We start from the raw sequence: 144,014 nt of genomic DNA on the forward strand, positions 1-144,014 counted from the left end.
TATGGCCAGCAAGTCATGTGGGATCTGGGTTGGGCCTCACAGCCCTTACACTCCAATGCTGCTCAATCATTCACTCACCAAAACAACGTTGTGCACCTACTGTGTGAGAGGCTGTGTTCTGGGCTGGGGGAATACAACAGCAAACGAACATCCCAGGGGGAGAAACAGAAAACACTCCCAAACAAATAATTGGGAAATATTAACCAGTGAACAATCCAATAATGAAAATAAAACAGCATGAGACAGAGAGGGATGAGGGGCCCAGGCCAACAGGCAGGCTCAGAGGCCTGTGCAGTGTCCAGGAGTCACCTCTGAGGCTTCTGAAAAGCAGGCACTGGAAAGATGTCAAGGCAGTCTGCTCTGTGTGGCAGAAACCTCTAGGTGCCATTGAGTCTCCTTGGTGTGTTTCCTTGGGTTTGTTAGAAATGTCAAGGTGCCCAGGGAGGCTCCCCTGAGCTGAGGACCTTGGAAAGAGACTGTGGCAAGCTAGGGCTGACAAGAGGGGAGCCCTTGGATGGCGAGGGATCTGGCATATGGACAGGGACCTGAACTAGAGATCAAGGGGGAAGGGGAGGCCTGGGGCCAGATGAGCTACTCGCCCACCCTCTTTCCCAAATACCCAGGCTCAGGCCTTGGGGGCTTCTGTGTCTGGTTGAGGCAAAGAAGTCTGGTCCTGGCTCCGTCCTCAGTTCCTCCCCGCCTAAATTTGCACCCCCAAGTGCGGAAAGAGCCCCAGCAGGAACAGAGCTTGTCCCTGTGACCTTCAAACCACTCCCAAGTTCTCCTGGCTCTGCCCCCTCCCCCCAAGCTCAAGTAACCTACACTCAACCAGGGCACCTCAGGCCCCACCCCGCAGGGTTCCAGGAGAAAGATGTTCATCTTTAGTACTCTGGCCTCAAACTAGGTCAATCCTTCACTCCAGCAAAGTGCCACTCAGTGTGTCCATTCTACAGGTGCAGGCATTGAGGCCAAGTCAAGGTCCGTGGTCACTCAGGTGGTCAGTAGAAGAACTGGATCTCGGCTGAGACTTTTCTTGCTCCTTTCGACGATGTCCCCAGGAGTGGGGAGTCCTCTGCTGGGCGGAGCCTTGTCCTGGCCTCTGATTCCCAAAGAGCCGGGTCTAGGCGGCAAGAAGCTGGAGTGCGCGGCCTCCCGCAAGTCCTGGCCTTTCGTGGCCTCGGTCTGCCCACTCAGCACCCGGAGTGAGGTGGGCCGGGAGCTCTGAGCACCGTCGCACGGGCTCACCTCTCCTTTGGGGAGACCCAGCAGGCTCCGCCCAACCGCCTTCACTTGCCTGGGCCTGGCCGCCTCGCGGGCCTCCGGTCTATCTGGCCTTCGGATTAATATCCAGATATTAAGTAAACAATAAATTAGCAAAACTACGAGAAAATTTTACAGCCCTTTGCATTTGGCAATCATTGAGTGTTAATTAGAAATTCATTACAATTAAAACCCTGCCTAAACAGGGCCTGCGCGCCTTAATTACATCTGATTTTTAATTCAGAATACGTGTTTACACAGTAAGCGCTACGTACCCCATGATTATCCCCAATCCTCTTTATACTGTACTAATTATGTAAATTAAACCTAATTAACTGACGAAAACTGCCGTTAATTCAACTGGTAAAAGATATGTGCTTGCGGAGGAGGCCCAAGCCGGAGCCAGAAAGGGTGCATGACGCGGGGCAGCGTGGACGCGTCGCCAGGGACGCACGAGCTGCGCGGACCCCGCTGGGGTGAAGGGAGCACGTGATCCCGAGTACGGCCCTCCGACCTTAGTGCCACCAGCAGTGGATAAAAAAGAGAGAATCCACGCTAACGGGGGTCAGAAAGGCTAAGGGCACCGACGTCTGCAGGCTACCCAGGCTCTGGTCAGGGCCGCAGGCCCCAGAGCGCCCTCTGAGGGAGAACGGTCCCACCCAGCCGTGTGTGAGCCTGAGTTCAAATCCCAAGGCTGCCCGGCACTAGCTGTCCGAACCTGAGTAAGTGACCTGGCTTTGCTAGGCCTGTTTCCTCAGCACGGTGTGCTGTCAGGGTTGGTAATTAAAAGCTTTTCCTTATCCTCCTTCTCTTCATTAAGATAGGCTCTCTCCGCAGCGTGCGAGGCACAATATTTGGGGTCCAGGAGATCAGCCTGCTTCCCTTATTGACCGAGGAACCCAGGTTGACTTCCACTGCCTGACCCTCAGTTTCCTGCCTGTAAAATGGGAATAAATGATCCATACTTATTGCAAGGGCCGTTGTGAGAACCCGCTCTGCAAACGGTAAAATGCGGTTCGCGCTGATACTAACCAACTGGATGCTGGGCCAGAGCAGAGCCCAGCCCCGACCCCCAAGAGCCGTTCCCAGGAGACCACTGTCCCTCCAGAGAGCGGCGGCGCTTCCCCAGCCTCTCTCCACGCGCCTTCCGTCTTTCTCCAGCTAAGACCTGGGTGAGAGTTGGGTGGGTCCGCGAAGCCAGGGGCGGGCGCAGGGAGCTGTCCTCAGCTTGGTGCTGAACAGAGACGCATAGCCGACCCTGCACGCCCCTGGTGCAGCAACCCAGAGAGGGAACTTTTGTCGGAGAAGTCCCCGGGCCCCCGGGGCCAGGCTGCTGGGAACGCCCTAGAGGCCGTCCCGGGAGGCGTTGTTGGCGCTCACAATACAATAGAGGCAGTACAGGCAGGCCCTGCTCATCCTCTTTCCACTCCCACCCACCACCACCACCCCAGGGGCCTCCTGGCTCCGCGGTCGTTGTCAACCACCACACCGAATTTTGAGATGCCTTTTAAAAAATCATTAGGAGGCTAAGAATAATTACCGAACGGGATTGTAATTATGGGGTGGGGGAGGCCGGCCAAGGGAGCGGGGATGAGCAGGTGGGAGCTGAAGGCGGCTCTCGGACTGCGAGGGAAAATAGGTTCCTGTTTTTCTCAGAGGGCAAGAGGAGGAGGAGAGAACGGCAGAGTTAGAACAGGACAGAGTCAGAGCCAGGGGAAGGCGGAGGGGACAGAGGCAGAGAGAGAAAACGGCTGAGCAGGCTCTGGGAGAAAAGAGAGAAAGGCAGGGCGATCCAAGAAAGAGAAACACGGAAACGAAAGGAGGCGAAAGAGCAAGAACCCGCTCTAGAAGAGACTCCGCAGGAACGACAGAGCCCTCAAACTTGGGGGTAGTTTTCGAGGCCTTGGAGATCCGTTAGCCAAGGGGAAAGGAGATGGCAAAAGAGTCCTCATGCCCGGCCTGGCCGCCCCCTCTCTCCAAGGGCTAGGCCTGGGTGATCCGCTCGCACCCACAGAGGCTTTTCCCAGGGTCCCGGCGAGCCAGGGAAGAGGAGAAAAGCGAGAGAGAGAAGTAGAGGAGAGGGGAGACGACCCCAGAGGAGCTGGAATGAAGGAGGGGAGAGGACCTGTAATCCGGAGCGTAAGGGAAAATGAGGGGGCGGGGGCGAGGGCGACCCGGCGCCGCTGGCCGCGGAAGATTTATGGCACCGCGCGGGTTCCAAGGACAGGCTGAGCCTGCCGCCGCTGCCAACGTCGGTAGCCGCAGTGGCCGCTGCGCCCCCTGCCCGAGCGGCCCCCGCGCCCCGGGCCATCCCTGCCATTATTAACTTCTGTTTGATTAGGGTAATTGTTCAAACTTGGGCTGGACAGTATGATTAATTACAGTTTAATTAACGTGTCCATTAAGGACACTTAATACCGCTGGGGGGGCCGGCGAGGGGGCGCCTGGGTACGAGCAAAGAAGGAGGGAGTGCGACTGGTAATACAAATGAAGAGACCGAGATTAAGAGAGAGAGTGAACACCGGGACCCAATGGGATAGTCGGGGTAAGGAATGGTAAAGATAGAAACCAACAAACAGAAAGGGCAGAGGGGTGGATAGAAATGCAGCTTTGAGAAGAGAGAGGACACCAAGGGGTATCTGCAGCGTCAAGGGGCTAGATAGACCCTCATCATGGAAAAACTGAACTAGGAGACCTGGAGAATAGTCTAGCACGTCAATTAGAGAGCAGTTGACCCCAGGTGTCTCCCAGCGAGGCCTTGGCTCCTGCCCAAGTTCGGTAGAGCCACCCAAACCCAGTTCCCGAGTCCACTCCTCAGTAAACGAAGTAGGAGGTCGCTCCTCCTCAGGCTGGAGCTGTCCTGACACCTCCCATCCAAGTCAGATGCGGTGGGGGAGTTGGTTCTGCCCCTTCCCAGCTGTCACACCGCCCTCCCCCCACCGTGGTCTCTGTCCCGGCCGCAAGTAACCCTTCTGGCTTCCCAGGGCCACTCTCCGGCTCCACCGCCCTGACCCGAAAGTGCGATACTCCTCCCCAGCTCCCGCCCCTCCCTCCTGAGCCCTCCTTAGTCCTATCACGCGGCCTTGGCCTGGACCGCTTCTGGCCCCTAGGAAGGGAGCGCCTCCCCCACTTCGTTCCTGGGGGCAAACTTTGCGGCCCCGGGGCCCTTCTTCCCTCCTGGCCCCTTTGGCAAGCGCGGGCCGCAGGTGCCGGGCGCAGGGCGCAGGTGTGCTGCCGCTTACCTGGGGAGCGCAGGCCCGGGGCTGAGGGGAGGCGGCGCGCGCGGCGTGTGGCCCGCAGGCTAGCGGGCCCCGGGAGGGCGCGAGTGACTGCGCGGGCGGTGGGTGTGGCGCCCCGGCTCGCAGCTGTCAGGCGTGCTCGCCCCGCGCCGGCCTCGCACTCGGCCTGTGACTGCGCCGTGCCCGTCGCCGCGCCATGTGCTCTAAGCTTCGGCCTCTGCTCCGAGCCCTTGCACTGCCTCAGGGTCAGCGGTCCGGGGCACACGTCTCCGCGCCCGGGGCCCTGGCGCCTGGCACCTGCTGAGAGCGGGCGCCGCGCGGGAGGGGCCTGCGGGGCCGCGGGTGTGAGCGCAGGGAGCCCGGGAGCGCGGCTGTGCGCGCGCGCGGGGAGGGGCCGCGCCGTCACCCGGAGAGCCCGGCGGATCCCGGACTCCCGCCCGGCGCTCCGCCCGCCGCGCACCTCCGCTCACTGCTTGCCGGGCTCCGGCCGCTGCCGCCGCACGGTGAGTACTCGCGTCGGGTCGCCCGCCGCCCCCGCACCCTGCCCCTACAGCTTCTTTCGTTTAGTTCCGATTTGGGTTCTTGTGACTGTTGCTTTTATTATTATACCTAAAGACTCCATCGTCTCACTCCTACCGCTGCCCGCCACCCACCTCATCGTCCTCTCCAAGCTCACCCCTCAAGCCTCAGAAGCGGGCGAGGGCTTTCTGAGCCGCTCTAGACGCTGCGCCTTGTCGCTGCGTACAGCCCTTTGCCCCGGCTTTCCGCTCTAGCTCTCGAAATTCGGATCCATTCCTAGGGCCCCCCTTCTCCTGGCTCCGGGATCCGGCGCCCCCTCCTCCCACTCGGGAAAACCCCGCAGGGACCGCAGACCCTCAGCTTGGGAAAGATGCGCTCGGCTCAGCGCTATCCCTTCACTGCATGCGGGCAGGGCATACTTGCCGATTTCGGGAAACCAAGAAGACATCATCATTTCCCAGAACCGCGGCACCCCTAGGCCACCTCCCCAGCCCGCCTGAAAGCCCCTCAAGGGGGTGAGGAGCTTGTCTTGCTGACCTCTTCGCCGAGTAGTTAGGGCAGTATTTTTGCCTCCTAAAATGTTACAAGGGACTTCAACGCGAAAGGAGGGTCAACTTGTTTCAATTCGATCCGCAGAAATAAAGATGAAACAGACAGGTAACAGATAAATAGCTTGATACTTGAAGAAGGTATGAAGACAGATGGGAGAAAGAGGAGGGAGCTGGGAGAGACAGACAGCTCGGGGATGATAAGATCGACAGATGAGGGGCACCTAGACAGAAAGGGCGGGAGACAGACAGACAGAAGATCCCAGTCTTCTTGATAAAGGCTTTTAAACTCGCATCCCCTGCCCGGCTGGACCTGCTGCCCCTCTGAAAATGGATTTTCCTTTCCTGCCGAGTTTAGGGGAGGGGTCCTTAGGATTGGGCTGCCTGGGCCACAGGAGCTCCTGCAGCAGTGGGCCGGGTAGGAGCCTTCTGTGTCTGACGACACGTGGCTGGGCCGGGCACCTAGAGAATCCCAAGCATCAGTCTCCTGGTCTTCCCGCTACTGAGGTCCGCGGGCACGGCTGCCTCCCTTCCTCAGCAAGCGAGCAAAGCATGGGACGGTCAGCAGCTTTTGACCTGGAGCCTTGTGGTGGCTGCAGAGACTGGCCAGGATTCCCTTCAGCCCATATAAGCCAGGATAGCCTGGCCTGAAGGATACTCAGAGAGGAGACCCTCCACCCAAAAAAGGGGAAGCCCAGAGCCCAGAGAGACTGCATTTGGCCTGAGAGAAAATGGCATATCTGAAGGAGGAAAACTTAGGAAGTGGGCAGTTAGACGCGAAGGAGAAGTGGCTCCTAAGAAACTTCCTTGAGAACCTCTCCGTCTCACGCTCTGACCCGGATGGAAACCAGCTTTGGTGTGGAACGCAGCTCAAAATGCAGAAAATGTGTTTAGGAACTGCATGACCCTGGCCCCACTGATGGCTGGAAAGAAAATGGTTTCTATTTCCAGCCGGAATCTTTCTGCCCAAGGAACGCGGGGCACCGGGCCTGAGAGGAGAAACTCGAGTTTGTGGAAACCAGTGCTGTTATCCTGGGGAGCCGACTCGGCACGGAGCTGGGTGCGCTGGGGGTCGCACTGAGGCTGGGCGCGAACGGCGTGCTTTGGAGAGAGCCTAGTTCAGCACCGCGAACAGCGGTCGCCTCAGCCTCCCCCACCCCGCACCCTCACCCCCAGCCTGGAGACCCTCCTCTTTTCCCTTTCCCCCCGCCCCCTGCTGTCTGGAGAAGGGCAGTGACCACCCCTCCCCCCACCTCTCCTTTTGCTGTCCCCGCCCGCCCGCGTGCATGCGCGACTGAGCAGAGGGGCGGCGGGTCCCCGAAGTCCGGGTTTCAGGACCCGGGCGGGTAGGGCAAGCTGCGAGGGTGGCCGAAGGCCCACGGATCTCGGCGCCGGGAAGCCTGGTTTCGGCAATGTCTTTGCTGTGTGGCCTTGGGCAAGTCACTCTCCGTCTCTGGGCTCCACTTCCCATTCCGAAAACAGGATTGCGATCCTAGCTGCCGGGGCATTCCTGAGGTCTCAATTACCCCTTCTCCTCCCCCAAACCCCGGAGGCTTTTGTTCCGGCGCCAGCAAGCGTCTGAATAACAAAAGGCGCCCGTCCAGGGGGCGAATGAGCTTGGACTCCCCATTGCCAAGGTTCCCCTGTGCGCCCGACTCGGCGCGCCCCGCTGGGCGGGCCTGAGCCGCGGCGGCGCTGAAAATGGCTCATCTGCTCTCTGCTTTCTCTGTTTCGCAGGAGCGGCGGCATGGAGGCTCTCACCACTCAGCTGGGGCCGGGGCGCGAGGGCAACTCCTCGCCCAACTCGAAGCAAGAGCTGCAGCCCTACTCGGGCTCCAGCGCTCTCAAACCCAACCAGGTGGGCGAGACATCTCTGTACGGGGTGCCTATTGTGTCTCTGGTCATCGACGGCCAGGAGCGCCTGTGCCTGGCGCAGATCTCCAACACCCTCCTCAAGAACTACAGCTACAATGAGATCCACAACCGCCGCGTGGCCCTGGGCATCACGTGTGTGCAATGCACGCCAGTGCAGCTGGAGATTCTGCGTCGGGCCGGGGCTATGCCTATCTCGTCCCGCCGCTGCGGCATGATCACGAAGCGCGAGGCCGAACGCCTGTGCAAGTCGTTCCTGGGCGAGCACAAGCCACCCAAGCTGCCCGAGAACTTCGCCTTCGATGTGGTGCATGAATGCGCGTGGGGTTCGCGTGGCAGTTTCATCCCCGCGCGTTACAACAGCTCGCGTGCCAAGTGCATCAAGTGTGGCTATTGCAGCATGTACTTCTCTCCTAACAAGTTCATTTTCCACTCGCACCGCACACCCGACGCCAAGTATACGCAGCCTGACGCCGCCAACTTCAACTCATGGCGCCGTCATCTTAAACTCAGTGACAAGTCGGCCACAGACGAACTGAGCCACGCTTGGGAGGACGTCAAGGCCATGTTCAATGGCGGCACGCGTAAGCGGACCTTCTCGCTGCAAGGAAGCGGCGGCGGTAGTGCTAATGGAGGGTCAGGTGGGCAGGGGAAAGGTGGTGCTGGCGGCAGCGGCGGGGGAGGCCCGGGATGCGGCGCGGAGATGGCCCCAGGCCCGCCGCCCCACAAAAGCCTGCGCTGTGGCGAAGATGAGGCCGTCGGGGCTCCTGGGCCGCCTCCTCCCCACCCGCAGCGGGGACTTGGTCTGGCAGCTGGAGCCGGCGGCCCCGCGGGCCCTGGAGGGCCTGGTGGTGGCGCCGGCGTACGTAGCTACCCCGTGATCCCAGTGCCCAGCAAGGGCTTTGGCCTCTTGCAGAAGCTGCCCCCGCCGCTTTTTCCTCATCCCTACGGCTTCCCCACGGCCTTCGGCCTCTGCCCCAAAAAGGACGACCCGGTGCTAGGTGCGGGCGAACCCAAGGGCGGCCCAGGCACTGGGAGCGGCGGGGGCGCGGGCACTGGCGGAGGCGCTGGCGGCCCAGGAACCGGCCACCTGCCGCCGGGGGCCGGGGCTGGCCCGGGTGGTGGCGCCATGTTCTGGGGTCACCAGCCCTCGGGAGCAGCCAAGGACGCTGCGGCTGTGGCTGCAGCGGCCGCCGCAGCCACTGTGTACCCGACGTTTCCCATGTTTTGGCCAGCGGCAGGCAGCCTCCCTGTGCCGCCCTATCCAGCTGCGCAAAGCCAAGCCAAGGCCGTGGCGGCCGCTGTGGCGGCGGCAGCGGCAGCAGCGGCTGCTGCTGCGGGTGGCGGAGGCCCCGAGCCCTTGGACGGTGCGGAGCCGGCCAAGGAGGGAGGATTGGGCGCAGAGGAGCGCTGCCCGAGCGTGCTGTCCCGTGGGCCGCTGGACGAGGACGGTGTGGACGAGGCGCTGCCGCCGCCCCTGGCCCCACTGCCCCCGCCGCCGCCGCCGCCGCCCGCACGCAAAGGCTCCTACGTGTCGGCCTTCCGGCCTGTGGTCAAAGACGCCGAGAGCATTGCCAAACTCTACGGTAGCGCCCGCGACGCATACGGCGCGGGGCCTGCTCGGGGGCCGGGCCCGGGCGCGGGGGCCGGCGGCGGCTACGTGAGTCCGGACTTTCTGAGCGAGGGCAGCTCCAGCTACCACTCTGCCTCGCCCGACGTGGACACTGCGGACGAGCCGGAGGTGGACGTGGAGTCCAACCGCTTCCCCGACGACGAGGGCGCACCAGACGAGGCCGAGCCTGGAGCGACCGGCGCGCCCAGCACAGGAGGCGGTCCAGACGGCGACCAGCACGCCGGACCCCCGTCTACCACCTCCTCGGGCCCCGACTGCCCCACAGACTCTCCCGACGGCGGTAGCCCTCGCCCCCGGCGCCGCCCGGGGCTACCACCAGCCAGCCGGTCCGCATTTGGGGACCTGGCGGCCGATGACGTGGTGCGGAGACCTGAAAGGAGCCCGCCGAGTGGCGGCTATGAGCTGCGAGAGCCTTGTGGGCCGCTGGGGGGCCCCGCGCCGGCCAAGGTGAGCCCCGCGTCGACCCCGTTAGTGGCGTCTCCCTGGTTACCCCTCAGCGCCGCGGGCGTGTGGGACAGGCCCTGACCGGGTGGGGGACGAAAATTTTGCTCTGAGCAGGCGTTCGAGCAGCAGGCCCCGGCTGCTCTCTGGGTAGGCCCAGCCTCGGGAGCGCTGTGGAGCTGGGCTCGCTGGGACCCATGGCTGAGGGTTTCGGAAGATCCGGGGGGGTGGGGTGGGAGGGGAAGCCTGAGAAACCTGTGTGCTGTTTTCATTGATGGGGGTGAGGAAGAGATAGGCAGAGACCGTCAGTCACACAGCGGCAGAAAGAGAGAAAGAAAAGGGATCTGGAGGAAGAAAGCAGAGGAGAGAGGGACCCAAAGCCAGAGAAAAGTGCTGGTGAGGCCGGGTCGGTAGCACGCCCGCCCAGATGGAGATCAGAGCCCCGGGGCAGAGCAGCGGGTAAGGAGAGGGCGGCCTCTACCCCAAGCCCGGCCACTGCAATACGGGGTCCCCGAAATCGTCTTCCACCCCAACTCATAGTTGTCCCACTCTTCGAATTCCCGCTTTGAGGGTTCGTGGTGGGAAGCTGTCGAGACCGTGTGCGGGGAGAGAGAGGGGTTCTCAGGTTGTCCGGACGGCGAGTTCGGGTGTGTGTGTGTGGGGGGAGGGGTGCGGCTAAGCCGGAATTGTTGGCCATTTGAAAGTGGGTGTTCACACTTGTACATTTCCATTCGGTCCATTAAAACATGAATCGTTAGCCAGATGCGAAAGGCGTCATTTATGCCGGGGACCAGGCACGGGAGGGAGGGAAGATGCCGCAAAGGAGGTGGGGGCGAAGAGGGTGGGGGCGGCTTTGAACGGCCTTTGGCTTGGGAACCACTTTATATGCCGGATAATTTTCTCGAGGGCGCTAATAATTACCCAGAATCTGCAACAGTGATGTAGCCTCCAAGGGCGCAAGGCTGCGCGGTATGCGTCACCGCGGCCCCGGGCGCTCCAGTCCCACTGGCTGTCGGACCTCCGCCATCCCCTCAGCATTCCCTCCCGGCCGCCGCGCAAGGTTAAGCGGCTCGCAGCCGCCGCCAAGTGTCCCCTTAACCGCCTGTCATTTCTCGGCCGACGCAGGTGTACGCGCCCGAGCGGGACGAGCACGTGAAGAGTGCGGCGGCGGCTCTGGGGCCAGCGGCCTCCTACCTCTGTACCCCGGAGGCCCACGGTAACGCCCCCAGCCCCCCTGCGGAGGTCGCTGGCCAATGTGATGGGGGGACCGCAGGCAGAGGGCCGGGGCCAGGGGAAGCCTTCGAAGGAAAACGAGAGGAGAAAGAGGCAGAAAAAGCGAGGGGAAGAGGGAGAGGGAAAGAAAAACTATGGGGGGGGGGGGGAAGAAGGTAGGCGAGAACTCCCAACAACTTCCATCGTTCGGTTACTCAACCACAAGCCGCCCTCCCTACACAAATAAACGCTCATGTACACCTCATACACTGGGTGAAAACCTTTAAAACCATGCCTGGCCCCCCTTTCAAGTCCTCTCATTTATTCAGCAAGTGTTTTTGGCCGCGAGGTCCCCCGTAGTCAGTCCGGGTCGGGCGGATGATGGGGCGCTTGGCGGTGCGCTTGGGTACCCCTGAAGCTCTGTGGTCGCTGAGGCCCAACGCGGGTGGGGGAGCCCTGCACGTGTGCGCGGGACCCAGTGGCTCACCGAGGAAGGGTTGAGGGCCTCGGGAATACCGGCAGGCCGCGTGCAGGAGCGCGGCTTCCACCGGGTCGGTGGTCACCACCTGGGCCGCGTTCTCCGCGGGAGCGGCGCAGGCAGACCCGGCGGCTACGCGCGCTCGCGGTGCCCCAGTATCTGCTCGCGATGTAGGTCGCTCGTCCCTGGTGGGCCTGACTGCTTGTATTGCTCTTTTCCAAGGGGCTGGGGAGGGGGCGTGGAACCGGAGAAGAGCAGACCGCGCGCGGGGGAGGGGATGCCCGGCCCAAAGCCTGAGGGTGCGAGCCCAGGCGCACAGCCGGGAACAGCGGCGGCCGCGACGCTTTTAATTAGGGCTCCGGCGCCCCGACCGCGGCAGCTCTGGCCGTATTGGGGTCACGGTTTCTTTGCCTCTCCTTGAAACTCGGTTTATTGCCTTTAAGAGCCAGATAAGGAAGACAATCATTCGACCGCCGACGATTTGGAAACGAGGAAGTCCTATCCAGACCAAAGGAGTATCTCCCAGCCAAGTCCTGCAAATACAGACCGAGGTGAGCCCTAGGACCCTCGCGCACCACCCTCAGTCGTGAGCTAGGGCCCAGGTCACCCAGGTTCCCACCAGCTTCGACTTATGAGGAAGAGTTTCCATCAAGTGTAAGCGGCTGGGGGTCTCTTCCGGCAGCTGGCAGATAAATATTTAAACAGCGCGGGCAAAGTGCAGGACAAGTTTACTGAGTTGCTTACCTCTTTGGTGGGTTTGTGGCTCTTCCGGGCAAGAGAAAAGGGCATATCAGAAGTAAATGGGGGACACCATCACCCACATAAAACAGGTCAAAGGGCACTTCCTGCCCTAAGATAGCTTGTCTTCCTTGGGTTCACTCTCCTACAGTGGGTCAATCTCTAAAATGATGGCTACACCCCTAAAATGATAGCTTGGAAGGTCGGTAGTACTGGATGCCTGTAACTGTCTCCTCTAAAGGCAGAGGGTGTGGAGTAGCTTCCTGACTTAGCACAGTTCCAGGTAAACTCACTTCTGCCCTCCCAAGGCCTCTCCCAGGACAGAATCCCTCTTACCTGCCCTTGTATCCCAGGCGAAGATGGGCTCACCCTGGATGTCACAGGAACTCAGCTAGTGGAGAAAGATATCGAGAACCTGGCCAGAGGTGAGGTTAAATCTGTGAAATGGGGCTACACTGTGCTTGGGGGTGTTGTAGAGGGATGTTATTCCTGTAGGAATGAGTGTGAGAAGACAGGGCTCTTGGGGAATCGGTTGTCACTGAACAGAAAGGATAACCCCTTGGACACATTATCCTGACATAGAGGTGTGTATGTGGGTATGTGGTGGCTACAGGGAACCAACCCCCCAGAGGTTCATTGGAAGTTTGGGTTCCCAAGGCCAGGCCTGTCTGAATAGACCAGTGAGAAAGAGAAATAAGTAATGAGCCTCAGAACTTGATGCATGTGGACAATCAGACAGGACAATCTGTGTCTCCCAAACTCACTGAAAATCATGACTTTCTGAATAACAAGATTCCTAGGAGGCATTTACTTTAGGAATGTCTGAGAGGTTAATTTTTTCCTGGAATTAATGCATAATCAGCCAGCCCACCCTAAATGGGATGAAGATGCTGTTTGTTTGCAGAATAGGACCCTGCAGTTGTTGCTCAGCCTGCAAGGGGGAGAGTGTGACTTGAGGCACAGAGGAAGGGAGCCTCTACAACCACTTTGCTCCCCTGTCTCCCATTTTTTTTGTGTTTTCTGAGCACCTGCTAGGGAAGGATTTCTCAGAGAGCCTCCCCACGGAGAGGACCCGGATATCAATAGTTCTGTGGTCAGGGCAGCCCCCTGCCACTTCTTTGGAGCTGGTTTCTGAGGTCACTAGCAGGGCTTTCCACACTTAACCTGCTCCCCTCTCCTCCAAACCAGCCTAGGGCTTGCAAATTGGTGTGGGGAGAGAGAAAAGCATCAGTGGTGTTTCACTCTGCGTAGTTACAGATTTTACAGGATTTGCAATTACCTTCAAAATCATTGGTGCTTTATGTAAGTGTTCTTAGCATGGATGTAGGGTCTGGGGACCTCCTGAAATTGCAAACTATTGTGAGTAGATGTATTTTTCCAGGGTGGGGATCCAAACCTTTGACCAGATTTTCCCTGCTCTGTATTATTGAAGGGAGGGATTAGGTCTGTCTTTTAAAGGGGTAAATCGAGTCCTCCTGGGCCATCCTCTAGGTTAGGAAGTTAGGAACAACTAAAGCTAAAGCAGATGCCACACTGATTAGTGCGTTGAGCCAAGACCTAGATGTGGAACATAGGTTCTACCATCCTGAATTTGATTCTCCTGGGCAATCTATCTCCTAGCCCCTTTTCCTCGCCCAACTTCTTTGGAAGCGAATGAGAAAACTGAGTGCTGAGGGCCTCTACCTACCGGCCCCACTGGAGGGGACTCCTATCTCAGGGCTATTGGTCAGGGCAGGATCTGGGTGCCCCTGGGCTTCCGGAGTCCTGCACACACCCCTCCTTCACCTTCCACTCTCACCCCTTCACAGAAGAATTGCAAAAACTGCTCCTGGAACAAATGGAGCTCCGCAAGAAGCTGGAGCGAGAATTTCAGAGTCTCAAAGGTACCCCCATCCCCGACCCTCCTCACCGACCCCACTCCCACTCATCGCCAGAACTTCCTTCATGCAGGCTCGGCCTCGTTCCGGGACCCCAATGTAGGCAGCTACGTGCCCTGCGGAATCCGCCGAACCCTCCTTTCCTGGGGTTTCCCGCTAGGCCAAAGACTGAGGAGGTGGGGGTGGGGATGGAGAGTGGGGAAATAGGGCCGAGGGAGGGGGCTGTGTGTAACAGCTCTCACTTAATCAATTTGCACAGATAATTTTCAGGATCAAATGAAGAGGGAATTGGCTTATCGAGAAGAAATGGTGCAACAGCTGCAAATTGTCAGAGGTAAGACGGGAGTCAGGTGAGCGCGTGCACGGGCAGTAACTGCCTCTTGTCTGGCAGGAGCCGCAATGTTGGCTCAGTCATTTGGATTTAAATTGAAGGTAATTTAACAATTATTTTTTTTTATTTAATATCCTTTGTATACTCTGATTAGCCTCAGAATGTCAAGCAAGCCCAGCAAACGGCTTGCAGGCATCATTACATGGAGTGATTGAACTTCTTATCGCGGCAATTTCCATGGTTTCTAAATTAAAAATCGAGGCGTAAAATTACCTGGGAAGTAATGCCTAAGTTTGCTTTAATTTTGGTTAGATCCGTCTGCCTTTAAGCGCCATCCCAGGCCATTTCCTCCCTCCGCCAGACTGCAGTTTGGAGTGTTGATGCCCCCTCCTTCCGTCCCCGGACTTATTTTTGCAGGGGGATGAGAACTCGCGAGAGGGTGAGGCCCGGGCTGTGACCTGGGCCGGCCCAAGGGTGGTCTCATTTCCTCACCGGCCCCTCCCCATGTCTTCCAGACACTCTGTGTAACGAACTCGACCAAGAGCGGAAGGCGCGCTATGCCATCCAGCAGAAGTTAAAAGGTGCGGAAGCCGGAGAACAAAGATAAGGAGGGGTGCCAAACGCTGGCTGTGCTGGCAAATGAACGAACGATTGAATGAATGAATGAATGAATGAATGAATGAATGAATGAATGAATGAATGGCGGGGCTAGTGAGAGGGGAAGGCCACGTCTACATGAATCAGAAGCTGAGAGGAGGGAAATAGGATCTTTTAATTTAATGCGGAAATGATTCTAGAACGGTGAGATAGGGAGAAAGAGTCCGTTGGGCTCTGGGCATTGGAAAACCTGCCAGTCGGCCCCAGATCTGGTCTTGGGCAAGTGGACGTCCCTTTCTGTGCTTCAGTTTCCTCTTCTGTAAAATGGGGCTATTGAACCAGAGCAATAGTTCTGAATCGCCAGGATCTTTCTCCTACCCTCCTACCTTCTTCTGATTTGCTGGCTTGAGAACCCCTGAGCTAGAAGCGGGTGGGTGAGATTCCGGCGTGCAGGGGGAAGGGGATGGGTGGACCGCGCCGGCAAAGCTAGGCAGGCGAGGCACCCAACGTGGCCCGCCCAACTGTCTCTCTAGAAGCCCACGACGCCCTACACCACTTCTCCTGCAAGATGCTGACGCCCCGCCACTGCACTGGCAACTGCTCTTTCAAGCCCCCGCTGTTGCCCTAGGGCCGGCACCGCTGCGCCCACGCGCCCTCAAGCCATGCTGCTCTCTTCTTGTAAATACCCGCGGCCGCGGCGGCCGAGAGCGAGGAACAAGCCATTCGGACCGGACCGATGTAAATACAGCCTCCCGCCTGCCCGCCCTCCTCACGGGAGCCTCGGCCTTGCCCGCCCCCTTCCAGGCGCGGGAGCCCAGGGCCCTGTCTCTGTTTCCAAGTGTAAATACCACTTCGCCCCTCGGTTGAACTCCAGGGCATCGGACCTCATGGGGTTAATTGGACAGAAGGGAGTAAGAAAGGGGAGAAAGGGGCCTCTCCCCCCGTACAGCCTCGTACCCCCAATTGTGATTACAATGTAGCAACTTCGCTGGCTCTGGCCCCGCGCTCCCCGTCCTGTCCACTTCTGAAACTTGTTCCTAATGACAAAGTGGCTATGTGCAATGGATATAAGTGTACTGTGAGTCTCTTGATTCAGTATTGGGTTCACTTTAATTTATTTACGCTGTAAGTTAATTTTGCTTCCTTCTCCTGGACCTACTTGCTGTCCTGTTTTGCAGTCTCCTTTGGATTTTTCTTTGTTTATTTTTTGTTGTAACCTCTTGATGTAACAGCACTTTAAGAAGGACGACAACTGACTCACGAGATGGAGACCACCTTGAGCCTGTTTGGGGAGACCACCCTGTATCCGTGACTTTTGTTTTGTTTTTAATAAAAAAAAAATCTGTCACTTCCTGGGGCTGTGGAGGTGGGAGTTGGAGGAGATGGCGGGCGGAGGCAGGCTGAGGGCTGCGCAGCATGTGGAGCGTGAGGACCGCAGCACTAGTTCTGGGACGCCGGGGATGAGAATCGCGCCGGCTCAGGTGGGCAGTAGCGAGCGCCTGACCTCTGCACCAGTCCTTCAGACACACCCTCTTGCCGCACAGGCCAGCCCCTCCCCGCGTTTAGGACCCTCACTTGGGCCCCGGCTGGGGTAAAAGGACTACGACAGCATGGTTCCTGGCGCCCTGGTCTCTGACTTCCCTCGAGCGCTCGCAGGGGACGACAGAGTTTAGTTATGCCATTTTTACGCCCGTCCCATCGGGGAAGTCACCTCTGTCTCTGAGACACCGGGCACTGCCCAGAATCCCAGGTTCAACCAGAATTGCCAGGAGGTGAGGATTCCGAGGGCCTGGCCCGGGAGCACTGGGCGGGGTGAGGGAAGAGGTAAGCAGGACGGAGCTGAGCGGGGCAGGCCTGGAACCGCAGGGCGAGACGTTTGAACGCAGGGGTACAGACTCCTTCTCGCCTGCACAGCCGCTACCAGAAGGGAAGGAGCTCTGGCGGTTTAACATTCCGTCCATTTTAGTCTGAGTGGGTTTGTGGACCTGGTGGAGCCCTAGGTTTAGTGTCAAGCCCGCCCGCTGCGGGTGTCCGGGTCGCTGCTCTCGCCAGGCCCCTACGGGTGGTGGTAGGGCGTCCCGGCCACGGTTGCTGCGGCCTCACATGGCCGTGGGCCTCCTGGAGGCTTCAGTTTCTACAGTGCACCTGCGGTGGGGCTACAGGTAAAGAATGGAAACTGCAGCGCACTTTTTGGGGTGGGGTGCAGTGGGGAGGAAAGCTTGGATGGCGTGGGAGAGTGCACCTTATTGGGAACCATGCAGCCCTGGCTTCCAGTTTCACCTTCTCGGTTGACTAGCAGGGGTGCCGTGTGGCGCCTTTTGTGCTTCCTAGGCCTCCGTGTCTCTGTAGAATAACATTCAGGCCCCTCTCCCTGCGGCATGTGGCAGCGCTCTAAGAGATAAGCAGAGCGCAGAGCGACAGCTGTCCGCGGCTGAGACCAGCGCCCAGAGGACCCCGCCCTCCAGCTACACCCAGGCTCTCCCTGAGCGTCCGTCTTGGGGCCTCGAAGGGCGCCTGACTTGGAGACCCTGGAGGCGGGCGTGCAGTCCTGCGCCTCCAGGAGAGCACCTCGGGCCGAAAAATTTGGTGCGGGTAGTTTAGAGGGCCTGGGATGGAGATGGTGGGCAGTGTGCGCGCTCGGGGCCACCCGGAAGGAGTGCAGGCCGAGAACCCGACCACGCGGTCAAGACAAGAAGCCAGTCCCCAAGGCCTCCTGCGCTGGGCCTTGGTGTCCTCAAGCTAGACACAGAAGGCACATGAGAGAGAGAATGGCAGTGAGGGCGCTGGGTAAACGGTGAGGCGTCGGGGAGGGATGAAGTGGCCTCGGGGACGCACGATCTTCCCGCAAGGCCCCTCAGGGAGCAGAAACATTTCCTATGGGCTGAACGGACCACATCAGTCTTAAGTATACCAAAGGTGAAATTGGGGCCCGGAGAGGAAGTGACTTGCGTCCCCAGGCGTGCGGGAGGCAAGCGGAGCTGGGACAGGGCGGGGCAGCGCGACTGTGGGAAAGTGCATGCGCCTTCCCCCCTGCGTCAATGCACCTTTGGAAGCCGCACTTTCCTTCTTGGTAAAATGCGAAAAGTTACTATCCAGGCAGGAAGTCCTGTGGCTGCGGCCCACACACAGGAACCTAGCAAGCACTCCTCTTCACCTTTCCTTTCCGAATTCCCCAAAGTAGAGAAAAAAGCCGTAGGCAGCTGGGGCCTGCCGGAAAGGGCGCTCCATATGGCCGGAATCTCTGAGGACTGGAGGTGTAGGTGGATCCGACCCAGAAAACTGTCGCAAAACCCTCCTGGGCTGCGTGTCCCATCAGAAGTGGTTTGTTCTCCCCCAAATGTTAATAACCAAACGATTGGTATGGATGTAATTATCAATAATTATACGAATTATTGCCGATTGCGGGGCTCGCAGCTACTTTAATTAGTTTACCAGATTCTAATTAAGTTAAATGAAACAATTAATAGGGAAAATATGCTTTGAAAAAAACAAAAACAAAAACCCAGGACTTTTAAAGTCTATTTCTCGCCACAACGTTGCCACCTTACGACACGTTTTAGGCATTACAGCCAGCGTCCGAAGGCCCCAGACTAAGGCGCCTTGTTTTAGGGAGAAAAAATGGGGCTTGGGGCATTGGGAGCGGACTGTGGGGGACAGAATGTTCTCCTGGCTGTACTTTCGGGGATGTTTGGTTCTGCACCCTGTCCCCGGAGGTGCTCATAGGAGGTCTGGTTCTGGAGTCCGAGATCTAGGGGTAAAGAACCAGGTAAACCATTCTCCTTTAACCTCCCACTCCTTTTTCCGCAGAGGAACTCCAGGTCCCCTCATAGAGAGGTGCGTTGAGAGAGGTGGTCTCTATCTTCTCCTGTCCCAGCAAATCCAGGGGGAGAAACTGAGGCGATGGTGGAGATAACATCATGTTGCTTGATTTTTCACTCCCCTGGGAGAAACCAGTAGGTCGCTCTCCACCTCGGTTTCCTCTGTAAATCACAGGTAACCTGTTGAGAAAGACACCTGAAAGGCCCTTGGGTTCCTGGGGACTAATCTCTGTGTTCCCCTGGCACTTGTTCATGAGGCTAACAGGATACTCACCTCACTGAGTTATCCTTGGTTGTGTCTATTTCCTGTAGGACCATAAATCCCCTGGCAACAGGGGCCACATCTTACTCTTCCCGGTGACCTCCAACACAAGGCTCAGTGCATCACAGGTGCTCAAGGGTTGTCTAGATGAATGGGTTCTAACTCTGGTGCATCTAAATGCTGGAAATGTCTGGGGGAAGGAATCCCTAGGTACTTTTGGACAAAAGCTAGTGGGAAGCAATTAAACTCATTTGCATAGGGTTAATTAAACTCAGGCTTACTCCTCAGAAGATCTTTCATCAATAGGATTAGTTTGGGGGGCAGGTGTCAGGTAAGTGATAGCCTGTAATAGGAAAACTTTCTTCCTCTTGTAACTTCTTGCCAGAGAGGGTGCTCCTTCATTCCCTCACATTTTGCCAGGTCACTGGGCACATACTTGTCAACCTATTCCCAGCTACCTTGATCAAAGTATAGTCTTGGTACTTCGTATAAATGCGACTCATATTGAATTCAGAACACCAATAAAGGCAGAATTGGGCCTGCAGGTGCTTTCCATTAAATCTAAACAGCCTTATCTCTGACTCTCCACCTGGGAAGGTGCATAGTGTTTGATTAAGTGCACAAACTCTACAATCAGATTTCCTGAGTCTCGATCCCTTCTCTGCCACTGACTAGTTGTGTGACATTGATCAAGTTGTTGACTCTCTGTACTTCAGCTTCCCCATTTATAACATGAAAAGGGGGGAAAGAGTACTTCATAGAACTGTGCAGAGCCAGGAGAGTCAGCCAGGTCTCTGGATTTTCCAAGAATAGGAATTGCCTGTCTTTCCTCATTTCTGGTCTGAGACAACGGTCATGCCAAGTTTTCTTTAGAAGGAGAGGGAGCCACATCCACATTGGTCGTTTCCTTGTTTGGCATCCCAGAAGGAGACATTTAAAACCACTCACCCAATTGCCCAAGTGGCCTCCAAAGAAGAACTAGGCATCGTTGGGGGGAGAAACAAATCCCCAAAGATTGTCCTCTAATTCCATGCATTAGGGGCCGTGAGCCGAGGAGGAGGCGCAACAAGCGGTCCCACAGACCCCTATTCTCGGCTGTTACCTGGAAAGGATCATTTCACCTTCACTGAAGAGAACAGAAATGGATCCCTGATGGAACGCCGTGCGGCTGCTCCGAACGCCCGCGGGGAGAGTACCCGCCGCTGTCCCCGGGAGGCACCGGGGCTCCACCCCTGACTGCCAGCCCTGGCTGTGGAGGCAGAGCCTGGGAACCATGCGACTGCAGGAGGCCCACTGACTGTGCTCCCAGAGGCTGCAGGGACTGCCGGGCACCAGCAAAGCGTGTGCATCAACGTTTTTCTCCTGGAAAGAAATTGGTATTTCAAAAAGCATTGACAAAGTCATCACAGGAAATCTGAACTGTGTTGGACGTTTTTTTCCTTCTCATTTTACTAGTTAGGAGTGTATTTTTTGCAATTGAATTACCTGGGGGCAGGGCCCGATCTTTTTAGGGTCTTTGCCTTTAAACATCCTGTCAGGCCTTGCGGCAGCCGCTCACTAGTTACATAATCATACCCAGGTTGCTTTACTTCTGTGCCTGTAAAATGGTGACAGTAACACCCACAGGGCAGGGCTGTTGGGAATATTAAAATGAGATATTGTTGAAGCCCCTGGCACGTGGTAGATGCTCAGTAAGGAGTAGGCATTATTATTATTATTATTATTATTATTATTAAAGATTCAGAGGCAGCATGAGGAGTCAGTCTTGTTGCAAGTTCCTGTTATAGATCATTTTATGTTTATCGGAACACTAAGGTCCTGTTATGTTTTGGATGCGAAATGAATCAACTCTGGCAAAGCCATTTCCTAATATGTAAGGTACCGTAGAATTCAAGATAGTGTATAGGGAGGAAGAGGCCGGATGGAAAAGATGGAAGGCTGGGGGCCCAAGGGCCAGATGGCGCAAGCAAGACAAACGGGTGAATCTTCAAAACGTAGAACCTGTAGGTGAAAAGTGTTTGCATCAAGGTGCGAAGTCTGGGGTCGCCAGGTGGCTCAGGCGGTTAGAGCTCCATGCTCCTAACTCCGAAGGCTGTCCGTTGGATTCCCACTTGGGCCAGTGGGCTCTCAACCACAAGGTTGCACACAGCCCACCATCTCTTGGGGGAGTCAAGGAATTGAACTGGCGAGATGGTGGGCTGTGCCCCCTGCAACTAACAACGGCAACTGGACCTGGAACTGAGCTGTGCCCTCCACAACTGAGATTGAAAGGACAACTTGACTTGGGGAAAAAAAAAAAAAATGTACACACTGTTCCCCAATAAAGTCCTGTTCCCCTTCCCCAATTTAAAAAAAAGAAAAAAAAAATCTAAGAAAAAAGTGCGAACGGTACAAAAATATGGAACGCTTCACGAATTTGCGTGTCATCCTTGCGCAGGGGCCATGCTAATCTTCTCTGTATCGTTCCAATTTTAGTATATGTGCTGCCGAAGCGAGCACAATACATTCACTTTCTTGCGAACTATATAAAGTGAGAGACATAGAATCTTTTACGATTATGGTGATTATACTGTGCACTTTTTAAAATTCCAAAGTATTCAAGAAGTTATGACCTTCTGTATCATACACACTGTAATTGTATCTTTGTGATTTTTGTCCACATTAAGTCGAATTGTCCCCCTAGCATTCTTACATTCTATATGCAAATGAAGGGACCATGGGAAATTGGCCCTCTGCCCGCCCGACCTCTGCGCTGCTTGCAGACGGCGTCGGTGGTTACGCTCGGTCACGTGGTGCGCGCTGCCGCGCGCCTCTCTCGCTCAGGCCGGAGTAGACGCGGAGTGGTAAATCCTCCCACTTGATCTCTGACGCGGCAGCGCAGTGCGGGGTAAAGTACGCCGGTCTGCAGGTGCGCCGCACAAGTGCGATTTGGGATGAGGGGCCATGGTGCCTATAGGTCCCCACAGAAGTCTGGTCTGGGACCCCGAAACGGTTGTGAGGCACTGGTCGGGCCGGTCCCTGCGCCGGGACCCGTGACTCGTGGAAGGGTTAGAGCCACCGACCGTGAACTGGTGGGGGCTGGTAGGAGCGGCCGAAAGCTGCGGACGCCACCTCGGGATGGGCCAGGGCGCGCCGCCTTTCCCCTGGGGTTCTCAGGACCAGCCAAGGGGAAGAGGGAGGGTGTCTGCTTTGGTGCCCAGGCTTCCCATAGTGTGACTCGGGGGTGGTGGCTGCGTAGGAAAGGTCACCACCCTTTGATCCAGCACTGGACCAGGCACTTAATCAGTGTCACACATCCACACCCACCGCTCCCTCAATTTTCAGGTTAGAAAATTAAGGCCCTGGGAGGCTAACCATCAAGGCCAAAATTATCCTGCCAGTGGTGAAAAAAGTTGGGATTCGAATGCAAGTCTAGTTTCAAAGACTGATCTTTTCCCTTTCACAGTGGAACTTCTAACTAAAAGATTTAGAACCAGGAGTGTGGCTTCCCCTCTACCTGTTGGACAACAGTCCCCAAGGCCTTATCTGCTCAGACTTCCTTACTGCATTCCTTCACCAAACTTCCAGCACTTGTGGCGTCAGCGCTGGGCCTGCAGGGGTGAAAAGGTGGTTGGGATTGGTGGAAATGGAGCTTCCGTTCCAGTAAGGGAGCCAGGAAGAGCATTCTCAGTGCTGAGCCCGGCTGGAAAGAAAGAACACGGAGGATAGAGAGTAGGGAATGAAGGCCACTTCAGTAAGTGGGCAGGCGAAGAGGGGGTATTTGAGCTGTCACTTGATGATAGGGAGGCAGCCCTGAAAGGACGGGATTGGAGTACCAGGCAGATGAAAACCGTGGGGCCACCTGAGTCAGTTTCACCCATCTGGGCCAGTCCTTCAAGGGAAGCCACTGTGCAAGCAGTTGGTGTGCTGTGAGAGCGGAGGGACCCACTCAGCTACGGCCAGAGAGCACCAGACCTGGCTTCTGGGGACTTTGGAACCCCCACCTCTCCCCCCACCTGTCTTTAGTGAAATGGAAATCAGGTGCAAGCTGCCTAACTTCTCATCTGACCTCTCTCTAAATAAGCAGTAAGCAAACGCAAACCTCAGAATGCTAATATGGCTTTTATTGAGCGAAAAGAGCTAATTTGGGCAATGATGTTTCCCTCAGATTTACAAAAGGGAATTGCAAATAATGAAAAAGTGTATTAGCGTTGATGGGAGATGATGCTAATCTTCAATTAGCATCGTCGTTTTTATTCATTTATTTAGGAGAGCCTTTTCGACACAGTGGATGCGCACACACGTGGCACGGTGACAGGTTCATCCGGTGGGTTTATAATGGTCTTATTGCGGAAACCAGCAGGAGAGGGGCCAGGATGTTCGCCATTTCTGGCGCATGAACTTGTGTTATTTTGAGCGAGAGGTGGGCTGTTTGTTTGTTTGTTTGTTTTTTCTTATTGAACATTTTTGGCTCAGAGGAGAGAGAGTTGAGTTGTAGTTCCATCCCTCCCTGCACTGTCTTTGTGACCTTGGCAAACTCCCAGGCTCTCTCTGGTCTTTCATCTTCTGCAAAGTAAAGAAACTGCCCTAAAGATGATCTTTCACATCTTTCAGCTTTGACATGCTGTGATTTTTGTAAATAGGTAACTGAAGGACTTTTTTTGAGACTGTAATTAGCAAGATGTAAAAACTCAGCACTTTTTCTTTTATGTTTTAGAAGGGTGGGGCATGCCGGTCATCCTTGGGGCGTGAAGACACACGGACAGGCCACAGGGGCTGTTGTGGACCTAGGCTGGGACCTGCTGAACCATACAACACTTGCCTCTGAACCTGAAGGCTCAATGTGGAGGAAGGGGGTGGGTAAGTGAGAGGGATGGAAATGGGTTTTATGTGGCATGAAGCTGCAGGAGAGGAGACACATGGAGGGACCCAGTGAGAGAGAACTAAGGGTATCCTGATTTCCAGGTACGTCCTGGTCCCCATAGACCCTGATGGGACAGACGCTGAAGGAGTGTGAGTGTTAAGAGGACTGGCAGTGCCAGCAGTCTCAGAGCGGCGGTGAGGCCTGGCTCCTCAGAGCTGTTGGCTGCTCTCCTCTCTGCAGAACCGAGGTGGCCTGAGTCCCGACAGTCTTCTCTAAATGTTGGGGCTGCAGAACCCTAAGAGATGAGAAATGGTTCTACCTGTCGGAGGTGGTACTTCCCACCACTCTGAGTGGGAGAGAACAGAACTAGCTTTAAGTTCATTTTGAACAATGAAGAACTGGGCTGTTTCATAGTGAAAAAATGTCAGTGAAGACATGAGTTCTTAGGATGGATTCTCTAAAGTGATAGTATTTCCCCTACAGCCAGAGAGCATGGAGTGTTTTCATATATCATTTCATTTGAAGTAAGAAGGGCCAGGGACTCCCATCAGCCCCACCAGCGGGAGGAAGAAGCAGGGATGTGGAAAAAAGTAGGCTTGGCCTTCTCTGCACTGGGAGCTCTGGGAGTGAATAGCATTTGTGGCTTCAGGAGGTATTGCCCTAGATTGTAGGGCAGCGACATGCTGAGTTCATAGGCCTGACCCAGACATAGAGCATGGCTGGAGGGGGCCTGGGTGTGATGGAGGACCCATCCCAGGCTGCCAGAAGTCCCTTTGAACAGCTCATGCACTCACGTAAGCCTTGTTTTTGTAACATCTCATTTCAAGTGTACTCTCACCTAAATCACCTCAGTGTGAATGAGTCCAAAGTTTCTTCCTTTGCCTCCTAGTAAAGGAGGCTGGGAGTGGGGGTGGAGCAGGCAAAACAGGGTCTGTGTGCCCATAGCTCAGAGGGTGGCCTGAGGGAAGAGGCAGGGTCAGCTGTGGCCAGCAGACCCCTCAGAGGGAGTTTCTCCTTCCAAGCCTCTTCACCCTGTGTGCCTGGAGCTCTTGCTCTTCTGGCTTGACCCTTGCTGTAGTTAGATCAGTTCTAATCCATCCCAGGTGCTCAACGAAATGGCGCACTAATCCTCCTTGTGTTTGGAGGGGGCACACAGCCCAGGCCTCACCTTTCATTCTCCCCCAGATCTCTTATTTGTGCCTCGAACTTAAATATCTGGCCATTTTCCTACCTGTAGGATCGTGACTCTGCTGCCTGGTTAGCGTGGCTGTTTGCAGATGAAATGCAGATTTGAATGTGAAAGGCCTTAGCCCATTAGATGAGCTGATTCAGGTGACGTGTGTAGGTCCTGGGCATGTGGGAAGTACGTGGGAGGTATGAAAATTCTCAATACATAGCTACGTCCTTACTCTCCTTTCTTCTTTCTTTAATTTTGCAATCATCTGGATGAAACTTACTTAAAAAGTGAAAACAGCTCCTTTTTTGTTTAGCTACTACAGAGACAGTTTCTTAGCTACAATGAAAATTTCTTTTGTAGTAGCTCCTTTCCTTAGCTTTTCTTTTTTTCTCCCTTTCCTGGCTACTATAAGGACTATTTTCACCCAGAGGTCTTTAATCCTTTGGGTTTGAGTTACTGAAGGCCCTGGTTAAAATGCAGTTATGTTGCTGGGAAGGGATACCACATAGACTCACTAACTCCTGTTCACTCAGCTCAGTATAGATGAACACAGGGCTTCTGATGTTCTCTACCTCATTTCATTGTCTCTAAGAGATAAGCACAGGGGAGTGTATGATTCCTATTTCACTGATGGGGAAAACCGAGGCCTAGAGAGGTAAAGTGACACAGCTAGTGGAATTTGCTCTCAGAAATCTGACTCCAAGGGCTAACTTTGTACCTAAATGGAATATAGGAGCACAATTTAAGAGGTTCTGGGAAGCTCTCGCTAAAATCTCTCTCTGTTGCTATAAATCCTGCCATTGAGACATGATTATTTTGAGCTGTCTTAAGGGTGCACTGATTTCGTTCAAGACCCTTTTTCTCTGGCAATCCCAGGATGGCCTAAGAGCAGGAGATGCTGAGGTTTAAGAGGGTGCAAAAAGAATTGCCAAGTCCAAATACAAAGTCTGCCAGCATCTCTGTGACTCTGTCAGTTTCTCTCTGTGGGGTTACAGGGTGGGAGGACAAGTGACACCTCCAAATACTCACTGCCCTGGAGTCCAGTTATCACTCGGCCCCCGGGTTGCACTGACAGAAAAACTGCAATGGCTTTGAGCCAAGAAGGGCCATATTTATGTCCCAGCAATGAGTCTCAGTTTCCTCATATCTGAAACAGAAATAATGCTTTCCCTACTTTATAGGCTCAGGAGGCCCAGTGAGAAATTCCACTGTAAAGAGCTGTACAGCGGAAGGTAGGAATAGCTGCTTGTTAGACACCCAGTCTAGCCTCAGGCAGTTAAATGCTTCCCTTACCTGGTGAGCGAGGCATTTGTGCCTCAGGAACAGACCTACAAAATATGAGCACCACGATGAACCATCACAATGTATTAATATTTTCACACCACTTAACTCTCATTAAAATGTACTTTGCTGAATTTAATATGTGATTTCAAATGACACAACATATTAAGTGCTTAATATACTAGAAATTATGAAACTATTATCGTGTTGATGCTATATGAAATAATTAGACTGAATTAAACTTTAGCAGCCAAGTGAAGGAAAGACTTCAACTTATAATATCTTAAAGTAGCTTAAGCCACTACTCTAATCCCCAAAATAAACATCCAGAAATTAGGATCCTTAAATAAAAACTGAACCATAATCTGTACTTACACCAGCTCTTCAGGGCTTCGGTGATGCAGCGCCTTGTTGCCTTGGGCAGGTGAGGCGCCCAGGGAGCCCCGCCAGGGCAGGGTGTCAGGTTCAGGGCTTCGGCTGCGGTGCCGGGCGCCTGGGGGAAGGAGGACGAGGATGGCTTCGTAAGGAGTAAGGCTTTCTGCTGAAGTGACAGATTGGTCTTCTTTGCCCCAAATTAGCCTATTGACAAGTTAAAAATAAAAACAAACCCACCTTATTTAACCTTTATTGAGTGCTTCCTTGATGCCAAGCATTTGATATGCATTTTCTTATTTAATCTTCACAATATATGCATGTTATAAGCCACCATTTTCAGATGAAGAAACTGAGACTCAAAAAGATGAAGTGAATCATCCAAGCCTTTATAATCAGAATCCAGTGCCCACCCCTCTATCATACGTGGTTACGTGGCCCCCTCATTATCTAGTGTGCGAGTGTGTGCGCGCATACCACTTCCTGTTGTAATAATAATCCAGTGACCAAACACATTAACGTACTGACAGTGACTTACGACCTATATCTTTTTTTTTTCATGCTCATAATTGAAAACTTTAATTTTTCTTAGTCACAACCTATATCTTTCTCACATTCTAGTCATGGAATGGAGGGACCGTGATTTGAGAGTCTCATTTTAAATAGGACGCAGCCTGGCTAACGTACGCAGGACGTTCTCTGTATTTGCTGCTCATTCAGTTCAAAAAGAATGAATTCATTACCTCCTGAGTATCCTGACATATACTTATGTGTAGCTGTCATAAACAAGACAACTTCTTAAAAAGAGTAAGGAATACTTTCTATCATAGAGAATACTAATGCTTAGCTATTTAAGATGCCATGTCTCAATTACTCGTATGAGCTGGAAAACACTGATCCTGGGTTGTTTGAAAAATATAAATGTGAGTGTGGAGACTTAAACATATTATCAGTTACTGGCCAGCAAAAATAATTTTAATGGAAGCAGGGAAATTTACATCAAGCAAACACATGTTTATATTGAACTGAAAACAAGTATTTTCCGTAAGTATCAGGATTAGGTTCTGCCTCATATAAGAGAAAACCAAATAACAGTGGCTTTAAGATGACAGAGGTTAATTTCTCTCTTGCATGAAACAAGTTGTCTTTCAAGGTCTGGTTTGTTGTCTCCACTGTGGCCCAGGGTTAGACTCTTTTGTCCTTTAGGGCAACAACTCATGGTCCAAGACGGCTGCTGAAGCACCAAGTTCCAGGCATTAGGAAGGAGGAAGGTGGCAAAAGCAAAGTCACACATGACTGCCCTGAATAAAATCTGTGACTAAGAAAGAAGAAAGTGGCAATGAATGGGCAGTGAGCAGTCCTTGGAGTACAACCTGGCCATCACATAGAAGTTGGCCAATATTACTCTTGGCTGTTGCTCTTCTTCCTTTCTGCAGAAGGGGGAAGGGAAGGAACATTTACTAATAGCATATAGGGTTCCAGGGACCATGCTGGACAGTTACACATTATCTCATTCCATTATCCTGTGTGGGCAGCATAGCGGCAAGTCAGGTAAAAGGGGATGCTATAACTTGGGGTGAGGCTCTACCCACATGTGGAGGTAAGGGAGTAGGAGGAGGAAAGTTGGAATGTTTGCATGAGAAGCCCAAGGGCTCCTGCGAATGAAGGGATGGATTAAACCTCCAACATTTGTTCTCCGAGATTCAAGTTCTTAAAAATTTTCAGCGCAGATAAGATGGCAGGGACCAAATTCCATTGGCAAGAAAGCTAACGCTGTGCCTTTAAAATAAAATAAAGTTGCCATGAGTGTAGAAAGGGAAGAGATTTAAATATTAAAAAGATAATAGAAAAATTGACAAAAGATTTGAATAGGCATTTCACAAAATGGGAGCTCCAGAGAGTCAGTGTGAAAGCATATTCAACCCCATTAGTCATCAGGGAAATGCAAAATAAACGACCTCACAGTTGACATTGAGAAGTCCACAACACCAAGTGCTGGTGAGGAAGTAGAGCAATGGAGGTATGAGAATATATGGCTGGAAGGAGGAGAAATTGGTGCAACTGAAACCAGAGGGCAACCGAGTCCGGAGCTCATGCTGCCTGCGCCACTCAGCCAATAGACCGACACAGGAGCTGGGCTGTAGAATAAGCGTTTATTGTCAGAGCACCAATGATCTGAGAGGGCAGCAGGTTAACACTTTGAAAAACTGCCTTCCCATTCTCAGACTGGCTTAGGGTAGTTAAGGGAAAATCTGGGTGTTCCTCCAGAGGTTGCCTGACGGTTCCCTGGGGTCTGCATGGAGCCTTCCCTGTAGCAGCGTGGTTTTCTGTTGAAGTCAGCAACCCAGGAACAATGATGGGAGTAGCCTGGAAAGAATGCTAGGCCTTAGAGATTGTGATCATAAGCCCGAGGGTATTAATCATAAGTTTCAGGGTAATTTTCTAAAAAAGGGAACTGGAGAGGGGACATTTCAAGCTCAAGCCACAGGGGGATCTCTTCTTAAGCTGTAGGTTAAGGAAAAGGTGAGGCCGGGGATGCTGCGAGGCCCCCCTCTAGTATGCGGGGGGGTCCCAACCGGGCCCTGCTTCACAACCACTTTGGAAAGGTGTAGTCTAGTTTTATTCTGTCGACACCTTCAAGATGGTAAAAAATCTTTCTCGAACCCATGTTTCTCTGACTATCAGATCCCAGATAAAGCTATAATTTTTCCTCCCTTACAAGGTAAGGAGAGTACAGCAGGGATGGCTTGTCCCCCCTACATTGTCTGGGGCCTCAGCAGGAAGACTCAGAAGCTTGAGTCTCTAGCCTGGCGTTAATCATCTAAAGGCTGGTTCACCTGTGGTTGGTGCTGGCAGCCCCCCAGCGGGGGCCCTGTCTGGGGCTATTAACCACAAGGCTGCTGTTGTAGCCTGGCCTTCCTCACAGTATAGGGGCTAAGTTCCAAGGGCGAGTGTTCCCTGAGAGAGAGAGAGAGAGCCAGGTAGAAGCCATATTGCCCTCTATGCCCTAACTTCAGAAATCATTCAGGGTCACTTCTGCTCCATCCGATTGGTTGGGCAGTTACAAAGTTCTGCCCACATTCAGTGGAAGTATATCGGCTTCACTTTGTAAAGTCAAAATGTGTGATGCTCACACATACACACATGTACAAATACATATTGTTAACCTGAAGATAAAAGGCCTTTCAAAGTGAGAGGCAACAAGCCTCTTATTTGAAATAAAAAAGAGTAGTTATTTGGGAAACATTGATTCAGGCAGAAGCCCAAATAATGTTCCGATTAGGAGACAAAGACAATGGGTATTTGTGAGAAAGGGAAGGGGAACAATTACCTCAATAGAAGGAAGGCATTTCTATTGGTGTAGATAATGTAACAGTGATGCTAATTCTAAAGATTGTTTTTAATTCTCAGTCTAGTAGTCATCAGTCTAGTTAGTAGTCGTAATATCTAATTTCTTGTTATCCTTGCAAATAGGTCTTTGGGACACAAGGTTGCTTTAGGTCCAGTCCAGAGGTTATTTTGCCCTGTTTTAATATTCCAAAGGTTTGAGGTATAAGATGTACAAGGCAGTTCCTCTGGCATGGCAGCTCCGAATCCATTTTATTGTTATTTTTAATTATTTCGACTCCATTTTAAAGTGGGGTTCATTTATTACATATTTTTTAACAATATACATACAAACATATATACTGTGTTTCCCCGAAAATAAGATCTAGCCAGACCATCAGCTCTAATGCGTCTTTTGGTGCAAAAATTAATATAAGACCTAGTCTTATTTTAATATAAGACTGGGTATAATATAATATAATATAATATAATATAATATAATAATACTGGGTCTTAATATAAGACTGGGTATAATATAATACAATACAATATCGGGTTTTATATTAATTTTTGCTCCAAGAGATGCATTAGAGCTGATGGTCCGGCGAGGTTTTATTTTTGGGGAAACACGATATGTTTGAAAAATGCAATCAGCCATACTGCATTTCCTTAAAGTCTTGATTTTGATGTATGTTTCAGGCAGTTGGAGTATGTATTTGAGTAATTCTTTCAGGAAGATTGCATGAGTGAATATTTGAAAGCATCCATAAAGTCTCAATGTGTAGCATGTAAAGCCACCATCATCTTTCTTATTTAGAAAAAATAAAAATAATATAGGTTCACTTAAAATAATTCAAACTTTGCCAAAAAAAACAAACACAAAAACCCACAAAAAAACCCTCAAAGGTAATGAAAACCCTCCATAGCTCCACCTAGCATATATTATTATTACTCTAAAATGGGATCATACTCTCCATATTGTTTTTTAACATGCTTGACGGAGTGGATTCCCTTTCTCTCCCACTTTTGTAAGTGATCTGTGAGTGTCTCCTCCTAGCAGTCCTGAGTAGCGTGACCAGCTGGATCTGCTATATTCATCTGAGATTGTATGATGCCTTCATCCTTGCTTAGCAAACCGACTGTGTAGGATATCCTTGGGTCCCATCTTTCACAGTACAATGAATGAGTCCAGCCAACAGCAGAAATGTTCAGGGACCTGCAAAAATTCAGTCCAGTGGATAGTCAGTTGACTTGCCTCCTCACTGTGGAAGAAGCCAGTTTTGTCTCCATTTGCACATTCATTTCAATATTCCTGATCTATAAATGTGCCTGTTCTTTACATTCATCTTTGAACTGGTTGTAGCATCTTACTGGGTCCTTGGTTAATAATGAGTTAAATAAAATCTTTAATATGTGTTCATTTTATATCTGTACAAGAGTTATGATTTTACCTTTTATAAAAAAAAGTATTCATTAACTGTTCTTTCCTGAAAAGTTGAGAAACAATGTATTCAATATTATAACAATGTAACAGGCATGATATAATGCTATTTAGACAATAGACTTCACATATGTATGTACAATATGATTAGAACTACATTTAACATTCTTATGTAAAAAATGACTGGAAAAGATAAAGCAAGGTGTTTAGACTGCTTGGTATTTTTCTTTATTATATTTTCCAAAAATTTAAAAATATGGGATTATGCCACCTTTATAAGCCTTTTTTTTATTAATTGAGTAATGATGGTTTTAAGGATCTTGAAGGGCTAGAGCAGGGCATCCTGGCCTCTGCACGGCCTCTGGGATCAGCAGCGAGTTCTGCTAGGTAGTGAGGAGGCATATGATACTAGTAATAGAAATAATAATGAAATAATGAGCACATATAATGTCCCAGGAATTGTGCTAAGCAGTATCTAATTTAACCCTTACAACAACCCTAGGACCTGCTTCTGAAAAATCACCTCACTGCTGAATCCATTGCACTGTGACTTTCTGATTTTACACTTAGAGGGAACTTTAAACTTAAGGTTGGGGTCTCCTTGCTGTCTTGATATCTACAGGTTGAACTCTGCCTCAGCCACTAATACTCCCAGTTGGGTGAAGTGGGCCTCACTTTCCTCATCTCCTTAAATGGCCATCCTGCAGCCTGCCTGATGTACTATGACAACGTTAAACTTCCTCGGAGCCCTATTCTCCCAAAAGGCAACAATAATTAAGAAATTTCCCCAGCTCTTTAAGTTCTGGGGAAACAGCTAACCGCAAAGGACCACGTTGCTCTCACATATTCAGAGAAAAGAAACCCTGCCCATCCTTTCTTACTATTCCCATAAAATTCTCTGATGAGCTGATGGCTCTCTTGTTTACTTGTCTCTCTAAACCTCGGCCCCCTTCCTTTTCTTTGAGACTTTCCTCATTAATGAGTATTCTCCATGTTGCAATAGACTAAATAAAATCTTATTCATTGGCTGGTGACTTTTGCATTCACAATTACCAGAGGTCGTTGAAAGCGGTCAGTTGGGTGGGGTATCCGAAGTCCCGGGCTTCAGTCTTGGCTCACCCATGCCTAACTTCCGCTTTGGGCAGGTTTCAGGTCTCAGTTGAAAGCTCGCTAAGGGCCCCTTGCTTGCAGGATATGTGAGAGGCTGCGCAGCCCTTCAACCCCTGCGCGGGGAGGCGGGGCCTTGCGAGCAGCTGTAACTTTTGCACGCTGCCACCAGAGGGCGGAGGCTCCGCCGAGGAAAGCCATCGGCTCTGCACTGGCTTGCTCCTGCAGGGCTCTGGAAGTGGACACCATGCAGGGTTTTCAGTCCTCCAGCGCTTTTACTAGCTTCTTCTACTGCTATCCCCTGCTCCCTTCGCTACACCCCCGGGCCGCCTTCATACTCCCGCACCCAGATATCCTCCTCTGCCGATGCTCCTCACAAGACTTGCGTGTGTGAGGGTGCAAGACTCTTGCGTGTGCAAAAGCCAGCCTTGAGCCTCCCGGCCTCTAGCGCTTATCTAGTGCCAAGCTTCCCCTCTTTCGGTCCTCTGGCCCCCTTCTCCAGACATGAAGAATTCCGGAGGCAGCTGGGAAATGGGGAGGAGAGGCAGAGGGAAGAGCTTTGGACTGCTTTTGGCTGAGCACTTCACCAGTCACACCCATCAGCTATTTAGAGCACCACAATGGCCCCTTAGAGTGGGCCAGGCAACAACTGTTACCCCATCTGAAAGATGGGGAAACAGGCTCCTGGAGAAAAAGTGATTAGCCCCTGGTTGCATAACGTAGCCAGTAAGTGGCAGAATTGGGACAGGAATGCAGTTCTCCAGGCCCGAAGCCCCGAGCCCTTGAGGAGGCGGGCCCAGTCGGAGATGGATTATTACTTGGCAGAATTAAACTTGGGCTGCTCCAGCAGATAGGGGCCCGGGACTTGTCTCAGGGCAGAGACCAAAATGCAGCTGCTTCTAGGACACAAATTGTAGTTTTATGTATTGACATTGTAAGATGATCACGTTTGCTTTTTAAAGTGTACATGTCTATATACGCATTTTCAAAGCAAATATAAATAGAAAAGCCAACTGTCCACAGTGGCTGGCTCTGGTGGTTGGGATCTCAGTAGTGGGAAAAGGATTTTCATTTTCTCTGTATTGTTCAAAGTATTAATTGCTATTATATATAAACCAGAAAGAAAAATTATCCTTTTTCTTTGCCTTTTGCCTTTTTCTTTGCCTTTTGGCAAAACGTAATACCTTGTTGATAAAGGGTTGAAAAATGCAAAGGAGAAGGAAGAAAATAAAATTCATCATTAATGTTCCTTCCCCCATAGATATCGCTGTTTTGATTTTTTTCTCTACAAAATGTAAATAACAGTATTAGCTGTACAGGAATGTTGTCAAGGATGAGAGAATGTATATAATAGCTAACATTCTAGAAGTGTTAGCTATTTTTACATATCACAAAATCAGCACCATACTATATATATCATTTATACACTGTTGTTTTCACTTATAATATTGCTTCATAAACAATTTCTCGTGTCAGCTGTTCTTCAAAAATTACATTTTAGTGCTTGCACAAAATTTCATCATATTTAAGTACAATTTATTTAACCTATCCCCTACTGCTGAACCTTTAGTTTGTTTCCAATTTTTGCTGTTAAAAATAACAGTGAGATTAACGTCTTTAAACATCTCTTTTTGTCGGCATTTCTGATTACTCTTTAGATGGATTTCTAGAGGTAGGATTACTGGGACAAAGGGTGCAAATATTTTTTAGGCTTTTGATTCAGGTTACCAAATTACTTCCCAGAAAGATCTTGCCAATTTGCACTCCCACCTGCGGTGTGCGGACTGCCTGTCCCACAGCCCACAAAAGAGGGATTTGGGGAGGATGAGTGAGATTTGATTATGGTGTTAGACTGAGGAGAAGGAGTCCTGTAGAGAAAGTTGAAATTTCAGGAAAGAGAGGGGAATGTCTAAAGAGTGAGGTCCCTGGGAGAAGAGGACGGGGGGTTTGAAGCACATTTATAGGGCTCGCCTTGGACTTAAGAAGGGACACTTCATTTTCTGACACTGGTGGAAAGAGGTGTGATTGGACGTAGATACACAGTCACTGTAAGTGGGCAGGTGAAATTCAAGAGAGCTAGTCCCTAGTGGTCCCCTTTACTCAATAAAGTAGTCATCTATTCAAGGATTAAAGGTGAGGGCTATGAGGGAAGAGATTTGTGGAGAGGGATGGAAACTTAAGGAAAGTAAAAGGGTCGAAGGTTGAAATGGTTGACATTGTGGAGGCACCGTTAAGGGCCGTGTGTACTTTATAGCCCTGAGTAAAGAAAAAGGTAAGCACATTAATTTAAACCAAATCTTTCAAAATATGTGGTAAACAGTAGAAAATGATGGGACTGGGGATCATGGTAATAAAAAGTTTATGAATTTCTGGAGTTGTACCAAACTTTCAAGGAACAGTTAATTCCTATTTTATATAAGTTTTTGCAGAAAATTGAAAAAAGAGTAAAAGTTGTCCAGATGATTTTATGAAACCGGTATAATCTTGATTCCAAAATCAGTAAGGTGAAAACAATAAATTAGGCTCATTTCACCTACGATATAGATATAAAAATCATAAATAAAATATCAGTTAACTAACTTAGTTATATTCTTAAAAATACATTTGATCAAGTAGGGTTTATCCCAGGAATTCCGAGTTGGTGCAATGTCAGAAATCACCTCATTAATAAAGGGAAGTCATACTATTATCTCAATCGATGAAGAGAAAGCATTTGATAAAGTTTACCTCTTATTTACAATTAAATAACCACTTAGCAAACTGGATATAACAGACATCCTAAACTTGGTAAAGGTTACATAGCAGAAGCTTAAAACAAACATTACACGTCATGAAGAAAATTTAAGTGCATTCTCTTTAATGTCGTGAACAAAATAAGGAATCCAACTCTATTGCTACCAGTCAGTATGTAATAATGGAAGTTCTAGACAAAGCTACCAGGGAAGAAAGACTAAGAGAGAGAAGGATTAGGAAAGAAGAGGCAAAATGATCATTATGTAAAGATAATATTTTCATTTGCCTTGAAAAACAAAGAGAATCAACTGATAGACTGTTAAAACTATTGAGAGAATTCAGTAAAATCACTACATACAAGATTAACCTAAGAAGAAAAAATCCGTAACATTTCTCTTCACCAGCAGTAACCAACTTCTATTCACGATAACAAAAAAAAAGTACAATATCTAGGAATAAACTTGAGCATATACAAGAAACCTATGGAGAAAAACTTTAAAACTCTAATAAAGAACGTAGAAATTAACCTAAATAAATGAAGGGAAGTTTTATGCTCTTAGATAGAATGACAATATTATACAGGAACCAGTTCTTTATGAATTAATCTATAAATGTAATGAAATTCCAATAAAAATTCCATTCTAAAATTTCTATGGACAGACAGGACTAAGTCAACCTTACCAAGGAAGAGTAAAGGAGCAGAACACAACAAAGCCACGTAAAAAGCTGAACAAAGCAAAACAATAACACTTTTAGCACAAAAACAGACCAACAGACTCTGGAAAAGAATAGAAAACTCATAGTCAAGCCATGAGTTTGGGGGGGAGGCATCACAAATCAGTGAAGAAGGGGCAGATTAAACCAGCTTGCTATAAGGAGAAAATGAAACAGGATCCCTGCCTGATACCAAATAAAAGGATATACTGTACATGATGAAAGACGTAAGTGTGAAAAAAACCCCAAAACCTCTAAAGTTAATAGAAGAAAATACTATAATAGAGTGTCTTTGGCACCTGGGTTGGGAGAGGGACTCCTTACATAAAACTTCAAAAGCACAAACCAGAAAGAAAATATGATTAATTTGATGATGTCAAAATTAAGGATTTTTGTTCAAAAGAGGATCCCATAGACACACAATGGGTGATAAAATGGGAGAAGATACTTGTAAATCTAAAAGTGATAAGAGATTAATACGTAGAATATACAAGTAACACCTGAAAACCAATAAACAAGAGAGAGACTTCCAGTTTCCGGTCTAGCAAGTAAGGAGCTTGAGAGTCTGCACTCCGTCCTTAAAAGTAAAATGCTGAACAAATTGAAAATAAATAACTATTCTTAGATCTGTCAGAGCACTGGGGACTTTTCTATCAGAGATCGACCAGGCGGAAAATCAGTGAGGACATAGTTGAACTCAACAACATCATCAATCAAATCGATATAAATTGATGTCTACAGACTACTTCAACAGCTGGAGAATACACAAGTTTTCCCAAGTTTATATGAAACATTCTCCAAGATAGACCACATTCTGGGTTATAAAATACACCTTAATAAACTTAAAAAATAGAAATGATACAATGTCTACTCTCAGATGACAATGGAATTAAACTAGAAATTACTAACAAAGTAGCTGGAAAGTCCCAAGACACTTGGAGATCAAATAGCACACTTCTAAATGACACATGGGTCAAGGAAAAAGTCTCAAGAGAACTTTAAAATACTTGGAACTAAATGAAAATGAAAGTACAACTAATCAAAAATTGTGTGATGCAGCACTGCTTAGAGAGAAATTTTTAGCATTGATGGAAAAGAAGAAAGGTCTAAACTCAGTGATCTAAGCTTCCATCTTAGGAAGCTAGAGAAAGAATAGCAAATTAAATCCAAAGTAAGCAAAAGGTAGCAGGCCCTAAAAAAAACAAATGGACAAAGTTTATCAACAGGCAGTTTCGAAAATTTGTAATCCAATTTGAAGAGAATTATTAAGAACTAAAATCATCAGTAATCAGAGATTCTCAAAGACAACAATTAAATCACCTTACACCTATTAGACTGGCAAAAGTTGGAAAGTTGGAAAATGCCAAGTGCTGGCAGGTATAGGGATGGAGGTGCCTTCGTGTGCTGCTGGTGGGGATGCAGAATAATCAAACTTTGTGAAGAGCAGTCTGGCACTACATAGACAGTAGATGTGCATAGCCTAGGACCCAGCGAATCCACTCCTGGATGGATGTAGCACACAAATGATCACACAGATCCATCGGAGGATATGGCTTAGAATGATGCTGTGTCAGTTCTGATAATGGGCAATCATAGACAATCAGTTGTCCATCTGCAAAAAAGCAGATGGTCCAGTGTAGCAGGACCTCAAATAATGTTGTTCAGTGTCGTTTCATTATAATGTTGATGAAATGCTGGAGGAAACTAACTCTTGTTTATATCGATTAGCCTATGGTAAAACTGCTTTCACTATGTATACCTTGTTTTGCTTAAAGTTTCAGAACCTATCAAGGACATTAAGTGACGGCAGCAGTTAGAGAAACAAGAGATTAGGTACATGTGTAGCAACGTGAATGGACCTTAAAAAACAGTGCTGAGTGACAAAAGAAGCAGAATGAGATAAATAACTCAATACCATTTATATAAATTAAAATACATGCACCTACTTTTGTGATTTATTGCAAATATTTTAAAATCAATTTAAAAATGCATATGGGGTAGGGGGAGGGATGAATAGGCAGAGAACAGGATTTTTAGGACGGTGAGAATACTTTGTATGATGCCATAATGATAGATACATGTCATTTTACATTTGTCCAAACCCACAGAATGTACAACACCTAGGGTGAGCCCTAATGGAAACTCTAGGCTTTGGGTGGTTATGATATGTCAATACTGGTTCAGTCATTTGTAACAAATGTACCTTCTGGTGGGGGATATTGTAAATGGGGGAAGCTATGCATGTAAGGGAGGCAGGAGGTAGATGGGAAATCTGTGTACCTTCCTCTTAATTTTTCTGTAAACCTAAAACTGCTCAAAGAAAGTCTTTAAAAATTTTTAAGTAAAATTTAAAGAATGCATATAATATACACACCGCTTGAAATGGACTGTAAGCCTAAATCTAGGACCTAAAACAATTGAATATCTAGAAAAAATAGGAGAAAATCTTTGAATTGGGATCAGGCAAAGACTTTTTAGGATTAAAAAAAGCATGATTGGCAAAAGAAAAAAATGGATATGTTGAACATAAAATTAAAAACATCTGTTTTTCAAAAGACACTATTAAGAAAATGAAAAGGCAAGCCACAGCTTGTGGGAAATATTTACAAAGCACACATATGATAAAGAATTTTGTGCCGGTCATCCATTTGTTTCTCGGCTCCAAATTCACCCATCTTTGCCTGCTCTGTGATAATTAAGGTGGATTGGGTAAATATTTTACCTGTGGCATTTGGTATGCTGTTACGCCAGTAGAGGGTGCCGGAGAGACACCGAAGGAGGAAGGAGTTTTCTCTTCCAGCTTCCTGTGTTCTGCGGAGTGTGGCCTCTGCGCTGCCTCTTGCAGGATGCAGCTTTCTCCGTTGCCTGGCTCCTGCAGAGGGCAGCTCCACCAGCTCCCAGTTCTGGTAGCACAGGGCAGCCAGCAGTGTGTCCAGCTGCTAGAAGCTTCCCTCGGCACCTTGTCAAAGTGCCATGACTGAATCGCTTCTCCCAGCACCCCTCAAATGACTGTGCAGTGAGTTCCATGGTACAGCACCTGTCTCTGGACAACATCCCCACAAAGTGCTGGTTTCCAGTATGCTCTCAGGAGCCACCTCATTGTCTCAACCATCAGTGAGCCGTGCTGTGCTCTCCCCCACAGGTCTGGAGCTCCTCTTCAGACCCTCCATCCCAGCCCTGCCGGTAGTGGCTGTCCCTGTCTGCTATTCCTGGATTCATCACAGTTGTCCTTCTTTAACTCTTACCTGTCAAATCGCCATCATTCCAATCTCCTGTTAAAAATTCTCCTGATTGGACCCTGACTGATACTGACTTATCTCCAAAATATCTGAAGAAACCCCACAGCTCAATAATAAAACAAACGGTCCACTTTAAAAACGAACGCAAGATTTAAATACGTTACCAAATAAACTATATGGAAAGCAGACAGGCACATGAGAAGATTCTCCATATGCTTAATCATTAGGAATTGCAAATTAAAACCTCAGTGAGATACTACTACGTCACAAATGTCTCCAATTAAAAAATCTGAGAACTACCATTAAGGATGCAAAGCAACCGGAACTCATGTATGGCTGGTGGGAATGCAGTACCAAGCGGCTCATCACTTTGGCATACAGTTTGGCAATTTTGTATAAAGTTAAATAAATCTACACTTATGAATATATCTCATTGCTTTAATTTGCAGTGACAAATGATATTGAGCATCTTTTTATATGTTATTTGCTATCTGTTTATCTTTGTGGTGAGGTGTCTGAATAGATGTTTTGCCCATTTTTAAATTGGCTTGTTTGGGTTTTTATTTTACTATTGAGTTTTAAGAGTTCTTTGTGTATTTTCGATGCAAGTCCTTTATCAGATATGTGTTTTGTAAATATCTTCTCTCAGTCTGTGACTTTTTCATTCTCTTAATAGTGTTTTTTGCAGAGCAGAAGTTTTTAATTTTAATAAAATCCAACCAATTACTTATTTCATGAATCATGCCTTTGGTGTATATAAAAAAAAAATCATTGCTAAACCCAAAGTTACCTCGATTTTCTCTTTTCTTCTAAAAGTTTTACATGTAGATCTAAAACAAATTTTGAGTTCATTTTTGTGAAAGGTGGAAAGTCTATGTCTAGATTTTTTTTTTTTTCTGCTGTGGACATCCTGTTGTTCCAGGACCATTTACTGAAAAGACTATCCTTGTGAATTGCCTTTGCTCCTTTTTTCAAAGATCAGTTGACTGTTACTGAATGTAAATTTTACTTCAATAAAATTGACTCAAGAAAAAAGTACATGCCCACAAAAACCAAAACTACATATTTTTCAAAAATATAAACAAAAGTGTGTACTTTAAACACAGTAGAGTGACTGCCAAGATATGTAAGATGGCTATAAAAGAGAGTGAGTGAATGAATAAATGGAAATAAGTGAGGAACCTTGCACAGACCCTTGATGGTAATTTTGTGATGTTGATGGTTGCTGCTAAACTCCTCTCTCCTTCTTCCTGGGCCCCAGGCAACTCAGCTAAAAACTGCATTTCTCAGTACAACCCTCCCCCCCACCCCAATTCCCCCTGCCACCCCCTTGCTACTTGCTACATGTGACTAAGTTCTCACCAATGGGATGTGAGTAGAAGTGACTGTGCAATTTTTATATTCTTAAAGATCCTCCTCGCCTTCCTGCTCATCAGAAATGGTCCCAACTGGAGCAGCCTTAAAAGTCACGTATTGAAAATAGCAGAGCTGCTTGTCTGGGTTCCTTCGTGTCTGGGTTCCTGCGTGACTTTGAGGAGCAGAGCATCCTTCCTGGAAGGTGAGCCTGCATCAACACCTGTGGGAACTGCCAAAGCGGGGATAAAATGGGGCTGAGTGAGATCAAGAATTGTTCCTCCCTGAAAAACAACCCTTCCCACCCAGTCCTTCCATGGTCTTCACTCTTACTGGCTATGATCCTTCTTGGTGTGGTGTGGTGTCCTGAGGCCCACCAATCTATTCTGGAACCGTCCACACTGGCGTTTGTGGCTTCCAGTGCCAAGTTCTGGTTATGGTGCAAAAGGTGAACGTGAGCAGCCCCCTCACACCCACCCCTCTACCAGCACATGCGCACAAAACGCACACACTGGATTCCTGGGCACAGAAGGAGAGGAGGGCAGTTGTGGAGGAGTGAGGATTATTAAGTTGGCTGATACAGGCAGGTCCATACTTACTCATTATATCCTGACATTCTAGAAGTTACTTACCACCACCACCACCCCCAAAACTGAAAAGTAAGTACCACGGTGACATTCATAACTCCTTTTTGCATCGTTTTGTTTTGAGTGTGTCTCTTATAAGACGCAAATGATTTTTTTTTTTTAACCCAAGCTGTGAGTCTTCCTCTTCTAATAGGGGATTTAACTCATTTACATGTATCATTTAAATTATGTGTTTGGGTTTTGGTAATCTTGCTTATGATTCATGCTTGTTTATGATTCTGATTACTTTTTTCCTGTCTTTGGTTGTGCAGATTGCATTTGGTTTGCTTTTGTCTTGCTGTGATTTGGAGGATAGATATCCTATATTTTTAATTCTACCAGGTTTATTTTAAGTGTTTAAAAATATTTTTTTTAATTTCAAAATGATCCTGCATCTTTGTTATCAAGCCTATTCAAGGCATAACAAAATATCAGTGTTCTTCTAAGAAATACATTTATTTGTATCTGTACCTTAGCAAGTCACCTCCAAATGAGATGATACAATTTTTCCCCTTTTATTGGCTTAGAGGTAGTATGGTAAGGATTTTGGTCTTGGTACAAAATAAGTATATAATTTATCACACATACTGTTACTCAGGAGTCCAACTCTGACCTTCTTCGTGATCCTTTTAAATTGCAGCTGATCTTATTAGTTTTATCAGTACTTATTGATAATGTGATGATTTTTCTTTTGTTTCTCAGCCTTTTTTACCCCACTGACATCACATTCTCATGTACATAACCTGTCTTTGAGGAATATTAAACATTTCGTAGAGAAGTAAAATAGCCACTCATACTTTTATTGGCATGATATCTACAAAAGCAATTTGTAAACATGTGAGTGGTAAAATCAGCCCTTTAAAGGACTTTTTAAAACATTGTCATTTTATAAGGGAGGTACATAAATATAACCAACTTAATTTGTTTTAATGAGGCTTTATTTTTTAATTTTTTAATTTTTCAAGTGCAATTGACATTCAATATTATATTAGTTTCAGGTGTACAGCATAGTGGTTAGACATTTATGTAACTTACGAAGTGGTCCCCCGGAAGTCTAGTGCCCACTGGATACCATATATAGTTATTACAATATTATTGACTATATTCCCTAAGCTATACTTTACATCCCCATTACTATTTTGTAACTACCAATTTGTGCTTCTTAATCACTTCACCTTTTTCACCCCCCTGACCTCCCTCCCACCTGGCAACCATCAATTTGTTCTTTGTATCTATGAGTTTGTTTCTGTTTTGTTTGTTTATTTTGTTTTTCAGATTCCACATATAAGTGAGATCATATGGTATTTGTCTCTCTCTGTCTGATTTATTTCATTTAGCGTAATGTTCTCTAGGTCCATCCATGTTGTCGCAAATGGTTAAGACTACATTCTTTTTTATGGCCAAGTAATATTCCATTGCATATATGTGCCACATTAATGTGAAGATTTAGTTAAGTTAAAACTTTTCTTTTAATAAATTTTATTTTTTTCCACATCTTCACACCATAGATAATAGTAGGAAAGAAACACGTACGTACTGTTGCAGAATAAATGTGAGTTAATCTTATTTACCTATTTAAAATTCTAACAGAATTCAAACATACATACTGATGTGACTATCATTATGACAAAAGCACTTGCACCATCAGTTTGTTTTCAGGTTTGGTAATTGTCACTGCCATGTGGTTCCTAATGGAAACGATCCTGGGGTCACGTACTTCCTGTGCCTTCTAGATGTGCATGTGCTCTTTGTGTTTGATTCCACTCCCCTGCCTCCTTCCCTGTTAAGAATTTTTCTGTGGGTAAAATAAGAAGAAAATCAAAATGAGTATAAGAATCACAACTCACAGGCATCAAAATCATTCCTAATTCCCACAACTATTTGTGGTGCCGCTGTCGGGGTGATCGCCACTAGCTGAGGCTGAGATACATTGTGAGTCACGTGCAATTGTGCATAGCTCACTATACCAGCCATGTCTAGGCTGCTCAAGAAAGTGCACTGTAATTCAAGGGAGTGAGAGAGCTTTATTATATTTGAATGAATGCACTCTGAGTTTTCAGTTAATTAATTTCAAATTAGGAAATATTCCAGGCAGTTAAGATAGTACAGTAAATGATAAGACAAAGAGCAGTATACATTCCACCTAGCTTACAAGATAAAACATTAGTTACACAATTAAAACTCTGAGACAATTGTTTCTCTGATTTAAATAAGTTAAAAAAAACTCTTCAGCCCCCACTTTTATTGACGTATAGCATACATCTGCTAATTTATTTTTCATGTGTAAGTAATTTTCAAAATTCTGTTCTTGACCCACCACTTGTGAATTTCTTGGGACAACTCTGCCTCTGATGACGACATAACAATAGTACAAAGGCTGGACATTGTCTTTCTTGAGCCATCAAACTGATGCATGACATAGTCTCTTTTGACTTTCCTCATTGTAAGAGGCTATTTCGATGCTTTTTGTCAAATATATAAATGCCAACAATTTAAGGTTAAAAAATGCAAGACTATAAATGAAAAATAAGTCTTTTGTCCACCCCTGTCCTCCAATCACTCATGACTTCGCCTAGGAGAGGCACCTATGGCTGTAGTTTCTTGTGTACCCTGCCAGAGATATTCTACATAGTCAGTGACTTTTCAAGATACACATATATCAGTTAGGCTGCATAAAACAGAGAGGCCATACCCTGGCTTAACCAGGAGAAGCTTCTGTTTCTCATTGACAAGTAGACCGGAGGCAGGCAATCAAGGATGGCAGCATTGTCATGACATCATCAATGTCCCAGCTACTTTCCAGCTCTCTGCTGCGTCCAACTGAATGTGTGGCTTTTGCTTTGTGGTTCATTGTCTCATGGTCACAAGTTGACTGCTCCACCTTCACTCTCACATCTGTATTTCAGAAATCAAGAAAAAGTAGGAAGATAGAGGGAAAGTCATGCCTGTATCAAAGCAAAAACATTCTCAGAGGCCTCCAGCTGCCATCCATGTATATCTCATTGGCCTCAGTGGCATCAGAAGGCCACTTGGAGGGAGCCTGGGAAGTGGCACATATTATCTGGGCCCACTGTCACTGTCAACGAAATGTCTCTTAATAAAGAAGGGCAGCAAATAATTGCATACTATATCCATCAATCCTACTTTGCTTTTTTCTCTTAACTAAATGATTCAACATGCTTTTCCTTCTTAGAATACAGACTTGCAGTATCAGATTCATTTGTTTATATTGATACAACAAATAAAAATGGGTTGCTTATTTAGGTGGTAGAGATTAATTGCCTTCAATATCCATTTCTGCCGTTTTTAGATCCACTGATTTTTAGATGGACACAAGTCCACCCAGAATAAGATTAAATTTCCAAGCATCCTTTCAGGAAGATGTGGCCATAGGACGAAGCTGTGGCCCATGAGTTGAGAGCTGATATGTGCACCTTCCAGGTCTTGCCTTTGAAGAGGACATGTGTGCCTTCCCCTCCCTCTTTTTTCCCTTCCTGCTGGCTGCACGGTAGACTTTGTGGTACAGGTGGGATGCTGCATGTTACAGCAGCCAAATCTACATCCTAACCCAACTTCCATCAATGCGCCAGACACTGTGCTAGTGGCCAAGGATACATACATACATGCGTACGAACATATGTACCTACATATGTACGTAAGTAAATAAATAAATAAACTAACTTTAAGGAGCTCAAAATCCGGTGGGGGAGACCACTGGGTAATCAAACATCTGTGAAGTCATATGATCAGTGCTGTGGTAGGGCCAACGACCTTCAGAGCCCAGCAAATCCAACCATCTACCGTCAGTCCATTTGTGCAGCTCTCTAACCATTCACACTTTTATTCATTTACCCACTTATCCATAGATCAATCCATCTGTCATCCACCCATACTTTCTTCCAGTCATCCCTCTGTGCCACACACTCTGTGCTCACGAGGACCCTGCCGTTACTGTTGTAGAGCTGTGCAAGACTTATTCTGATGTAGTTTTCTTAGACTTAACCAGAATGGTACCTTTTACCATAATTTTAACAGATGCCAGGTACCAAGATTATCACATGTGCAATATAATGATGAAATTTCATATTCAGATCATAACTAATGCTTATTTGTGCACAATTGTAGATTTCCCTTGATAATAAAAATAATATATTCACTAGATAGTGTTTTGCAAGCAGTCCTTCCCACTTAAGTTGGTTATGACACAAGCTCCCATTACAGCCCACCCTGGAGGAATGCAGGGAGAGAGAGAAAGGACAAATTTGGTGTTTGCTGTAATCATTTGTGATGCTGTAAAACTAAGGGCCGGCCCTAGCTGTGTATTCCCCTTCTTCTCAATGTCTAGGGTGAGGGGGGGTGACTACCAAAGGACCTCCCAGGAATGTGACTCTTTCTCTCCCTCTTTTTCTCACTTAGGCCACTTGAAGAAATTTGTAAAAATTCCTCTTGACAATAAGGAGAAAATCAAAGCTGTCTCCATGGCAAGAACATAGTTAAGGTATGGAATATTCTGTTTTATTTAAAGAGAAAATAAAGGCGTCGTGTTAAGAAATTAGGTTCACTTATTGACCCCCATTAACAAATATTAAATGTTACTCATCAAAAGTGCAGTGAAGTTATACCTAAAATCATTAAATATGAAACTTCTAACAAACTAAAGCAGTTAAGGCTAATCTTAATGGAGATAAACTGGGGCTGGGGGAGAAGAGGACAAGGTGGGGGAAAGAAGGGAGGGAGGGGGAAATTTTTCTTTTTGAAATCTAAAGAGCCCTGGAACCTGTAGAAATTCAGCCTTGTCTTGGTACTGCGGGGTGAGGGTGGGATGGCGGGTTACAAAGAATCAGATCCCTTTTCCTGGTCCTGAAGCAGGAAATTTACTGTGTGCTCAAGTAGATGAGATACACAATTGCAAAGTCAAACAGCAGAATGGGACGATACTATAAGAGATGTCACCAAGGGGATATGTTATGCCAAATGTTGAGTACACAGCAGGAATAAGAAATATGTATTCTTCCAAGGGGCAGCAATAGTCACGATGGGTTGGAATGGCCTGGAAGCTTTTCCTCTCTCCTCTTTCTTTCCTCCTTGTTCCAGGCACTGGGGGATACAGCCATGAACTAAACAGAGAGAAATCCCTACCCTCATGGCACTTACCATCTAGTGGGGCAACATAGACAATAAACTAAATAAAAAATAATAATAAAGTGTACAGGACAGTGATAAGTGCTAGGAAAAGAATAAAACAGGGAAAAGGAATCAGGACTATTGGAGGGTGTAATTAAATTTGGTGGTCAGGGAAGGCCCCACAAAGAAGGTGACTTGAGTAAAAGCTGAAGGAGGTGAGGGAGGGAACCATGTAGGTAGCCGGAGGAAGAGCATTCCAGGGAGAAGGAACGTGCATGCGAAGCAGTTACTCAGAGCCTACTGTGAGCTCACATGACAACAATAGCAATATGTGACTATTTGCCGAACCATCTTCAACAAACATTTAATGCCTACTACAAAGACTAAGGGTGTTTTTTCTTTCCCAGAAGTTGGTAGGTTGAGGGTACCTGGGGGATAGGTTACAAAGAAGCAACAGCAACATTTGCATTTTTAAAAGAAGACAGCCTCTTAACCCAAGGGAGGGGTGGTGATGATGGAGTCCAATCATGACTTTCCAGTCAGTGTGATGGCGGGGTGGTAAAGGGAAGGGAACAATGATAACGGGACAGGGAGATTCCGCTGCAAAGCTCTCTATCAACCACAGCTTAGGGCAACTGATCTGCCATTCTGGGTGAAGATCCTTCCACGGCTCTAGGCAGCTGAGCTCCTGGAAGCCGCAGACCCAAGAAGAGAAAAGCTCCCAATTGGTGTTAGATGTGATCGGAGACTCATTACACACCTCCCAAGCTCCTCAGATTACCTGGCACAGTTGGCTCTAACAACGTTTGGAGAAGGCAGGCCCATCCTTCCAGGCTAGCCTCTATATTCAGATTCTGGAGGAGTTGGCTTCCCTATAAAATACTGCAAAAGGAGGCAACAGTAAACCCTTGTGGGCCTCTGGCTTCAGGGTGAATGTATTTCATCCCCTAGAACTGAGTGACCTTCCAGTGCCTTGATCTTTCATTCCTAAAATGGGAATAATAATAGTAGCAGCTATCTCACAGGGTGTTAACAAGAATCTCAGCCCTCAATTGGTGATAGCATTATTTAGTACTAATAATTATTAGTAGTAATAGTTCTCAGAATTGTTACATGGATTGCAATACATCTGAATAAACAGACTTTAAGGGTGGCAGTAGAGTGGTTAAGCGTAGAAGCTCTCAGTCTGGCCACCTGGGTTTGCATCCAGAATGGCCACTTAGGAGCTGTGTGCCCTTGGGCAAGTTACTTAACCTCCCTGAGCTCTCTTTCCTCATCTATAAAGTGAAAAAATAATAGTAGTGCACATGTCACTACCTAGAAGGAGGCTGGGCCCAGCTTTCTACAGCCAGAGCATCCGTGCTGTCCAAAGGGCCTGGGCAGTTAGGGAGTATTTGTCAACTAATAAGACAATTATGTTATTATATCAACAGCACCTAATACTTCAAAGGGTTGTTAGGAGGAAAGAGCACTTGTAGAGAAATTTGGAACAGTGCCTGGCAATAACTATGTGCCATTATCATTGTTATCCCCATCTTGTAGATGAGGAAATTGAGGCCCAGAGAATTTAAGAGACCAGACCCTAGGGACATGCAGCTTGTAGGTGGCAGGGCTGGCACTGGAATCCAGGGGTTCCGTGGACGCCTGTCACCTGCCTAGCCTGGGAACTAGACAACTCTTCCTCGGCCCCTCCCCCCAACCCCCAGGCTCCCTGGGAATGGAAAGCTGGCTGCCCTCCAAGACCCAGGGGCCCTGGAGCCCTGCCCCCGCTCCACCCTCCCCCATCCTCAGAACAAAGTACACTCGCCGCGGGAACATTCCAGCCCACTGACGGCCAGGCGGGCGCGGCGGCCACGCCCCCGGAGCAGCACAGGGCGTCAGCGCCGGGGGCGAGCTCGGTGCCCCCTCGTGGCTCTGCGCCCGCCGCGGGTGCAGACGCAATTGCACCGGAGGAATTCTCTCTTTCCTAACCTCCGGGACACAAAACTGAAAAGGCCGAGGGACACGGTGGGTGGAGCAGATGCCGAGGACGGTATTTGCCCAGCGGACTCAGAAAGCTGCATTCTCTGCGGCGCCAACGCTTCGCTGGCCTCTGGGGCGTTGGGCTGGTCCCCTGCGGCTGCCACACTTCACTCCTCTATATGAAATTAATGCATGCTTTTATTAAGAAAATAAGGGTAGATAGAATTAGGAGAAAGATCTCATGAATCCCACCACTCAGACAACTGCTATTAATTTTGGTTATGTCCTTCCAGACTTTTCAATGCACAAAAACACTCAGGTATATTGACATGCAAGGAAAGGATCATGCTACTACTATACTGTTTGTTTTTAACTTAATAGACTTTGGTTTTTAGAGCGGTTTTAGGTTTACAGAAAATTGAGATAGTGCAGTTCCCTTATACTGCATGCCCCCCTCAGTTTTCCCTGTAATTAGCATCTTGCAGTAGTGTGGTGACTTTGTTAGCATTGATGAACCAATATTAGTACATTATTAAATAAAGCCCATAAATTAAGCTTCACTCTTTGTGCTATAGAGTTCAATTGTGATGAATGCATGGCATCATGTAGTCACCATTACAGTGTCATACACAATAGTTTCACTGCCCTAAAAATCCCACTTTCTTATTGGTCCCTCCTTCTCTGATCTGTGCAACCACTGGTCTTCGTACTATCTCTCCAGTTTTGCCTTTCCCAGAATGTCGTATAGTTGAAGTTACATAGTAAGTAGCCTTTTCAGACTGGCTTCTTTCACTGAACAATATGCCTTTTAAAGTTTCTCCATGTCTTTTCATGGATTAATAGCTCATTTCTTTTTATCACTGAATAATATTCCATTGTATGAATGTACCACAGTTTGTTTATCCATTCACCTTTGGAAGGACATTTTGGTTGCCTCCGGTTTTTGGCAGTTATTAGTAAGGCTGCTGTAAACATTTGTGTGCAGGTTATTATGCTGTTTTCTAGCTTGCTTTTTTTCAATTATGAATGGCTTTCAGTATTGTAAATATAGACATATATCATTTTCATGGTGACATAAGATTCTATCACAGTTTACCTAACCAGTCCCAGTTGTTGAACATATAGATTGTTGTCTCTGATTCTGACCTCGTAAACCTGCCCCAACTAATTGGTCTACACTTGACAGTCTCTTGTAGTTAAGGCTTGGCTGCCTGATCCTTTAGTGCTTAAATGTCAGATATCCCACTTACTGTGTGAACCTGGGCACCTGGGCAAAGTCTTTAATTCTTGATGACTTGGTTTTTCATCTGTGAAATGGGAATAATTATGGTACTTATTGTGAGAATTAAATGAGCTGATACATGTAAAATGTTTAGAACAGTTTAGAACTTGCCACATATAAACCCATAAAATTTAGCTCTTATTATTTATTATCTTTTGAACACCCACTGTGTGTCCTGAGCTAGGCATTGTGCAAATTATCAAAGATTAAATCATATATGTAATCTTACCCTCGAGGAACTTTGGTTTATCCCCATTAGGGGGATAACACAAAGTACAGTAATACTGTTTTCTCTGTTCCAGGATCTGTTCTGGAGCCTGGCAGTAGTAGGGCTGGAATTTGTACAGAGGTGTGGTTCTAACCACCATACTACTCGGCCTTTCTTTACACATAATTCTAATACAAAACACAAAGCAAGATGGATCCTAATAAAGTGGAGATGAAGAACAGAGAATTCAGGGGGCCCAGTGATGGCTTCCAGCTGGGCACACCATCGCAGGCTGTATGTTAAAATCCATTCATTGAACAACACTGAAAGAGCGTATCTATACCAAGCACAGCCCTAAGCACTGGAGGAATAAAGAGGCAAATAAAACTGATGGGGAGAATATAATCTAGTAAGAGAGACTGGAAGCAAAGTCAACAAGTAAATGTCAGATGACAGCTTGTGACACAAGCTACAAAGGAAACACAGGCTGCCATGATGGATACAGGAGGCATAGTAAGAGATTGCAGCCTTAGTCAGATTTGTCTGGGAGGGGCCTTCAAAGTCGAAGAAGATGACTTTGAAACAGAGAACTGTAGGATGAGGAACCAGCCATGTGAGGAATTGTATGCAATACTCTAGCAGCAAGAACCAACAAACGCCTGGAGGTAAAGGGGGTTTTGGTGTGTTCTAAATGCTATCAGAAGCCAGTGTGGGAAGAGGTCAGGGAGCAAAAGGAAAATGGCTAAAGATGAAGTTGAAAGACTAGACACGGACCAGTCTAAGGACACAAACTTCAAGGGAATCAGGGGTTTTGTAGAGGAAAGAAATAATAATTAGTCTAGAAAAGGCAAAGAAGAGCAAGGAGGACTGCTACCCCACCTGCAGGCATGAGGTATATAGGATACAGGAGAAAAACCAGCCACTACATGAGAGGGCTGCAAGAAAATCAATGTCCTCAAGCAGAACCAAATTTTGCTGAAAGCAAGAGGAAGGGCAAATGAATGTTGGAGAAGAGGTTGAGGATTTAGGGCATTTTGCTGAGGGTTTAGCATGAGTTCCAGGGTTACTGGTTGAAGAATGCGGGAAGTAGGAAGGATGGGAAATTGGATTAGATTAAGGAATGTGCGTAAATCTAGGTGATGATGGATGACCATCAATGGATGTTGAATTTTATTACTTTTTCTATTGAAAATCTGTTATATAATTCTTTATCCTGTTCATGTGGTAAGTTTTAATCATTTTTAAAATTTATATCAATCTTACATTCTTGAAATAACACAAACTTTCAGGACATATTATCTTTTGTGCACATTCTTGAATTCACTTTGCTGTTATTTTGTTGAGGATTTTTTGCATCTGTGTTCATTAGTGAGATTGACTTATACTTTTCACTTTTTATCCTTGTTAGGTTTCAGTAACAAGGTTATGTTGGTCTCGTAATTTGAGTTTGGGTATGTTTTTTCTGTCTTCTGGAAAGTATGTATAATCATGGTATTTTTTTTTTTTTTTAATATTTATTAGAATTTGCCAATGAAGCCATCTGGGACTGGAGTTTTCTTTGTTGGAAGATTTAAATTATAAATTCAATTTCTTTAACAGATATTGTACTCTTCCAATTTTCTATTCCTTCTTTGTTGGTTTTGTAAGTTGCAGTTTTCTAGGAACTTTCCCAACTCACATTTTTATTTTATTTGAAGAGATCAGATTGTTCATAATCTTGTTATCTTTATGTCTGTAGGATCTGTAATGATGTCTTTTTTTCATTTCTAATATTGGTAATTCATGCTTTTACTCTTTTCTTTACCAATTCTTCCATTTTATTGTTTTCACAAACCAGTCTTTTAACTTTGATCATCCTTTTTATTGTAAGTTTGTTTTTGTTGCATTAATTCCTGCTCTTTTCTTTATAGATTCCTTTATGCTTTTGAAAATTTAATTGTTGAAACATAGAGTTAATATGACCCAGCATTCCACTTCTAAATATACCTAAAAGAAATGGGAACATATGTTCACACAAAAACTTGTGCATGAATGTTCATAGTAGTATTATTCATAATAGCCAAAAAGTGGAAACGACCAAATGCTACCAGCTGACAAATGGAGAAACAAAATGTGGTATATCCATATTGTATTTGTTTGCTCAGGCTGCCATAACAAAATAGTACAGACTAGGTGGCTTAAACAACAGAAATTTATTGTCTCTCAGTTCTGGAGGCTGGAAGTTCAAGATCAAGGTTTGGCAGGTTTGATTTCTCCTGAGGCCTCTGTCTCTTCAATTTGCAGGGAGTTGCTTTCTTGCTGTGTCCTCACACAGCCTTTCCTCTGTCCTTGTGCATCCCTGATGTTTCTTCCTCTTCTCATAAGGACGCTAGTGCTATTGGATTAGGGCCCCACCCTTATGACTTTATTTAACCTTAATTATTTCTTTAAAAGCTCTATCTCATGAGATGTACAGCATAGGGACTAGAGTCAATATTTATATGGTGACAGATGGTAACAAGACTTATGGTGAACATTTCATAATGTATTCAAATATTGAATCATGGTGTACACCTAAAACTAATATAATATTGCAGGTCAACTATAATTCATTTTTTTTAAAAAGTCCTATCTCCAAATACAGTCCCATTAGGAGTTAGGGTTTCAATGTATGAATTTGAGGGGACACAATTTAGTCCACAACAATGTTGTTGCATGTTTGTTAATTGTATAGAAAGTCTTTGTATGACTATACCATGTTTTATTTATCCATACTATTGTTGATGGGCATTTGATTAGTTTCCAATTTGGGATTACTATGAATAGTGCTTCTATGAACATTCTATGTCTTTTAGGTGAACATTAAACATTTCTGTTGGATACATACCTAAAAATCGCTAAGTCCATTAAATATCCCTATTTTTCAGCTTTGCTAGATACTGGTAAGCAATTTTCCCATAGGTCAATTTATACTCTTACCAGCAGTTATGGAGGGTTCTGTTTTCTCTACATCTTTGCAACACTTGGTAGTATCTGATTTTTTTTTCTTCATTTTTTTAAGTCAATTCCTGAAGTAGTGTGGAATATCTTATGATTTTAATTTGCATTTCTTTCATGATTAATGAAGTTGAGTTCCTCTTCTGTATTTATTGTCCACTGGGGTATGATATATTGTGAAGTGCTTGTTCATTTTCTGTCATTTTGTTATTGATTTGAAGGGATTTTAAATATATTGTGGCAACATGAATACATCCTCTGTGATTAAAAATATCTTACACACTGTGATTTGCCATTTTACTCTTTCAACTAGCAAACACTTTTATTCTTCTTATTTTTTTAATCATTTTTCTAATTTATCATTTTTCACTAGTTAACTCATTATTTTGGTCCTGTTTTTAAAATCTTTGCATACTACCAGATTGTGATGATGTTCTCTTATGTTTTCCTCTAAAAGCTCTTTTGTTTTCCATTTATACTTAGATCTGCAGTCTGTTGGAATTATTTTTCATGAGTGATATGAGATAGGGAACACAATTTTTTTTTTTCCATATGGACATCCAGTTAGCCCAGCAGGTAGTAAAAGATGTTTCTTTTTTCAATGTACTGCAGTGTTACCTTTGCTATAGATTAGGTGACCAAATAAGTACGTAAGAGTCTTATTCTACTTATTGCTTTATTCATCTATGTTAGGACTGATATATATTATCATTCTATTTCTGCCTTCTATTAGCTTTACTCTTTTGTTATTCTATTAGGGGCTATCCCAATAATTACAAATAAATCTGTGACTTATCAAAGTCTAATATTACTTGGTAGTTTTACCTTCTTCGTAGATTATGTAAGGAACTTAGAACACTTTACTCCATTTATCATCTGCCTCAACTTATATGCGATTTTTAAAAAATGAATTTTAGTTCCATACATATTTTAAACCTCAAAAGGTATTCTTATTGGTTTTTAGCAATCAGTAGTCAACTAGATATATTTATATATCTGCTAATTTTGATGCTCTTCATTTCTTCCTGCATCTCTGTACTTCTATCTGATATATTTTTCCATTTGCTTAAAGAACAGCCTTTAGGGTTTCCTTTGAATCAAATCTGCTAGTGATAAATTCTCTTAATTTTTATTTGTTGGAAAATGTTTTTATTTCATCTAAGTCGTGAAGACCGTTTCTGCTGGGTGTAATATTCAGCACTATGATGATATTATCACATTAAATTTTGGACTCCTTAGTTTCTTTGTTTTGTTTTGTTCGTTTGTTTGTTTTGAACTCCTCAGTTTTGTTGAGATTTTATATGTCATTCTATTTGTTGCTCTTTTGAAGGGAAACTATTTTATGTTTGAGTTTATGATTTGTGTAGGTGTGGTTTTCTTTCTTACATCCTCTTTGGGAATTTGGAGGAATTCTTACATCTGTAACTTGGTACTTTAATCAATTTTGGAAATGTTATCTCTTTAAATATTGTTTCTGCTTCGTTTCTCTCTCCTTTAAATGTGGGACTCCAATTACACGTGTGTTAGGCATTCTTAGTGTATTGCTTGCTTTCACTTCTGCTTTTTATTTATTTTTGGCTCTCCTTGCAATCTGGACATTTCTGTAGTTCTATTTTTTAGTACATTAATTCTCTCCTCAGCTTTGTCTAATCTGCCATTAATTCCACACATGAGTTTTTATTTGTTGGTTATGGTATTTTTCATATCTAGGATTTCTATTTGGTTTCCTCTCATGGTTTCTAGTTCTTTAATAGAGTTCTGAGGGAATACAAAGAATTATTCAGCATACTCACAAGCAGGTGTACTGTTGCCCTAAGACTGGCTTTGGAACCATCTGAAGAGCTGCTGGAACCTATTGCAATAGTTCTCTGTTGACCAACAAAAAGCTTCTTGGTTTATGGATAGAAGTTCCAAGGTGAATGGACAGCATCCTGTTTGGAAGACGGCCATTCTGACTGAAAAATAGTCAAAATAAGCTCAGTGGACTGAATTGCCTGCTGTTTGCCCTATGTTTGAGTATTTACTGACTCATGGGCAGTGGTCAATGGCCTCGCCATACGTTCAGGCAGAAAGGCAGTGGAAAACTGACATATTAAAGGGATGGCCATAAGGAGCACAGCCCTATGGAAACCACCAAGGGAATGTGAGTGGTGCATTAATTTAAGCAGGACATGTTGATGCCCATCTTATTTGTGCCTGGGTTGTAGTTTATAAAGGTGACTGCGTGATAACACTTAGAGACTAATGCTATTGAAAGAAGATTTTTACTTCTTACATTTCCTGAGACGAGAGAAGGCATGTTATGCCACATGGGTTCACAAGGAAAAGTACCAGAGTTGGTCAGGAGGCAGAAAGGAATGAGGGAAGGCCTAAGCCAGAGCCTTTATTGGAGTTTCCATGGGAAAGGCAAGGCAGGGCAGGGTAAACAACTTATGACTGGCTCATTTGAATAGTTCTGGTGGGCTTTGGGGATGGGGCTGTCCCTAGTTGTCTGGTACCTGCCCTGGGTTGGTTTAGGGCAGGGGAAATATTGAGTTGGCTTGTGAGAGTGAGATGAGGTGGTTCAGAGTATGGGCTCTGGATCTCAGGGGAGATGTAAACAACTTTGGCCATTAGTTTGGTCCTGTAATTAATGGGTGCCAAATAGACAAATACAGAATCTAAGAAATCACAGTTAGAAAACCTGTGAGAGGAACCTCTTTTCAGGATCAGAAGGTCATTGGAGCCAGTGACTGGATATCCTGGTGTACTCGCTTGAGGTGGCCATGTAGGTCCATGAAATGAATGAATGTTGTGGGGGCTGCCACAATACAGATACGGGCTGAATTTAGACCTATTCCTTTTGTATCCTCTGAGGTACAAAATGCCAATAAGAACTGTTCTATCTGTCAGCAAGAGAAGCAGAGACTGTAGATGGCTACAGGGAAGATTCCCTGGGGAGAAGGCCCTGAACATAGCTGGCAAGTGGGACGGATGCTGGTAGTACCGGAAGGCTATAGGTAGGTCCTGACAAGAACAGAGCACTGACTCTGGACTGGACTTTGGATACCCAGTGGTACATGCAAATGCCCAGAGTACTGTAAAGGAACCAGAACTGAAGAGAGCATACCAATTTGGACTTCTGAGTCCATTTTTCCAGACCAAGGGACGCACTTATAGCCCATAATGTCCAACAATGGGCAGAGAGCTATCCTCCTCAGAGTAATAGTTTGATAGAGAATTGGAATGGGCAATTAAAACATTAGTTGTCTAAAATGGGAGGAGATGTAGGCATGAAGTGCTGACTTACATGCCTTCATGAGTGTGTGCTCACACTCAACAAAAGGGGTGTCAAGGTAGTGTCCCCACTACATAGATCTTCTGCTTTTTTGGTGGCTTTGGAGAATGGGGTGGGCTGGGGGAGGATGCTGGTATAACTGCAGTTCTTCTGATGGAGGGGAAGATGGTGATATGGCTACACTTTTTTTCTTTCCCACGTCACCTCAACTTCTTTTTCCTACCTGATATAGTGGTCCCAGGAACAGGGCTGCAACTATAAGTGTCAAAAGAACGGATGATTTCTAAGGAGGAAACATAAAAATTTTAAATATAGTCAGAATTCCTAAGGGCCTGAGGAATAGAGTGAAGAAATAAAATGGAGTCACTATAGTCAAGCTGCTAAATTACTAAAATCAAGTAAGTTGAGGCATGAAGAAATGATCCTATTCTTGCTTTAATGGCCTGGGAACTTAAGCTTTTGAACTTTCCAGTCTTGTATCAATGCTTGGATACACATAAGACCTCCAGATAAGCTGACTCATGGGCAGTGGTCAATGGCTTCGCCATACGTTCATTACTCTGTGAAGGATTCACGTATCCACACCACCTGACATCCATTATCCAGATCATTGGAAATACCCAGACCTCCTGGCACCCATCCTCCAGACCACTTGGCACCCGTCAACCAGACCACCTGACATCTGACTGATGACCATCCTGGACCAATCCTAGGGCTAAGAATGCAGGAATGATTATTCTTAAGAATGTACTTTTTACTATAAGAACTCTTAACTTTTCTTTCTTCTTCAGGACACTTTTGGGTTTTTTCCTAGCTGTGTTTACGGTTTGCAAACCCTAAGACCCTTGAATAAATCTCTCATTTATTTCTAGCCAAACCCTCCAGACTTGTTGAGTTCATTGGACAGGCCTGATGGAACAGGTTGTTCCTTCATCTGATATGGCAAAACTGGGGTTAACAGTGAATGCAGCTATACTGCCTAGTGGTAGAAATAACCTACTAGTTCTGCACCCATGTGACCCTGTCCTAGATGAATGAGGGTGAACTGAGAAGAAGGCACTTGCTAGACTAGTATTGTTGCCTATGATCTAGACCAGCGCAGTGACCCAACCTAACATCCCTTCCAAAGGTGGAAAGTTTTGGGTATAAATGGAGAGAAAGAGGAATAGTAGCAGAGGGTAAAGGAATGAATGAATGAGTTCAGTGAGGTAAATCCAGTATTACATTACCACCTCAAAAGAGGCTCAGAGCAAAAGATGATACTGTCTCTTAGCTCAGTTATACCAGATACCTGAAAGGGTGAAGTCATTTACATCTGAGACCACTGCTGCTTTTGGAACCTGACAAGATGGAATGGAAACCTGCAAAGCTGAGTGACCTTGTCCTTTGACACATTTTGGTCATATGATATGATAATGGACTAGACAAGTGATCAGTAACTGAAGGGGACTCTGGTAATGTGCCAATATCTTTTCACTCTTATTTTTCAGACTATGTCTACCATAGTGTGAAAATGATACAACATCAGCATGGTTGACAAGGTAAGAATACTAATAGTGATGGTCAAATGTGATGAGGCAGAAAAAGAGTTAACAAAAAATGAGCCCATGGGGGATTAACAAAGGTTATTTGATCAGTACTTTGCACGGCCCCGTCACCGAGGCCTGTGTCCACTCACCAGGGACCACCCAGGATCAGCCCCTAGAGATAAATTTTTCTGTGAAACACCCCTAGAAAGGAGATAAGATCCCAACCAGAATTATCTGGTATGTGGTGCCTGCACAGACTGCTGCAGCCTGCCCTTAGCCTGAACTCCAGCCTCATCATAATACAGTTAGAATAAAATGAACATTATGGCTTGGCCCTGCTGTGGGTTTTTCTGTATGCATTCTGGGTAAGAGCATGCACAGAAAGAAACCAGTTTTATAACCTGCACATGTCGGTCAAATGACCTCAGTCAAATGTCCTAAGTTTGTAAGTCACATCTCTTGTTGTAAGAAAATTACCTACACTTTCCTATATAAGAAAAGCGAACGTGAAGTGTGGGGTAGCCCTCTTCTATAGACATGGCCATGGGCATCCTCGTTGCCTAACTTTCAATAAACCTTTTCTTGCTTTCTTACTTTTCTGAGTCTCATGAATTCTTTCACTTTCTGTGAATGACCAGGGGTATCGAAAAACAATATAAAATGTATAAGGAAATTGAGTTAAAATCCTTCTATCCTTATCCCACACTGGCTTCTCCAAATGTTAGGCATATTCATGTTGGACTATTGCTCTATATGTTATATAAACGTTCCTCCAAATTTAGATGCTCAGATAGGGTAGATTATTTTGTTATAAGGGAACCATGGCCAAAGACCAGGAAGTGGCTGTGTTTATAAGAAAGAATCTGTCTTTGTCCTGGGTTCCTAGAACAGAGCTTATAAAACCCTCAGAATCTCCCAAGTGATCTTTATTATTCGGGAGCCTCTTGGATCACACCTGAGTTTATGCTAAAGAGGTCACTCTGGGTGAGGCTTTAGGCTTCAGGACTGGGGCTGATTTGAGCCCTGAGATAATCAGCCTGATCTCTCAACCTCCAGGGAGAGGATGGGGCCTGGAGATTGAGTTGAGTCACATGATCAATGATTCAATCAGGCACGCCTGCGTCATGAAACCCAAACAAAAACTGGAGACACTGTAGCTCTGTGGAACTTCCTGGTTGGTGAACACACCAAAGTTCCAGGAGAGTGATGTGCCCTGATTGCATGGGGAGAGGGCACGGAAGCTCTGTGTTTGGGATCTTGCCAGACCTCGCCCTATGTGTCTCTTCATTTGGCTGCTCCTTTATAATGAAATTGCAATCATAAATGTAGTGCTTTCCTGAGTTGTATGTCCTTCTATTGAAATAATTGAACCTGAGGGACTTATGAGAACTCTCAAATTTGTAGCCAGTTGGTCAGAAGTGCAGGTGGCCTGGGGGCCCTCAAAGTGTGGCTGGTGTCTGAAGTGAGGACAGTCTTATTGGGAACCGACTGTGCCTTGAAACCTGTGGAGTCTGATGCCAATTCCAGGTGGTTGGCCCCAGAATTGTATCGTAGGCTACCCGCTGGTGTCAGAACACACTCCAGTTTTTATCCCTAACCCCAAGAAGTGGAAAAATACTCTGCTCAACTTCTCAACCTCTCAGTTGCCTCTTCTGGACTCATCAAATGCCCAGTGGGGAAAAGCAGCACTAAGTAATGAGCTTACCCCTCTAGTTTCCTTTTTCTGAATTCTGGCCCTATAGTTTTTCATTGCCTAGTTAGATCTTCAATCCTCCAGTCAGATATTTTTCATGTTCTGTCCAGGTTTTCTGATTGTCTTCATTTTGGTCTGCATTATCCAGCCTACCATTAAGGAAAACATAAATCCTTCTTTCATAGATATTTTTCTTTGTTCTTAAATACACATTACAATAAATTTATCATTTAAAGCATTTTAAAGTGTACAATTTAGTGGCATTGTTATACAATCATCACCACTATCTAGTTCCAGAACATTTTCAGCACCTCAAAAGAAAAAACAAACAAACCTCAGATCCATTAAACAGTCATTCCCCATTCATTCTCTTTCCCCCCAGCCCCTGGCAACCTCTAATCTGCTTTATGTCTCTATGGATTTGCCTATTCTGGGTATTTCATATAAATGGAATCATGTGATATATGGCCTTTTGTGTCTATCATGTATCACTTAGAATGTTTTCAAGGTCATAGATCTTTATATGTGGCGTTTTCTTTGTTTTCTAAATATTCTACAGTTACTGTTTTCATTTGCTTTTTGACACAGAAGGTATTTAGGGTACTGTTTTCTAACTTGTGTTCTATTTTTTATTGTCAACATGGTGAATTGTAGTCAGAGAATACAATTGATTCTATTTTCATTTGTTTGTAAATCATTTTCTTTGTGGCCTGTTGTACTATCAAATTTTCTAGATGTCTCATGGGGACTTGCAAATAAGATATAGTCAGGATATATACATATATAGAGAGAGAGAGACAGAGACACAGTGTGTGTATGTGTGTGTGTGTGTGTGTATTTTTTTTTTTTTTTTAAGATTTTATTGGGGAAGGGGAACAGGACTTTATTGGGGAACAATGGTCAAATTGTTGTCCTTTCAATCTTAGCCGCGGGGGGTTCCGTTCAGCTTCAAGTTGTTGTCCTCTCAGTCCTAGCTGTGGAGGGCGCAGCTCAGCCCCAGGTCCAGTCGCCGCTGCTAGTTGCAGGGGGCACAGCCCACCATCCCTTGCGGGAGTCGAGGAATTGAACTGGCAACCTTGTGGTTGAGAGCCCGCGCTCCAACCAACAACTGAGCCATCCGGGAGGCAGTTCAGCTCAAGGTGCCGTGTTCAATCTTAGTTGCAGGGGGCAGAGCCCACCATCCCTTGCGGGACTCGAGGAATTGAACTGGCAACCTTGTGGTTGAGAGCCCACTGGCCCATGTGGGAATCGAACCGGCAGCCCCCGGAGCCAGGAGCACGGAGCTCTAACCACCTGAGCCACCGGGCCGGCCCCTGTGTGTGTATTTTTTAAACTGGGGTGCCAAAAAATGTATACACATAACTTGTATTCATCTTTTGTTATATATTGAGTATTACAATTTTAATAGTTTTTTCCTTTCTTAAACTGTGTATACATTTTTTTGGCACCCCCGTATATATATTTTATACCTGTCTAGCCAGATAGTTATCTATCATCAATCTTATTAAATATATTACTCAAAATCTCAGAATCATAACTTATTTTTTCTCTGTCTGATTTGTCAAAGTCTAAGAGAGGTGAGTTAGTGCACCTTAATACAATTTTATTTCTGTATTTATTTCAGCATTGCATTCTGTAAATTAATCCTTAAAATTTTTGTACTTTTACTTTATATATTTCAATGCTGTTAATGTCTCTGAGCTTTGTTAAAAAGCAAAATTCAACCTAGTAAATTTGAAGACCTGACTGGCTTTATCAAGCAATTCGTGAATCCGTGGCAGGCGTCCTGTCTAGCTACTAGAAGAGCTCTCCAAGGAGTTGTGCAAAATGGAAGGATTTTATAGGAAGCAGGGTGGGGCAAGGGAGCTATTTAGGGAAAGGAAAAGGATTATTTTGGGGCTGGGACATCTTTTTTTTGGGGGATGAGAAGAGGAAGTGTGTTTATTATGTAAATTGACTCTTCTTTCTATGGGGGACTGAGAGGACCCATGTGACAGATGACCTTAATGGTTGACCAGAAAATTCCGTACTGGTGGATTAAGATTGTATTCTGGGAGGGGTTGAAATTGAAATTAGATCAGGAATTAAGTCTGAATTTGGTTTCATGGGCTAAGCATAAGTGACGCCATTTTGGGCCTGTTTTTAGTAGTTTGAATATAGCTTGTTATTATTAACAGAATTCTTTCCTACTTTTTGTTTATATTTGCCTGCAATATGTTTGTTCCTCCATTTAATTTCAAACTTTTTTGGTTCTTTTGTTTGAGGTATATTTCTTGTTGATAACATATAATTGGCTTTCATTTTCTTTTAAAAAATGAGTTTATATTAGTTTTATTCATCCCTATATCAGATAGGGTTAGTCTACTTCTGTCACATTTTGTGCTCTCTGCTTTTATGCTTTTGTGTGCTCTGCTTTTGTATATTGTTTCCCAACAATTTGGAAGGTATCAAACTTCTTAGTTCTATTGGTGGTTACCTTTGTAATTTTAAATAATATGTTTAACCAGTATTTCTCAATTCATCATCTTCAGAAAAGAAACAATATCATTTACTCTCTCCTAAGAAAAATAAGGCCATTGGTGATTTAAAAACAATCTCCCTTGCAGTTGCTGTGGAAAACAATATGGCAATTCTTAAAAAACTTAAAGAATTGTCATATGACCCAGCAATTCCACTTCTGGGTACATATCCAGGAGAAGTGAAAGCAGGGTCTTGAAGAGAGATTTGTACATCCATGTTCATAGCAGCATTATTCACAATCACCAAAATATGGAAGCAACCCAAGAATCTATCAACAGATAAATGGATAAACAAAATGTGGGATTTGATTATTATTCAGCCTTAAAAATGAAGGAAATTCTGACACATGGTACAACATGGGTAAACCTTGAAGACATTACTCTAAGTGAAAGAAGCCAGTCACAAAAGGATAAATACTGTATGATTCCTCTTACATGAGATTCCTAAAGTAGTCAAATATATAGAGACAGAAACAGTGTCATTGCCAGGGGCTGGGGGAAGAGGGAATGGAGAATTAGTGTTTAATGGGAACAAAGTTTCAGTTGGGAAGATGAAAAATGTTGGAGGTGAATTGTGATGATAATTGTACAATAATGTGAATGTACTTAATGCTATGGAATTGTACATTTAAAAATGGTTAAAATGGTTAATTTTATGTTATGTATATTTTACCATAATAAAAAGAAACAAACTAACATCAATCTCTTTTCTTTCTATTTCCTTCCATCTCCTTTATTAATAATGACAATTTTGGTATTTTCCCCCATGAGCTATTATCAACAATGAACAACAATAAAAAAAAATGTAGGTTTGTTTTTCAAAATAACTGTGACAATTGTATTATTTTCCTGATAAACATCATTACAGTTATATATACTTAATTATATGTTTAAATAGATTTAATGCTTAGCAACAGTCTTTTTATATCTCAGTTTCTTCCTATGTAAGTTCTTAATTTGAATTCATATTTTGGTGGTTTTTATCATATCTTCAAATAGAGTGATAGCTTCCCTGATGACAGAATTAATAATAAGAATGTTACTTCTCTCGTGATGTGTTTGGAGGAGGCCCCTTCTGGCCTGGGGATGGGAACAGTTTCCCTGCTGTTGCTAGCACTGGGGTGCAGCACACACCATCCCTTTTTGTTTTTTCTCACCTCTTGCCTACACTTTGTCAACAGTCCCTTCATAAACTCTCCTCAGTTACCCAGCTGAAGGGTGGCTTCTGTTTCCAGTGGGAATGCAGCCCCTGCCTCCTCTTCCCTCCACGTGGCCCCTGCCTCCTGTCTCCTTTCTCTTTCGCCATCCCTCATTTCCACCCCTCCCTATTCTCCCTGCTCTCTCCCACTCCCTGTTGCCGCCAGGTGACAGGCAAGCATGTAGGTTAGCATATCTTGCTCCTCATCTGGTCTGTGGTTGCCCTCGTCCCTGGGTGGTCAAGAACAGAGTATTCCTTCTTTCTGCACTGCTCAAGATTCTGGCTGATTTTCAGAATGTGCAGCCCATCGCCCAGCCCCAGAAGCCCCACCCTTGCCAGCAGCAGGACAAAGCTCGAAATTCTGTCCTTTGCTTTCTTCCTTATAGAAAACCCATTCTGTTTCCTAGTCTGACATCTTGTGTGTAGGGGGTGGGGGTGGGGAGTGGGAGGGTGGTGTGGTTGAGACCAAATCTCTTACATCAGTGTCTAGATGGAGCATTAGCTGGTTCAGGCCAAGGCATTATGAGTTGCATTTTTATTGCTTTCCCAATCCTTGTGTGCAGATTTTATTGTGCTAGGAGCTTAAATTGTAATAAACAAAGAGGAAAAAAAAAATTTTTTTTTAAATTACTCTGGCTAAAGACTCCAGTCTAAAAAATCCTTAACAGACCCTTGTAAGTCCTGTTGCTGGGAAGTATTTGTCCAACAGACCTGGAACAGTTTAAAAAAGGAGGAGTGGGGGTTTGGTTAACATTAAAGAAACACAAAGATTTTTCATCTGGCTCTGGAGGAGACCAGAGCTACAGAGGGAACAAGAAAAGAAAGAGGGGATTGAGCATTTTTGCAAACAAATGATAAAACTGCCTTTTAAAGAAGTGGGGGTGGGGGACCCCTTGTCCAAACAAGACATTTGCCAGGGTAGGAAATCATTTCTGCAATTGTTTACAATGCTCAGGCAGCCTGTCCAAAGTCAACATGGCCTGGGAGCGTTGCCCTGGGGCCTCCTGCTCTTTGCCAGCCGCCTGCCAGCTCAGGCTCAGCTATTTCTGGGACTTAGTTCCCTCCCTTGAAAAACGAACTGTGGCCCTCACTGTCATACCCAATAAAACCCCCAGTTTTTTTGCACCCTTAATCATGTTTTCCAGAAGAGTTGTCCAACTAGGGGCCTGGATACAAAGTATTGGTCTTGGGAGAGCCAGTTTGGGGGAAGGGGACCTTTTATTTGCAAGGTGCCAAGATGGAAATTTCCACTGCACTCCAAGATGGCTTCACCTGTGGCTGAGGAAACCTATTCTGTCTTCAGAGAGAAGACCCTGGCTAATGAACGTCCTGAAATGTATGCCCTTTCCTACAGATTATTGCACAAATCCAGAGCAAAGTTTGCTTTTTCTAAAAAAGTAACCATGATTATTAATAACAACCATTTAAATCTAGATATCATTTTAGTGTTGAAAGACTTTCACTTCTGTTATCTTATTTGATCTCTACCATGAGAAAGGCATTATTCATCTCATTTAATTAATTAATCCATCTATTTGTTTCTTGTTTTGTGGTGTTAACACAGTCACATGGTCTGAAAATTTAAACGTAGATAAAGTATCCCTTCCACTCTGTACCCCTCCTCCCAGTCTCCACCTGCCCACAGGTAACCACGATGGTTCCTTTCTTGTGTACTCATACCTTGCTAGAGATGCTTTATGCATCTGTAAACGTGTTGGGGTGGTGCAAGGAGAGAGTATTGCATGGAGACAGAAGAGTCCCAGGCACTCGTCCTAGTTCTGTCTCTAATTGCTCTGTGACATTGTGCCTGCCACTTTCCCTACTCTAGCTCTCACTTGTATCATATGTGAGAATGGCAATACTAATAGCTAACATCCATTAGGCTTATATGTGCCTGCCACTGTGCTATGTGTTTTCACATGTATTTTGAATTAAACTCACCACAACGCTATAAGGAGGCATTATTAGCCCATTTATCAATGACAACACTGAGGAATTAAATAACTTGCCCACATCGTAGCTAATTAGGGGGAGAGCCTGAAGTTTATGAATCCAAGCACTTTCCCATTAGAGCTCATAGCCACTTCAACCACTGAGCTATTATACTGCCACTCATCGATGATATTGGCAATACTGAGTGATGGCTTAAGGCAGGAGGCTGGCCCGGAACGGTCCCTGCCAAGTCTGATATCTACAGTCCTGTGTCCAGTGCCTGTGAAACTCTGGCCAGGCAGCTCTGACTCACTCAGCCCCATTTAGATGGGATGGTAGACAGCTGGCAACGAGCAGGAGACAGCAGGGCAAGGCTCAGACATGAACCCTGGTGTCAGCCCCATGCCTCCTTCTCTGTCCCTCCAGGGGCATCAGGACAACTCCTTATAAACAACAAGTTTAAATTTTTATCGAAAGTAGTAATGCACATAATTTAAAAAGTCAATAGCATTCAGAGGCTTATAGCAAAAAGACAGCATCCCAGAACAACCACTTTTAACTCTTTTCACTACTTCTTTATGTGTTTATCTCCATTCTAATAAATCAGGGCTTTAGTTTTTCTGTAAAAGGGCAAACTTTTTCTGTAAAGGGCCACATAGTAAATATTTTCAGCTTCATGGGCCATGCAGCCCTTGTTGCAATACTCTACTCAACTTGTGGCTAGAAAACCACCAAAGGCCAAAGGTAAATGAATGGGAGTGGACATGTCCTAATACAACTTTATTACAAAAGCAGATTTATTTTCAAGAACAGATTTGGCCTGTGGGATATTGTCTGTTGACACCTGTTCTAATTGTTTAAACTCCTGTTTCTTAATTTCCTTAATTTGTAATTTTAGGTATTACCCATTAATTTTCCATTATGCTAGATAAAAATTTACCTTTCTTAAACAGCTTCCCTCTCTGCAGTTGTTTATCCTCCTAAGTCATCCTAATAGGGTTACGTTGTCAGTTAAATCAATATTCGATGTTTGCATTATTATGACTGAGTAAATACTGTTCTCTGCTAAGTCAAGTAGTATACCATGTGACATTTCCTTTCTCATACAGCTTTTGTTTTTATCTGGAGTTGATAACTCATTCTTTTTTTCTTTTGCATAGTTTCTTTGACCTCAAACAGCCTCTCTCACACAATTTTGTACAAGGTTAAACAGATAGTGTTTCAGTGCCTTTTTTTTTTTTTTTTTTTCCTCTTAGTGCCATTGTTTTACTGGAGGCTCTCTCCTAGAGCCCCCCAGCCTCATGCTCCAATGTGGACTGGGTACTCTGTGGGCTTGGGCTCAGCTCGTATCCTAGGACCTCCTTTCTTAGGAAGAAAGGAGAAATCCATCTCTTTTCTAAAAGTCTTAGATCTCTTTTTCCCAGATCCCATGTCTTCTCTGTCTTCCTCATTTTGCTGGAGGATATCCTCTAATAATTTCCTGAGAAAGAGTACATGGGAAGTAAAATTTTGAAATTTGGTATATCTGAAAATAGCTTTAATATACTGTTATTCTTAAATGATAGCTTTGCCGGGTGTAGAATTCTAGACTGCAAATCATTTTTTTCTCAATATTCTTCTAACAGGTTAGAAGTCTGACATATGTTTGATTCTTAGTTCTTTGTATACAATCTGTTTTGTCTTCTCTAAAAGTTTTTGTGCTTTTTGTTCCTAATGTTCTGAAATTTCAATATGGTGTGCCTTGGTGAGGTTCAATTTCTAGTCATGTGGCAGGCGCCTAGGGGACCCTTTCAGTTTGGATATTCATGTCCTTCAGTTCTGAGAAATTTCATTGTAATCTTTATTTCTTTCAAAATTTCCTCCCCTCCATTTCCTCTGATCTTTCTTTCTGAAATGCCAGTTCATTGGCTTTTAGACCTTTTGGATTGATCCCTCGATTAAATTTTTTTTCTCTATTTTCTGCCCCTTCATATTTTTTATCTACTTGGAGTAATTTCCTAGACTATATCTTCCAACCCTTCTGTCTAAATTATTTTTATTCTGGCTCCCATATTTTTGATTTCTCAAAGCTCTATCTTGTTCTCTCTGTTGCTTTTTATAGCACTGTGTTCTTTTTACATGTTCACAGTGTCTTCTCTGACTCTCCTGATGATGTTAAGTATGGATGGGACTTTTTTATTTGTAATTTCTATTCTGTTCCCTGCACTGTCCTTGTTTTCTCCAAGTTGTTATTTTCTGTTTGTTTTATTCTGTCCTCACTGTTGAAGACGTTCTTCAACTTACTGGTAATCTTTGTCTATTCTTATTAAAGAATGAGACGCTGAAAAGGTTTATGGAAGGTCTGTATTCGTAAGGAGACAGCATAGGGACTTGGGCCCATGCTGAAGGAATGCCAGATGGCCAGGAGGTAAGCTGACCACAAGAACGCACCATCCCGTCACCCCTCACACAAAAATGCAGAAATTGCTGATCATTATCTCCCTTCTAACCATTTACTTCCTTACAGATGTTGAAACCACTGTTCCACATGCGCAGTGGATCCAGGTTTGACGGCTATATGACCTTCCTGGGGTTGTGATAATGAGCAGTCTGCCATCTTGACCACACAGCGCAGACATGAACATAGCTGGTAAAGAAAGCCTACCTTTTTCAAAAAGCCCACCACTTTCAAAAAGCACGCCTTTTCATGTAAGCCCACTTTGTCTCCAGGTTATAAAAGCAGCCATGCGGAGCCAGCCCCCAAGTCAGTTCAGAGGACCTTCCTCTTCTCTGTGCCGCTTCCCTTGTGCTGGAGCATAAGCTTAATAAAATTGTCTGGAAATTTTTCTGGGGTTTCCTCTCGATTGCTGTCTTAGGAAACCCAAGAACCCCAATGCTGGTAATAATAAAGAGGGTTGTCAACTGGTGATAGAGTGGGGAGAATATTTGGGGGAGGAAACCCCATTATCAACTAAGCTTCTTGTTTTTAGCCTCCTATTCACTTTCTGCATTGCCTGGTGTCCCCAGTCACCGAGCCTTTCTGGGTTTCTGCAGAGTGAACGGGCTTGCTTCCCATGGTATCACCAATGTACAGGCTCTTAAAAGTCAGCTGCTTCTACTCTAAGACAAACTGGATCTATCAGCTTTTCATTCTCCCAACATGATGACAACTCTTTTCCCATATTGTTTTCATTCTCATACTCTTGGCCCTGTGGGTTTAGGGTTTGCTCCTATTACAGTGCCCCCTAACTAGTCTCTTGACTTCCACCCTTGTCCCTTTACAGTGTGTTATCCACACGTGAGCAGGGCACCAGAATGTAGGCATTCCATAGGACCCGGCCCTAACCTCTGAGAGGCAAAGCATGATCAAAAGGGGAGCGGGAACTGAGGGGAGAGACTGTCCTAGATTTAAAATTTTTAGGAGACATACTGAAAATTGCAACGCGTGATCCTGAGTTAAACAAACCAACTGTAGAAAGACATTTGGGGACAATTGGCGAAATGTGAATATAGCTATGAAAGAACCATTAATGTTGTTAGTAATGAACATGGTATCATGATTATGTAGGAAATGTCTTTATCTTCTAGAGTTGTATATTTATTTGTATATTTCTATATTTGTATATTTTCTATAGTTGTATATTTAATTATGATGTCTGAAAATTTGCTTTAAAAAACTCAGCAAAAGAAAAAAGATGAAACAAACATGGCAAAATGTTAATAATTGTTAAATCCAGGTGGTAAATATGCTTTACCCTACTTTCCCTACATTTACATATGTTTGACGTTTTAAAAAAGGGGGGTAGATGAGTAATATTATGCTATTCAAGACTTCCCAAGGCTTCCCGACTCCTTAAAGTAAATCCCAAAGCTCTTATTGTGGCCTTCATGGCCCTGCGAAATCTGGCCGCGGCTGCCCCTGGACCTCAACGCCCCACTAGCCTCTTCACTGTTCTCACCAAGAACATCACTGCTGCCTCAGGGCCACGACATTTACTGTTGCGTCTGCCTGGCACATTCTTCCCGCTCCCCCATAGTCAATGGACCACCCCTCTGCCTTGCTCAGGACTCTGCTTCAATGTCAGCCAATCAGAAAGACCTTTTCTTAAATAACATTTCCTCTCTTCTCTACGGCATTTCCTAGTCCCCCTTTCCTGCTTTTGTTTCTTTATAGCATTTATTATCACCTGCCCTTTTTTATTGTGGTAAAAATGTGCATAACATGAAACTTACCATTTTAAAGTCTACAGTTCGGTGGCATTAAGCACATTCACATGGTTGTGCAACCATCATCACCATCCATCTCTAGAACTATTGCATCTTCCCCCAGTTGAAACTCTGCACCCATTAAACACTAACTCCCCATTCCTTCTCCCCCTAACCCCTGCTAACCACCGTTCTACTTTCTGTCTTTATGAACTTGATTACTTTCGGTACCTCATGGAAGCGGAATCATAGAGTCACTGCCCTATTGTGATTGGCTTATTTCACTTAAGACAATGTCCTCAAGGTTTATCCATGTTGTAACATGTCAGAATTTCATATCACCTGTCATTTTATATACTTATTTGTTAATTTTCTTACTATCATTATTATCTCCCCCCAACACACAAACATGCTCCCTAACCTCCACTAGAAGGTAAGGTCCTTGAGGGCAAGAAATGTGTCTGTTTTGTTCCTTCATTTTCTCCATGTAAGAAAGTCTAAACCTGTAGAGAATATTTATAAGAGTTTATTTGAGCCAAACCAACAACATATGCCAGGAAGCAAGATCTCCAATGCTCTGGAACAGGGGTATCCAAACTGCGGCCCGTGGGCCAACTGCGGCCCGCAATCCATTGTTAATTGGCCCGCAGCAAATTCCAAAAATATATTTAGTTTACTTAAATAAACCAGGTGAGGCAATATGTACTTCACCTCGAGTGAGTGGTCCGGCTCTTTGTGTATTTTACTGCATATGGCCCTTGGTGAAAAACGTTGAAAAAAGTTTGGACACCCCTGCTCTGGAGAATAACAGCTTTGTAGTTTCTTTTATGCATTTGGAATTAAGGAGGGGATTTAAGGAAGATTACATGAGGGTGGGAGAAAGCAAGGCGGGGATTGGATTACAGGATTATGTGCTCTCTTAAGGGTGGTCATTCCTTCGAGGGGTATTACTCTGGTATTCCAAAGGTGTGCTAACCTAGATGCACAAGAACAATGGACAGGGCTGGCTCAAAACCTTCCACTAAAGAAGTTATAGGCCTGGGGCGTGATGACGAAAGAGTACCTGCCCAGTTAGGAATTTATGATTTATTATAAAACCTCTTTTTGTCCACAATCTAGAGCAGTGCCTGGGCACAGAGTAAACATTCAATTAATGTTTGTTGAGTAACTTGCCTCCTGTTGAGGTAATTTCCCTTTTTTTGCAGAGCTGTCCTTCTCTGAGCATGACTTGTCCACTCAGCAAGCAATTTTTAGCTTCCACTGTGCTGAGCACTCTGGGGCATAGAAAGATAAGACAATGAAACCCATGCAGCTGAGAGGGTAAGAGTGATGGAATGGATATCTGTTTTCTTTTTTTTCTTTTTTGTACTGCCCAACATTTACCCTACTTTTTCTGATAATAGCAGCGGGATTTTCCTTTGGGAACGCTCCTTCACCCATTCTCAAATCTATGTGGTTCTGAGGGATCCATCTTAACCTCTGGCTTCAAGGAAACACAAGCAACCCCAGCCTACCATTGAGACCCAGGCGTGGAACTTTTGTTGCAACCATGGGGAAAGAAATACAGCCATTCCACTGAGACTGCAAAACTGGGAGAAGGTTCGCCTAGAGCACTGAAAGCTTCCGTTTGAGAACGAAGACAAGCAGAGTTAAGAAATGGAAAAAATGAAACTGAGTCCTAATAACATTGTTTGGGCTCTTGGATCCAGCCATGCCTGAAGGCAAAGATTCATTTCCTGGAATTTTCAGCTTCCTGAGCCAATCAATTCTCAACTCCTTCCTCATTATTTGTTTTTAGTCTTACTTTGATTTGAATTGGATTTCTATTGCCTGCTATCAAAAGATTCCCGACCAATGTAAGAGAGATGAACAAAATGAAAAGTGAGTAGAGAGAAGCTTCTTGTGGAAACTCAGAGCTGTTATCCAGGAAAGGGTTAAGGAGCTGGGATGGTCACCCTACAGAATAGGACCCCCTGAATGATAGGCCTATATCTTTAGATATGGAAAGAGCTGCCATGTGGGAGAGGAATTAGATGTGCTGTGGGTGATGCTAGAGGAAACATCAGGGCCAGCAGATGAATGTTTTCAGGAAAAAGATGTCAGTTCAGTTGAAAGAAAAATGTTGAGGCCTCAGGAGCAGCCCAGAGGCCCAGTGGTGAGTTGGGAGTGAATGAGCCCACGGGCGGGGTGGTAAAGTGAAAAAGAAAAGGGCAACCCTGCCTGGGTCTCATTTTAGCTAACCCTTAGGTTCCCCCTATTCTGGAACTGGGAATTCTCTACCTGTGCTAATGCAGGCAGAGAATAGGTTTGTCACATGAAAACATTAAACACATGTCCCCTCCTCCTTGCCATTGGGCACAGAATCCATGTCCCAGAAGTTAATTATCATTATACAATGGACATGGACTGAAGGTCATATTGGTCCATGGGTAGTAAGAGAAGTACATTTTTCTAAGAATTTTGAAAAAAAGTTTTTCTTGTTAGATTTTCTTTCCTGTAAAACAATATCTGGAACCAAACCATGCACTTTGGTTTTAAGAATTATTTTTTAATTTGAAGAGTCTGGGTCATAGCTCTGGAGAGTTTCTGGATGGTAACTGCAGCATGGTCTTAAAATAAAAGATGCTCCTAATGTGCTACTATCCTGGGACCCCATACTGTTCCCATGGCAATGCAGGAGGTCTACAAAGAGGCCTCAGACCCTCACTTGCCTGTCTTCTCTGGTCCCGCAGACCTTGCTCTTGGAGCAGCATCCAAGCTTCAGAAAGTGTTTCTGGATAAGAAGAAAAGCTGTAGATACAAAGAAAATATATCCGTCTAGCATCGTTATGGTGTGGCAGGAAGAGTTTGGTCTTTGGAGTCAGACAGAACTGGATTCAAATTCTGACTCTACCTTGGATCAGACACTCAGTTTTTCAGAGTCTTACTTTTCTCACTTATAAAAGAAGGGTGATGATGCTTTCTTAATGGGGTATTTTGAGTATTAAAGATGATGCTATTAGGTCTTCAGTAGAGAGGATGGATGGAAATTGAAAGAATGAAAATAATATTTAAATAATAATTGCTAGAAGACCAAAGAGCCTTCAAAACCCAAAGGTAGACCTTAAATGGTTTTCAGGTATAAGGAGAGGAGAGAGAGAGAGAGAGAGAGAGAGAGAGAGAGAGAGAGAGAGAGAGAGAGAGAGAGAGAGATTTTCTTGGGAGAAAGTCAAGGAGAGTATGAAGAATAGTTGGAGAGATTTTCAGAGCTTTGTGCAGGAGATCCTGATAGTTACCCAGCCAAATTCATCTTCCTTCCTGGGCAATTAGCTAGATTATATTTCCCAGTCCCCCTTGCAGGTAAGGGGGTCCTGTGACCCAATTCTCTCCAGTGGAGTATGAGTGGAAATGATATGTGTTCATGATTCAGATCAGGAACATGTCTCCTCCTCGTTTTCCTTCCCACCAGCTGCAAACCAGATGTGGCTGCAAAACCAGCTCCAATCATGCAGATCATAAGTGGACTCTAGAGACAGCAGAGCAACAACTTGGAAAAAACCTGGGTCTTGACCATGTGTGAGAAGATGAAACTTTCCTTTACCTTTCACGGTTCTTTTAATTAAATCGACATGAGATAGATTAACAAGAGAAAATAACCAAATTTAATTTCATACGTGTGCATGGGAACCCCACATACATGCGAGAGTCAGAGACCCCACATACATGAGAGGTTCAGAGACAGAAAGGGAAAAGGAAGGATATATGCCATTCTAAGCTAAGGACCACCTTGGGCCTTCAGAGGGGGAAGAATATCATTTGCAGGCTGATACAAAGAGCAGGCGTTCAGTAATTGATAGTTTTCCCTGCCATATAGATAGGTCCAAAAGGTTATCTCTGATAATTTCTAATGATGGGTAATGACCCCTAATTTAAATTCTTCTAGGTAGTTAAAAGGGTGAGGGGCAGAAGTTTCTCTTGAGCCTACAGGGTCTTGGTTGACTTTAGCTTAAAATAATCTGTGTACCACAGAGGCACATCTTGGGATGACTCACTCTGAACCCTTACAATGAACTGGGTGCAGCAGAGCTGCCAGCCATCATGGATGGACTATTTGAAAGAAAAATAAACTCTTTTGCTCCTTAAGTCACGGTTTTATTGGATCTCTTTGTTACAAAAACTGAGCCTTGCCCTAACATCTGGTATGGACCATCTTGGGTAGGGCATCCATTTCTCAAAGTTGATTTTCTTTTAATAAACAATACACAGTTGTAGTACAGTGGAAAAAGCTGTAGACTCAAAGTTAAGAAATTGGGCTGCTTAGTGAAAACTATGAACATTTTATGCTTCGCATTATCGTTGACAAAGATTTCCTCTGTGAGGCATCATTTCCTCATCTGTAAAATGGCAACCACAGAAGTATGAGGAGTGAAAGTTTTGTACACTGTGAAATGTTATACGAATGTGAGTACCTCTCAGCATCCTGGGCAATGGAGGGCATTAGACGTGCTCTATCTCCGACTGAGAGGCCAGCTGGGGTCCTTTGAAGAGGAACCAGGGAACAAAAGTGGTTGGAGTCTACTGCCTGGTCTCCTGGACCGATTGACATGAAATAGGCCAATGGTGGAATGTACTCCCAGCCAACTAATTGTAAAACTACGCAGAGTTATAGATGTAGCGAGAGCCTATATAACACCTCACATTGCAAAGAACAATCCTGCAGAGAAGCGCTGCACGGAAATAATGACCGGCAGTCATGAGGCTGCCTTCCGAGATAAATTCTGGAGTTTGGCTCTAAATGCCAACATCCTTAGCTAATCTAAGTAATGCATGAGCAGGAAGAATTTGGTGGCTGGGAGCCCAAGTGCAGTTGTATAAAGAACTCTTAATAGCAGTTAGAAACCTTTGGCCCTAGTGCATGATGGGAAATGTAACATTTAATCAAATCTGGGGGAGAGGGGCTGCTGAGAGGGCTGGGGGTGGGGCCTTGGGTCTTGGCAAGAGGCAGGCTGCTAAGGGGCCTCTGGCAGGGTCTCCACCACACCACAGATGGTTTTCATCTCTGTGGTTCCTTTATTCTGGGTGAGATCGACCCCTTCCAAGTCGGGAGTCCCAGATTAGAAAGTCCACCGTCCTGTCATTAAAAAGGCCAAGAGGGGCTCAGCCAAAACCTTAGAAGGAAAGATGTCTCTTCTATTGAGAAGGGAGGCAGCCTCTTACCTCCGATGGCCTCGTGATTTTTTTGAACTGGAAAGTCCTTCTAGAGATCGTTTCATTCATTCCCTACCTCCCCACTGCCATCTTCAACTCTCATTGTACAGTTGAGGAAACTAGGCCCAGAGTGGGGAAACAAAATTCTCAAGGTCACACAGCAAATTAGGGTCCTTGGAAATCATCTCCTCCAATCTGAACACTGTACCGATCCCCACCCTGTTACTTTACAAACATGAATACTGAGGTACAGAGAAAGTGACAAACTTGATTTCAAGGTAGAAGGGGAGGAGTAGCCAGGTTCCCTGGTACAAATCCAGGGATTCTTGACCACACCGTTCAGCATCTTCTCAGCTGAGAGTGATGATTGTGAAAGGCCCCTCTCCTGTTCTGGCTCACTTCGTTTCTGCAGCTGTTAGCAGCTGGGCCGTGATGGGGTCTCTGCAGGACAGGGAGTGCTCTGCTGCCCAGACTGGGTCAGATGCCTGCCCTTGAACCAATCAGCTGTGGCCAGGAGGCAGGATAATTGCAGATGATGACAGCTCCATCAAGCAAGTAGATAGAGCTAAGGGGAGGTAGTTTCCAGGAGAAGGGGCTGCTGAGCAGGCAATTCCCATGGCCATGTCCTACAGCCTCCTTGAACTTGACTCTCCTCATCTGTAAAATGGGGACAGTAATTGTGCCCCACTATAGGGCAGTTATGAAGAGTGTGCATCATAATATGTATAAAATCTGTTTTACATAAGCACCTAATACATATCAGTACCCCTCTCCCTTTGTTTTTTCAGAACTATTTTTAAAATTGGAAGCTATATCCTATACTATATATGTTAGAAGAAAAAGTGAAAATTTGGCCTGAAAACTCCAGTTTGAAGAAGAAAGTGACGTGATTCAATTTTCAGTTTTTAATGATCCCTCTGGCAGCTGGATGGAACGTGATCAGGATAGAAGGTAGGAGCAGGAACAGGGGGAATGGCAGGACGTTATTGCAATAGTCTGTCTAGTCCAGGCAGAAGATGCCTGTGGTTTGGTCCAGGGTAGTGGGAGTGAAGGCAGAGAGAGAGAGGCGGGACAGATTTGAGATATTCTGAGAGTTGACAACACTTAGGCATGGGGAATAAAAGTCAGGCACAAATCAATAATATATAATAGCTCCTCCATTTGGGGCTTAATGGATTGCTTTAAAAATTTTTTTCCTTTATTTTATTTTTCCTGGGTGATTTTATTGGCTGATTCTTTAAAAAATATATTGTGCCTATTTTTGAAGAGTCAACACTTTCACATGATACAAAATAAAAATATAAAAGGTATACGAGTGCAGTGAAAATTCTCCCTCCCCCAAGCACTGGGTCCTCTCCGTGGAAGGAACCCAAAAGATGAATTTAATGTACATTGTTCAAGGGATGTATTATACATATACAAGCAAATACATACATGCACACATTTATATGGATCACACACGTATGGAATATAGATATAGTTCCCCTTTTTATACAAATCATATTAGACATATTTTCCTGCACCTTGATTTTTCTATTTAAGAATACATCTTAAAGACTATTCCTTTCTTATTTATCTATTGCTGCATAACAAATTACCCCCAAACTTAGTGGTTTGCAACAACAACATTTCTAACTCAGTTTCTGTAGGTCAGGAACCTGGGCGCTACTTACCTGGGTCCTCTGCTCAGGGCTTCTCATGGGTTTGCGGTCATCTCAAGGCTAAACTGGGGTCAGAGGCCACGCTCACTCATGAGGTTGTTGGCAGGATTCGATTCCATTCCTTGGTAGCTGGTGGACCCAGTGCTTAGTTCCTCGCAGTCCTGGCCGCATGGGCCTCTCTAATATGGCAGCTTACGTCTTCATGATGTAAGCATGCTAGGAAGGAAGAGAGTGCAAGCAAGTCGGAAGTCCCAGGCTTTTAGAGCCTAATCTTGGACGTGACAGCCACCACTTCTCCTGTGTTCTAGTTGTTAGAAGAAGACGTTAGGTCCCGCTGTCCCCCCATTCCCTGCTCCCATCACAGCACACATGTGAACACATGCACACACACAAGGCGGGCATTACACAAGGTGTAAAGACCAGGAGGCAGGGATCGCTGGGAGCTATGTCATAAGCTGTCAACCACAGTCATCTAGCAGTCCATGATAAAAAGCATGCGTGGTCTGCTCCAGCATTAGACGGGCTCTTGTCCCTGTAACCAGGGCTCTACTGATAGGTTGATGAGTTAATGTCTTTCACCCTCACTGGTCGGGAAGCTCATGAGAGCAGGGGTCTGTGTATATGGTGCATGTAGCTGACGCTCAGCTAATACGGTGCTCTCTTGGGTACGGAGGGTGGCGACAGGTTTCTCAGTTCTGTAATCAAGAATGCGCGGGGCAATAAACTGTTGTTTGTTCTTATGAAACTGGGTGCTTTGAATAGACGTTTTGGAAGATTTTTGGAAACTCCAATCCAAAGGACTATGGAAAGCACATTTGGACATGATTGTCACATAGAAAAGAAACTGTGAAAAGAGCCTGGACCAGGCTGGGCTGGACACACATAATATATATACAATATTCTGGACTGGACTGATCTTGGGCCATTCTGTATTTCTGTAATTGTCCTGCTGTTCACAAGAGCAAGAGGGTACATTCCTCCAAAGGAAAGTTCTCACTGCCAGTCATCCAGGGAGGAAGTCTGTCTTGGGGCCGAAATGGAAGACTCAGGATGAAGGCCTTTGGGATGACAGGGAAGTTTGTTCTCTCCCTCTCGTCTCTCCTTCTCTTTCTATATTTTGGCTTTAAGAAAGTTGAGTCGTCCCTATGAGGGAAGATATGCTCCAAGCAACCCTCCAGGTGAAGTTGGGCTGAGCCCGGCCATGTGGAGCAAGCTGGGGCTGGAAAAGTAGGTGGCCCTGTGAGATTATCTGGGTACCAGCCTGCGGTCTGTGTGTGGGCTCTGAGAAAAACCACATTAATCATGGTAGTGAGGATTTCTCATGTTTTACTCTTCTTCCCTGGTCCCCAAATTTTGTCAGCTCTGCTAGAAGCTGTGCCTGGTTTGTGTTAAGTATGATGCATTGAGTAAAGGGCCCAGCCATGCTTGGGGCTGAGTGGTTAAGAGGAGGCCAGGGTGGTGGGCTCAGTGGTGGCAGCCAGCTACAGAGGAGGGCCACTTCACAGAGGGTGTGGGGACCTACTGAAGAAGCTGGAAAAGAAGAACAGAAAGGCAAGCTCTGGGGCTGGTGTAACCCCACCCTGAGGGGCTCTCCAAAATAGCTCGGGACACTCTGCAGGGGCTGACTTCCGTGTAAGCAAGTAGGGTTCAAAGTAAATTGTAATTTGAGTATTTAATGGAAATAAGACAGTTTATTATTGTTGGCTGGGGAAGCCTGAATATTGCCATTCTGTTAGATGTTGGAGTAGTAAAAATAGATAATACCAATAATCTAGTGTGTCAACATTTTAATGGAACTTTTAACAAAGCATTTTTACATATGCCCATCTCTAGTTGATCCTCAAATAATCCTATACGATATGTAGAGAGGTATTAGATTAATTATTCTTATTAATTACCAGGATAAACCACATAAATCTCCATATTTATAGATCAAATGTCAACAATTTATATGGTTATTGGCCTAATATTATTATAAAAATATAACTATAATTATAAATAACAACAATAGGTACTTTAAAAAAACAAACAAACATTATGTGCCTGGCATATTGCTAACCTCTTAGCAAATTTATCTCCTGCAGCTGTCACAAGAACTTGATGAGATGGGTACCATAGTGGATAAAGCAGTGATCCTCTTGGGTCCTCCATCAGGGCCCATCTTCCCAGCTGGGAATATAGGCTATTGATGTCTTACAGTTCCTTCCCTCCCTGGAAATTGTCCTCCGCCACAAGTTGCTGCCTCCACCAGACAAGGCCCAGTCCCTGAGGGTAGTCTGTATCCAGTGACTGGCCAATGTGGGAATGTAAAGGCCTGGCCTCCTTGCCTCAATTTGGGACCCTCTGAAGGGCCATCCCTGCCCAGAGCTCCCTGTAGTATCACCTGAGGTCTCAGTTATAACCACCCTGGGGATCCGCTTCTCCCTCTTTCCAGTCCTGTCCTCTCACTTCTTGGGTGTATCTCCCGAGAGCATTGCCTGATAAACCTTCTGCAGACAATTCTCCGTCTCAGAGTCTGCTTATGGGGAACCCAAACCAAGACATTTGGTGCCAGAAGTGGTCCTGGGAAGCAGTGGGCTTTGGGGAGGGGTCCTTTGCCTGCCAGCTATCAGTGAAAACCTCATCACTGGTACAGAAGGAAGGTTAGTCCTTCGCATGTTAGTAACTTCGTGATTGTTAAAGCTCACTCCTGGTGAATTGGGGTGGGATATAGGTGGAAGGAGTACACTGGCTTGTGCTGTGTCTCTGGCATTTGAGGAAAGGAGTGAGTCTAAGGACTGTGGAAGTCAATGACTATGGCTGAGAACAGTGATTTGCTAAGGAGCGGTAATGACCATCTCAAAGTGAAAAATAACCAAGGCAAAAGGCAAAAGCCAGAGGGCTTCCTGGGCATTAAATCCTCCCTGCAGAGGGAGGACTGGGCTTAGGACTTAATGGTAAGAGTAGCAGAGCTGCCGGCCGGCCTGGTGGCTCAAGCGGTTAGAGCTCCGTGCTCCTAACTCCGAAGGCTGCTGGTTTGATTCCCACATGGGCCAGTGGGCTCTCAACCACAAGGTTGCCAGTTCAATTCCTCGACTCCCGCAAGGGATGGTGGGCTCTGCCCCCTGCAACTAGCAACGGCAACTGGACCTGGAGCTGAGCTGCACCTTCCACAACTAAGACTGAAAGGACAACTTGAAGCTGAACGGCACCCTCCACAACTAAGATTGAAAGGACAACAACTTGACTTGGAAAAAAGGCCTGGAAGTACACACTGTTCCCCAATAAAGTCCTGTCCCCTTCCCCAATAAAAACAAACAAACAGACAAACATTTAAAAATATATATTTAAAAAAAAGAGTAGCAGAGCCCCAGAGCAGGTGGAACTCTTAGTCCTGACAAGACTTGTAGGCCAAAGTCAGAGCCCTACTAAGAAAGGGGTGAGACCACCTGAGTGGGGTGGGGGTATATGAGTAAATGCAGTTGAGAACCTTGAACTCTCTGATTCTTCCGAACCCACTGGGCCTGTAGAAGTGACCCACTTCTTGTTGACAAATAGTGATCCCCTTTGTTGGAAGATCACATATGGTTTCAAGTGAGGCAGGTGCCCTACAAGCTACTGCTTGTCTCCCTCAGAAAATGCCTCCACCTCCTTTCTGACTAGCTGATGGACAATAAGCATCAAGTCCTAACTGCTGGGCCTGCTAACGGAGGAGAGGGACTACACACTGAAGGAGCTACAGGATCTGGCTAACACGTTCAGGCAGAACTGAATCCTGAGAGGGTCACATTAAGAGAAGAGTAGGGTAAAGTTGGATAAGAGCAGGTATTGATATGGATGTACTCTCCCAATGATACAGGATTTAACACCTGGGCAAGGAACCTGGGAGGTGGTACTAACATACTTTAAAGATGGATTTTAGAAGCGTGGGAAAAGCAATGATCCACACGAAGTGTGGTAGAAATGTCAGAACTGCTGTGGCAACAGTGGAGGAAGAGCTCAAAAGGCTCAGAGACATGGGCATGCTAGAGTGTTTGAGTGCATGTTTGAAAAGAGAAACAACAGGCCAAAATGGAGTCACTTTCGCTAAGCCACATCACCAAACCAAAACTTAATACCTAACCTAATTATAGTTTTAGCCTCTTTGAGGAGTGCAATTTTAAAGCAATCAATCTGGAATTTCCTGATGAAGAGTGAGGTGATCTGTCTGATAAGCCCCCCTGCCTTCCTCTAAGGGAAAGTGACCTTACCTAAAATAATCTACTTTTTAACTTCTTAGTCCTGCCCTCTTTCTGCCTATAAAAAAGCTTCCCTCAGAGTGTTCTTAGAGTTGCTAAATGGGATGCTGCCTGATTCATGAATTGCTTAATAAAGCCAATTAGTTCTACAAATTTAACCTGTTGAATTTTGTTCTTTAACATACACAAGGCCAGAAGACACACCAGCCAACCCTGTTCTTGGGGAGGCCCTGGAGAACACTCTGTTTCTTAAAGCAACAGGAATGAGCCGGTGGTGGTGGTGGTGCGAGCACCAGCTTTACTGACAATAGGTGATGCTATTACAGAACTGGGTTCCTGACACCCACAGGGATTATAGAATTGCAAAATAATAGAAATCAGGCGGTGATGCTTAACCTTTAGGACCCAGATGGGCACAATTATTGCAATGAACAGCAAAATTAGAGTGGCATTCATGTTAATGAATGTGTCAATGACATCGTGTTAATGAGACTAAATGGGCAAGAAGTGGCAAGTATGATGTATTCATTCTAGAGGGTGAGAAATAAGTACTACCCAGGTTATGGCCCAGAAACATGGGTGAAGCGTATAGAAGTCCAGTGGCCCAGAGACATCCCCTCCAAATGATGGGACATTGTCAGCACATTTGAGTCTGAGTTTGCATGAAAATGTCCCCCACAGCTGCAGCTGATATCATAGGTAGGTTGGGGGTGGATGAGACACCTGGACACTAGAGGTGTCTACTATATCCCATTTTACAAACGGGGCAACTATGTCTCAGGGAGGTTAAATAAATTGCCAAAACACAGAACTGGCAAGTAGTGGATCTAGGATTAGAATCTAGACCTGTCTGACTGCAAAGCCCATATTCTTTAATACCTGGGTTGTATAGCTAAGGAGCTTGGGAGCAGAGATTAAGTGGACTCCCGTTGCATATCGGGTTCCCTGGGAAGCAGGCTGAGACCAATTGCTGTGCAGGAAGTTTATTGGGAAGTGTTCTCAGGATCAGCACGGGGAGAGTAAGAAAGCAGGACTTGGCAGAGGTGATGCCTCACCACGAAGGCCTCAGACAATCCCATCGGTTGCTGTGGACTCGGTGGCTCTGCAGAGTTGCCCCTTGCTGGCACGAAGGGGCTGAGCCTTTATAGTCTTACATGGAGGCAGTCTTTGGGCTGCCCCAAGAAGAGGAGGTCATGTTGAAAGGGGTGGTCCTTTCCAGGCTGAGGACAAGTCCCCCAGGGAACTCAGCTGAGAGCCATCAGCCTTCAACACTTGTAGCTGCTGGGGTAACAACGCCTTTGGCCCTGGAGGGGGCCCTGGAGTGACACACCACAGCACCTGCTATATTCTCCAGGTCCCCACAGCTAGTGGCTGAGCGGGAACACAAATGGAGGTCCTCTGATTCCAGACCTAACAAGGTTGGCCCTGTTTTTCCAGCTCTGTAACCTGCTCCCCTAGCTCATGGTGCATGACCAAGACCATGGGCTCCAGCTGGGGACCTTGATTGGAAAGACGAATAATGCACTCCAACTTGATCAGAGGGGGTCAGTGTTGCGAAATAGGAATCGTATGGACATCTGAGGAGAGACAAGAAATTTAATTCATTTAAAAATACTTATGGAGTGCATACCATATTCCAAGCTCTGCTATAGGTGCTGCGGAAACCAGAAAAAGGCAGTACAGCTCCTGCCCATAGTTTCCTTTCTATGGAAGAGGACGTGGGGGAAGCCCTGGTCTTCCAGGGCACCAAGCAGAAGGTCCTTCGTGAGAGAAGGAGGAGCAACGTGTCTCATTTTCCCGTAAGATGCCTACAGGAAAATAACACTCAGTTGATTTCTCATCTGATTATCTGCTACATGTAAGTTAATGAGTAAGGAAAGGTTGGTAAGAATTGTTACCTCTGGGAAGGAGTAAGATGGATGGAATGGGGGAGTAAAACGGAACTTTAATTTTCTTTCTTTCTCTCTCTCCCTCCCTCACCTCTCTCTCTCCTTTCTTTTCATCACTTTTGTGGGGACAGAGCCTGAAAACTGGACACCAGTTTCCAGGCTCTCGGCCTCATGTGGAAAGGTGCTGGCTTGGGTAGTAGATGGCCATCAGCTGTGACTAGTTGGCCATCAGCTGTAACCAGTGAGCCATTAGCCACTGATAGAACTGCCGTGGCTAAGCCAGCAAGCAGGGATTGCAGCTAGCAAGTGGGGTCGGTTGACAGAGAAGCGGACGGCAGATTGTGGATCGTGTGGCTCCTGCTTCGTGTCTCCAACCCAGCCGCCAGCGAGACTATAGCGGTATGACTCCCCTATCTATGGCTCCGTGGGTGTTCCTTTTTGGCCTTACCATATCCTGCGGTCTAGTGCGGGGAGCAGGACCTGAGACCCCGCTTGACACCCCGCATGACAACTTCCTTATTTGCGAGCTGTGCCCAGGGTATATCTGCTGTGTCTATTGGCATATGTCTGTGTGGGGACCAAGTCCCAGATAGCAGTTTCCAGGCTCTCGGCCTCACGTGGAAAGGTGCTGGCTTGGTTATTAGATGGCCATCAGCTGTTACCGGTTAGCCATTAGCCACTAATATAACTGCCATGGCTATGCTAGGGGGTGGGTTGGTTGGCAGAGAAGTGTGGATTGCAGCTACCAAGGGTGGTGGGTTGGTTGGTATGAACTCCCCTATCAATGGCTCCGTTGGTGTTCCTTTTTGGCCTCACCGTGTTCTGTGTCCACCCGCTGGGAGCAGGAGCTGAGTCCCTGCGTGACAGTCTGAAACAACCCCGACTTTCTCTCCAGCTCTGGTTTCAGGTCTTGAACAGCAGTTGGAACTTCTCTGCCCTGTGTCCTCTGTTCCTTTACTCTGGGGACTCCTCCTGCTGTTAGCTGAGAAGGGGAAAGCATGTAGTTGGAGATTCCATAAAATGGGGCACATGTTTGTGGTGCTTGGGCGAAGGAAAAGGAGTCATTGTACAGACTAATTTTTACTCTATACAGTTCTGCCCTCCTCGGATGTTTTATAACACATGTGATTTGTGTATTACATGTCTAGCTCTTGCTATTGTGAGGTGTTTTGTTGTTTTGCTTTGTGTGGTCGGGTAAGACAAGGTCATACCTGAGGCGATTATTGATAAAATACAAGTATTTCCCCGACCGACCAAGGTCTCCTAACTGCAGACGTATTTGGGTCTGCTGGGGTATTGGCGGGCGTTTGTACCCCATTTAGCACAAGTGCCAAGGCCCTTGTATAACGATAAAAAAGGGGCCTCATGGGATTGGACAGAGGCTATAGAGCAAACCTTTGTTGCCACAAAACGGGCAGTGCAGCAGGCACAGGCTCTACAAGTAGTAGACCTTGGTCGCCCATTTGAACTTGATGTTCACGTAACACAAGAGGGGTATGGTAGGGTCCTCTGGCAACGGCAGAAACGTCTCTGGTCACCAGTGGGATTTTGTTCCCAATTGTGGAAAGGAGCAGAAGTTCGCTACTTTCTTATAGAGAAACAGCTGGCTGCTGTGTATGCAGCCCTAGTGGCCACAGAAGCCATCACAGGAACGGCACTGGTGTTGGTTTGAACAACCTATCCCGTCCAGGGGTGGGTCCGTACATGGACCCAGGGACCCAAGACGGGGGTGGCACAGACCACCACCCTCACCAAGTGGGGTGCCTACTTGGAGCAACGTAGCACCCTTAGTTCAAGCCCTTTGAGCACAGAGCTACAACAGGTCCTGGGGCCTGTGGAGCTTGTAGCCCAGGTTGAGCCAAGTACTCTGCCTAGGGGGGAGGACTTGGAGCCCTTGCCCTACAGAGAAGGACGGCCCCCAGTACCTGAAGATGCCTGGTATACTGATGGCTCTAGCCGAGGAGCTGCAGCTGTTTGGATGGCTTTTGGTGCACAGCCCAAAACAGACATCATTTGGTTTGATCCTGGGACGGGCCAGAATAGCCAGTGGGCTGAGCTACAGGCTGTATGGATGATAATCAGCCACGAGCCCGGGCCCCTAGTTATTTGTACTGACAGCTGGGCGGTGTTCCAGGGCCTAATGTTGTGGCTCCCTACGTGGAAACTCCAAAACTGGTTGGTAGGACACCATCCACTGTGGGGTGAAGCCATGTGGCAGGACCTCTGGGACCTAGGAGAAAGCAGGTGACCCTCATGCATGTCACAGGTCACTCCCCCTTAGTGTCCCCAGGTAATGATGAAGCAGATGCCCTAGCACGGGTCCAATGGTTAGAACGGGCTCCTGTCACTGATGTGGCCCATTGGCTGCATAGGAAATTGCAGCATGCTGGAAGCCGAACCATGTGGCAGGTGAGCAGACGCTGGGGTCTGCCTTTGAAATGGCAGGAGATAGCGGGTGCCTGCTATGACTGTGCCGTCTGGGCCCAGGACAGCCCCCAACAGTGGAGGCTCCCCTGGGAGACACGGCAGATTACGCGAGGGAGGGTGCCCCTCACTCGCTGGCAAGTGGATAACATTGGACGCCTGCCTAAGGCCCACAATGCGAAATACACTTTTACAGCAGTGGACACTGCTACAGGGTTGATGTTTGCTTGGCCGTGTCCGGCTGCGGATCAGCGGCATACAGTGGTCACTCTTACACGGCTGTGCGCCCTCTATGGTCGCCCCCAAGTCATTGAAAGTGACAGGTACTCATTTTATGGGGCAAGAAGTGCAGCGCTGGGCTTCCAGGATGGACGTACAATGGTGGTTTCATACCTCGTATAACCCATAAGCAAGCCGGCATGAGTGAACACTACAATGGCCTTTTGAAGCAAGGCCTCCGGGTGTCAAAACACCCTCCCATGATGAACGACTGGGCCTCAGTGTCTGTGGAACATCTTGAAAGTCCTGAATGAGAGACCACAGAAGGGAGGGCCCGCACCAGTAGAAGCTCTGCTACATCGCATGGCGGCTCCCATTCAATTACAAGTTACCACAAGTGAGACTCTATTAAAGCCAGGCTATGGCAGAAATGGAAACATTTTGCTGCCAGCACCCACATGCTTAAAAGCAGGGGAACGACACCAATGGACTTGGCCCTGGCAGGTCAAAAGCCCCCACTGTCGATGGTTGGGCCTGATAGCCCCATGGGGGGCTGCTTTGACCCATGGTTTGCAAGTGACGCCAGGGGTGGTGCCGAGTGGCCACCACAAGTAACTGTGGTATATGGAGGTCCTGATGCCGGGATGATTTTGTGGGGAACCTGTGTGCTCTCGCTATGGCCTATTATGGGGTCCCCTGTTCTGTTACATGTTGAAACTACGCAAGGAACCCCAAGCACTGCCATAAAGGTCTGGTACCACAAACCAGGAAAGGTGCCAGTGGCAGCGACCCTCCTTTCCTAGGACAAAAAGCTAGCATGTATCTTCCCAGATGGAAGGCATTTGCCATTGTTGGTTCCTAGGACTACTATTTCTAGAAAGTGCCTGTAGGCACTTTCCATAGGTGCCTGTAGGCTAATATGGCACAGGGACCCTCTCGGAAGTTGCTTGTCATGTAGATTGTGAGGGGAGACCCTGGAGGGGTGGAGTGTGGGGACAGAGTCTCAGAGAGCAGTTTCCAGGCTCTTGGCCTCACGTGGAAAGGTGCTGGCTCGGGTAGTAGATGGTCATCAGCTGTGACTAGTTGGCCAACAGCTGTTATTGGTTAGCCATTAGCCACTGATATAGCTGCCGTGGCTGCGTTGGGTGGTTGGTTGGTTGGTTGGTTGGCAGGCAGAAAAGCGGTCGGCGGATTGCGGATCATGTGGATCCTCCTTCCTGTGTGTGTCTCGCCCGGCCGCCAGGGAGACTGGGGTGCAGGAAGACCCCTTGTTGGGGTACAGGTGGATGTTTGCTCCCTGTGTCTCCAACCCAGCCGCCAGCGAGAACATAGTGGTATGACCCCCAACCCATGGCTCCGTGGATGTTCCTTTTTGGCCTCACCATACTCTGTGTCCACCTGCCGAGAGCAGGAGCAGGACTAGAGATCCTGCATGACACTTTACTTGTTTGTGTCTCATTTTTTGGCATTGCAGAAAGAAGATTCTGGCTGACAAAGCAGGCCTGGCTCAAGACTTCTCAGAGTAAAGACCTGTAGGCCAGCAGCTGCCTTTGGCCAAACTGTAGAGGTGGTCGGGCAGCATGCAGGAACCCAGGCCTCTGTCTGGGTTCTCACTCGGTGGGCACGTCTCTCTCCTCTCTCATTGAAACCCATTTTCTTGAATGGCTTTGATTCTGATTGTGGATCATCCCGCTGAGGAGAAAGGTCTCTCCAGATGGGCTTTCTTTCTCCTGGGGCCTTTGTACTTGATGCTGAACCTTCTTGCTCAGGGTGAAAGGCTGTGTCCTGAGAAAGGAACACTCAGCAACGACTGATGATACTAGTGATCTGGTGATGGCAGACTCCCTAGAGATGACTTGTGAGTCCCTTGGGGAGAGCCAGGCTGGCTTTGGAGACAAGACGTAGGTAGGCTCTGTCATGGATAGCTTTGAATTGCTCCTGCTCAGCCTTTATGCCCACTTTTCTGGTGATAGCACCACAATTTGTCCTAGTAATTTACTCTTCTTTCATTTGATAGTCTTGGTGGGACTGCCGTTCAAGGAACCCCCCCATCCGTGGGCAGAGATGGGCCATGTCACCTGAGTTAGGCCATCAAATACTCTCTCCGAGGAAGTTGAATCTTGAGTGGATGATACAAAACCAGAAAATGTTTGGGGCCAGTTCATCCTAGTTCTGGTGACTATCCTCTGGTGTCTGCTTCCCAGATTCCTGGCACTGCCCTCCTGCTTGTTTTTCCAGAGCCTGGGGTTTTAGCTTTTCCTTCAGTTCTCTGTTGCCTCATAGGATCCAATAAAGTGCTTTGTGAGTAAGTTACTCAGAGTCCATTTCTGTTACTTACCACCTAAGACCACTGACTAAAATGGAACACTTGCCACCAAAATCTTTTAAGCCCTATTTTCTCCCCAAACAATGGTTCCGGCTTTTCCCTTTGTGTATGTATGTATGCATGGCTGTTTTATTTATGCTGTGCATGTGGGTGGGCAGTGGTTGAGCAGGCCAGGTTAGGTGTTAGGAGCTAGGAGACGTGGTGGGGTCAGTTAGATTCCTATATCAGTTCCCGAATCACGTTGTCAAATTGGCATTGCACAGCCATGGAAGGGGACATGTGGCACACCCAGTCAGAGCACGCAGCCAAGGCTGAACATACTGCGTCCTTTGGAAGTGCCAATTTGAAGATTTTATAGGGGTGCAGAGGCATGTTTTTTTATTTTATTTAAAATTAAATACATATATATTTTGGCATAGAATATAAGAATCTGCAGGAATTTTTATGAGAACACAAATGTATTCTAAGAAATTTCCTACTGGCAGCAAGCCAATTCCATATGCATATCTAAACCTCTTGGCAGGATACATTCTTCTCTGCAGCTATAAAGGGTTTTTTGGTGGAAATTTAGAGCCCCACCGACCAATGGTGTTGGGAGCTTTGATTGCACTATACAGACTGTTCTAATCCAGGTCCCCCTCCTCTGTCCACCCTCGGATTCCTTTTAGGGTTGGGCTAGAAGTGGGGGCCTCTCAGAGTCCTGTTATCCCTGACAGCTTTTCATAGATTCTACTGCTACGTTATTAAAAATGGGCAAACTTGTTAAAAATCATTCACCTAGGAAAGACAGCCCCTGCTTCCAAGAGTAAATGCAAGAAGCTTAAAATCAGTGTGGCCGGTCTTATGATGGAGAAGAAGTCAGCAAAAACAAAACAAAACAAAACAAAACAACCCAAATATCTCTTCTGTCGTGCCTAAGATTCTAAATATATGGATTCCTACTATCTTCTGGGCACTTCCCACATTTAATCACTGCAACCACAAGGCAAAGATAATATTATTCCCATGGTTTAGGTGAAGATACTGGGGCTCACTGAGGTTGGGGAAGTAACCCAAGGTCACCCAGCTAATTTGACCATTTACCTTAAATATCATTCTTGTTCCATTTCCCCTTCTGAGATTGCACTCACGGCCTGAACAGGGAGTATATTAAGTCTTCAGCGTGAATGGATTTATTGTGTGCTGCCTTCCTCCCAATGGGAGGCCTCTGCTTCCCAGGGGGACCCTGGCCACCTGGGCCTAGGGTGCTGGAGAGAGGCCCAGAAAGGAATACAGGGGCTGAAGACAATTTCCCCCAAGGATCCTGTACTGTAGAGTTTTAAAATGTGGGCTTTGAGGACGAGCAGAGTGGGATTGGAGACTCCACGCTCCTCATTGTATGGACAAGAGGGACAGGGCAGGGAGGTGGAGGCAGAGAAGCCCACCACGGCCAGCAAGCCACAGGCTCCAGAGGCCACGGTTGGGTTCCAAACCAACTCAGTTCCTAGTGTCTTTACACAGAGGAGCGGCAGCTGCTACACCTCCCACAACATCTGATCAAACAGCCTGCAGAATGTTACCAATTACAGAAAAGCTAATGGCAAAGGGACTGTGCATGGGCCTGGCAGCGGGGCCCTGGACAAACCTGCTTCTTGGCCACCTGCTCTCATGACCTCATCTTGACCTGAAGTGTCCATGCTGCAGGTGTTTCTGCCTCTCCCCAGACACTGCTGGCCCGGGAGCCCATCACAGGACCAGGACCACAGAACACCTTCCTGGACTTGTGGGCTGGAATCCACAGTAGTCACTTCTCCTTGCCGAGATCCCCGTGTGGCGAGAGTTGTCTCCCACCTCCAGCTTTCCCAGGACATCCTGTGCAGCTAACTGTGCTCAGGCTGACAGGGCAGACATCCCTTGTGACCAGGCTTTGAACCCTTCTGACCCCCATCTGGGATTGTGGTAACCTCTACACAGAGAAGCCAGAATCGGCTACTTTATTGTTAATTAAAAATTTATCTTTTGAAACGTCCTTTCCATTGTATGTTTCTTTTAAGGGAAGAAGTTTCACTGTGAACTGTAACACTGACCACTTTTATGCTGTGCACAGAATATTCAGTGCCGGTGAATATGCAGGTCCTCGAGGAAGCACTAGAGTTTCTGCTACTGGAGGGCAGGGGCTCTGTCTTAAAGGCGCAGATGCTCTGGCCTGGAAAGTCCCTTGGGAGTGGTCCAGTTCAGCCCAGAGAGGGAAAGGGCTTGTGTCAGAACCCAAGGTGAGTCAGGCCGGAGTTGAAATGCCCCACAGGTGGTAAGAATTTACTACAGCATGTTCGCTCCCAGTACAAGGTTATACCCACAGTTCGCTCTCAAAAAATTTGTGATAAATGAATGGATGAAGGAATGACTAGACCAAGCGGGCCCTGGAGGTGGTTCTCTTGCTTCTCAATGAGGTGATCTTACTTTGATCTTGCCTCACCTCTCAAAGTGCCACTTTCACTGGCAATTGAAGCCAAACCAACCGCCCAGGTGGCAGTTAAACCCCTCATGCTGTCACCTGTGACCTCAACAGCTAGGGCTACATTTCGGGGTCCCCATCGCCTAACACAGTAGTCTTTGAAGGGAAAATGCACAGAAGAGTTTGCCCAGTGAATGGATTTGCTGAATAGGTATGTAGATAAGATGTTCTGCCCTCCTGGATCGTTCTTCACTTGGACAGCACGGAGGCGGTTGTCCTTCCTTGGATCTCCTTAAAGCAGACCCTAAGACAAGGGTTTGTTTGGTAATTGCTTATTTGGGAGATGATCCCAGAAACTGAGGCGAGGGAGTGGGGAAAGTGGGACACAAAGGCAGTTAGTTACCCCTTTATTAAGGAGTATTCATTCGCAGGTTATTCCTCTGGGCAACTGGGTCTCAGCCCCACTGGGGACCCTCTGAGGGGCTAGGAAGCTGTTATCCATCAACAGCTGTTCCTCTCTGGGTGAGGTTTACATCTGGGGCTATTGATTTTCTCCTTTCAGCCTCCCATGCTCCTGCCTCTAGAGAAAGTCCTCAGGCAGAGAAGCAGGCTTTTAGGTAGAAAGCCTGTGAATGCGGGAACTGTCCACTACAGCTGTAGGTGACTTCCAGGGTGGGCCCTGGGAATACAGGTGGGACACTGACAGCGTCTGCACTGTCATCCCCACTCTCTCACCACCAGCCCAGGCTGTCGACAGGTGCAGCAAGCCCAGAAGGCTATCTGATGGGCACAGCCTGAGTCGTGACCTTGGCCTCATCCCAGCCTGCCGTCTCCCTAAAAACAGTTCCAGAATGCCCCCATTGAGTTGATGGTCCCAGCTGCTTTAAGGAGCTGGTGGATAATGAAAGTAAAGCATTCCCTCCTCTCATGTTACTGTGAGTCTTCAAGGGGGTGGGGAAGTCAGGCACCAAGTGGGGAGCACATCGAGGAAGTGGAGTGTCCACTGGCCTGAGTGTCAATGTCTGTCACTAACTCACTGGGTGACCCTGAACAAATCACTTAGCCTCTTTAGTCTTTAGATGGCTCATCTAACATTAATATAATTGTGTTAAGTCATCATTGCCGCAATGTACTTTATAGTTTACAAAGCATGTTCACTCATCCGCTGTCTCATCATTTCCTTATAGACTTGAGGCAAGTATTTTTAACCCTGTTTTTGAGTTGAAAATGAGGTCTAGAGAGGGCTAATGGCTTTCTTAAGATCATATAGCTACAAGTGTCAGCATAGGACCTTTACTTTTCTCTTCTGTAGCTAACATGAACACTCCTCCAGGGCCAGGCTTTTGTGAATTGTGATGAAGAAAATGGAGACAAGATGACGGGTTGAGTGATATGGTAACAATTGATGGGGAATGAGCCATTACTTTTAAAAACATTTTTTGGACCTTAGCGGAAACATTCATTCATTTATTAATGCATCTGTACATAAAACAAAATTCTGTGAGGCATCAAATATATTCTAGGCATGATGAAAGTGGTGGGGGATAAACAAAAGAATCAGTTATGACGCTTGCCCTTGAAAAATTGCCAGTATGTAGGAAGACACACACTGAGACACAACTGTAGAAGAAAGTAACTTATTTATTCCTTTAATTTGTGAAAGTTTTTCAGTTTTCCAATAACCCTTATGGGAAAAACAAATACCCATAAGAAGACCTCGTCTATGGTAATCAAAACAGCATGGAACTGGCACAAAAATATAGATCAATGGAACAGAATAGAGAGCCCGGAAAGAAACCCATGCTTATATGGTCGATTAATCTATGATAAAGGAGGCAAGAATATACAATGAAGTAAAGACAATTTCTTCAATATGTGATATTAGGAAAACTGGATGGATAAATGCAAAACAAAAACAAAAAAAAGGAAGAAGAAATAAAACAGACCACTTTCTTATACCATACACAAAAATGAATTAAAAATAAATTGAAAACATAAATATAAGACCTAAAACCATAAAACTCCTATAAGAAAACAGGCATTAAACTGTTTGACATCGGTTTTAGCAATATTTTTTTGGGTATGTCTCCTAGGGCAAAGGGGACAAAAGCAAAAATAAACACGGAACTATGTCAAACTAAAAAGTTTTGTACCATGAAAGAAACTATCGACAAAATAAAAAAGCAGCCTACTGAATGGGAGAAGATATTTGCAAGTAATATATCCAATAAGGGGTTAATATCCATAATATACAAATAATTCATACAATTCAACATCAAAAACCCAAACAATCCTTCTTAAACCAAAGTCAGTTAAAAAAATAAAAAATCCAATTTAAAAAAGGGCAGAAGACCTGAATAGACATTTCACCAAAGAAGTAATATGGGTGGCCAATAGACATATGAAAAGATGCTCAGTATCACTAATCATCAGGGAAATGCAAATTGAAACCACCTGTGGCTCAGGTGGTTAGAGCTCCGTGCTCCTAACTCCAAAGGCTGCAGGTTCGATTCCCACATGGGCCAGTGGGCTCTCAAACACAAGGTTGCCAGTTTGATTCCTCGACTCCCGCAAGGGATGGTGGGCTGTGCCCCCTGCAACTAGCAACGGCAACTGGACCTGGAGCTGAGCTGTGCCCTCCACAACTAAGATTGAAAGGACAACAACTTGAAGCTGAACAGCACCCTCCACAACTAAGATTGAAAGGATAACAACTTGACTTGGAAAAGGGTCCTGGAAGTACACACTCTTCCCCAATAAAGTCCTCTTCCCCTTCCCCAATAAAATCTTTAAGAAAAAAAAACGTACAATGAGATATCACCACACACCCGAAGGGGTTCAGAACAGGCCTCCCCAAGGTGTGTTACTTTGGCATGTGGGTTATTTTGAGCTGAAAGCAATTGAAACCCTGCAGGCCCAAGAGAAACTTTTACCTCAACCTGAAAGAATTTAAATTGGGGCTTTGTCTATAATAAGAGTTATTACAGAGATAACTTCTTATGACATATCTACATGGCAGGGCAAACGTCTAATTATTGAACATCTGCTCTTCTTACTGTCCTGCAATGACCTCCCTCCCCTCTAAAGCCCCAGGTGCCTTACTTCATTCTTAGCTCAGAATGCTATACGTACCTCATTTTAACTTTGTGTATATGAACCTATCATGTATGTGGGGCGTCTGACTCTCTCACGGATGTGGGGTTCCCATATGTACATATGTAATTACATTTTGTTATTTTTCTTTTGTTACTCTGTCTCATGTTGATTTAATTATTAGACCAGCTGGAAGAACCTATAAAGGTAGAGGAAAGTCTCTTCCTCCTCCACACACAGGTCAGAATGGATATTATCAAAAATAACAACAAAAAATAAGTGTTGGTGAGGATTTGGAGAAAAAGGAACCCTCAGGCACTCTTGGTAGGATTGTAAACTGGTGCAGCCACTATAGAAATGCCTCAAAAAAATTAAAAATAAAACTACCATGTATGCAGCAACCCCACTTTCTGAATATTTATCTGAAGAAATCAAAAAACACTAATTTGAAAACATATATGCACCCTATGTTCACTGCAGTATTATTGACAATAGCCAAGATATGGGATCAACCTAGGTGTCCTTTGATAGATGAATGGATAAAGAAGATGTAGTACGTATATACAATGAAATATTACTCAGCCATGAAAAAGAAAAAAAGAACTCTTGCCATTTGAGACAACATGGATGGACCTAGAAGGTATTATGCTAAGTGAAATAAGTCAGATAAAGACAAATACCATATTTTTCATTCACACATGGAATCTAAAAAAACAAAACAAATGAACAAACAATACAGAAACATGCTCATAGGTATAGAGAACAAACTGATGGTTGACAGAGAGGAGGGGGGTGGGGGATGGGTGAAAAGGTGAAAGGGAATAAGTCCATCCTGCCAGTTATGGAGTAAGTCATGGGGATATAATGTACAGCACAGGGAATATAGTCAATAATAACGATGTACGGGGACAGACAGTTACTAGACTTACCTTGGTGATCATTTCATAAGGTATATAAATGTCTAATTACTATATTGTACACCTGAAACTAATGTAATATTGTATGTCAACTCTAATGCAAAAATAAATTTTAAAAAGGAGGATGTTTGAGATGAGGGTAGGAGTTTGAGCACAAACTTGAACAACTCACAAGTTGTGTTGAGGGTCATGTATGCATGTGTGTGTGTGTGTGTGTGTGTGTGTGCATATGTGTGCAGGGTGTGTGGGGGTATGCCTGAGATCAGAATCCCCCCACCACATTTCCCATCACGTCTCCCCAGTCACAGGAACTTTGTAATTACATCCAGCCTGGGCCTTAACCAAATAGCATTCTACCACCCTCTGCAACCTCTTTGTTTGATCTTCCCCCTGGAGACACAGGTCATGAGGAAGAGAAAGGAGGCAACAAACTGCAGGGAGTGAGTGAGGAGCTTCCTTTGACTCATCTTTTAATTCAGGAACTGAAAACAAGATGCCATTTCCCAAGGGTAGTTAGCACTACCCTGCATTAAAGGAACTCAGTCACAAAACCCTGGAGCAGGGGCCACCTTGGAAGTCACTAGTCAACCCACTTGGTTTACAGAGCTCAGAAAGGGGCAGTATCTTCTCTGATGTCACAGGGCAGGAAGGAGAAGCTGTGCGTAAAGTAGCCACGCGTGGAGCATGATTTCAGAGGCTTCCCCACCAGTTGCTACTGACGCCTACTCTGCCTTGCATAGCACCCAGCCTTCTGTTCCACCATCAGAGACCTGCCTAACAAACAAATGCACAAGAGGCGGGAGCTCGGTAAAGAAGGCTGATTTATGCTAAGGCATAGATGACTGATATCGTGGTTTTTGACACTAAGACATTTAGGTAGGGGGGCAGAGAAGAAGAGATCAGAAAGGCACTGGATCCTGAAAAGGCAAGAGGTGACTGGTTTAGAGGGAGGAGGGCACAGAGCTGGGAAAGGCACCAAAGAAAAGCTTAATACCTGCTTTGTAGGCCCTGGGTCCTGTGCCTGATTTTCTCTTTCCTCTGGGAAGGAAGCTGTGAGCTTTCTACAGTGTCAAATCACTCTTCGAGTCTAATCCGGTTGCTTTCTAGAGAGAATGTGTTTTAGATTTATTTTCAAAGTACATCTAAAGGTATCAGCTAGGTCATTCACTTCAGCTACCTGGGTCTGGTGGATGCCTCAGCTTTCATGCACAGCAACACTTCCTTCCTCCAGCCCTGTGGGGAATGAGGTATTTCTCAGGGTGAGGTTTCTGTTTTGTCTTGTTTTGTTTCTGAATAATTTAAACTCCCTGCTTTATGTTTCTAATCTCTTCATATTTTCAATATGAACATAGTTCTAAGGGCATTTTACATTCTCTGAGTGTGTTGTAATTGTTGTTTATAATTTAAATCTAACCTTTTTTCTTTCTTTAGTGTTTTTAATTACTTAAGAAATACATACTCATTGTAAAGGATTAAAAAATAGAAAAGTATATGAAGTAAAAACTAAACATCACTTTATCGCTTTCTACTGCCAGAGGTAGCCACTGTTAGCTCTTTGGTGTGTATCTTGTTTTTGTTTTGTTTTTAAACAAAAAAGGAGTTATATGGTGCATCAGCAATTCTCAAAGGGGGCTCTTAGGAATTCCTGAAGATCCCTGAGACAATTTGGGAGGGTCCACAAGGCTATTTTTATAATTATATCAAGGCATTATTTGCTTTTTTCACAGTGTTAACATTTGTATGGATGTTACAAAAAGCAAAAGGGGGTAAAATTGCTGGTGCCTTTTATCACAGTGTTAGCCACAAACTGTCCGAGTGTTCGTCACAACCTTCACCGCCACACATGCCGAATTACAGAAATGCGAGTTTCACTGCGAATGCCCTTGGTGATTCACTTTATTAAATTTCAACCCTGGAATACCTGTCTTTAAGATTCTGTATAATGAGATAAGTACACACAGAGTACTTCAGCTGCATTCCAACTAGAGGAGTAAAACTTGTCCAGTTGTTTGACTTACAAACTGAATTCAACAGTTTTTTTTTTTTTTTCATGGAACACTGTTTTTATTTGAAATAACAACTAACAGGCAAACTGTGGTAGTTCACATTTCAGAATTTTTCGGACATTTTCTCGAAAATGAATAAAATGAGCCTGTCACTTCAGGGAAAACTGACAGTTTTTATTACTAGTGGTGAAACTCAAACTTGTAAGCAAAAATTAGAATTTTTTTAAACGAAAAAGGTATATGCCACATCAGTTCTCAGAGGGTGCTCTGTGAGTTATAGTCGTTGCTGTGAGCTGGACATGACTCAGCATTGAAAGACTTCAGTGATGAGACTGGTGGTGATATTAACAAATGTGATTTTTAAAAATATTAATAAAATGTGTCAATATTACACAGATCTATATAACTCAGTGAACCAATGTTTTTCAAGTGACCAATGCATGTTACAAAATCATACATGGGTAAAAGTGAAAGACCGATGGCGTTTAATGTAACAGAGTAGGAAAAATTCACTGACATGGTTTCAGAATCCACATTGCAACTGTCAAGAAATTACCACTTGTTTAATTTTGGTGCCCAACCAAGAAGAATACCCACAATTATTTGAAAAGGTTATTAGAATAATCCTTCCTTTTTTCCAACTACGTATGTGTATGAGGCTGCATTTTTTTGCCTGTACTTCAACCAAAACAATATATTGCAGCAGGTTGAATGCAAAAGGAGATATGAGGCTCCAGCTGGCTTCTATTAAGCCAGATATTGAATACATTTGCAGAAATGTGAGCCACTGCCAGCCTTCTCTCTAAATTATGTTTTGGCATGGTTTATTTTCATAAAAAAGGTGTGACTTATGTAAACATGTAATGAGTTTATTAATTTTACTTTAAATAAATTAATAAGTACATTTTTAAAATGTCTTCATTTTCATTTCTAATATGGTAAATACCAATAGACATAACCCATGTAACATAAGCTCTTTGGGACACTCATCAATTAATAAGAGTAGAGAGGAGTCCTGAGACCAAAGAGTGTGAGAACTGCTGCCCTAAATATTGTTCCAAAGCTGATTATTATTACATGTCAAAAAACACAGGTCTGGCTCACTCTTTTTAGCTATTGCATGTTTTCTTTTTTCATAATTTACTTAACCACTCCTCTATTGATGGACATTTAGATTGGTTATAATTTTTCATTATTATTTGTAATGAACAATGAATGAATGTCCTTTGTACTTATGTCTTACACACTTTTGCAAGTATTTTTGTAAGACAAATTCCTAGCATTGTTGAATCAAAGACTATGTGCATTTAAGAAGTGAATAGACACTTTCAAATTACATTCTGAAAAGATTTTACCATTTTAAACTTCTACCAAAAATGTGCTCTCTTGTCTTCTTACATCAAATATTTTATGTTTATTCTTTCCTTTCTTTTCTTTCTTTCTTCCTTTTTTTTTGAATATTTTGCCTCAACAATGACTAGAATGGACTTACAATAAAAGTCAGAAAGAAAGATAAACTTAGAAAACTAGATAAGGGGTAGGACTGTGGGAGTGGGTGTTATACTAGAAATCTAGGTAAATGGAAGACATGCTAATTAAGCACTAAATTTTGCTTTGCTTTGCCAGGCAATTAAGGTAAAAGAAAAACATGGGATTTATGTGTCTTCCCTTATCTAACAGGAGAACGTCACTGAGCACCCCAAAAGAGACAGATCTATTCTTAACATTTATACGCTATTTCTTCACATGGATTCCCCCCCCCCTTTTCATCTTTAAGTTTTTATCTTATTCTGGTTTATTCTATTTTATTGAATAGACAATACCTTTGTATGGTTTAAAAAGCTAAATAATATAAAAAAGTACACACTGAAGTGTCTCACTTTCATTCCATCCCCATCCACCCTGCTCCCTCGTCCAAGAGGTAACCATTTTTATTTATGCTTTCACTGGTTTTGTGAAAATGCATGCAAACATAAATATTTCTCTTTCTAAACGTAACGTTCTCTATACACTAGTCTACATGTCCTGTATCTTGTTTTTTTACTTAACAGTCTATCCTGGAGATCACATAATATCAATGTATTGAGAAACACTGTCCAATAGTATAGCCTACTAGCCACATATGGTTATTTAAACTAAAACTAATAAAATTAAAATTGAATTCCTTGGCTGAACGAGCCACGTTTCAAGTGCTCAATAGTTACATGTGGCTAGTGGCGACCAAATGGGACAGAGAATATTTCCATCATCACAGAATTCTTTTGGAAAGCACTGGTTATGAAGATCTTCCTCATTCCCGTTTACAATTAAATAGTATCCCACTGTCTGGCTGTAACATACTCTATGCTTCTAGTCCAGTATTGCTGGACATTTGGGTTGCTAGCACTATTTTTGCTGTCATCAACAGTGCCCTATTTTCACATCAACTTTTGGGAAGTTTTTAAAAATATTTTTATTAAAAATATATCTAATATATAATATTATATTAGTTTCAGGGGTACACCATAGTTATTCAACATTTATATGCCTAAAGAAATGACCACCATGATAAGTTCAGCAACCACTTGACACCGTACCACTCTATCACAATATTATTGACTATATTCCCCATGCTGTACATTACATCCCCATGACTTACTTGTTTTATACCTGGAGATTTGGACCCCTTCTCCTTTGCCCCCCTTTTTAATTTTTCAATTACAGTTCACATTCAATATTATTTTATATTAATCTCAGGTGTACAGCATAGTGGTTAGACATTTATATAATTTAAGAAGTGATCCCCCGACTAGTCTAGTACGCACCTGGCACTATACATAGTTATTACCATATCATTGACTATATTCCCTGTGCTTTACTTTACATCCCCATGACTATTTTGTAACTACCAATTTGTACTTCTTAATTCTTTCACCTCTTTCATCCTGCCCCAGCCCCCCTCCCAATAAATCTAGTACCCATCTGACACCATACATTATTGACTATATTTTTTTATGCTATACCCCACATCCCCATAACTACTTTGTAACAACCTGTTTGTACTTCTTAATCCCTTCCCCTCTTTTCACCCACACCCCCGACCCGCCTCCCAACTGACAACTATCAAAATATTTTCTGTATCTATGAGTTTGTTTCTGGTTTGTTTGTTTATTTGTTTGTTTTGTTCTATAGATTCCACATAATAAGCAAAATCACTTTCTATGTCTGACACTCCACTCAGCACAGTAACTTCCAGGCCCCTCCATGTTGGCACAGATGGCAAGAACCCATTCCCTTCCATGGCTGAGCAATATGCCATTGTATATGTATATATACCACCTCCTCCTTATCAATTCTTCCATTGATGCAAGGCTGACTCCACATCTCGGTTATTGTAAATAATGCTGCAATGAACATATGGATGCACATGTCCCTTCGAAGTAGCATTCAGGTTTCTTCAGATAAATACCCAACAGTGGGATTGCTGGGTCCTTCTTTGTCTCTTATAGCCTTTTTTTAAAAGTCTGTTTTGTCTGTTATAAGTATTGCTACCCCAGATTTTTTGTTGTTTTCATTTCCATTTTCATGAAATAACTTTTTCCATCCTTTTACTTTCTGTCTGTGTGTGTCTTTTGATCTGAAGTGAGTCTCTTGTAGGTAACATGTAAGGGAATTATTTTCTTATCCATTCAGCTCTCCAGTGTCTTTTAATTGGAACATTTAATCTATTTATATTGAAAGTGATTGTTGATAGATACGTAGCTATTACCATTTTTTTATTCATAATTTTTATTTTTATTTTTTTCTGTCTTAAAGAAGTCCCTCTAATATTCCCTGTAGTACTGGTTTGGTAGTGATGAACTCCTTGAGCTTTTTCTTGTTTGGAAAGCTCTTTGTCTGTCCTTTGATTTTAAACGACAGCCTCACTGGGTAGAGTATCCTTGATTGTAGATGCTTGCTTTTCATCACGTTGAATATTTTGTGTCAATCCCTTCTGGGCTACAAAATTTCTGTTGAAAAATCAGCTGCCAATTTTAGGAGGACTCACTTATAAGTTACTAGTTGCCTTTAGCCTTGGCCATTCTAACTATAATGTGTCTTGGTGGGACCTGTTTTGGTTCATCTTGTTTGGGACTCTCTGTGCTTCCTGGACTTGTATGTTTATTTTCTTCACCAGGTTAGGAAAGTTTTTAGTCATTATTTCTTCAAATAGATTCTCAATCCCTTGCTTTTTCTCCTCTACTTCTGGTATCCCCATGGTACAAATGATGTTGTCCCAGAGGTCTCTTAAACTATCCTCTTTTTTTTATTTATTTTTTTTTGTTTTGCTGCTCTGATTGGGTGTTTTCTGCTACCTTCTCTTCCAAATTGCTGATTTGATCCTCTGCTTCATCTATTCTGCTTGTGATTCCTTCTAGTGCATTCTTCATTTCAGTTATTATAGTCTTCACTTCAGACTGGTTATTTTTTATGGTTTCTATGTCCTTTTCTATGCTTGCTATCTCTCTGTTGAAGTTCTCACTGAGTTCCTTGAGCATCCTTATAACCATTGCTGTGAACTCTGTCTCTGGTAGTTTGCTTGTCTCCATTTTGTTAAGTTCTGTTTCTAGAGTTTTCTCCTGTTCTTTTATTTGGGACGTATTTTTTTGTTTCCTCATTTTTGCTGCCTGTCTGTTTATTTCTATGTATTAGGTAGATTTGCTATGTCTCCCAGTCTTGGCTGGGGGCCCTGGCACAGTCTCCCTGGTCACCTGCTCTGGGTGTGTGTTGTGTGTTCCCTCCTGTTATAGTTGAGCCTTGACTGCTATTGGCACATCAGTGTTTGGGATTGGCCTTTAGGCTGATTGGCTGTGGGGTTTGGCCACATCCGCAGCTTACAGGCTGCTGTGCCAGGTGCTTACCCCACAGAATGGGATTTGTCCCCATGAGCTCTGGTACCTGTTGAGACCATCAAGAGGTGGGTATGCCACTTGTGGGTCTGGTCTGCTCTGCTCTGAAGCCAATCTCCAAGTATGTTAGTTCTGGGGCTACTCAGGAGAGGCTCCAGTGCAGGCCCAGGTCACTCACTGCCTGTGACCAGTCAGGGACTACCTAGTAGGAGATACAAAGTGAATTCCAGTTGTTCACTTCCTGTGCTAAAGTTGGAAGCGTGTGGGAGAGGCCACACTGTGAACCAAGAATGGCTTCCACGAGTGCCGGGCCTGTGGTCACTCCCCAAAAAACCAGGACACCTTGAGGCCTGTTGCCACCTGCCCTGTACCTTAAGGTTCAGCTGCTAATAAAGCCTTGTGTGGTACTCAGGTCTGGTGAGGCAGGGAAGAATTTTGGTCAACAGGTTAATGTAGACTCTGGTTTTGTGCCAGTACTAAGTCTGAAGCTACTCAGTAAAAGTTTCAGAGCACACCCAGGCCAGACGTTGCCTGCCTGGGGCCCTCGGACTCTGATAGTTTTCCAAGAAAGATTGCAATGTGGGCAGGGCTGGCTGCACTCGAGAAAGTGCCTCTGGAGTTGGGAGAGTTGGTAGGGTGGTTTCCCAGTGCGTCAGCAGGGAGGAGCTGTGGAACTCACCAGACCAATCAGATTCATATTTGGCAGGGGTGGTGGACCAAACACAGGAAAGATGGCACCTGCCTGCCAACTGCACTGGAGAAGTCCCCTCACAGGGAAAATGGCAACTCGCCTCTAGACCTTGCCTTGAAGCTACACACCACAGTCTGCCCCACATGTGCCTCCGACACCCTCCGAATCACCATCCATCTGCTGGAGCCCAGGGTGAGTGTCTTTGAGCAACTGCATCTGTGTGTGTGCCGTTTTAAAGGATGTCTGGATTTCCCACAGCCTTCAGGCCCACCCGGCTGGTCAGAATCCCCACTGTTTTTCACAGCCAAATGTAGGTCTCCTTTTCCCAGCACCAGTACTCCTGGCTGGGGAGGCCAGTGTGGGTCTGGAGTCCCTCACTCCTCTGGGAGGAACCACTGCAGCAGCCGAGATATCCCTCTTGATTCTCAACCACCACACAGAGTTTTGGGGCCAAGCCGTTTCATGTCTCTGCCCCTCCCAACAGTCTTGATGTGGCTTCTTCTTTACATCCTTAGTTATATTACTTCTGTTCAAGCAGAATTTAGATGGCTCTTCAGTTATTGTTCTACGCGTATAATTTTAATGTGTTCGAAGGAAGCACACATAGTGTTCATCTACTCTGCCATCTTGGATCTGTCCCTGAAAGGTTTTTGTTTTGTTTTGTTTTGTTTTTTTAATTTTATATACAAAGAGCTAGCATTGTTTTTTTCACCTGGTAGATAAATGTCATGGATGATCCATTCAAAGATCACTTAGTACAATTTGATGAAGTCTGTATTCTCTGTGTACTGACACTGGTGGCATGTATTGATGCTGTATTTCCAGGTGAAACCATGCTGGTTTGAGCAGGTGCAGCAAGAGCAAGAACCCTGGCTGCATTTTCACAGGTGGCTCCAATAAATCTGCTCGTGACCCGTCTTGCTTTCAGGGGTACAAGGAGGCAAAAGGCACATTAATTTTGATAGCAGACACTCTGCAATAACAAAAGGCATGTTGAGATGAGGACATCACCTAAGTCAGTAATTACTCTGCAGCATGGGACCTCTACTTTCATGAGTCTATCCAGTCCTTAGCTTTGCATGTCTGGAAATGCTTAGGCACATATCACCTTAGCCACACTTATGCGAGAATGATGGGCATCCAAATTTAGCAATTAATTGATAGTAAATGGAGTTGATTCTTTAGATTTACTGAAATCCTCATGCCTAGGACACTGCACTCCTAGAAGGCATCTCCCATCCAGGGAGACGGATAATACTGAGAGGTATTTCACGCAACATGATAGTTTCCTGTTTCCCGACCAAGTATGTCTCTCCTTTTATCAGATAACTTGTGTACGCTGGATTCTCCATTCTCTGCACAGTATTATCCCATTGGGACATCATTTTAGCTGCCTTGGAAACTAGCCCCCTTCTGTTAATAGATTCTTTCTTCAGAGAGAGCATGAGATTTCACCTTGCTTGGTGATGATCAATCATCAGTATAGTTTCAAGTCTTCCCCAAACTCTTCAATCATACAACCGCAGTATCTTTCATAATGTTATCATAATATATGGTAGTTTTAAAATATGTCTGCACTATTAGTACAATTCTGTACTAATCTAGTCTTTAGGAGATGGCGTTTAATCCCCACCTCCACCCTTTTCTCCCCCTTCAGTCTGGGCTGTGCTTTGTGACTTGCTTCTAATAACATACGGCAGAAGTGATGGTGTGTAACTTGTGAGACTAGGTCATAAAAGCACTGTGGTTTCTCCCTGCTTTGCTCCCTTGGGTCACTCACTTTGGGAGAAGCCAAATGCCATGTCCTAAGGAAACTCTAACTACCTGTCCTGTGGAGAGGTCCATGTGTGGAGGAACTGAGGCTTTGTGCTACAAACTAGCACTAACTTGCCAGACGAGTGAGTGAGTCACACGGGAAGTGGATCCTTCAGCCTAAATCCAGCCTTCAGATGACTGAAGCCTGGACAACCTCTTAACAACACTATGAGAGACCCTGAGCTAGAACCACCCAGCCAAGCTTCCCCTGACCCACAGAAACTGTATGAGATAATAAATGTTTATTATTTTACACTACTAAGTTTTAGGGTAATTTGTTAGCAGCGACAGATAACTGATATGCCCTAGATGGCTGAGATCATCCTCTTGTTTTAATTCCCATCTCGGAGGGTAACCTCAACCTCTATTCTCCAGAAATACTGAAGAGCACAGTAGCCTGTGAACCATCATTTCCTTATCTGTAAAAGGCAAGAAAGACTGGTGTAAAGGGCACGAAGCAGGGGCTCAAATGGAAGCTATTATTGATATTGTTGTCATTGCATTATTAATATAATATTAATATTATTAATATTATTGTCATTGATAGCAGAAGCACTGGACATCTTCTATTTGCCCCTCTATATCTGCCTCTCATCTTTTTCCACTTTATTCTGTGTCCCAGGAAACTGACGTCCGTGGACTATATCTCTTGCACTCAGGCTTCTGGTCAGGTTTGGCAAATGGGAAATAATAATATGCGATAGGAGGGTGAGAGGAAAGTGAGCAGGGAGATATATTTTCTTGATTTCCTCTCTGCCAGGTCATCATAGTTTGGGTTTGTGCTTCTACCTTGTGCTTCTAGCCTGAAGGCCACAGCCCCTGTCAGGGGACCTTCTCCATACACTCCGTGTCTTAGTACTGGTCACCACTTCCTCCCTTCTGCCCCCTCCGCCTAAGTAGTAACTGCTCCTCACTGTTGCTTGCCCCAGGGCGCTGTACTGCTCCTTGGTAGTTTCCCTAAACTCTGCCCTCATACTTTTGTAAACAGTCTCTTTATTAAACTCTTCAGATTACACCAATCCCCTGCAGGGATCCTGAGGTCAAAAAATTAAGTTCACGAACTTTCCACCGAGCACTGACATGTATAGCTTAGAAATGATGTAGAATTGTTAGTCGTGGCTGTTTTTAATAATGATCCTGGATAAAAAAAACATGGTAACCTCTGAAAGAGTGCTAAGAACCCAAGTAGATACAAGATTGAGTTTAGAAAAATCTCCCCAAATGGTGGTTGAGAATATCCTGAGCTGAATTCTCTGGCACATATGTATACTGTAAGTATGGGAGGGACCTTGCTTCCCTCCAAATAGCAAAACCCAGGACCTGCAAGGTCAGCTCGGGAAGGAGCCTTGCTCGGAACAGAGAGAGGCAGAGGGGGAAGAATAAGCTGGCCCAGCCTTGACTTTGTTCCCCAAGTGGACATTTCTTACTCTTAATCTCACCCACCTGCCCACAGGGAGCTTCTGCTTCCCTTTACTGCTTTCTCCTGGAATTTCAACAACAGCAACAAAAACAACTTTATAAATATTTCAGGAGAATGAAAAGGAGAGAGCTGGAGCAGGAACCACCCAGTGAAGCTGCTTCCCAGCCAGCCTGGAGGACTAGGAAGTACCCTTTCTGTGTTTGTTCCTGGTCTGGCTAATTCTCTCTCAAGGCTTTAACACCTGTGCCACCTTACAGAAGGGGGCCAGCACCCCTCACAGGCCCCTGGCTCGGGCATACTACTGTTAGAAGGTTGTCAAAAGGATTCATCTGTGTGAAGTGCCTGGGACAGTGTTGGCACCCAGTAGGTGCTATATGCAATAACCGCAGCAGCAGAAGCTGTGGTTATTAGTGAAGATGATGGGTACGGAACACAAACATGTTTTGTCATCTAGGCTTGGAATTTATGCCAGGAGCCCATGTCGAATGGCACAGTCCCAAGAGTGTCTGGGATAGACTATGAAAAAACATTAAAAACCTGTTGTTCACACAGATTATACATGTAGTTGGCCTGTAGTTCACTTTTGTCAGTGGAATGAAGGAGAAATGACAGATCAATAACCAGAAACACGCTGTTCTTAACCACTGAGTAGAGTCTTTCTTTTTTAAACTTTTTTTTATTAGTTTCAGGTGTACAAAACAGTGTAATAGTTAGACGTTTATCATTTTTCTCCCACAGTGTTAATCCCCTCTCCCCATCTACTACCCCTCTGACATCGCACGCAGCCATTACATTTCCACTGTCTCTATTCCCTGAGTAGAGTCTTTAGAACCCAGCTTAGCATTTCCATGGCTCAGGTTTATTCTGAATCTCAAGTACTATTCAGTGCAGTAAAATAAGCCTCGACTGGGGTGACTGAAGAGGGCAAGGTCTGCCCTGACCCTAAATGGCCCCAATTGGTAGCTTCTTGAGTTCTTATATCTCAATTATGCGTTTTTTATTATAATTTTGGGCCTGTTTCCTCAGTATAGACTTTTAGCAACCATATCTTACTGCTTAGAAAGTGAGAAATGTTGAAATGTTAATTCATATTAGTTGATTAGAAATGTGTTGAAATGTTCATAAATATTGGTTGATTAATAATGTTTGGCTAGAGTGTGCAGGCCCACTCACGTCCGAGTTCTGGGTGGTCCTGAGGCAACCCCATAGCTCAAGAATCAGGATTTTGAAGAAACACGAGTTCTTTGTGGACGTGACCTGTGAAAGCTGCTGTAATGTAGTCACACGGGGTCGTCACCCTGCTGGGAGGAGCTAAGTTCGGCATTGACCTGCCCCACAAGAAAGCTTGCATTGACTCTGAGCACAGGATGGGCACTCTGCTGGAAACCCTGGGGAAAATAGGAAAGGCCGTTTCCTACCTCAGCCCCGGTAGCAAGGGCGTGGGCCCATGGGATGGACCAAAGGGACCAGGACACTGACCCTCCCTTGGCTTCCACAGGCCTGGGACTTGGCAGTTCTGCTCAACAAGAGGAGTTCCCGTAGAGCCCCTCACCTGCCCTGCTCTTCCCTGGCTTCCCTGCAACGAAGTCGAGCTAAAAAAATAAATCAATAAAAATAATGTTTGGCTAATGACTAAATGCTTTCTCATATTCCATTTTCCCTCTTTATCAGTGACCACTTTGAATCTACTATAAACTGGGTACACGGATGTCAAATCTTCTTGGAGTTGGGTATGCTGCTGGAAGGTGTCAGTTTTGGAAAGCAGCTTTTTTTGTTTTGGGTCCCTTATTACCCACGTGGAGCTCCTTTTGAGGAAAACTGGCTACTTGATCCTGCAATCTTGAAGCAGGAACGGGCAGGGCAACCAAACCAACAAGAGCTGGCTGTAGATCAACCAGCAGCCCATGAGACAGCCCCCCAAAGGACACCAGTAACTAACAAAACCGGACCCTTTCTTTTGGAGAGTTTAAACGTGAGTCTCAAAAGGGCAACCCTTGCTGAAGAGGCTGGAGAGGAGGAGAAAGCCTGCAGAATACAGAGAAGGCAGTGAGCAGAAACCCCAAGGTAGAGCAGAGCAACTTTACTGCCTGGTGGTGGAACCCCGGAATCAGCCAGTAGGGGATGCTGCAGGCATCAGAGCTGCGTGATCCCCAAAGACCGCTAAACCATGTCCTGTTTGCCTCCAGGGCTGTTGTAGGGAGAGATTGGTTGGGCATAGGTGCCCCCATGGGCTGTTTTTGTTTGTTTAGAAAGGTGAACTGTGGAGGAGTAAGGAACTCAGACTCACTGTAACTAGAGTATCCTTACTTGCTTGATTTTTTTTTTAATTTAAGCATTTGATCTATGGATCCTGGAATATATATTAAAATTCACTCTAGAGGAGACATACTTTTGAGCTGAGGTCCTATTTTCCAGTTTCTTTTCATTTTGGGCCTGGCAGGAGGTTTTTATATTGCCTCCCAGGTGTGGGGACCAGCCACTTGGTAGGGCTTGTAAAGAATGAAATGGGTTTTGAAAAAAGTTAAACAAAATTCATTTCCAATATGCTGTTGGCTTTAAAATTCCTACTCAGAGTATCAGCTAGCACGACTTTTAGGTGCTCAATTCAAAGTCATTGAATTCTTCTCCCTCCTCATCTCTGTTTTCTCAACACGTCAGGTCCACCAACTCCTACCCCACTTTCTTTCTTTCTTTCTTTCTTTCTTTCTTTCTTTCTTTCTTTCTTTCTTTCTTTCTTTCTTTCTTTCTTTCTTTCTTTCTTTCATTTAATTATTTTCATCCATTTGAAATAGACTTTTTTGTCAATGGCGTGAACCAAGATCCAGTTTGTTTTTCCCTATATAGATCATCAATAATACCACATCGATTGAATAATTGAAATGTTTTGGTTTTTTTTAATTTTTAAAATAAAACAATTTTTATTCCCATCTCCTCATCCTCCTCCCCTTGGCAATCATCAGCTTGTTCTCTATATCTGTGGGCCACCCTACTTTTTCACTGCCTTCTCATACCATCTTGGCTCCTTCATGCTTGCGTTTCTCTGTGTTCTTCTGACACAATGTAATACTTTCCAGCACCAGACATTATTACACCATGTTGACAGATAAGAACCCGAGTGCTGGCATGAGGGACAGAGCAGGGTTCAATGAGGACATTCATTGCCAGCTGTCACTGTGAGCAATGGGCCCAGAAAAGCCAGAAAAGAAAGGCTTTCTAAGCAATCCAAAAAGAAATACAGAAGGAAAAATGGACACATCTGACTACACAAATTATTTAAAACTTCTGAATGGCAGAAGATACCATAAATAAAGTCAGAAGGCAGTGACAGAAGGAAGAAAAATATTTGTAATACAGGTAACAAACAAAAGGTAAATGTCTTTCCTATGCAAAAAGTGTTCTACAATTTTATAAGAAAAAGGTGAAAAGCCCAATAGAAAAGTAGGTTAAAGTTTGAGCAGACAATTCACAGAGAAGAAAATGCAGATATAAAATGATGATTGACCTTAGTTTAAGAAAAAACTAAAAAGACACAGAATACATAGTAAGGAAATGGCTGCATCCATACATTGTTTATGATTTATTAACTGAAAAAAGCAAGTTGAAAAATTAGTAGCATGATTGACTTTCTGTACTTTAAAAAAGCATGAAGAGATAAAGAGTGATCAATGGGTAGGTCCATTTAAACTTAAAGAAACAAATGAAAAAGGATACCCAGCAAGTTGTTAATCTGTGAAGTGGAAAGTAGGGTCTTGTGAGTCTTTGTATAATTCTTTCTTTTCAAAAATAGTTGGGGCATGGGTGATTTTACTTTCTGTGTTCTCACTAATTTTCAACAAATTATAAAATGTGATATCATTGCAAAGATGTTTGTGGTAACTGATCCATCGGTGGCATGCCTATTTTGCTTTAGGCTCTGTATAAGGGTATTTCCAGGTTAGTTTATTTCATCCTCACAGCCCCCTGTGAAAGATACTATTAGAATCATTTTGCAGATGAAGAAAATGGAACTTCAAGAGCTGAAGAGTCTGTGGTCATGGCTTATAGGCAATTCAGATAGAAGATGTGGGCAACACAGGTGACACCCAGGTGGTTTGGATTTAGAGGACTGGATTTAAAGCCTCCAATCTGATGAGCCCCCTTTGAAATGCATGAAGAGTCCTTTAAAACTGGGTCTCAACGTGTCCTTCCCCAGCTGTCCAATTTCCCCTCCTTATGGCTTTTGACGTGGCTTCATAGAATTGCCATACTCCAGCCAGGGGACCCAAGTAATAGTGGAGCGAGAGTAGGGCCTTGAGGTCCCAAGCGCAAGAAGGCAACTTCAGCTCCCGCCCACTTAATCCTGGATTAAGCAATACCAAATGGTAGTCCAGGTGTGTCAACTGCACACATTTTCAACACTTTCAACTCTTTTGCACCTTTTTCTCTGGACACATCCCCAGCTGGGAAATCCCCAGAACCCCCTTCCACAAAGCAGGCAGCCCTTGCCCAAGGCGGTGGCAATGACTCCAGACCTCTAATGAGTCTGAGTCTGTGTATAGGGCAAGGGATGCTAGTCTTTCACGCTAGGGTTGGGGGACAGGGGGAAGTCTGTGTGGGACCATAGCTTCCAAGAGGAGCTGGAACCAGGGGAGCAGGTGACATTTGAGAAGGAGGGGATAAGGAGAGCAGGAAATCCAGTAGATCTGAAATGAGTCTGCCTGGTTTATTACAAAACTGGAGGGTGGGCGAAAGGGTGTTTTGGAGCCATCAACCAATCCTGGGGCATAAGGTAGCCCCCAAATTATAAAATACTATGAAAGAGACAATTAAACACCTGAGACAGGCCCTTGGTTTGTGCTTAAATGATACGTGAGCGCGCATGTGAAGTGAAGTCTTCCAAGTGATGATGACTCGATTCACATATCATGGCACCTGTCCCTTTGAATCTCCCCATCTTCCAGTTGAAGAATCTTCCCTCCTCCCTGACGGCAGTCCTCAGGGCAGGTCACTGCCCCAGCTTTCTAGGGGACGACGAATTGCTTAAGATCACTCAGTCCTGCCCACCAAGTCAGGCCTGCGGTCCCAGGGCAGCAGCCCTCCTCAGCTCAGCGCAGGGGCCTTCAGAAAGTCACTGGCTGTTACCAGATCGTGGCCTTCAAACTTCCTAAACTACAACCCTCACAGAGAAATCGGTGTTATAGCACAAACTGGTACACGGGTACTCCCTAGAGTATACACATGCACACCGAAACAAATGCTACTTCGTACTCACCTTCATGACCTATAATGCACTCTCCTCTGTCTTCCATTCCATTCTTTTCTTTTGCATTGTTGAAATGTGTGTAGCTGCTCACAGCTCACTCGGTTGATATCCAGATCAATGGGTTAAGACCAAGAGTTTGAAAAAAACTCAAGACAACCAAATTATGCAGACATTTTGGAGAGACCACCTCAGTTTGCCGCAGCCATGTGTACTAGAGGAGAAACCAGAATGAAGGGCAAGTTGTAGTCCAAGGCCATCCCTCAGACCCGCCTCAGTAAGAGATTTGCAGTAACCATAGGGATAACTGTCTCGACTCATGTGATGAAAGAGACCATTGTAATTCTAGAATAACAATAAGATTAATTATTGAGGGCTTTTTGTATGCCAGGCAGTGTTCTAAGCATTTTACTCCAATGAATGCATTTAATCCTTACGACACTACCATGGTGTATGTAGTATTATTAATCCCTGATGGACAGACTGTTTGAGAACTTAACCTCCAGGAAATAGCTAATAAATATGGATGCTAGGCAAATTGGTTCCTGCAATATTCTGATTTATAAGAAATATATATTTAGTCATTCAGATGACCAAGATATATTTCTCATATGTATTTGGTCTTCATTCACAGTTCCATCCAAAACCCTTGGAATTTCCTAAATGTCAAGAGCCCTAAAGGTGTTTTTGTTATGTTAATGAGGTGACTTCCGGAAACACTTGCCGGGCCAGTGGAGCCAACCACAGTAATTAGAAGGTCGGAACCTTCAGTCCTGTCTCCTGACCTCAGAGGAGTGGAGAAGCCTGGAAATTCAATCAGTTGCCAATGATGGGATCAATTCTGCCTATGTAATGAAACCTCCATAAAAACCCCAAAAGAGAGGGTTCGGAGAGCTTCCAGGTGACCACATGGAGGTGCCGGGAGAGTGGCACCCCTGGGGAGGGCATGGAAGCTGCATCCTTCCCCATAATGTGCCCTATGCATCTCTTCCTGAGTTATATCCTTTTATAGTAAACTGGTAATTTAATAAATAAAGCGTTTCTCTGAGTTCTGTGAGCTACTCTAGCAAAGTAATCAAACTCAAGGAAGAAGGGGGTCTTGGGAACCTCTATTTATAGCCAGTTGGTCAGAAGCACAGGTAACAACCTGGGCATGCTATTGGCATCTGAAGTGGGGAGGGTCGGGAGAGAGGGGCAGTTTTGTAGGACTGAACCCTTAACTTGTGGAGTCTGATGCTATGTTCGGATAGATAGTGTCAGAATGGAGTTGGATTCTCAGACACACTGCTGGTGTCCAAGAATTGTTTGGTGATCGGGGGGGAGGGGGGAGTGGTGGAAACCACCTCCTTCCCTGCCTCAGTCCATGTTGGAATTGAGTAAAAGAACCCATTTGGTTCAGAGTCTCCAACTCCTAAATGCTACACCTACCTCCTCCCTACCCAGACATTCTTGGGACTTTTACAACCGGTTCATTTTGCCCTCTTTTCAAAAGATGCCATCCAATGCTGGACTCAGCAGGCTCTGGCCAGAATTCCACAGTGGATTTAGACTAGAGTTGGAGCTGTGGCTGGTTATCAGTCCAGGACCTTGATGGCCTCAGCAGAGCATTCCTTCAGCACACATTTACTAAGCACCTCAAACTGAGAAGGTCAGGGCTGGGGAGCATCTCGGAGACTATCCAGCTGCTTAGATACGTTCATATGGAGTAAAAGGGACAGACACACCCTGCCCACAGACCTCACTTTCATCTGCTTCAGATGTGGAATCTCTGTATAAGCTCAGACCTGAACAAAAGAGTTCTGCTGTTAAAATAAGTACATTTGTTTGTTTATTTATGGAGAAGTGAGCAAAACTTTTAGGGAGTTAGCATCCTTTTGGAAAATAATTCATTGAACATTTTATGCTTATAGTAAAATACACATAATATAAAATTTACCATTAGTGACATTTAGTATATTCACACTGCTGTGTAACAGTTACCACTATCTCGCCTCAGAACATTTTCATCCCCCCAACAGAAAACCTCATACCCATGAAGCAATCACTCCCTGTGACCCTCTCTCTTCTGCCCATGGCAGCCACTATTCTACTTTCTGTGTCTCTGGATTTGCTTATTCAGGATATTTCATGTAAACGAAATCATACAATACATGGCCCTTTGCATCTGGCTTTTTTCACTTAGTATAATCTTTTCAAGTTTCATCCATAATGTAGCATGTATCCGTACTTCATTCCTTTCTATAAATGAATAATGTTCCATTGTATGGTTACACTACATTTTGTTTATGCATTTATCAGGTGATGGACAATGGTTTCCACCTTTGGCTATTGTTAATAATACTGCTGTGAGCAGCTGTGTACAAATTTTTGTTTGTTTTCAATTCTTTTGGGGAGCGGAATGGTTGGGTCATATGTTTAATTTACGGAGGCATTGCCAAAGTGTTTTCTATAGTGGCCACACCATTTTACATTCCTACCAGCAATGTACGATGGTTCTGATTTTTCCACATCCTTGTTGTTTTCTATTTTTAAAAAAATTATAGCCATTCTAGTAGGGTGTAAAGTAGGGTATCTTATTGTGGATTTGATTTGCATTTCCCTAATGACTAGCGATATTGAGCATCTTTTCATCTTCTTATTGGCCAATGCATATTTTCTTCAGAAAAATGTCTATTTAAGTTCTTGGCCCATTTTTCAAGTGGGTTGTCTTTTTGTTGATGAGTTGTAGGAGTTTTTAATATATTCTGGATACAAGTCCCTCATCAGATATATGATTTGCAAACATTTTGTCTCATTCTGTGGGTTGTCATTATACTCTCTTGATAACATCTTTTGATGCACGAAAGTCTTTAATGTTGAAAAAGTCCAATTTATCCATTTTTTCCTTTTATTTCTTGTGCTTTTGGTGTCGTTTTTAAAAACCACTGCCAAATCTGAGGTCATGGAGATATACCCCTATGTGTTCTCCTGAGTTTTATGGTTATAGCTCTTACATTTAGGTCTTTGATTCGTTTTGAGTTAATTTTTTAATATGGTGTGAGGCAGGGTTCAAACTTTATTTTTTTTTTTTTGTATGTGGATATTCAGTTTTCCCACCACAATTTGTTGAAGAGATTCTTTCCCCATTGAATGGTCTCCACACTCTTGGAAAATCAATTGACCATAGATGTATGGGTTTATTCTTGGACGCTTAAATTTATTCCATGGATCTATATGTCTATCCTTATGCTAGTTCCACACTGTTTTAATTACTGTCCCATTATAGTAAGTTTTGAAATCAGGAAGGGTAAGTCCTGCAACTTAGTTCTTTTTCAAGATTGTTTTGGTTATTTGCAGTCCCTTGCAATTCCATATGAATTTTTGGATCACCTTGTTCATTTCTGCAAAAAAAGCCTTTGGGATTCTGATAAGAATGGCATGGAATCTATACGTTGCTTTGCATAGTATTGCCATCTGAGCAATATTACATGTTTGAATCCATGAACCTGAAATATTTTTTCATTTATTTAGATCTTCTTTATTTTCTTTCCGCAAAGTCTACGATGTATGCCTTGCATTTCCTTGGTTAAATTCTTAAATTTTAAAAAAGATTAATGGACTATTTTGGGGACAAATTTTAGGTTTACAGAAAAATTGAGCAGAAAGTACAGAGTGCTGATACACCCTCTTATTTTATTTTAATGTTTTTATGCTATTATAAATGGAAATGTTTTCTTAATTTCCTTTTGGGGTTTTTCATTGCTAGAGTATAGAAACACAACTGATTTTTATGTATTGCCCTCGTGCCCTGCAACTTTGCTGAATTTGCTTATTAGCTCTAATTGCTGTTACTATTTGACCTTTGCTCTAGTGCACACACCTTCTCCCACCCCCATTTAATTGTTGAAGATACTGAGTAACTGGGACTTGCCCAAGGTCCTACTGTCCGTTTTGGCTGAGATTCCGCCTAGATTCATACTTTCCCTTGGTAGTGGGAGCTCCAGCTGACTCCCTTAATTGAACCCTGGGGGTTTTTCAGTCTAATTTGCAGGCACAAATTCTAGTGAGTTCCTTCTACAAAGCCCCCTTTCCATTCCTTCTAACTCCCCAATCTCCACCCCCACCTCTTTGCCCCCATTTACCTATGACCATGAGCCTAGCTGAACTCCACCCCATCCTGGCCCCCAGTTCTTGCTGCCTGGTCAGGGGTATAACTGGAGGTAAATTAAACCCCAGGACCCTTTGCTCCTGACCTCCCACTTGGAGCAGGCAACCGCTGGGGGCACCCAAGCTCTCTGCTCATCCAACTCCCATGTGACCTTGGTCTCCCCAGCACCAGCTCAGGTCTCCCAAAGCTCTGCACACGCTGCCCTGGCAAGTCAGATCCTTTGCCTGCAAGTATCTGCCAGGAAAACAGTCGAATTCAGCATGCAAACCAGGATTATTTTAGGGCTTAGGGCCCCTGCCCACCTTGGAATGTGGTTTACACGTTCACAAAAGGCACCCCTGAAGGTGGAAGTCAGAGAAGCTGTGGGCAGAGACAGAGGGGTGAGAATGTGGCCTGGAGTTTGAGGGGGTGGGGAGGGAGGGGGAAGGAGGAGACTCAGGCCCAGAGCCCCACCCGGTTGCCTAGGTGATAGGGGAGCTGGAGGGGGGTGAGGGAGAAGGGCTGAGTGGGCTGAGTTGATTTGAGCATCTCAGATCTTAACAGCATCTACTAGCACCCATCTCTGCCTCTTTTGCTTCCAATAGCTCAGGACCTACTGGGGGCTGTGGGGAGTCCTGAGCCCAGGGAGGGTCTTTCCATTCTTTTACCCTGATACCCAGTGTTTTGTGGCTGGGAGAAATAGAATGTCAGCCCTGGTAAAGGGCTTGCCAAGTCTCCCGGCCCAGTGGCTTTCAAACAGGTTTGTAGCAACAGATCCTTGTTTCAAAGGAAATCTTACCCAAAACCCCATTATGCAAAACAGACACCTCAGAGGCTGATCACCCCGTTCACCCACCCCAAGACTCTAGGAATGCACTATCTAGAATGTGAAAATCTCTGGTCTGGGCCCAAACCCTCCTTGTACAGGTGGGAAAACTGAAGTCCGCAGACCATCACTGACTTGCTCAAGGGCACCCAGCAAATGAATTTGCGACAGAACCAGGATGGAAAATGGCCTCCCAAGATCATAACAGAGCCAGCAGAAAGAAGCAGAACCCTGGATGGAACAGGGAAGAGAACCGGGGCACAAGTTGTTTTAGGAACCTGAAATTGCCGGATCTGTAGAGACAACACAACTCGCTCATTTTTTTTTAGATGAGGAAACTGAGCCCAGAGAGGGGGCCGTGGCTTGTTAGTGGAGTGACCCTAAGAGGGAGTAATATTCCCCTAGAAAGAAAACAAACGTGAACATTTAGCTCTTTGGCCAGCTCACGCAGTCTTTCATGAAGTGCCCAGGTGCCAGATGGTGTAGGGGGAGGAGTACTGGCCTGGGACTTTCACCCCCTGTGCTGCAGACGAGCCCCATGACCTTGGGAGATTTATTTGGAAAGCCAACGGATCATCTCCTGGGTTGTGAGAAGTCCAGAAAAGTAATAGGATTAAATGGTGCTTCAGAGTGTTTTGTATTGTTTCTAAATGTCAGGGCCCCCTTGAGGGGGAAGGTGAGTAAGCATGATGTTCTTTAAAGATCGAATTTGACAGTGGGTTTTTAAAAGGCCCTTTCTTATTCTTTTCATTTTTCATGACTAATGAGAAAGTAACACATGGCCATTTCAGAAAATGTGTAAAGTATAGAACATGAAAAAACAAAGCAGAAAATAAAATCACCCATAAACATATCACCCAGCAGCAACCATTGTTCAACAGTGCTGTACATTTCCTTTTTGTCTTTTTTTCTATACTTCTTTCCTTGTACAGAGTATATGATGTTGTAATTTTTAAAAATAATGTTGTTCAATGATTAACAAAGCATAACAGGACATACCCGTATGTCACGTCTGGTTATTAGGAAAAAATTACAAAGTGTATCAAAAAAGCAAAAAGCACAACTTGAAGAGACACAGAAAGTATCAGAACAAGGCATTGGCAGGGATGTTGGAATTATGAGGCTGGAAATTTAAAACAACTATGATTAATATGCTAAGGACTCTAATAGATAAAGTCGACAGTGTGTATGCAAGAACAGATGGGCAGTGTAAGCAGAGAAATGGAAATTCTAAGAAAGAACAACAACAAAAATGCTAGAGATGAAAAAAAAACACCAAAAAACAAAAACCCACCACTGTCACAGAAATGAAGAATGCCTTTGATGGGCTTATTAGCAGCCTGGCTATGACGGAGGAAAGACTCTCTGAGCGAGAGCTTTTATCAACAGAATCCTCAAAACCCAAAGAGCCAAAAGAACAAAGGCTGTAAAGAAACATAACAGAATATGCGAGGACGGTGGGACAACCACATAAGGTATAACATATTTGTAATGAGAATACCGGAAGAAGAAAGAGCAAGGAACAGAAGAAATATTTGAAACAATAATGACTAAGAATTTCCCCAAATTAATGTCAGATACCAAACCACTGATTCAGGAAACTCAGAAATGAGCTCAGAAGCTCAGAGAACACTAAGCAATATAAATATTATTTAAAAATAAAAATAAAAACCTACCTCTCAGCGTACCATTTTCAAATTACAGAAAATCAAAATTTGAAAGAAGTCAGAAGAAAAAACATCTTACCTATAGAGAAACAAAGATAAGAATTATATCTTCTCAGAAACCATGCAAGCAAGAAGAGAGTAGTAGTGAAATATTCCAAGTGTTGAGGGAGAAAAAATACCCAGCAACCTTGAACTCTGTATCCTGCAAAATTATCCTTCAAAAATGAAGGAGAAATAAAGACTTTCTCAGATAAACAAAAATTAAGGATATTTGTTGCCAGTAGATCTGCTTGATCTTACAGATAATAGTTTGCTCAAAATAACAATAGCAGTGACGTGTTTGATTACGTATGCTATGTAAAATCTTGTGTGTGTGTGTGTGTGTTGTGTGTATAAGTATTCTTATGTATGCTTATATTTAAGTGAAATGAATGACAGCAATGACACAAGGGACAAAATGAAGGAATTAGGATTATTTTGTTATAAGGTACTCATACCACCTGTGAAGTGGTATAGTGTTACTGAAAGTGGACTTGGATTTGTTGCAAATGCATATTGCAAACTCTAGGGAAACCACTAAAAAAGTATTCACTGACATATTAAGAAAGGAGAAAATGTAAACATATAAAAGCTAAATTAAAACAAAAAAAGGCAGAAAAAGAGTGGGAGACACAAATAGAAACAAAAAACAAAGGCAACAAATAGAAAACAGTAACAAATATGGTGATGATGCATCCACAAGTCAAGAAGTGCCAAGGATTGTCTGCAATCACCAAAAGCTAACAAGAGACCAGGAAGTATCCTCCCCTAGAACCTTTTACTAAAAATATTTTTTGGGGGCTGGCCAGGTGGCTAAGGTGGTTGGAGCTCCGTGCTCCTAACTCCGAAGGCTGCTGGTTCGATTCCCACATGGGCCAGTGGGCTCTCAACCACAAGGTTGCTGGTTCAACTCCTCGGAGTCCCGCAAGGGATGGTGGGCTCCGCCCCCTGCACCCCTGCAACTAAGATTGAACACGGCACCTTGAGCTGAGCTGCTGCTGAGCTCCTGGGTGGTTCAGTTGGCTGGAGCGTGGGCTCTCAACCACAAGGTTGCCAGTTCAATTCCTTGACTCCTGGTAACTAGCAACGGCAACTGGACCTGGAGTTGAGCTGCGCCTTCCACAACTAAGACTGAAAGGACAACAACTTGACTTGGAAAAAAAGTCCTGGAAGTACACACTGTTCCCCAATAAAAAGTCCTCTTCCCCAATAAAATCTTTAAATATATATATATATATATATATATATATATATATATATATATATATATATAGTTATTTTTGTATTACAGTTGGCATACAATATTATATTAGTTTCAGGTGTAGTATATAGTGGTTAGAGATTTATATAACTTAAGAAGTGATCACCCCAAGAAATGTAGTACCCATTGGACACCGTACATAGTTATTACATTATTAACTATATTCCTTATGCTGTGCCCTACATCCGCATGACTACTGTGTAACAACCAAGTTGTCCTTCTTAATTCCTTCCACTTTTGCACCCATCCTCCAACCCCCTCCCATTTGGCAACCCTCAAAATGTTCTCTGTATCTATGAGTTTTTTCTGTTTAGTTTGTTGGTTTATTTTGTTCCATAGATTCCACATTTAAGTGAAATCATATGGTGTTTGTCTTCTCCGACTTACTCCACTCAGCACAATAGTCTCTAGGGCCATCCATGTTGTTGCAGATAGCAAGATTTCATTCATTTTATGGCTGAGTGATATTCCATTGTATATATGTACCACCTCTTCTTTATCCATTCATACATTGTGACTGGTTCATTTCACTTAGCATAATGTCCTCAAGTTTCATCCATATTGTAATATACATTAGAATTTCCTTCCTTTTTAAAACCTGAATACTATTGCATTGTAACACTCATTTTTTTATAACAACTTTATTGAAATATAATTTATATACCATAAAATTCATCCTTTCCAACTCTACAGCGGACTGTTTTTGGTATATGCATAGAATCATCCAACCATTACCACTATGTAACTTTAGAACATTTTCAACACCCCTGAAAGAAACCTAATAAGCATTAGACTTCATTCCCCATTTCCCTTCTCTCTATCCCCTAACAACTATGAATCTGTTTTATCTGTCTACAGTTTTGCCTCTTCTAGACATTTCATATAAATGAAATAATACAATATTGGGCCGTTTGTGTCTGACTTCTTTCACTTATTCATGTTAGAGTATGTATTAGTACTTCATTTCTTTTATGGTTGATTAATATTCCATTGAATGGTATACCACATTTTGTTTATCCATTCATCAGCTGAGGGACATCTGAATTGTTTCCACTTTTTAACTAGTATGAGTAATGCTGCTATGAACATTTGTGCACAGGTTTTTGTATGGACATATGTTTTCAGTTCTTTTGGGTATATTTCAAGAGCAGAATTGGTGGATCACATAGTAACTCTATATTTAGCATTTTGAGGAACTGCCAAACTATTTTCCGAAGTGGCTGTACCATTTTAAAGTCTCATGAGGATTCCAATTTCTTCATATCCTCACCAATACTTATTCTTATCTATCTTTTTATTATAACCATTCTAGTGAGTGTGAAGTGGTATCTGATTGTGGTTTTGATTTGCATTTCCTTAATGACTAGTGATGTTGAGCATCTTTTTATGTGCTTATTAAAATTCATTCTTAATATACATTTGCAAATACATTTTTAAAAGAATTTATTGGTATCTATGTTCTCACATAACAAGACAAAAACGTTGACAAAGAAGCTTTTTTATTTCCGTCCACTTTTCATGGGATATTCCTCACACACTTTTATTTTGCTGGCATCTGAAGTTTTAGTTTCAGGTTGTTATTTTATAGACTTTTTTCAGGAAGTTCTTATTAAGATTTTTTAAATTCTTGGTTCACCTTTGGTTTTTGTATGACAGTGTTTCTTCTTGGACTTATTATTTCTTTTCCCTTAACTGGAGCACAACATCTAATGTTTATTTTGTTTAGTTTTGTTTTTAGAAGGAATCTAGAAAGGAAGACGTGAGTCAAGTTTCTGAGTACTATTATGTCTGAAAATGCCTCTCTTTCATCATCACATTTAAATAGTAATTTGGCTGTTAAATAATAAATGTAAGTGTCCATTTATGTCAGTATTTTGAAAATATTGAACTGATGTTGCCAAAAAGAAATTTCATGTCATTGTTTTGTAGTAGGTAAACCTGATTTTTTTCTATGCGCATTTAATCTATTTTATTTATTTTATTTTTTTACCATTTTTCACAGCATTTATTTATTTTTAGTCAAATTACGTAACAAAAATGTGCTTGTTGTAGAATATTTGGAAAATGCTGAAAGCACAAATAAAGCAAAAATTATGCATAATCTGTGCACCCAAGTTAGTCACTATTAACATGCCAATAATTTTCCTATGTATTTTTTTATAAAATTAGAATCATGCTGTAGATATTGTTTTGTAACCTGCTTTTGTTTTCACATAACATATACTATGAACTTTTCCATGGCATTGAATATCATCTTACTGTATCAATCTTTGTTTGTTTGTTTTGCTTTTTTAATTAGTTTCAGGTGTACAAAACAATGTAATAGTTAGACATTCATCATTTATATCCCCCCATCTACTACCCCTCTGACATCACACACAGCCATTACATTTCCACTGTCTCTATTCCTAATGCTATGCTCTATTTCTTGTAACTATATATATATATATATATATATATATATATATATATATATATATATAATTATATATATATATATATATATAATTATATATATATATATATATATATAATTATATATAATTATATATAATTTTATATATAAAATTATAGTCGACATTCATTATTGTTCAGCTTCAGCTTCACGTGTACAGTGCAGTGATCAGGCTACATCATCCCTCAGGTGGTCTCCCTAATGAGACAAGTGTCCATCGGATACCCTACAAACTCTTTACAACATTATTGATTACATTCCCCAAATTGACTTTCGTATCCCCGTGGCAATCTTGTGGTTACCGATTGTACATTTAATTTAGATTTTCTTGTTTATTTGTGATGTTTTGAAATTTCACTATGATTAGTCCAAATGTGGGTTTAAAAATTACTTTATTAGTAACTGATGGACACTTTCAATCTGAAGATTTACTTTTTTTTTTTAATTCTGGGAAATCTCTGTTATTATTTCTTTAAATATTGTGTCCTATTATCTCTGCCATATATTTCTGGAACTCTTATTAGATAGATATTGGCACTTCTGAATCTGTTCCCCATATCTTTAAGTTTTCTTTTTGCCATTCATCTCTGTTGCTTTGTGCTGCATTCGTTCTAAAAGAATTCCTAAACCTTTTCTTCCAGTTCCTTGATTCACTCTTTAACTGTGTTCATTTTGCTATTATCTCATCTATTTTTAAATTTTAATAATTATATATTTTATTACAAAATCTCTAGTTGTTTCTCTTTTACAACTAGCTCTTCCTGTTTCATGAATAAAATACTCTTCTTTATCTCTCTAAGGGTTTATAATTACATTAACTTTTAAGTCTAGTTCTGGTTACACTATTAACTCTCTTTCCTCGGTGTACAATTATTTCTCTGTTTGTTGGACCTATGCTCTCTTTTTTACAATATTGCAAGTATTTGGTGATTCTTGACCATATGTGCATTTTTGCAGTTGTAATGTCTTGTTAGGCTGATGGCTGCCTCTGATCGAGCAGTTTGCATATAGAGAGGGGCAAAACAGCTGCTGGAACTTATACTCCGTGCTATTTTGATGGGCAGGACCTGCTGCTGGGTGGGAACCTCAGCAGCTGGTCTTCTAGGCTTGGATGTTTTTAATTCCTTCCAGACTTTGACAGCCTTTCAGTAGATGGCCCTTTCTCATGAATCCAAGTGCTTACCCCTAGAGCTCTTACACACAAGGTACATGGAGAAATACAAGGCCAACAGGCCAGGCTGCTCCTGCTACAGTTCCCCAATTAATTCCTCTATCAATTTCCCTGGGCACTTTTTTGTTTCCGACTCCTTCCATCACCTCTAGACATTGACCGTCTTGGTGTTTCTCCCTCATCTTGGGAGTTTCACTTCAGCTACTGCTGTTGCTGCTTTGCTCTCTAACCCAATCCTGTCGGCTTTCAGTCTCACAGAGATTCCTCACATTTTGTGATCATAAAGAGAGCGCCTATTTGTTTGAACATATGTCTTTGTCCATCTATCTTTTCTTTTTTCTTTTTTTCAGATTTCTATCAAAATATAGCTAACATACTATATTATATTAATTTCAGGTTCACACCATAGTTATTCAACATTTATATACCTAAAGAAGTGATCACCATAAGTCCAGCAACCATCTGACACTGTACTATGCTGTCACAATATTATTGACTATATTCCTTATGCTTTACATTACCTTCCCATGACTTATTTATTTTATACCTGGAAATTTGGACCTCTTATTCCCCTTCACCTATTCCCATCTTTAAAAAATTTTCAATTACAGTTGACATTCAATATTATTTTATATTAATTTCAGGTGTACAGCATAGTGGTTAGACATTTATATAATATAAGAAATGACCCCCCCAACTAGTCTAGTACTCACCTGGTACTAATAATTACATAGTTATTAGCATATTATTGACTATATTCCCTGTGCTTTACTTACATCCCCATGACTATTTTGGAAATGCCAGTTTGTACTTCTTACTCCCTGTATCTTTTTCACCCTGCCCCCCAAACCCCTCCCATCTATCACCCTAACAAATCTAGTACCCATCTCACATCATACATAGTTATTGCAATATTATTGACTATATTCCTTATGCTGTACCCTACATCCCCATGATTACTGTGTAAGAACCAATTTGTACTTCTTAATCCCTTCCCCTTTTTCACTCACCCCCACCAACCCTCCACTCTGTCAACCATCAATACATTCCCTGTATCTATGAGTTTGTTTCTGTTTTGTTTGTTTATTTTGTTCTTCAGATTGCATCTGTCTTTCTCTGTCTGACATACTCTACTCAGCACAGTTCCTTCCAGGTCCATCCATGCCGCCACAGATGGCAAGAACCCATCCCTTCCATGGCCAAGCAATAGTCCACTATATATATGTACCATTTCTTCTACATCCATTCTTTCATCAGCTGACAGCCAGGCTGTCTCCACACCTTGGCCATTGTAAACAAAGCTGCGATGAACAGATGGATGCACACGTCTCCTTGAAGTAGCTTTTGGGTTTCTTCAAATAAATACCCTGAAGTGGGATTGCTGGGTCCTACTTTGTCTCTTGTTATAGCCTTTGTTTTAAAGTTTATTTTGTCTGGTGTAAGTATTGCTACCCCAGCTTTTTTTTTTTTTTTTTCAGTTTTCATGAAATATCTTTTTCCACCCCTTTACTTTCCATCTGTGTGTCGGTTGATCTGAAGTGATTTTCTTCGAAGCAGTATATGTAATAGTTTTCTTTCCTTTTTTAAAATCCATTCAGTTGTCCTACATCTTTTGGTGGAGGATTTAATCCATTGACATTGAAAATAATTGTTGATAGATACGTAGCAATTCCTATTTTTTTATTCAAAGTTTTGATTTTTTTTTCTATCTTAAAAAAGTCCCTCTAACATTCTTTGTAATACTGGTTTGGTGGTGATGAACTCCTTTAGCTTTTTCTTGTTTGGGAAGCTTTTTCCCTGTCCTTTGATTCTAAATAATAGCTTTGCTGGTTAGAGTAATCTTGGTTGTAGGTCCTTGCTTTTCATCACGTTGAATATCTTATGTCAATCCCTTCTGGCCTACAAAATTTCTGTTGAAAAATCAGCTGACAATCTTATGAGGGTTCCCTTATAAGTTACTACCATGTTTCTCCAAAAATAAGACATAACCAGACAATCAACTCTAATGTGTCTTTTGGAGCAAAAATTAATGTAAGACCCAGTCTTATTTTACTATAAGATGCGGTATAATATAATATAATATAATATAATATAATATAATATAATATAATATAATATAACCAGGTCTTATATTAATTTTTGCTCCAAAAGACGCATTAGAGCTGATTGTCCAGCTACATCTTATTTTCAGGGAAACAGGGTAGTTGCCTTTCTCTTGCTGCTTTTAGGATTCTCTCTTTGTCTTTAACCTTTGCCATTTTAATTATAATGTATATTAGTGTGGACCTCTTTGAGTTCATCTTGTTTGGGATTCTCTGCACTTCCTGGACTTATATGTCTATTTTCTTCACCAGGTTAGGAAAGTTTTCAGTCATTAGGTCTTCAACTAGGTTCTCAATCCCTTGCTTTCTCTCTTCTCCTTCTGGTACCCCTATGATGCAACTGATGTTGTCCCAGAGGTCTCTTAAAGTGTCCTCTTTTTTTTTTGGATTGTTTTCTCTTTTTGCTGCTCTGATTGGGTGTTTTCTGCTACATTCTCTTCCAAGTCGCTGATTCAATCCTCTGCTTCATCTAGTCTGTTGGTGATTCCTTCTACTGCATTCTTCATTTCAGTTATTGTATTCTTCACTTCAGACTGGTTATTTTTTATAGTTTCTGTGTCCTTTTTCATGCTTACTATCTCTTTGTTGAAGTTGTCACTAAGTTTCTTGAGCATCCTTACAACCATTGTTTTTAACTCTGTATCTGGTAGGTTGCTTGCCTCCATTTTGTTTCATTCTATTTCTGGAGTTTTCTCCTGTTCTTTTATTTGGGATGTATTTCTTTGTTTCCTCATTTTGCCTGCCTGTCTTTTTGTTTCTATGTATTAGGTAGATTTGCTGTCTCCTAGTCTTGGCCAGATGATCTTATATAGTAGGTGCGCTGGCACAGTCTCCTTGGTCACCTGCTCTGGGTGCTCCAGGAGTATCCCTTGTGTGGATTGTCAGTGTCCTCCTGTTATAATTGAGTCTTGGTTGCTATTGGCACATCGGTGAGCAAATTGACCCTCAGGTTAATTGGCTTACAGCTGCTGTGCAGGGGGCTTACCCCACTGAGTGGGATTCACCCTAGCAGGCTCTGGTGCCTGTTGAGACGCCCTTTGTGTGTACTGCTTGCGGGGCTAATTTGGTAGTTCTCTGCTGTGGTCTGAAGCCAAATTCCAAGTATGTTGGTTCTGGGACCTCTTGCAAGGGGCTACAGTGCAGGCCCAAGTCACCCACTGCCTGTGACCACTTGGTAGGAGCTACAAAGTGACCTGTGTTTGTCCGCTGCCTGTGGTAACCCTGGAGGCATGTGGGAGAGGCCACACTGCGAACTGAGTATGGCTGCCACCAGTCCTGGGCCTGGGGTCACTTTGCAAAAAGCTAGGACACCCCAAGGCCTGCTGCCACCTGCCAGTTCCCTTACGGTAAAGCCCCTGATAAAGCCTTGTGTAGTACACAAGTAGGGTGAACCAGGGTCTCAGGTAGTCTCCAGAGTGGGAAGAGTTATGGTCACCAGATTAATGTAGACTCTGGTTTGGTGCCAGTGCTGAGCCTGGAATTAGTCAGCAAAAGTCTCAGAGCACACTGAGGCCATTTGCCACCTGCCTGGGTGCTGTGCACTCCAATAATTTTTCAAGAAAAAGTGCAATTCGGGCAGGGCTGGCTGCTCTTTGAGAAAGTGCCTCTGGTGTTGGACTAATTAGGTGGGACGTGGTCTCAGGGAGTCAGTAGGGTGGAGTAGCGGAGCTCACCAGGCCAATCAGATTCAAATTTGGTGTGTGTGTGTGTGTGTGTGTGTGTGTGTGTGTGTGGAAGGGGGTGCTCAATACAGGAAACATGGTGCCCACCTGCTGACTGCATGGGAGCAGGACCCCACGCAGGGAAAATGGAGACTGTCCTCCAGCCCTCCCTTCAAAGCCACACACCTCAGTCTGCCCCCCCCCGTATGCCTCCAATGCCCCCCCCCCCCAAGTTATTATCCCTCCGCTGGAGCCCAAGGTGAGTGCCTGTGAGTGAGTGAGTCTGTGTGGGGGCCATTTAAGAGGATGTCTGGGTTTCCCAAGCCTTCCATCCCACCCAGATGGACTCCTCATTGTTTTTCACAGCCAGATGTTGTGGGGGCTCCTCTTTCCAGCACTACTCTGGGCTGTGGAGACCAGTGTGGGGCTGGGGTCTCTTGCTCCTCTGGTAGAAACTCCATGACTGAGATATCCCTCCTGGTTCTAAGCCGCCATACAGAGGTTTGGGGCCAGGCCTTTCCTGTCTCCACCCCTCCTACAAGTAGCAACATGGCTTCTTCTTTTATCTTTAGTTATAAAACTTCTGTTCAGCTAGACTTCAGCTGGTTCTCCAGGTTGATTGTTCTATAATTTAGTTGTAATTTTAATGTGTTCACTGAAGGAAGCAGGCACAGTGCTTACCTACTCAGCCATATATCTATATCTGTATCTATATCTATATCTATATCTATAACTATAACTATATCTATATCTATGTCTATATCTATATCTATCTATATCATCTATATCTATCTATCTGTATACACACACACACACACACACACACACACACACATATATATATATATATATATATATATATATATATATATATATACATACAAAGTTAACATCACCAGTAATGTGACAGGGAGACATCATGTGCCTCCTGAATTGTTAAGGATGAACCATGGTTCTGTCATAATATATATATATATATATATCATATATATAAATTCTGCATCTTTTTCACTTAATGTTAATTAAACACATATTTTCAGATATGCAAGTATAAATGTGTGTGCGTGCGTGTATGTGTATATGTTTCCTAGCTGTGTCTTGACATTTTAATAGAAAAGAGTATACTTATTGCCCAAATCTTGGTTCCTAAATATTAATACTATTATTCACAAAAGGTGACTGAGGCTTCTTTGGATAACTGACTGATTCTAGGACTGAGGCATGGTCAGTACAAGAAAGGCCTGGAACATCTTCTTGCTTCAGTTAGTATGGAAGTGCCAGAAAAAAATGATGGGGTTATAGCAAAAAAACAAAGGAATCAGTTGAAGGTGCTCCCATTGGCCAATTCTGGGACAATTTGAGCATTAAAATAAATAATGATGTACTAAATAACAACTCATAGAATAAATTAAATAAGAATCCATGCTAAAATAAAAAATGAACAAATAAATGGGGGCGAATGGAAAGTTCTTCTTTAGAGTAAAATTACAACTAATAAATGAGGTAGGATAGATAGAATCAGAAAACTACCTTTTGGCAACCACCATAGTAATGTTTCAAACAAGTACCATTAACAGATACTGAAAGTAGTGGGTAAAAATTTAGCAGGAAATGGGATATTTTAATAGTCTCCAATCATCTCTCCCCAAAATGGTTATTAATTATAAAGGGAAAAGTAGTAAGTTTATAGTGGAGAAACCTGACAAGTCACCACCTTAATCAAATGATCAAAGTTAACATTACCAGTAAAGTGACCAGGAGACATTTGCTTCCTGATTTGTTAAGCACACACCATAGTTCTGTCATATTTCTAACAAAAATGCGCAACCAAAATCTAATCCTGAGGAAACACCAGACAAATCCAAAGTGAGGGACATTCTACAAAACAACTGACCTGTGCTGCTCAAAAGTACCAAAATCAAGGGGAAGGTGAGAGGTTTTGGGAACGTACAGAGAGATAGTGGATGGGGGAGGGGGGTTCACACAGTGTGAGGGATATAAATGATAAATGTCTAAGTTTTGCAAAAAAAAAAAAAAAAAAAAAAAGTACCAAAATCATAAAACACAAGTAAAGAGTAAGAAACAATTCCAGATTAAAGGAGACTGAAGAGACATGACAACTAAATGCAACCTGTGATTGTATCCTTGACCAGAAGAAACATTTTTTCCTTTTTGCTATAAAGGATATTACTGGGACAATGGTGAAATATTTATATCTATGGATTAAGTAATGATATATCATTATTAACTTCCTGATTTGTTTATTGTTATGTAAAAAAGCCTTTGTTTTTAAAATAAAAACACATAAAGTATTTAGGGATAAACACACACACACACACACACACACACACACACACAAGGGCACGTGTTTTATACCATTAATAACTCTTCCATGAATATTCATTTTAGGGCCTGCATAATAATACTCCACTGGCTGGATACGTTGTAATTTACTTAATCATAACCTTCATTTTGGATCTTTCTATTATTTCTAATTTTTCCCTATGATAAATAATACTGAAATGAACACCCTTATATTTAATACTCATCCATATTTCAGATTTCTTCCTTTGGATAAATCTGTAGAAATGTTAATTATTGTCCAGGGGTATGAAGATTTTTAAGAACCTTCATACATACTTGATTCATATTAATTGGAATAACCTAATCATGTTCATGCATACTCTCATTCATTTAAAACTTTTGCTAAATTGAGGGGAATTATATTTTACATTGTTTTAATTGACATTTCCTGGATCATTAGCGAGGATGGTTTTTTCCCTAAAAATAGTGAATTTGGTAAGAGTTTGTTCCTGGTTCCTGAGGGACATGAGTTTGTTCCTGGTTCCTCATGACAGTCATACATTCCTTTTAGGAGTGAGAATAGCAAAGCTGTTTGTAACTCCTAAGAAGTAATAAATAGTGATTACCATACTAGCGGCGCATGCAATCAAATCATTTGTGACACAACCACATTACTGCACGAGATTGAATTGACAATTTATTTAGACTTCTAGAATGAGGAAACACCCTGTCTCCAGGGAATGGGAAAGAGTGGGTGACAGGAGGAGGTAATTTCTTTGCCTGTTTGTTTACTTACCAACCCCTTCACATCTTTCCCCTTCTCCCTTCTAAATATAGGTATGCGTAGGTAATATATTGTATATGTATATACATATAATGTGTGCTTTATAATATAACATGTTAAATATAATCATTACTAATATAATATAATATGATCCATGAATATATAACGTGTGTATGACTTTGCCAGGTATCAAGGGGATTCAGAGATATGAGGTCATCTGTCTTTCCTCTGGGGGCATACACTCTAGTGAAGGCAACAAGATTTGTGCCTCATGATTCTAGGGCAAGGGGCTAAGCCGGGCCCCAGCTCCCTTTATAAACATCCTTGCATTGCCCATTAACCTGAGCTCCGCCTTTTCTGAAACCCTCCTTGCTTTTCTTCCTTGGCACCTTGTCTTGCCTGGAGTTCCTTTTACTTACTGCTGCTCATCTAGCCTAATCTCCTTCAAGACCCACTCAGAGGCCGCCCCTTCGAAGGATCCTTCCATAACTCCCCATTCTTAGATGCAATGGTGTCTGCGCACTCTCTGCCCTCTCCACCTCTCCCACGAAACTTAGCACTTTAGACTTGGCACTGTAGCTATTATTGTAGTTGTCATATGTCCTCAAATAAGCTGTGAGTTCCTAGGGGGCAGGACCTGGCCTGATGCATTTCTGTAGCTCTATGTCATCAATCACAGCTCCTGGCATAAAGAAGGCACTCCATGAACATGATAAGTGAAGGAATGAACACATACGTACAATATCCTTCATTTTCACAGTTTTCCCACATCCTCTGCAATGTGCTCAGTGTGTGTACAATATTGGTGTAAGTGTTGGGTCATCACCTCTGAGTGATTGTATACAGGTCAGCCTCAGGGCAAGTTCCCAAAGGGAAAGCAGGAACTGGACATGTGAATGTGGAAAAGGCATTGGATGGAGATTTAGGAGTCTGGGTTTCTACCCTAGCTCTGCCACTACTGAGCTGTGTGACCTTGGAAGGTCATTTCTTCCTCCCTGGGCCTTAATATACCCACCTGTAGAATGGGAGTTAGGAGTGATCACCAAGGTTCTTTCCTTCTTATACTTTTACCCATCTGGCACAAAGTGTGTTGACTGCCCTGGCAGCTCCTGAAAGCCTTCGGTACTCAGAGACTAAACTAGAATAAGGAAAGTAGCTGGAAGCCATTGGGTGAATATAAGCTTTCTAGCTTCTTGAAGACCATGGAGTTTCAATAAAGATATTTCCCATGGATACCTTTTTTCTCTTAGATTTCATAAACTATTTCACTTACATACACTTATATACATGTAGCCTATCTTAAAAAGTAATCGTGAATATGAAGGGCAAACCTAAGCATACCCCAGATTAACTGTCTCATAAGCGTGTGTGTGTGTGTGTGTGTGTGTGTGTGTGTGTGTGTAAATGCATAGGAAAGGGCAGAGATGTTTACATACCAAATTGATAATAATGGTTTCCTCTAGGGAGGCAGAAGGGTACTGGGGTCAGGTACTCCAAAAGGACTTTAGCTTTATCAGCAATGTTCAATTTTTTACAAGGAGAATGTATCCTTGTATTATTTGTATAATTAAAAATTAAATAATAATCAATAATAAATTGAAAGCTCCAGGAGATATTTAATGCTGCACTGCCATAATTTGGGGTCTTAGTACCTGTATGAGCATACCTCTTTATTTTTATTTTCCCATTTTTCTGTCTGCATATTTCCTGTCTAAATATGAGGAGAGGAAATCATTAAATTTCTAACAACAAGAGATTGGTGAAATAAAGGTATTTCAATTCATAAGAATCTCCTGCAAACGTTAAAACTCCTATCTCCTCAGAGTATGTATTTTCATGGAAAAGAAGCCGGTTGTTTAGTGAAAAAAGAATCAAGAATCAAAACTTTAAATAAAACACAAACTTAAAGAGCCTCCTGGTGCGTGCAGTCCAGGAGGAAGAGCCCGTGGACACACACTCATAAGAGAGGTCATGTGTTTGCTGGGACAGGGCACCCACTTGCTTCTGAGCTTCCTGGCAGCTAGGCAGGGGAAAGGAAAACATAATTCCTTCCATAATGCTTTTTAGCAGAAAGAAGGATGTATACTGATTATGCAGAGGGGAAAAGCTTGCTATGAAAGTCTAAAAATAATTTTATATAAGTATCATTATTATTGTCTCATGAGGAAACCAAGGCTCAGATTGATTAAGTAACTTGCCTAATATCCCGTAACCAGTAAGTAGTATGGCAGGAAATTAAATGGTGCTCTTCCATTCATGACCTTACTCTTTGCAACGGCAATAACAAATACATGTTGTTGTCCTCATTTTAGAAATAAGGAAATGGTGGTTGACAAAACTTGATGTGCCCAGGGGTACAGGAGGAAAAGGCAAAACTAAGATTTAGACCCATGTCTTAGGACTTCAGCTCCAGAAGGGCCTCTGCAGCGCCTCATCTCCCACCATCATGCCCTCCCCGTTCCCCCCCCCAAGGCCCTAATGCCCAAATCCGCCACTGCTTGCTATTCTGCAGACACATGGCCTTTTCACCTATAAGTCCCCATTACCAAATGTGCTCCCACCACTGCCTTTCTTGGAAAAGTCTTCTTATTCTTCAACATCCAAATTTTACCTTCTTTGCTCTCCCTGATTCATGATTATACGTTATTCATGATCATAACTTCATTTGAGCACTTATCTGGACATACTGTAATTTTGCATTTATATATCTACCGTCACCTCCAGATTCCGAGTTCCATAAGACTCATCTTTATATACTCAGAGCCTAACTTTGTGCCTGGCACATAATAAGTGTTTGACAGATGTTTGATGAATGGATGTGTAATACACAGAGGGTGTCAAAAAAAATGTGTATGCATTTTAAGAAAGGAAAAAAATGGTATTAAAATTGTAATACTCAATATATACTAGTAACAAAAGATGAATAAAAGCCATGCATATGTATTTTTTTGGCACCCGTGGTATATTAACTTGCCCTTGTTCGGAGTGGCAGAGGGCGTACAATGACTTAGACATTTTAAAATAGTAAGAAGGATAATAAAAATTGTTCTGCCAAACAAAAGAGGAAAGGGAGGCCCAGAGAAATTAACTTCCATTAGTTTCAACCAATGTTCTTTTTGTAAAATTTAATTTGCTAGAAGCTCAGTGTATTTTTAAATGTTTAAAGCACCTTAATGCATGATTAGAATTTTAATAATTAAAAACTTTAATATCTATGATTGAGAGTTAAAATTTGATAAGCTATTTAATTTCTAAACCTGATACTTCTATTTTCTCATAAAGTGAAATGTGATGGGATTACTTTCAGGATGGGCACACCTTCCTTAGTTTGTCATTGAGAAGGTCACTGATGGTCATAATCGTCTCTTCCTTTATTTCTGTCTAGCTGAGACATTTCTTGAAACACGTTATACCTATTCAGGGTTTCTAAAACTGTCAATGTCAATTGCTTTTGCTCTTGCATCATCACATGCTGTGACATGAAAACATAATGCCCTTCTTATGAAGTATGAGGAACTATCATGAGTGCCTACCAAGGCAAAATAGGGATACCCTCTGTAATGGTCAGGGTCATAGCAAGAAGTAGAATTCACCTCAGATGGTTCAAATGAAGATGCATGACAGAAGGCGATACTTAAAAAAAATATGTGAGCAGAATTCAGGGAACCAACAGGGGATGTTGAACACTCAGAGACCAGCATCTGAGGGAGAGAAGGAAGCTGTTACTGTTATCACCTGTAGGCCTGAAGGGACAGGAGGAGTCAACAGTGTTATGGAGCCCAGGTTGAGCTGGATCTGGAAGAAGGGACTGCCTGTCAGGAGCTATAGCCATGGAGGAAGGCAGCCACTGCCAAAGACAGGCCAGGAGATAGAGGGAAAGAAAAAATATGACCCATATCTCTTCCTGTCCACAGCATCCTGCCAACCAGAAGTGAAATGGCAAGGGAGGATAGGAAATATACCCACAGTGATGGACTTTGGGGAATGGAGTAGGGCAGAGAACAATCTGCGTAAGTTGTGTGAGTGTGTTGCCAGGATGCAGGAGTTGGCTAGCCAGCATACACTCTGATAGCCAAACTAGAAAAACCTACACATGGTGGATGCCATCTGCCACTCAAAAGCAATGCTTGGTAGGTGACCGAAAGGGTTGAGTGCACCCAGTACTCCAGCCACAGTGTTTTGGATGTCATTCCCAGGAAGCAGAACTGGAATGGGATTTCAGTAAAGAAACTTGATTGAAGATGTATTGCATTGTACCCAATCTGGCAGTTGTAAGAACTCTCATTAAGAGTGTGGATAGCTGGGGTGAGGACTCAGAGAACAGAATTTGGTCAGGTGTCTCAGCGCTGTCAGGGGAGAAGGTAGGCTCACCATCAGTCCTGCAAGCCTGGATCCAAAGAGGGATAGATGCATCGGACTGTCGTCATAGCTTAGTGACATCTGCCATGAAGACCACAAGCTCCCTCTCCCAGTCTGACTCCAGACTCCCCAGACAGCCTTGTGTTTTGTGTTTGACATCCCATATGGCTTTCCTGTAGAGAGAGAATGTGCTTATCAGCCCATGGAGTGTTCCGATTCTCTTGGCAGTTATAGTTCGTTGTGTATTAATAGATTGGCCTCTGGTATATCTGATGAACTTGGGGAATTCTGAATCAGCGTCCGTGGTATATCTCCCCAATCACCTTTACTTCCATTTCCAGGGCTCAGTCAAACCCAGATTCAATAACCAAGTATCTGAAGGTCTAGTGCAGAGGACAAGACTCTGGTGAGGGACCTGCACCAGGGCCTTGCCTCTAGACAGTCAGCCAGCCTCTCCAGAACACATCTGCACTTCAGTTCTCCAGCTATGCTGGGCTGCTAATAATCCGTACTCCACCTGTCTTTTCAATCTTTGTTCTTATTAAATTTTTGAACCCAAAGCTGGCAGCCATTCCAGTACCTCCCCCACACCCACCCCCATCTTTTTTTTTTTCAGAGAAGAAGGCAATGCCAGAAATAGGAAATGACTTGCCCAGGGTCTTAGCACGTGTTGGTGGCTCACCTCAAATCCTTTTTCATAATAAGAAGGAGAATGACAGATGGATGGATGGGTGGATGGATGGATGGATGGATGGATGGATGCTTGCATGGATGGTACATGGCCAGCATTACTCCTCAATACGTACTCTGTTGTGGTTGTGACAGAGGTTCTGGGTGCTCTGTGCCACCATTGCAGTCATGATGGGTATTTCCATGCACACTCACAATGCCCATCTCAGGCATCTTACCCCTTTTCTGCCTTGAGTCTTCCCCCAAAGCTGCAGAAACTCACACAGCCTAAATGCAGGGTGGCCTTGAAGTGCAGAGGAGTCAACAACCCCAGGGGTAACCGTCTCTATGGAGGATGAAAATCAGGGCTGAAATGCCCAAACTCCCATCCTTCCAAGGAACAATTCTGAGGTGCATGCTATCTGATTCCTCCAAGGTTCGCCAGCAGGATTGAGGCCCACCTGTCCACAGCAATAACCGACTCACACCTTCACTGGCTTTTCTCAATTCCCTCTCGCTCTCCCCGTTCCCTTACCCCTGCTTCCTGGGATCATCTCCCAGGAGACGCCCTGCACTCAGTCCTTGTCTTAGGCTCTGCTTTTAGAACACAAATTCAGACACTGGTCAAATTGGTCTACTTCTCTTCCCCTGCGAGGAAGATGCTGCTGTTTATTCATGTATGTATGCATTCCTTCATTCCAGATGAAAAGTTCAAGGCTCAGAGTGGATAAGGAACATTCCCAAATTCCCAAGACAGTAAGTGACATTGCTGTGGTGGGTAGATACCAGCTCACAGGACAATTCTCCGTATGGACTGCGGAATCTCATGGCTGGAAGGACTCTCAGTATCATTGAGTGTGGTATTCTCAACCTATTATTACCTTCCCAGGAGTCCTTTCAGGCATCTTCCCCCCCGCCCCATATCACTGCCCCCATGAAATTTTAATACCACAGATATATTGCATAGCCATTTATATACTCTGTGTGTGTGTGTGTGTGTTTGGCTAGACATTCTTTCAGATATTGTTGACATTTTCTCTTTTCAGCACTTGACATAATTATTTTTTTTGGTCAAGAGTAACTCATTTATTCAGCACACATTTTTCTTGACTGTCCATCCAGTGTTCTAGATACTGAGGGTAGCTGCAAATCACCTGGGGGATTTGACTATCCAATGTGAAGACAGATAGGTTCCAAATCATCTCAACATAGTGCGTGCTAGAGGGAGACATATAAGCTGTACTGAGGAGTGGAGGAAGGAGGGAGACAGTTTCCCTGAGGAGTCCAGAAGTCTCTGCAAAGGCGATGATGTTCCAAGAGATGTATATTCATTCTGTGCTCTGTCCATATGCAGAATCCTTCCCCTTTTCCCATCTGGAAGTTCCCAAGTTTGGAGAAGCATTTAGATTCTAAGTAATTTTAAATGTCTAAATTTTAAGGACATTCAACACAAAGTTTAGCTATTCAGCGGAATACTCAGGGTTTTGAAATATCGCCCATGAGCATCAGAAACCTATAAAGTAGCCACAGTTCCATTGAGAGCATCAATAGGAATTTGAATACCAACTGTGCAAAATTCATTACAAAACTAAAATGAAGTCAATCTTAAACATTGAAAATGTTCAAAACAAACAATGCAGAAAAGGAAAATGGTTTCAATAACAAACCCTCACTTCCAAAGAACAACCTTTCTTCCCTTCCCTCCCCCCTCCTCTTTCCTCTCTCCCTCCCTTCTTTCCTTCCTTCCTCCCCATCCCCAATCTCTCTCTGTCTCTCTCTGTCTCTCTCTGTCTCTCTCTGTCTCTGTCTCTCTCTCTCTCTGTCTCTCTCTGAACACTTCTTTTTCTTTTCTTTTTTTTAAATTAAATTTATTGTGGTGACATTAGTTAATAAAGCTATATAGGTCTCAAGTGTACAATTCTATAATACTCCATCTATATATTGCATTGTGTGTTCACAACTCAAAGTCAAATCTCCTATGTCACTGTATGTTTGACCCCCTTTACCCTTTTCTACCTCTCCTCACCCCTTTCCCTCTGGTAACCAGTATATTGTTGTCTGTGTCTATGAGTTTTTGACATAATTATTGATGTCAAAAACTTAGTAGAGTGAAATTATAAAATATAAACTATTTTATTTAATTCCCAAAGCCCAACTCCACACAAAAGCACTGAGAAATAAACATAAACAATACTCACGAGGCAGTGAATGGCAACCAATAGGCAGATACAAGCCATCTCTGGTGGCAGGACTTTTTGATGGAGCAAGCAGGAAAGCGAACGTCCTCCAATCACAGCCTTCCATTCACCATCATTTTGCAGAACTGATCTTGCAAACATTTTGTGTCTCTTCCATGAACTTAAAGTCAATGATGTTCATTTGATACCAAAGAAAATCCAATGAGGGAAATACATTAAGCACTAAGGAATAAGATTTTGTCTGATGGGGCTGAGCTGTACAGGGCCACAAACCATTATAATCGCTAAGATTTGTTCACCTCCCCAAGAACCAATTTCCGCCCCCTTGGGTGTGATGAGAATGCATGCGTTGGTACAACACCCTCAGACACTGAGAGCTGGAGGAGCGGTCACATAGTGGGATCAGGTAGAGCTAGAATGAGCACTGGCTCTTCAGATTCTGAGTGCAGAACCCATGTTATATCACCCAAAACACTTGCTCACCAGGCAGTTATGCATTGGGCCTACGCTCAGCTAGTCTTGGTGCTCTCTGGACCCATTTTTGTTGGAAAAAAAAAAAAAAATCTTCATTTTGCTGTGGAATGTACGATGATTATTAAGCTGTGTTACAGTTGCTCCTCGACCCAATTTCCCTCATGGCATATAAAAGCAGAGAGCTAATTATATGATAGTTATTACCTGGAAATTATATGTTTATTGGTTTTCCGCGAGCAGATACTACTATTTTTGAAGCTTTCATTTTTCTGCTCAGTGGCAGGAGTCACACTGTCTCTTCTCCCCATGTTCCTTCCAATCTCCTGATCAGCAGATGTTTTAAATGGAGCCACTGCCGCAGCATAGAAAGCCTCAGGCTAGGGACGGGAGCACGTTGACTCAGCGCCTGCAGGAGGCCCCCGGAAGTCCCCATCGCCCACGTTCACAAGCACCTCACTTCTTGATAGGAGCCTTTAGCAATAAAGTGCTTGGCATCCTCTGGTCTAAATGGAGCACATTCCTATCTTTGCCCTTGGATACTGGGAATAGTATCCAATAGGAAGGGGCCTCATCTGCCACTGGATATATTTATCTACCCTTCAATTATGTGCCTTGGTTAATTGTCCCTTTTCTACCAGCTCTTCTTACTACAGAGATCCTGAGACTTGCCTGTAATTATAGTGAGGAAATAGTTCTATGAGCTCTTAAAAGGGGAACCTAAACTGGGTCAAAACAGTGAAGATGGCAGGTCAGGGAGCAAGGGTCAGTGCTGGCTTTACTTTGATGACTTGGTTTCCAGGGGCCTTGAGTGCTTTCTGCCTCTTGAGGGCTCTTGCCTGTAATTCTACCGTCAGCACCTCTTCCTATTGTTATTATTACTACAATTAAGATTGATAGACAACATCTGTGGAGGATTTTCCAGGCTACAAAGTGCCTTTTCCATGAGTGCCTCACTTATCTTCTCCACAAATGCTGAGAGACGTAAAGTGACTTGGCCGTACTCCCTCAGCCATTAAAATGCATCACCTCGCTCCTCTGGAAGAGCCACAGGGCAAGCTGCTTCCAGTCCCGTTTATGCTTCAGTGCGGGGATGAAGGCAGCTCAGAGCACTGGTGGCTCTGTATGTGTCGTATTGACAGTGGGCTCTCAGCACTCAGCACAATGCCCAACACACGCTCAGACCAGGGAATGTTTATTGAGAGAGAGAATGCGAGCATCTAGCCCAGAAATTGATGCGGTTGTTGTGAATTTATGGGCCCTCTCCCTGTTCAGTTCATTCTCCCCTCCAGGCCTCTGCTGATTGCTCCTCTGCGGAAGAGCCTCCTGCTTACCTAAACGTGGCCATCAGTATTGGCACGAATTTCACTAACTTAGGCACACTTTCCAGGGCCACTAACCTGTGGGGATCCCTTCCTCTTCTGTACTCTTCCAGCCCTCCTCACCCAAATCATCACTCTACTCAGCCTTGAAATGAGGTTGTAAACCAATTAATTACCTGCCCAACCACCTCATTTAACTGATGAAGAAACACGTCTACAGAGGTAAACAACTTTGCTTGCCCAAACCCCAGATAGCCCCAGTGAGTCAGTGACACTGTTGAATCCAGAATCCATGTATTTTGATTAGCCATCCAGTGTACTTCCCATTATACCAAGGAGAGGAAATAGGTTCCATCACAATTGTCAGCTTTGCTCAAGCTGTGGTGTCGGCCCAGAGTGATGGCCTGAGAAGCTTGTGAGGTAGTAGCCCTTGGTGGGAAACAGTGCTGCGATCGTTTAATCATGTCTGCCAGGCTATGGAAAGGAGTGTTTGGTATGGAGAGGAGCTTCATGGCAACATTTGGGACCCAGGTTAACCTGACCTGAATCCTCCACCGTGACTGACGTTGGCTGCCCCTTCACTCTCCCGAGTCTTAGTGAATTGATCCAGGGCAACTCCCGTTGGCTCACACTGAAAAGAACACCACAGTCTGAAGGGCAGGATCTATCACCTGCGTGGCTTGGTGATAGGGATGTGGTGTGGCCTACCTGTCCTCGCCATCTGGCCCCAACCCCACACACAGTTTCAAAACTTTGACTGTGTTTGTATAATAAGAAGAACAACCTTTAAGGGACAGCAGCTCAGTAATGGGATTTTTAAATTCCAACAGAGCCAAGGAAGCAGACTTGCGAATTAGAAGATAATTAAGAAAATGTTTCTCTTCTTCCTGGCTGGTTGTAAGGGTGGTTGTAAACACAGGTGCCTATAGGGACACATGATATAAATGAGTGTATCAGCCTGGGCATAGGACACCAGGGAACAGTGGGGACTGTGGCTAACTGGGAGGGCATGCCCTATGTAAAGGAATTCAAAGTCACCGACATTTTTTAAAATGCAGCTCTTGCTGAAGATATTTGTAGGCTTCATTTAGCTTTAGGGCTTTAGACTGAAAACTCTGTTCACTAGAGATATGTGTTACCTGATATAGCAGTTATCCACTGATTAGTCAGAAAAAGAAGCATACCAGATACTCACAGGGTGACGGTAGGGGGAAAGGGGAGGTTCTAAAGGAGATTGGTGAGGTGTTCCCCAACTTCTCTGACTATTTTGAGGAGCAGGGTGCCACTACCTTTGTCGTCTGTCCTGCTGACAGGGTTCCAGACTAAAGAACTCAGACTTAAGGAATTGTACCGCTGGCGTAGGGAATGCTTTGGTGTGAGATAAACCCTGGGGTTTGAAGGTGATGTTGCCTCAAAATTGGGAGCAGATTTACAAGGCAGAGTGGAAAGATTTGCAAGTCAGATCTGCAAGGCGGAAGTAAAAAGGAAGAAGCTTTCTCAGAGAAGCCTGAGGCTGGGGCACAGGAGTAGGGACTGGAAGACCCCAAGTAGGGCTGAACTGTGCAATGGGGCAGCCCCGGGGGCTTGTGGTACCTACAGACATACCTGGGATGAAAAATTTTTCTTGATGCTCTCTCTCTGTCTATGGGGGAAATAATTTAGCATGCATGCTTAAAATCTTTTCTATTGCCACATTGAGAGTCCCCCTAGTTGCCTTACCCCCTCCCAAGTTTAGCTGCATATGATCACAGCACAGAGAAAAAAGAGAAGGGGCAGAAGGTGAGAGTGGCCTGCCCCTCCTGAAAGCAGCTTGCTCTCAAGGGGACCATGAGCAAGTTTCCAGGAGGCCCCCCGTGAGCTGTCAGGGAAGAGTACCTGGTGTTAGAGGGTCCCTGCCACACAAACCCCCATCTTCCTGATACTCAGTGGAGGACTGCAACCCCAAAAGGGCAAGCCACTGAAGCTTAGAACAACCCAGTTCAAGCGGCCTACCTGATCTCTGCCCTAATCCTCAGATGGAGCAGATGACAATAAAAGCTCCAGCTCCCTCACAGGAGGGCTGGTTGACTCCATGCAGTGGAAACTGCAAAATGCTTGGGAAAATAGAGAGTCCTATAAATGCAAAATATTATTATGAGCCCTCCCTCTCCACGCAATTTTCACCTTCATGAGATGTTGTCTTCAAGACCCAGTCAGAATGATTTGAGTTATACGATTATGAAATGCACCTGACCTGACAAGTAAGCATTAGAAAGAAGCCCAGCCCCTTGGAAATGGCAGCCCTGGAATTGGCCTAGCCTCTCTTCCCTGGGAGGAGAGAGAATGTGGGCCAGTGGCAAGTGCATGAACTGGGGCTTCTGGCAAGTCTGTGTCTGAATCTCAGCTTCACGAATTTTGGGACTTCGCCTCCCTGAGCCTGTTTCCACAGCTGTAAGATGGGGTGATGACACTTCTCACTGAGCTGTCACGCGGCTGGGTGGAATAGTCCTTTGGCGTTTGAAACTTTGAGCAATATAAAGTGGTGTTACAGGTGAATTTATATACAGATGGAATAGAAGGAATGCCTGCTGGATTCTCAGAAGATTTTTATACTTTGTATGTAATTCAGTTATTTCCTCAAGGAACAGACCAGGGACAAGAGAGATGTGTCTCTAGTAAGGTAGCATTCTTTCAATATGGAAATGCATTCCTGGCCAAAAGGGGCCTGTGAAATCTACCTCTGGGGCAGTTACAGACTCTGCGGCCCTTGAGAGCCTGTGTGGTCAAAGGTCAAGGTCCAAAGAAATGACTGTATCCCAGGACTTGCAGCAGTGGGATTGCTACCCTCCTGAGGCCCCCTTGGTATGGTCACCTGCTACTGCTGACATCTACACCCCTCTGAGCTCTCTCTCAAGCAAAGCTTTCCTGTCTCCTGCAGCCCTACTCAGGCAGAGGCACTGGCATAGCAGCCTAACTGGTGAGGCAATGAGAGCTCCTGGGAACCTGAGAGTTCAGCTCCACCTCATCTTTAGTTTTTTTTTACTTTTCTTTTTTTTTACTTTTTGAAAGGCGAAGCAATGCTAGGATCAATTGTGTGCTCACCCACCACTCAAAGTCTAGTCATATATTTGACCCCCCTTTACCCTCTTCATCTTTCCCCCTTCCCCTCGAGTAACCACCATACTGCTATCTGTGTCTATGAATTTGTTCATTTGTCGCTTTCTGTTTTATATTGCACATATGAGTGAAATCATATGTGTAAAAAGGCTCTTGTCCTTTTCCATCTGACTTATGTCACTTAGCATGACACTCTCAAGATCCATCCATGTTGTCACAAATGGCAGTATTTCATCCTTTCTTAGGACTGAGTAGTATTCCATTGCATATATGTACCACGTCTTCTTTATCCAATCATCCATCAAAGGACACTTAGGCTGTTTGCGTGTCCTGGCCTCTGTGAATAATCCTGCAATGAACTTAGGGGTACTTAAACGTCTTTACAAATAAATGTTCTCAAAATTTTCGAGTAGATACCCAGAGGAGGGATTACTGGGTCATATGGTAGTTCTATTTGTAGTTTTTTTGAGCATCTCTTCTTAATTGAAAAGGTCTCCTCTTTATCTGTAGGATAAAGTGCAAGCCCCGGAACCTGCACCCGAGGCTCCCCACGTGGCTTAAACCCACTGGCTCCAGCTTGTTGGTAGGCGCAGCCCCTCTAGCCCATAGCCTAGCCCTTCCGCACTTCCGATCTTTGCACACTTGTCTCCCTCACTCCCTATTTCTACCAGTTCATACCTGCCTATTTATCAATATGTCTGAGGAAACTTCCCTTTTCCCCCTAAAATAGCAAGATACTCCATTCGTCACACCCTTAATCCGCAAACGTGGCTGGCCCACCCATACCTCACACCCCTGACAAGCACGTAAAAGTAATCAAACAGAAACAGGCCTAGCATGCAGCTCTGTCCTGGGGGCCCCTGGTGGGTCATCTTAACCCATTGGTTTCTGGATCCTGGGGAGGTGACAGGGCAGGACAGGGGTGTAGGAGCCACAGAAGGTACTCAGATGATTATGGTCAATCTGGTCTTCTTAGTTCCCCAGATCCAGGGCTCTGAGCTCCAGCACTGACAGTTGCCTCTGAGCCCTTTGTCTTGTCCACCTGAGGACTTTCATTCTAGCTCTGGACTTTGGCTTTCTGCATAGATCCTGGACTTGGGCCAAACTTCTGGTTTGGTGGGCCAATTATTTATGGTGGGGAATTCCTTGCCCCAGACTCAGATTCTTAGGTGCTCCCCCAGTTTCCCACCCTCAAGGGAGGAGTCAGGCTGTTTCTTCCTCTGTGCAACCTACCTTTTTGTTTTGTAACTTATGACTTTGTCTTGTAACTGTTTGTCTTCATTACTGAGCCCCTCCCTGGGCTGTGAGTGATTTGAGGGCAGAAATATGGCAGAGTGGGTGTTGAAACATTTTCATATATGAATGCATGAATAAATTATGGTCAGTGATATTTTAATATTTGTATGATATCACTATAAATAATATTTCAGTGCAATGAACTATATGGAAAATTTTTATCATCCATGACTTCCATTGCAAGCCTCCCAAGAGGGAGGAAAAAGAATCTGCCTGAATGGCCCCACTTAGAGTCAAAGGAATACTTTTACTTTAGTTCTTTTCCTTGTAGTTTTCTAATGCCATTACTTTCTTTGGGGCTTGTCCATCTTATTACCTACAACTTGAATTTGGATTAAGTCTGTTGCTTGGTTATGCATTTTGAATTTCATCTTAAATTGGTCACAGCTCATTGCTATTGCTTCACATTTCATCGGTTGTGTTTCCTCTTTTATAACTTCTATAGGTTGTGACTTAGGATAATAATGTCAAGATAAAAATCACCCCAAGCCATTTGCAGCTCTGCGAAGCTGGCACAGGACTGTCAGGAGCTGGCTGGGTGCCACCGAGTGGAGGAAATGTTCTTCCATGTTGCCAGCCTTATTGTAACTTCTTGCCAATACTTTAGGAAAATGATAATATACTCCCCTGGAGCCATTCTATATATTTCTATAGGTGGAGAGTCTTTCAACAGGTATTTCGACTATAAATACCTCTCATGTTTTTTCATTGGATTAAGTCTGTAACTTGAGCTTCATACTGTGAAATACTGACATTGAGATATTAATCACTGTGCATAGTTGAGGTCTCACTGTCATCATTGCCAGTCACTCACTCTAACCAAAGTTTCATAGTAGATGGAATCCATTCAGGATATGCTTGTGAAAAAATAATTGGAGACTTTTTTTTCAACCGCAAAAGTGTTCTTTTGGGGGGATGAGGAACAGGGAGAATGGGACGAGCTTATGAGAAGCTGGTAAGTAATCACAGCTTTATTCTTTTAAATACTTACTCTACGTCTCTCAGATACTGATTCAGATAAGAACTCAATTCAGATAATTCAATTTATTTGTACATGTGTGGTATTTTCCTTATTTGGTAGAAGAGTTTGTCTATCTGGCGTAGACAAACTGAATTTTCAAATTTTTGTTTAAGCGTTGAGGAGATGTAGCCATAAGCATGTTTTTACTCAGTCAATCAGTTGATTATTAGTCAACAATGCTTCCTGAGCACCAATCATGTGCCCAGGCCTATGTGCAGGATACAGAGAAGAATAAGGCACTGTTTTAGAGTCTAGTCATATAGTCCTGGGTTCAAATCCTAGTCTTATAACTTAGTAGCACAGTGGAACTCCAGCAAGTGATGGACTATCTCTGAGTTTCTGTTTCTGTCAAAATGGGGGTGATAACACCTACCTCGCAAGGCTGCTATAGGAATTGAAGGAGATAGTGGGTGTATTTTGCAGGGTGCATCTATAAATGTTGGCTTTCTTATCCTTCCCTTAGTCTTTAGCTTAGAGAAACTGCAGTGGAAAGGGTAGTCCTAGGAGCCCTGTGTGAGGGCCTTATTCTCAGGGCCAAGGACCATTACCTCCATGGTTATATTAAAACAAGCCCATGGGGGCTGACTCTAAGCAGAGGCTACAAACTGGCTGCCTGCTGGCCATAGCCAACCTTAGACACTTCCAATTTGTCCTGTGTGATGTTAAAATAAATTGAATTCATTGCCAATGTTTAAATATCAAGATATCCATACAACCCAGAATTTGGGGATTCTCTTGAAAACCAGAAGTTTCTGGCCTTTAACACTCAGATGGAGCTGACCAGAAGCTACCTTCTTTGGATGTGTCAAGTACTCTCCTGATTGCTTATGACTTTTCACAGGGAGGCGAGCTGTGGTGAAAGGGTACCATTTAGTTCAGATCCAGCTGGAATTCAAAGGTTAAGAAAAAGAACCAAGCCACGAGTGATGAGGTTGGACAGCCCTAATAGGATCCCCCAGAAGAGCAAAGTTTAGTTTGTTCATTCATTCATTTACTCAGAAATAACATTATTGAGCACCTTGATGTACAAGTCGCTATATTGGCTACAAAAGAAAGAACATTTATTGAGAATCTACTATGTGCCAGGCTCTAACATGAGACTACAATACACTGGACAGCCCCCTACAACAGACAATGAACTAGTGCAATGTGTCAACAGTGTCACGGTTGAGAAACCCGGAAATATAGACATCAATATGGGTGAATCTCATAAGTATAATGTTGAGCGCAACAAGGCAAGTTGCAGAAGAATATGTACAGTGTAATACTTTTTCTCTTTAAGTTTAAAAGCAAGGAAACCGAAAAGAAATTGTTTAGGGATTCACACATATATAGTAAAGTTATACTGAAAGCAAGAGAAATAACAACAACAAAAATCAGTTACCCTGGTGGGGAGGCTGAGGGATGGGCTTTGGAAGGAGTGTACAAGAAAATGCAATGTTCTGGGAATGTTATGTAATTCTTTTTGTTTTTTTATTTGTACATTTACAGTATTTTTTTATCAGTTTCAAGTGTACAAAACAATGTAATAGTTAGACATTTCTCCCCTCATGAAATGATAACCCCCCGCCCCCAATCTATTGCCCCTCTGACATCGTACATATCTATTACAATTCCATTGACTATTCCCTATGCTGAACTCCATATCCCGTGACAGTACACATACTAAATTATAGTTGACATACAATGTTATTCAGCTTCAGCTTCAGGTGTACAGCACAGTGGTCAGGCATCTTACACCATCCATGAAGTGGTCTCCTTAATAAGACATGTGCCCATCTGACACCCTACAAAATCTTTACAACATCACTGATTATATTCCTCAAACTGTCTTTCATATCCTCGAGGCAATATTGC

The 144,014-nt window shown here is 44.2% G+C and overlaps 1 protein-coding gene, 2 long non-coding RNA genes, 1 other non-coding gene and 1 pseudogene across 8 annotated transcripts; 3 read left to right on the forward strand and 2 right to left on the reverse strand.

The window, feature by feature from the left end:
• The first annotated feature begins 4,871 nt into the window (after positions 1-4,871).
• SKOR1 (SKI family transcriptional corepressor 1) lies at positions 4,872-16,097 on the forward strand. Of its 3 annotated transcripts, none has more exons than XM_074327513.2 (9): positions 4,872-5,002; positions 7,304-9,518; positions 10,638-10,728; positions 11,646-11,753; positions 12,249-12,365; positions 13,749-13,823; positions 14,077-14,151; positions 14,664-14,729; positions 15,279-16,097. In XM_074327513.2, exons 2-9 carry the CDS (start codon positions 7,314-7,316, stop codon positions 15,371-15,373), a joined length of 2,832 nt encoding a protein of 943 aa, XP_074183614.1. In that variant the 5' UTR covers positions 4,872-5,002; positions 7,304-7,313; the 3' UTR covers positions 15,374-16,097. The 3 variants fall into 3 exon arrangements, with proteins under 3 accessions (XP_074183614.1, XP_019581182.1, XP_074183615.1); XM_019725623.3 differs by having other exon boundaries at positions 12,294-12,365; XM_074327514.2 differs by lacking the exon at positions 4,872-5,002 and adding an exon at positions 5,868-6,626.
• A 2,061-nt stretch (positions 16,098-18,158) lies between these two features.
• Positions 18,159-36,486, reverse strand: LOC148758680 (uncharacterized). Its single transcript, XR_016020874.1, has 3 exons — positions 32,320-36,486; positions 26,502-26,705; positions 18,159-20,187 (listed from the first exon to the last, which is right to left on the reverse strand). It is a non-coding gene; the product is annotated as an uncharacterized LOC148758680 (long non-coding RNA).
• On the reverse strand, positions 21,218-21,324 carry LOC141570970 (U6 spliceosomal RNA). The gene has a single exon (XR_012495395.1). It is a non-coding gene; the product is annotated as a U6 spliceosomal RNA (small nuclear RNA).
• On the forward strand, positions 21,582-87,175 carry LOC109444323 (uncharacterized). Of its 3 annotated transcripts, XR_012494690.2 has the most exons (11): positions 21,582-21,712; positions 40,470-40,617; positions 45,455-45,536; positions 57,358-57,408; positions 67,245-67,367; positions 70,129-70,243; positions 70,327-70,804; positions 74,899-75,061; positions 81,630-81,846; positions 82,009-82,276; positions 85,995-87,175. It is a non-coding gene; the product is annotated as an uncharacterized LOC109444323 (long non-coding RNA). The 3 variants fall into 3 exon arrangements; XR_016020873.1 differs by having other exon boundaries at positions 82,009-87,175; XR_012494693.2 differs by lacking the exons at positions 74,899-75,061; positions 81,630-81,846; positions 82,009-82,276; positions 85,995-87,175 and adding an exon at positions 72,372-73,822 and having other exon boundaries at positions 21,583-21,712.
• Positions 87,176-105,207: 18,032 nt separating this feature from the next.
• LOC148758681 (copper transport protein ATOX1 pseudogene) lies at positions 105,208-105,568 on the forward strand (annotated as a pseudogene).
• Positions 105,569-144,014: the final 38,446 nt, after the last annotated feature.

The sequence above is a fragment of the Rhinolophus sinicus genome, chromosome 3 (genome assembly GCF_057876585.1).
Source record: "Rhinolophus sinicus isolate RSI-liver-muscle chromosome 3, RSI-T2T, whole genome shotgun sequence".
Classification (NCBI taxonomy): domain Eukaryota; kingdom Metazoa; phylum Chordata; class Mammalia; order Chiroptera; family Rhinolophidae; genus Rhinolophus; species Rhinolophus sinicus.

Coding starts and splice junctions, on each gene's coding strand:
- SKOR1 (XM_074327513.2), top strand. CDS start 7,314: ATGGAGGCTCTCACCACTCAGCTGGGGCCGGGGCGCGAGGGCAACTCC. Junction 9,519..10,637: donor GGGGCCCCGCGCCGGCCAAG/GTGAGCCCCGCG, acceptor CGGCCGACGCAG/GTGTACGCGCCCGAGCGGGA. Junction 14,152..14,663: donor ACAGCTGCAAATTGTCAGAG/GTAAGACGGGAG, acceptor CATGTCTTCCAG/ACACTCTGTGTAACGAACTC.